General features: G+C 39.1%; 5 protein-coding genes and 1 long non-coding RNA gene across 11 annotated transcripts; 1 reads left to right on the top strand and 5 right to left on the bottom strand.

Moving 5' to 3' along the window:
* Positions 1 to 46,580: 46,580 nt before the first annotated feature.
* LOC121191146 lies at positions 46,581 to 48,221 on the bottom strand. Its single transcript, XR_005895068.1, has 3 exons — positions 48,145 to 48,221; positions 46,745 to 46,931; positions 46,581 to 46,640 (listed from the first exon to the last, which is right to left on the bottom strand). It is a non-coding gene; the product is annotated as an uncharacterized LOC121191146 (long non-coding RNA).
* Positions 48,222 to 50,097: 1,876 nt separating this feature from the next.
* Positions 50,098 to 60,537, bottom strand: hnrnpl (heterogeneous nuclear ribonucleoprotein L). Its single transcript, XM_041051876.1, has 14 exons — positions 60,436 to 60,537; positions 59,803 to 59,921; positions 58,952 to 59,189; positions 58,585 to 58,670; positions 58,356 to 58,452; positions 58,166 to 58,238; positions 53,318 to 53,353; positions 52,986 to 53,054; positions 52,635 to 52,885; positions 52,284 to 52,405; positions 51,926 to 52,127; positions 51,779 to 51,836; positions 51,136 to 51,231; positions 50,098 to 50,984 (listed from the first exon to the last, which is right to left on the bottom strand). The coding sequence occupies exons 1-14, from the start codon at positions 60,517 to 60,519 to the stop codon at positions 50,926 to 50,928; spliced, it is 1,590 nt and encodes a 529-aa protein (XP_040907810.1). The 5' UTR covers positions 60,520 to 60,537; the 3' UTR covers positions 50,098 to 50,925.
* A 2,699-nt stretch (positions 60,538 to 63,236) lies between these two features.
* slc8a2a (solute carrier family 8 member 2a) lies at positions 63,237 to 71,201 on the bottom strand. Of its 6 annotated transcripts, XM_041051357.1 has the most exons (13): positions 70,854 to 70,940; positions 70,367 to 70,504; positions 69,959 to 70,186; positions 69,589 to 69,867; positions 68,641 to 69,075; positions 68,102 to 68,463; positions 66,546 to 66,653; positions 66,346 to 66,368; positions 66,095 to 66,100; positions 65,525 to 65,637; positions 64,644 to 64,743; positions 63,784 to 64,053; positions 63,237 to 63,613 (listed from the first exon to the last, which is right to left on the bottom strand). In XM_041051357.1, the coding sequence occupies exons 1-13, from the start codon at positions 70,923 to 70,925 to the stop codon at positions 63,237 to 63,239; spliced, it is 2,511 nt and encodes an 836-aa protein (XP_040907291.1). In that variant the 5' UTR covers positions 70,926 to 70,940. The 6 variants fall into 6 exon arrangements, with proteins under 6 accessions (XP_040907291.1, XP_040907287.1, XP_040907290.1 ...); XM_041051353.1 differs by lacking the exons at positions 66,095 to 66,100; positions 66,346 to 66,368 and adding an exon at positions 65,932 to 65,949 and having other exon boundaries at positions 66,550 to 66,653; positions 70,854 to 71,201; XM_041051356.1 differs by lacking the exons at positions 66,095 to 66,100; positions 66,346 to 66,368 and adding an exon at positions 65,912 to 65,949 and having other exon boundaries at positions 65,525 to 65,620; positions 66,550 to 66,653.
* A 14,146-nt stretch (positions 71,202 to 85,347) lies between these two features.
* Positions 85,348 to 89,207, bottom strand: nccrp1 (P1, F-box associated domain containing). Its single transcript, XM_041051620.1, has 6 exons — positions 88,973 to 89,207; positions 87,649 to 87,729; positions 87,477 to 87,573; positions 87,183 to 87,278; positions 85,805 to 85,943; positions 85,348 to 85,722 (listed from the first exon to the last, which is right to left on the bottom strand). The coding sequence occupies exons 1-6, from the start codon at positions 89,112 to 89,114 to the stop codon at positions 85,576 to 85,578; spliced, it is 702 nt and encodes a 233-aa protein (XP_040907554.1). The 5' UTR covers positions 89,115 to 89,207; the 3' UTR covers positions 85,348 to 85,575.
* An 8,574-nt stretch (positions 89,208 to 97,781) lies between these two features.
* ckma (creatine kinase, muscle a) lies at positions 97,782 to 101,775 on the top strand. Its single transcript, XM_041051186.1, has 8 exons — positions 97,782 to 97,927; positions 99,302 to 99,509; positions 99,727 to 99,881; positions 100,121 to 100,253; positions 100,442 to 100,613; positions 100,743 to 100,866; positions 100,968 to 101,157; positions 101,278 to 101,775. The coding sequence occupies exons 2-8, from the start codon at positions 99,317 to 99,319 to the stop codon at positions 101,454 to 101,456; spliced, it is 1,146 nt and encodes a 381-aa protein (XP_040907120.1). The 5' UTR covers positions 97,782 to 97,927; positions 99,302 to 99,316; the 3' UTR covers positions 101,457 to 101,775.
* Positions 101,776 to 105,865: 4,090 nt separating this feature from the next.
* mark4a (MAP/microtubule affinity-regulating kinase 4a) lies at positions 105,866 to 125,487 on the bottom strand. The gene is made up of 18 exons (XM_041051392.1): positions 125,425 to 125,487; positions 122,679 to 122,876; positions 121,517 to 121,570; positions 116,347 to 116,395; positions 115,906 to 115,971; positions 114,185 to 114,255; positions 114,035 to 114,091; positions 113,205 to 113,441; positions 111,843 to 111,962; positions 111,648 to 111,747; positions 111,402 to 111,511; positions 110,323 to 110,509; positions 109,908 to 110,119; positions 108,970 to 109,073; positions 108,043 to 108,327; positions 106,887 to 106,969; positions 106,132 to 106,176; positions 105,866 to 106,000 (listed from the first exon to the last, which is right to left on the bottom strand). The coding sequence occupies exons 1-18, from the start codon at positions 125,476 to 125,478 to the stop codon at positions 105,936 to 105,938; spliced, it is 2,097 nt and encodes a 698-aa protein (XP_040907326.1). The 5' UTR covers positions 125,479 to 125,487; the 3' UTR covers positions 105,866 to 105,935.
* Positions 125,488 to 136,508: the final 11,021 nt, after the last annotated feature.

Below are 136,508 nucleotides of genomic sequence, written 5' to 3'. Positions count from 1 at the left end.
ACATTTTGAGGTCATACTAAAGTATGACTTTTTTTGGCCGATTTTGACGCCATACTATACTATGACGTTTTTTATGACATTTTGAGGTCATACTGAAGTATGACTTTTTTTGGCCGATTTTGACGCCATACTATACTATGACGTTTTTTATGACATTTTGAGGTCATACTAAAGTATGACTTTTTTTGGCCGATTTTGACGCCATACTATACTATGACGTTTTTTTGGCACATTTTGAGGTCATACTAAAGTATGACTTTTTTTGGCCGATTTTGACGCCATACTATACTATGACGTTTTTTGGCACATTTTGAGGTCATACTAAAGTATGACTTTTTTGGCCGATTTTGACGCCATACTATACTATGACGTTTTTATGACATTTTGAGGTCATACTAAAGTATGACTTTTTTTGGCCGATTTTGACGCCATACTATACTATGACGTTTTTTGGCACATTTTGAGGTCATACTAAAGTATGACTTTTTTTGGCCGATTTTGACGCCATACTATACTATGACGTTTTTTTGGCACATTTTGAGGTCATACTAAAGTATGACTTTTTTGGCCGATTTTGACGCCATACTATACTATGACGTTTTTTATGACATTTTGAGGTCATACTAAAGTATGACTTTTTTTGGCCGATTTTGACGCCATACTATACTATGACGTTTTTTGGCACATTTTGAGGTCATACTAAAGTATGACTTTTTTTGGCCGATTTTGACGCCATACTATACTATGACGTTTTTTATGACATTTTGAGGTCATTCTAAAGTATGACTTTTTTTGGCCGATTTTGACGCCATACTATACTATGACGTTTTTTGGCACATTTTGAGGTCATACTAAAGTATGACGTTTTTTGGCCGATTTTGACGCCATACTATACTATGACGTTTTTTGGCACATTTTGAGGTCATACTAAAGTATGACTTTTTTTGGCCGATTTTGACGCCATACTATACTATGACGTTTTTTATGACATTTTGAGGTCATACTAAAGTATGACTTTTTTTGGCCGATTTTGACGCCATACTATACTATGACGTTTTTTGGCACATTTTGAGGTCATACTAAAGTATGACTTTTTTTGGCCGATTTTGACGCCATACTATACTATGACGTTTTTTATGACATTTGAGGTCATTCTAAAGTATGACTTTTTTTGGCCGATTTTGACGCCATACTATACTATGACGTTTTTTATGACATTTTGAGGTCATACTAAAGTATGACGTTTTTTGGCCGATTTTGACGCCATACTATACTATGACGTTTTTTATGACATTTTGAGGTCATACTAAAGTATGACTTTTTTTGGCCGATTTGACGCCATACTATACTATGACGTTTTTTTATGACATTTTGAGGTCATACTAAAGTATGACTTTTTTTGGCCGATTTTGACGCCATACTATACTATGACGTTTTTTGGCACATTTTGAGGTCATACTAAAGTATGACTTTTTTTGGCCGATTTTGACGCCATACTATACTATGACGTTTTTTGGCACATTTTGAGGTCATACTAAAGTATGACTTTTTTTGGCCGATTTTGACGCCATGCTATACTATGACGTTTTTTATGACATTTTGAGGTCATACTAAAGTATGACTTTTTTTGGCCGATTTTGACGCCATACTATACTATGACGTTTTTTGGCACATTTTGAGGTCATACTAAAGTATGACTTTTTTTGGCCGATTTTGACGCCATACTATACTATGACGTTTTTTATGACATTTTGAGGTCATACTAAAGTATGACTTTTTTTGGCCGATTTTGACGCCATACTATACTATGACGTTTTTTGGCACATTTTGAGGTCATACTAAAGTATGACTTTTTTTGGGCCGATTTTGACGCCATACTATACTATGACGTTTTTTATGACATTTTGAGGTCATTCTAAAGTATGACTTTTTTTGGCCGATTTTGACGCCATACTATACTATGACGTTTTTTGGCATATTTTGAGGTCATACTAAAGTATGACTTTTTTTGGCCGATTTTGACGCCATACTATACTATGGCGTTTTTTATGACATTTTGAGGTCATACTAAAGTATGACTTTTTTTGGCCGATTTTGACGCCATACTATACTATGACGTTTTTTATGACATTTTGAGGTCATACTGAAGTATGACTTTTTTTGGCCGATTTTGACGCCATACTATACTATGACGTTTTTTATGACATTTTGAGGTCATACTAAAGTATGACTTTTTTTGGCCGATTTTGACGCCATACTATACTATGACGTTTTTTGGCACATTTTGAGGTCATACTAAAGTATGACTTTTTTTGGCCGATTTTGACGCCATACTATACTATGACGTTTTTTATGACATTTTGAGGTCATACTAAAGTATGACTTTTTTTGGCCGATTTTGACGCCATACTATACTATGACGTTTTTTATGACATTTTGAGGTCATACTAAAGTATGACTTTTTTTGGCCGATTTTGACGCCATACTATACTATGACGTTTTTTATGACATTTTGAGGTCATACTAAAGTATGACTTTTTTGGCCGATTTTGACGCCATACTATACTATGACGTTTTTTGGCACATTTTGAGGTCATACTAAAGTATGACTTTTTTTGGCCGATTTTGACGCCATACTATACTATGACGTTTTTTATGACATTTTGAGGTCATACTGAAGTATGACTTTTTTTGGCCGATTTTGACGCCATACTATACTATGACGTTTTTTATGACATTTTGAGGTCATACTAAAGTATGACTTTTTTTGGCCGATTTTGACGCCATACTATACTATGACGTTTTTTGGCACATTTTGAGGTCATACTAAAGTATGACTTTTTTTGGCCGATTTTGACGCCATACTATACTATGGCGTTTTTTATGACATTTTGAGGTCATACTAAAGTATGACTTTTTTTGGCCGATTTTGACGCCATACTATACTATGACGTTTTTTATGACATTTTGAGGTCATACTAAAGTATGACTTTTTTTGGCCGATTTTGACGCCATACTATACTATGACGTTTTTTTGGCACATTTTGAGGTCATACTAAAGTATGACTTTTTTTGGCCGATTTTGACGCCATACTATACTATGACCTTTTTTATGACATTTTGAGGTCATACTAAAGTATGACTTTTTTTGGCCGATTTTGACGCCATACTATACTATGACGTTTTTTATGACATTTTGAGGTCATACTAAAGTATGACTTTTTTTGGCCGATTTTGACGCCATACTATACTATGACGTTTTTTGGCACATTTTGAGGTCATACTAAAGTATGACTTTTTTTGGCCGATTTTGACGCCATACTATACTATGACGTTTTTTATGACATTTTGAGGTCATACTGAAGTATGACTTTTTTTGGCCGATTTTGACGCCATACTATACTATGACGTTTTTTATGACATTTTGAGGTCATACTAAAGTATGACTTTTTTTGGCCGATTTTGACGCCATACTATACTATGACGTTTTTTGGCACATTTTGAGGTCATACTAAAGTATGACTTTTTTTTGGCCGATTTTGACGCCATACTATACTATGGCGTTTTTTATGACATTTTGAGGTCATACTAAAGTATGACTTTTTTTGGCCGATTTTGACGCCATACTATACTATGACGTTTTTTATGACATTTTGAGGTCATTCTAAAGTATGACTTTTTTTGGCCGATTTTGACGCCATACTATACTATGACGTTTTTTGGCACATTTTGAGGTCATACTAAAGTATGACTTTTTTTGGCCGATTTTGACGCCATACTATACTATGGCGTTTTTTATGACATTTTGAGGTCATACTAAAGTATGACTTTTTTTGGCCGATTTTGACGCCATACTATACTATGACGTTTTTTATGACATTTTGAGGTCATACTAAAGTATGACTTTTTTTGGCCGATTTTGACGCCATACTATACTATGACGTTTTTTGGCACATTTTGAGGTCATACTAAAGTATGACTTTTTTTGGCCGATTTTGACGCCATACTATACTATGACCTTTTTTATGACATTTTGAGGTCATACTAAAGTATGACTTTTTTTGGCCGATTTTGACGCCATACTATACTATGACGTTTTTTTATGACATTTTGAGGTCATACTAAAGTATGACTTTTTTTGGCCGATTTTGACGCCATACTATACTATGACGTTTTTTATGACATTTTGAGGTCATACTAAAGTATGACTTTTTTTGGCCGATTTTGACGCCATACTATACTATGACGTTTTTTGGCACATTTTGAGGTCATACTAAAGTATGACTTTTTTTGGCCGATTTTGACGCCATACTATACTATGACGTTTTTTGGCACATTTTGAGGTCATACTAAAGTATGACTTTTTTTGGCCGATTTTGACGCCATACTATACTATGACGTTTTTTATGACATTTTGAGGTCATACTAAAGTATGACTTTTTTTGGCCGATTTTGACGCCATACTATACTATGACGTTTTTTGGCACATTTTGAGGTCATACTAAAGTATGACTTTTTTTGGCCGATTTTGACGCCATACTATACTATGGCGTTTTTTATGACATTTTGAGGTCATACTAAAGTATGACTTTTTTTGGCCGATTTTGACGCCATACTATACTATGACGTTTTTTATGACATTTTGAGGTCATACTAAAGTATGACTTTTTTTGGCCGATTTTGACGCCATACTATACTATGACGTTTTTTGGCACATTTTGAGGTCATACTAAAGTATGACTTTTTTTGGCCGATTTTGACGCCATACTATACTATGACGTTTTTTGGCACATTTTGAGGTCATACTAAAGTATGACTTTTTTTGGCCGATTTTGACGCCATACTATACTATGACGTTTTTTATGACATTTTGAGGTCATACTAAAGTATGACTTTTTTTGGCCGATTTTGACGCCATACTATACTATGACGTTTTTTGGCACATTTTGAGGTCATACTAAAGTATGACTTTTTTTGGCCGATTTTGACGCCATACTATACTATGACGTTTTTTATGACATTTTGAGGTCATACTAAAGTATGACTTTTTTTGGCCGATTTTGACGCCATACTATACTATGACGTTTTTTGGCACATTTTGAGGTCATACTAAAGTATGACTTTTTTTGGCCGATTTTGACGCCATACTATACTATGACCTTTTTTATGACATTTTGAGGTCATACTAAAGTATGACTTTTTTTGGCCGATTTTGACGCCATACTATACTATGACGTTTTTTATGACATTTTGAGGTCATACTAAAGTATGACTTTTTTTGGCCGATTTTGACGCCATACTATACTATGACGTTTTTTGGCACATTTTGAGGTCATACTAAAGTATGACTTTTTTTGGCCGATTTTGACGCCATACTATACTATGACGTTTTTTATGACATTTTGAGGTCATACTGAAGTATGACTTTTTTTGGCCGATTTTGACGCCATACTATACTATGACGTTTTTTATGACATTTTGAGGTCATACTAAAGTATGACTTTTTTTGGCCGATTTTGACGCCATACTATACTATGACGTTTTTTGGCACATTTTGAGGTCATACTAAAGTATGACTTTTTTTTGGCCGATTTTGACGCCATACTATACTATGGCGTTTTTTATGACATTTTGAGGTCATACTAAAGTATGACTTTTTTTGGCCGATTTTGACGCCATACTATACTATGACGTTTTTTATGACATTTTGAGGTCATACTAAAGTATGACTTTTTTTGGCCGATTTTGACGCCATACTATACTATGACGTTTTTTGGCACATTTTGAGGTCATACTAAAGTATGACTTTTTTTGGCCGATTTTGACGCCATACTATACTATGACGTTTTTTGGCACATTTTGAGGTCATACTAAAGTATGACTTTTTTTGGCCGATTTTGACGCCATACTATACTATGACGTTTTTTATGACATTTTGAGGTCATACTAAAGTATGACTTTTTTTGGCCGATTTTGACGCCATACTATACTATGACGTTTTTTGGCACATTTTGAGGTCATACTAAAGTATGACTTTTTTTGGCCGATTTTGACGCCATACTATACTATGACGTTTTTTATGACATTTTGAGGTCATTCTAAAGTATGACTTTTTTTGGCCGATTTTGACGCCATACTATACTATGACGTTTTTTGGCACATTTTGAGGTCATACTAAAGTATGACTTTTTTTTGGCCGATTTTGACGCCATACTATACTATGGCGTTTTTTATGACATTTTGAGGTCATACTAAAGTATGACTTTTTTTGGCCGATTTTGACGCCATACTATACTATGACGTTTTTTATGACATTTTGAGGTCATACTAAAGTATGACTTTTTTTGGCCGATTTTGACGCCATACTATACTATGACGTTTTTTTGGCACATTTTGAGGTCATACTAAAGTATGACTTTTTTTGGCCGATTTTGACGCCATACTATACTATGACCTTTTTTATGACATTTTGAGGTCATACTAAAGTATGACTTTTTTTGGCCGATTTTGACGCCATACTATACTATGACGTTTTTTATGACATTTTGAGGTCATACTAAAGTATGACTTTTTTTGGCCGATTTTGACGCCATACTATACTATGACGTTTTTTATGACATTTTGAGGTCATACTAAAGTATGACTTTTTTTGGCCGATTTTGACGCCATACTATACTATGACGTTTTTTGGCACATTTTGAGGTCATACTAAAGTATGACTTTTTTTGGCCGATTTTGACGCCATACTATACTATGACGTTTTTTATGACATTTTGAGGTCATACTAAAGTATGACTTTTTTTGGCCGATTTTGACGCCATACTATACTATGACGTTTTTTGGCACATTTTGAGGTCATACTAAAGTATGACTTTTTTTGGCCGATTTTGACGCCATACTATACTATGGCGTTTTTTATGACATTTTGAGGTCATACTAAAGTATGACTTTTTTTTGGCCGATTTTGACGCCATACTATACTATGACGTTTTTTATGACATTTTGAGGTCATACTAAAGTATGACTTTTTTTGGCCGATTTTGACGCCATACTATACTATGACGTTTTTTGGCACATTTTGAGGTCATACTAAAGTATGACTTTTTTTGGCCGATTTTGACGCCATACTATACTATGACGTTTTTTGGCACATTTTGAGGTCATACTAAAGTATGACTTTTTTTGGCCGATTTTGACGCCATACTATACTATGACGTTTTTTATGACATTTTGAGGTCATACTAAAGTATGACTTTTTTTGGCCGATTTTGACGCCATACTATACTATGACGTTTTTTGGCACATTTTGAGGTCATACTAAAGTATGACTTTTTTTGGCCGATTTTGACGCCATACTATACTATGACGTTTTTTATGACATTTTGAGGTCATTCTAAAGTATGACTTTTTTTGGCCGATTTTGACGCCATACTATACTATGACGTTTTTTATGACATTTTGAGGTCATACTAAAGTATGACGTTTTTTGGCCGATTTTGACGCCATACTATACTATGACGTTTTTTATGACATTTTGAGGTCATACTAAAGTATGACTTTTTTTGGCCGATTTTGACGCCATACTATACTATGACGTTTTTTTATGACATTTTGAGGTCATACTAAAGTATGACTTTTTTTGGCCGATTTTGACGCCATACTATACTATGACGTTTTTTGGCACATTTTGAGGTCATACTAAAGTATGACTTTTTTTGGCCGATTTTGACGCCATACTATACTATGACGTTTTTTGGCACATTTTGAGGTCATACTAAAGTATGACTTTTTTTGGCCGATTTTGACGCCATACTATACTATGACGTTTTTTATGACATTTTGAGGTCATTCTAAAGTATGACTTTTTTTGGCCGATTTTGACGCCATACTATACTATGACGTTTTTTGGCACATTTTGAGGTCATACTAAAGTATGACTTTTTTTGGCCGATTTTGACGCCATACTATACTATGGCGTTTTTTATGACATTTTGAGGTCATACTAAAGTATGACTTTTTTTGGCCGATTTTGACGCCATACTATACTATGACGTTTTTTATGACATTTTGAGGTCATACTAAAGTATGACTTTTTTTGGCCGATTTTGACGCCATACTATACTATGACGTTTTTTGGCACATTTTGAGGTCATACTAAAGTATGACTTTTTTTGGCCGATTTTGACGCCATACTATACTATGACCTTTTTTATGACATTTTGAGGTCATACTAAAGTATGACTTTTTTTGGCCGATTTTGACGCCATACTATACTATGACGTTTTTTATGACATTTTGAGGGTCATACTAAAGTATGACTTTTTTTGGCCGATTTTGACGCCATACTATACTATGACGTTTTTTATGACATTTTGAGGTCATACTAAAGTATGACTTTTTTTGGCCGATTTTGACGCCATACTATACTATGACGTTTTTTATGACATTTTGAGGTCATACTAAAGTATGACTTTTTTTTTGGCCGATTTTGACGCCATACTATACTATGACGTTTTTTGGCACATTTTGAGGTCATACTAAAGTATGACTTTTTTTGGCCGATTTTGACGCCATACTATACTATGACGTTTTTTATGACATTTTGAGGTCATACTAAAGTATGACTTTTTTTGGCCGATTTTGACGCCATACTATACTATGACATTTTTTGGCACATTTTGAGGTCATACTAAAGTATGACTTTTTTTGGCCGATTTTGACGCCATACTATACTATGACGTTTTTTGGCACATTTTGAGGTCATACTAAAGTATGACTTTTTTGGCCGATTTTGACGCCATACTATACTATGACGTTTTTTATGACATTTTGAGGTCATACTAAGTATGACTTTTTTGGCCGATTTTGACGCCATACTATACTATGATGTTTTTTGGCACATTTTGAGGTCATACTAAAGTATGACTTTTTTGGCCGATTTTGACGCCATACTATACTATGACGTTTTTTATGACATTTTGAGGTCATACTAAGTATGACTTTTTTGGCCGATTTTGACGCCATACTATACTATGACGTTTTTTATGACATTTGAGGTCATACTAAAGTATGACTTTTTTGGCCGATTTTGACGCCATACTATACTATGACGTTTTTTATGACATTTTGAGGTCATACTAAAGTATGACTTTTTTTGGCCGATTTTGACGCCATACTATACTATGACGTTTTTTATGACATTTTGAGGTCATACTAAAGTATGACTTTTTTTGGCCGATTTTGACGCCATACTATACTATGACGTTTTTTATGACATTTTGAGGTCATACTAAAGTATGACTTTTTTTGGCCGATTTTGACGCCATACTATACTATGACGTTTTTTATGACATTTTGAGGTCATACTAAAGTATGACTTTTTTTGGCCGATTTTGACGCCATACTATACTATGACGTTTTTTGGCACATTTTGAGGTCATACTAAAGTATGACTTTTTTTGGCCGATTTTGACGCCATACTATACTATGACGTTTTTTATGACATTTTGAGGTCATACTAAAGTATGACTTTTTTTGGCCGATTTTGACGCCATACTATACTATGACGTTTTTTGGCACATTTTGAGGTCATACTAAAGTATGACTTTTTTTGGCCGATTTTGACGCCATACTATACTATGACGTTTTTTATGACATTTTGAGGTCATACTGAAGTATGACTTTTTTTGGCCGATTTTGACGCCATACTATACTATGACGTTTTTTTATGACATTTTGAGGTCATACTAAAGTATGACTTTTTTTGGCCGATTTTGACGCCATACTATACTATGACGTTTTTTGGCACATTTTGAGGTCATACTAAAGTATGACTTTTTTTGGCCGATTTTGACGCCATACTATACTATGGCGTTTTTTATGACATTTTGAGGTCATACTAAAGTATGACTTTTTTTGGCCGATTTTGACGCCATACTATACTATGACGTTTTTTATGACATTTTGAGGTCATACTAAAGTATGACTTTTTTTGGCCGATTTTGACGCCATACTATACTATGACCTTTTTTATGACATTTTGAGGTCATACTAAAGTATGACTTTTTTTGGCCGATTTTGACGCCATACTATACTATGACGTTTTTTATGACATTTTGAGGTCATACTAAAGTATGACTTTTTTTGGCCGATTTTGACGCCATACTATACTATGACGTTTTTTATGACATTTTGAGGTCATACTAAAGTATGACTTTTTTTGGCCGATTTTGACGCCATACTATACTATGACGTTTTTTATGACATTTTGAGGTCATACTAAAGTATGACTTTTTTTGGCCGATTTTGACGCCATACTATACTATGACGTTTTTTATGACATTTTGAGGTCATACTAAAGTATGACTTTTTTTGGCCGATTTGACGCCATACTATACTATGACGTTTTTTTGGCACATTTTGAGGTCATACTAAAGTATGACTTTTTTGGGCCGATTTTGACGCCATACTATACTATGACGTTTTTTATGACATTTTGAGGTCATACTAAAGTATGACTTTTTTGGCCGATTTTGACGCCATACTATACTATGACGTTTTTTATGACATTTTGAGGTCATACTGAAGTATGACTTTTTTTGGCCGATTTTTGACGCCATACTATACTATGACGTTTTTTATGACATTTTGAGGTCATACTAAAGTATGACTTTTTTTGGCCGATTTTGACGCCATACTATACTATGACGTTTTTGGCACATTTTGAGGTCATACTAAAGTATGACTTTTTTTGGCCGATTTTGACGCCATACTATACTATGTCGTTTTTTTATGACATTTTGAGGGTCATACTAAAGTATGACTTTTTTTGGCCGATTTTGACGCCATACTATACTATGACGTTTTTTATGACATTTTGAGGTCATACTAAAGTATGACTTTTTTTGGCCGATTTTGACGCCATACTATACTATGACGTTTTTTGGCACATTTTGAGGTCATACTAAAGTATGACTTTTTTTGGCCGATTTTGACGCCATACTATACTATGACGTTTTTTGGCACATTTTGAGGTCATACTAAAGTATGACTTTTTTTTGGCCGATTTTGACGCCATACTATACTATGACCTTTTTTATGACATTTTGAGGTCATACTAAAGTATGACTTTTTTTGGCCGATTTTGACGCCATACTATACTATGACGTTTTTTATGACATTTTGAGGTCATACTAAAGTATGACTTTTTTTGGCCGATTTTGACGCCATACTATACTATGACGTTTTTTATGACATTTTGAGGTCATACTAAAGTATGACTTTTTTTGGCCGATTTTGACGCCATACTATACTATGACGTTTTTTATGACATTTTGAGGTCATACTAAAGTATGACTTTTTTTGGCCGATTTTGACGCCATACTATTACTATGACGTTTTTTATGACATTTTGAGGTCATACTAAAGTATGACTTTTTTTGGCCGATTTTGACGCCATACTATACTATGACGTTTTTTATGACATTTTGAGGTCATACTAAAGTATGACTTTTTTTGGCCGATTTTTGACGCCATACTATACTATGACGTTTTTTGGCACATTTTGAGGTCATACTAAAGTATGACTTTTTTGGCCGATTTTGACGCCATACTATACTATGACGTTTTTTATGACATTTTGAGGTCATACTAAAGTATGACTTTTTTGGCCGATTTTGACGCCATACTATACTATGACGTTTTTTATGACATTTTGAGGTCATACTGAAGTATGACTTTTTTTGGCCGATTTTGACGCCATACTATACTATGACGTTTTTTATGACATTTTGAGGTCATACTAAAGTATGACTTTTTTTGGCCGATTTTGACGCCATACTATACTATGACGTTTTTTGGCACATTTTGAGGTCATACTAAAGTATGACTTTTTTTGGCCGATTTTGACGCCATACTATACTATGTCGTTTTTTATGACATTTTGAGGTCATACTAAAGTATGACTTTTTTTGGCCGATTTTGACGCCATACTATACTATGACGTTTTTATGACATTTTGAGGTCATACTAAAGTATGACTTTTTTTGGCCGATTTTGACGCCATACTATACTATGACGTTTTTTGGCACATTTTGAGGTCATACTAAAGTATGACTTTTTTTGGCCGATTTTGACGCCATACTATACTATGACGTTTTTTGGCACATTTTGAGGTCATACTAAAGTATGACTTTTTTTGGCCGATTTTGACGCCATACTATACTATGACGTTTTTTGGCACATTTTGAGGTCATACTAAAGTATGACTTTTTTTGGCCGATTTTGACGCCATACTATACTATGACGTTTTTTGGCACATTTTGAGGTCATACTAAAGTATGACTTTTTTGGCCGATTTTGACGCCATACTATACTATGACGTTTTTTATGACATTTTGAGGTCATACTAAAGTATGACTTTTTTGGCCGATTTTGACGCCATACTATACTATGATGTTTTTTGGCACATTTTGAGGTCATACTAAAGTATGACTTTTTTGGCCGATTTTGACGCCATACTATACTATGACGTTTTTTATGACATTTTGAGGTCATACTAAAGTATGACTTTTTTGGCCGATTTTGACGCCATACTATACTATGACGTTTTTTTATGACATTTTGAGGTCATACTAAAGTATGACTTTTTTGGCCGATTTTGACGCCATACTATACTATGACCTTTTTTATGACATTTTGAGGTCATACTAAAGTATGACTTTTTTTGGCCGATTTTGACGCCATACTATACTATGACGTTTTTTATGACATTTTGAGGTCATACTAAAGTATGACTTTTTTTGGCCGATTTTGACGCCATACTATACTATGACGTTTTTTATGACATTTTGAGGTCATACTAAAGTATGACTTTTTTTGGCCGATTTTGACGCCATACTATACTATGACGTTTTTTATGACATTTTTGAGGTCATACTAAAGTATGACTTTTTTTGGCCGATTTTGACGCCATACTATACTATGACGTTTTTTGGCACATTTTGAGGTCATACTAAAGTATGACTTTTTTTGGCCGATTTTGACGCCATACTATACTATGACGTTTTTTATGACATTTTGAGGTCATACTAAAGTATGACTTTTTTTGGCCGATTTTGACGCCATACTATACTATGACGTTTTTTGGCACATTTTGAGGTCATACTAAAGTATGACTTTTTTTTGGCCGATTTTGACGCCATACTATACTATGACGTTTTTTATGACATTTTGAGGTCATACTGAAGTATGACTTTTTTTGGCCGATTTTGACGCCATACTATACTATGACGTTTTTTATGACATTTTGAGGTCATACTAAAGTATGACTTTTTTTGGCCGATTTTGACGCCATACTATACTATGACGTTTTTATGACATTTTGAGGTCATACTAAAGTATGACTTTTTTTGGCCGATTTTGACGCCATACTATACTATGACGTTTTTTATGACATTTTGAGGTCATACTAAAGTATGACTTTTTTTGGCCGATTTTGACGCCATACTATACTATGACGTTTTTTGGCACATTTTGAGGTCATACTAAAGTATGACTTTTTTTGGCCGATTTTGACGCCATACTATACTATGACGTTTTTTATGACATTTTGAGGTCATACTAAAGTATGACTTTTTTTGGCCGATTTTGACGCCATACTATACTATGACGTTTTTTATGACATTTTGAGGTCATACTAAAGTATGACTTTTTTTGGCCGATTTTGACGCCATACTATACTATGACGTTTTTTGGCACATTTTGAGGTCATACTAAAGTATGACTTTTTTTGGCCGATTTTGACGCCATACTATACTATGACCTTTTTTATGACATTTTGAGGTCATACTAAAGTATGACTTTTTTTGGCCGATTTTGACGCCATACTATACTATGACGTTTTTTTATGACATTTTGAGGTCATACTAAAGTATGACTTTTTTTGGCCGATTTTGACGCCATACTATACTATGACGTTTTTTATGACATTTTGAGGTCATACTAAAGTATGACTTTTTTTGGCCGATTTTGACGCCATACTATACTATGACGTTTTTTGGCACATTTTGAGGTCATACTAAAGTATGACTTTTTTTGGCCGATTTTGACGCCATACTATACTATGACGTTTTTTATGACATTTTGAGGTCATACTGAAGTATGACTTTTTTTTGGCCGATTTTGACGCCATACTATACTATGACGTTTTTTATGACATTTTGAGGTCATACTAAAGTATGACTTTTTTTGGCCGATTTTGACGCCATACTATACTATGACGTTTTTTGGCACATTTTGAGGTCATACTAAAGTATGACTTTTTTTGGCCGATTTTGACGCCATACTATACTATGGCGTTTTTTATGACATTTTGAGGTCATACTAAAGTATGACTTTTTTTGGCCGATTTTGACGCCATACTATACTATGACGTTTTTTATGACATTTTGAGGTCATACTAAAGTATGACTTTTTTTGGCCGATTTTTGACGCCATACTATACTATGACGTTTTTTGGCACATTTTGAGGTCATACTAAAGTATGACTTTTTTTGGCCGATTTTGACCATACTATACTATGACCTTTTTTATGACATTTTGAGGTCATACTAAAGTATGACTTTTTTTGGCCGATTTTGACGCCATACTATACTATGACGTTTTTTATGACATTTTGAGGTCATACTAAAGTATGACTTTTTTTGGCCGATTTTGACGCCATACTATACTATGACGTTTTTTGGCACATTTTGAGGTCATACTAAAGTATGACTTTTTTTGGCCGATTTTGACGCCATACTATACTATGACGTTTTTTATGACATTTTGAGGTCATACTGAAGTATGACTTTTTTTGGCCGATTTTGACGCCATACTATACTATGACGTTTTTTATGACATTTTGAGGTCATACTAAAGTATGACTTTTTTTGGCCGATTTTGACGCCATACTATACTATGACGTTTTTTGGCACATTTTGAGGTCATACTAAAGTATGACTTTTTTTTGGCCGATTTTGACGCCATACTATACTATGGCGTTTTTTATGACATTTTGAGGTCATACTAAAGTATGACTTTTTTTGGCCGATTTTGACGCCATACTATACTATGACGTTTTTTATGACATTTTGAGGTCATTCTAAAGTATGACTTTTTTTGGCCGATTTTGACGCCATACTATACTATGACGTTTTTTGGCACATTTTGAGGTCATACTAAAGTATGACTTTTTTTGGCCGATTTTGACGCCATACTATACTATGGCGTTTTTTATGACATTTTGAGGTCATACTAAAGTATGACTTTTTTTGGCCGATTTTGACGCCATACTATACTATGACGTTTTTTATGACATTTTGAGGTCATACTAAAGTATGACTTTTTTTGGCCGATTTTGACGCCATACTATACTATGACGTTTTTTGGCACATTTTGAGGTCATACTAAAGTATGACTTTTTTTGGCCGATTTTGACGCCATACTATACTATGACCTTTTTTATGACATTTTGAGGTCATACTAAAGTATGACTTTTTTTGGCCGATTTTGACGCCATACTATACTATGACGTTTTTTATGACATTTTGAGGTCATACTAAAGTATGACTTTTTTTGGCCGATTTTGACGCCATACTATACTATGACGTTTTTTATGACATTTTGAGGTCATACTAAAGTATGACTTTTTTTGGCCGATTTTGACGCCATACTATACTATGACGTTTTTTGGCACATTTTGAGGTCATACTAAAGTATGACTTTTTTTGGCCGATTTTGACGCCATACTATACTATGACGTTTTTTGGCACATTTTGAGGTCATACTAAAGTATGACTTTTTTTGGCCGATTTTGACGCCATACTATACTATGACGTTTTTTATGACATTTTGAGGTCATACTAAAGTATGACTTTTTTTGGCCGATTTTGACGCCATACTATACTATGACGTTTTTTGGCACATTTTGAGGTCATACTAAAGTATGACTTTTTTTGGCCGATTTTGACGCCATACTATACTATGGCGTTTTTTATGACATTTTGAGGTCATACTAAAGTATGACTTTTTTTGGCCGATTTTGACGCCATACTATACTATGACGTTTTTTATGACATTTTGAGGTCATACTAAAGTATGACTTTTTTTGGCCGATTTTGACGCCATACTATACTATGACGTTTTTTGGCACATTTTGAGGTCATACTAAAGTATGACTTTTTTTGGCCGATTTTGACGCCATACTATACTATGACGTTTTTTGGCACATTTTGAGGTCATACTAAAGTATGACTTTTTTTGGCCGATTTTGACGCCATACTATACTATGACGTTTTTTATGACATTTTGAGGTCATACTAAAGTATGACTTTTTTTGGCCGATTTTGACGCCATACTATACTATGACGTTTTTTGGCACATTTTGAGGTCATACTAAAGTATGACTTTTTTTGGCCGATTTTGACGCCATACTATACTATGACGTTTTTTATGACATTTTGAGGTCATACTAAAGTATGACTTTTTTTGGCCGATTTTGACGCCATACTATACTATGACGTTTTTTGGCACATTTTGAGGTCATACTAAAGTATGACTTTTTTTGGCCGATTTTGACGCCATACTATACTATGACCTTTTTTATGACATTTTGAGGTCATACTAAAGTATGACTTTTTTTGGCCGATTTTGACGCCATACTATACTATGACGTTTTTTATGACATTTTGAGGTCATACTAAAGTATGACTTTTTTTGGCCGATTTTGACGCCATACTATACTATGACGTTTTTTGGCACATTTTGAGGTCATACTAAAGTATGACTTTTTTTGGCCGATTTTGACGCCATACTATACTATGACGTTTTTTATGACATTTTGAGGTCATACTGAAGTATGACTTTTTTTGGCCGATTTTGACGCCATACTATACTATGACGTTTTTTATGACATTTTGAGGTCATACTAAAGTATGACTTTTTTTGGCCGATTTTGACGCCATACTATACTATGACGTTTTTTGGCACATTTTGAGGTCATACTAAAGTATGACTTTTTTTTGGCCGATTTTGACGCCATACTATACTATGGCGTTTTTTATGACATTTTGAGGTCATACTAAAGTATGACTTTTTTTGGCCGATTTTGACGCCATACTATACTATGACGTTTTTTATGACATTTTGAGGTCATACTAAAGTATGACTTTTTTTGGCCGATTTTGACGCCATACTATACTATGACGTTTTTTGGCACATTTTGAGGTCATACTAAAGTATGACTTTTTTTGGCCGATTTTGACGCCATACTATACTATGACGTTTTTTGGCACATTTTGAGGTCATACTAAAGTATGACTTTTTTTGGCCGATTTTGACGCCATACTATACTATGACGTTTTTTATGACATTTTGAGGTCATACTAAAGTATGACTTTTTTTGGCCGATTTTGACGCCATACTATACTATGACGTTTTTTGGCACATTTTGAGGTCATACTAAAGTATGACTTTTTTTGGCCGATTTTGACGCCATACTATACTATGACGTTTTTTATGACATTTTGAGGTCATTCTAAAGTATGACTTTTTTTGGCCGATTTTGACGCCATACTATACTATGACGTTTTTTGGCACATTTTGAGGTCATACTAAAGTATGACTTTTTTTGGCCGATTTTGACGCCATACTATACTATGGCGTTTTTTATGACATTTTGAGGTCATACTAAAGTATGACTTTTTTTGGCCGATTTTGACGCCATACTATACTATGACGTTTTTTATGACATTTTGAGGTCATACTAAAGTATGACTTTTTTTGGCCGATTTTGACGCCATACTATACTATGACGTTTTTTGGCACATTTTGAGGTCATACTAAAGTATGACTTTTTTTGGCCGATTTTGACGCCATACTATACTATGACCTTTTTTATGACATTTTGAGGTCATACTAAAGTATGACTTTTTTTGGCCGATTTTGACGCCATACTATACTATGACGTTTTTTATGACATTTTGAGGTCATACTAAAGTATGACTTTTTTTGGCCGATTTTGACGCCATACTATACTATGACGTTTTTTATGACATTTTGAGGTCATACTAAAGTATGACTTTTTTTGGCCGATTTTGACGCCATACTATACTATGACGTTTTTTGGCACATTTTGAGGTCATACTAAAGTATGACTTTTTTTGGCCGATTTTGACGCCATACTATACTATGACGTTTTTTATGACATTTTGAGGTCATACTAAAGTATGACTTTTTTTGGCCGATTTTGACGCCATACTATACTATGACGTTTTTTGGCACATTTTGAGGTCATACTAAAGTATGACTTTTTTTGGCCGATTTTGACGCCATACTATACTATGGCGTTTTTTATGACATTTTGAGGTCATACTAAAGTATGACTTTTTTTGGCCGATTTTGACGCCATACTATACTATGACGTTTTTTATGACATTTTGAGGTCATACTAAAGTATGACTTTTTTTGGCCGATTTTGACGCCATACTATACTATGACGTTTTTTGGCACATTTTGAGGTCATACTAAAGTATGACTTTTTTTGGCCGATTTTGACGCCATACTATACTATGACGTTTTTTGGCACATTTTGAGGTCATACTAAAGTATGACTTTTTTTGGCCGATTTTGACGCCATACTATACTATGACGTTTTTTATGACATTTTGAGGTCATACTAAAGTATGACTTTTTTTGGCCGATTTTGACGCCATACTATACTATGACGTTTTTTGGCACATTTTGAGGTCATACTAAAGTATGACTTTTTTTGGCCGATTTTGACGCCATACTATACTATGACGTTTTTTATGACATTTTGAGGTCATTCTAAAGTATGACTTTTTTTGGCCGATTTTGACGCCATACTATACTATGACGTTTTTTATGACATTTTGAGGTCATACTAAAGTATGACGTTTTTTGGCCGATTTTGACGCCATACTATACTATGACGTTTTTTATGACATTTTGAGGTCATACTAAAGTATGACTTTTTTTGGCCGATTTTGACGCCATACTATACTATGACGTTTTTTTATGACATTTTGAGGTCATACTAAAGTATGACTTTTTTTGGCCGATTTTGACGCCATACTATACTATGACGTTTTTTGGCACATTTTGAGGTCATACTAAAGTATGACTTTTTTTGGCCGATTTTGACGCCATACTATACTATGACGTTTTTTGGCACATTTTGAGGTCATACTAAAGTATGACTTTTTTTGGCCGATTTTGACGCCATACTATACTATGACGTTTTTTATGACATTTTGAGGTCATTCTAAAGTATGACTTTTTTTGGCCGATTTTGACGCCATACTATACTATGACGTTTTTTGGCACATTTTGAGGTCATACTAAAGTATGACTTTTTTTGGCCGATTTTGACGCCATACTATACTATGGCGTTTTTTATGACATTTTGAGGTCATACTAAAGTATGACTTTTTTTGGCCGATTTTGACGCCATACTATACTATGACGTTTTTTATGACATTTTGAGGTCATACTAAAGTATGACTTTTTTTGGCCGATTTTGACGCCATACTATACTATGACGTTTTTTGGCACATTTTGAGGTCATACTAAAGTATGACTTTTTTTGGCCGATTTTGACGCCATACTATACTATGACCTTTTTTATGACATTTTGAGGTCATACTAAAGTATGACTTTTTTTGGCCGATTTTGACGCCATACTATACTATGACGTTTTTTATGACATTTTGAGGTCATACTAAAGTATGACTTTTTTTGGCCGATTTTGACGCCATACTATACTATGACGTTTTTTATGACATTTTGAGGTCATACTAAAGTATGACTTTTTTTGGCCGATTTTGACGCCATACTATACTATGACGTTTTTTATGACATTTTGAGGTCATACTAAAGTATGACTTTTTTTGGCCGATTTTGACGCCATACTATACTATGACGTTTTTTGGCACATTTTGAGGTCATACTAAAGTATGACTTTTTTTGGCCGATTTTGACGCCATACTATACTATGACGTTTTTTATGACATTTTGAGGTCATACTAAAGTATGACTTTTTTTGGCCGATTTTGACGCCATACTATACTATGACATTTTTTGGCACATTTTGAGGTCATACTAAAGTATGACTTTTTTTGGCCGATTTTGACGCCATACTATACTATGACGTTTTTTGGCACATTTTGAGGTCATACTAAAGTATGACTTTTTTGGCCGATTTTGACGCCATACTATACTATGACGTTTTTTATGACATTTTGAGGTCATACTAAAGTATGACTTTTTTGGCCGATTTTGACGCCATACTATACTATGATGTTTTTTGGCACATTTTGAGGTCATACTAAAGTATGACTTTTTTGGCCGATTTTGACGCCATACTATACTATGACGTTTTTTATGACATTTTGAGGTCATACTAAAGTATGACTTTTTTGGCCGATTTTGACGCCATACTATACTATGACGTTTTTTATGACATTTTGAGGTCATACTAAAGTATGACTTTTTTGGCCGATTTTGACGCCATACTATACTATGACGTTTTTTATGACATTTTGAGGTCATACTAAAGTATGACTTTTTTTGGCCGATTTTGACGCCATACTATACTATGACGTTTTTTATGACATTTTGAGGTCATACTAAAGTATGACTTTTTTTGGCCGATTTTGACGCCATACTATACTATGACGTTTTTTATGACATTTTGAGGTCATACTAAAGTATGACTTTTTTTGGCCGATTTTGACGCCATACTATACTATGACGTTTTTTATGACATTTTGAGGTCATACTAAAGTATGACTTTTTTTGGCCGATTTTGACGCCATACTATACTATGACGTTTTTTGGCACATTTTGAGGTCATACTAAAGTATGACTTTTTTTGGCCGATTTTGACGCCATACTATACTATGACGTTTTTTATGACATTTTGAGGTCATACTAAAGTATGACTTTTTTTGGCCGATTTTGACGCCATACTATACTATGACGTTTTTTGGCACATTTTGAGGTCATACTAAAGTATGACTTTTTTTGGCCGATTTTGACGCCATACTATACTATGACGTTTTTTATGACATTTTGAGGTCATACTGAAGTATGACTTTTTTTGGCCGATTTTGACGCCATACTATACTATGACGTTTTTTATGACATTTTGAGGTCATACTAAAGTATGACTTTTTTTGGCCGATTTTGACGCCATACTATACTATGACGTTTTTTGGCACATTTTGAGGTCATACTAAAGTATGACTTTTTTTGGCCGATTTTGACGCCATACTATACTATGGCGTTTTTTATGACATTTTGAGGTCATACTAAAGTATGACTTTTTTTGGCCGATTTTGACGCCATACTATACTATGACGTTTTTTATGACATTTTGAGGTCATACTAAAGTATGACTTTTTTTGGCCGATTTTGACGCCATACTATACTATGACCTTTTTTATGACATTTTGAGGTCATACTAAAGTATGACTTTTTTTGGCCGATTTTGACGCCATACTATACTATGACGTTTTTTATGACATTTTGAGGTCATACTAAAGTATGACTTTTTTTGGCCGATTTTGACGCCATACTATACTATGACGTTTTTTATGACATTTTGAGGTCATACTAAAGTATGACTTTTTTTGGCCGATTTTGACGCCATACTATACTATGACGTTTTTTATGACATTTTGAGGTCATACTAAAGTATGACTTTTTTTGGCCGATTTTGACGCCATACTATACTATGACGTTTTTTATGACATTTTGAGGTCATACTAAAGTATGACTTTTTTTGGCCGATTTTGACGCCATACTATACTATGACGTTTTTTATGACATTTTGAGGTCATACTAAAGTATGACTTTTTTTGGCCGATTTTGACGCCATACTATACTATGACGTTTTTTGGCACATTTTGAGGTCATACTAAAGTATGACTTTTTTGGCCGATTTTGACGCCATACTATACTATGACGTTTTTTATGACATTTTGAGGTCATACTAAAGTATGACTTTTTTGGCCGATTTTGACGCCATACTATACTATGACGTTTTTTATGACATTTTGAGGTCATACTGAAGTATGACTTTTTTTGGCCGATTTTGACGCCATACTATACTATGACGTTTTTTATGACATTTTGAGGTCATACTAAAGTATGACTTTTTTTGGCCGATTTTGACGCCATACTATACTATGACGTTTTTTGGCACATTTTGAGGTCATACTAAAGTATGACTTTTTTTGGCCGATTTTGACGCCATACTATACTATGTCGTTTTTTATGACATTTTGAGGTCATACTAAAGTATGACTTTTTTTGGCCGATTTTGAGCCATACTATACTATGACGTTTTTTATGACATTTTGAGGTCATACTAAAGTATGACTTTTTTTGGCCGATTTTGACGCCATACTATACTATGACGTTTTTTGGCACATTTTGAGGTCATACTAAAGTATGACTTTTTTTGGCCGATTTTGACGCCATACTATACTATGACGTTTTTTGGCACATTTTGAGGTCATACTAAAGTATGACTTTTTTTGGCCGATTTTGACGCCATACTATACTATGACCTTTTTTATGACATTTTGAGGTCATACTAAAGTATGACTTTTTTTGGCCGATTTTGACGCCATACTATACTATGACGTTTTTTATGACATTTTGAGGTCATACTAAAGTATGACTTTTTTTGGCCGATTTTGACGCCATACTATACTATGACGTTTTTTATGACATTTTGAGGTCATACTAAAGTATGACTTTTTTTGGCCGATTTTGACGCCATACTATACTATGACGTTTTTTATGACATTTTGAGGTCATACTAAAGTATGACTTTTTTTGGCCGATTTTGACGCCATACTATACTATGACGTTTTTTATGACATTTTGAGGTCATACTAAAGTATGACTTTTTTTGGCCGATTTTGACGCCATACTATACTATGACGTTTTTTATGACATTTTGAGGTCATACTAAAGTATGACTTTTTTTGGCCGATTTTGACGCCATACTATACTATGACGTTTTTTTGGCACATTTTGAGGTCATACTAAAGTATGACTTTTTTGGCCGATTTTGACGCCATACTATACTATGACGTTTTTTATGACATTTTGAGGTCATACTAAAGTATGACTTTTTTGGCCGATTTTGACGCCATACTATACTATGACGTTTTTTATGACATTTTGAGGTCATACTGAAGTATGACTTTTTTTGGCCGATTTTGACGCCATACTATACTATGACGTTTTTTATGACATTTTGAGGTCATACTAAAGTATGACTTTTTTTGGCCGATTTTGACGCCATACTATACTATGACGTTTTTTGGCACATTTTGAGGTCATACTAAAGTATGACTTTTTTTGGCCGATTTTGACGCCATACTATACTATGTCGTTTTTTATGACATTTTGAGGTCATACTAAAGTATGACTTTTTTTGGCCGATTTTGACGCCATACTATACTATGACGTTTTTTATGACATTTTGAGGTCATACTAAAGTATGACTTTTTTTGGCCGATTTTGACGCCATACTATACTATGACGTTTTTTGGCACATTTTGAGGTCATACTAAAGTATGACTTTTTTTGGCCGATTTTGACGCCATACTATACTATGACGTTTTTTGGCACATTTTGAGGTCATACTAAAGTATGACTTTTTTTGGCCGATTTTGACGCCATACTATACTATGACGTTTTTTGGCACATTTTGAGGTCATACTAAAGTATGACTTTTTTTGGCCGATTTTGACGCCATACTATACTATGACGTTTTTTGGCACATTTTGAGGTCATACTAAAGTATGACTTTTTTGGCCGATTTTGACGCCATACTATACTATGACGTTTTTTTATGACATTTTGAGGTCATACTAAAGTATGACTTTTTTGGCCGATTTTGACGCCATACTATACTATGATGTTTTTTGGCACATTTTGAGGTCATACTAAAGTATGACTTTTTTGGCCGATTTTGACGCCATACTATACTATGACGTTTTTTATGACATTTTGAGGTCATACTAAAGTATGACTTTTTTGGCCGATTTTGACGCCATACTATACTATGACCTTTTTTATGACATTTTGAGGTCATACTAAAGTATGACTTTTTTGGCCGATTTTGACGCCATACTATACTATGACCTTTTTTATGACATTTTGAGGTCATACTAAAGTATGACTTTTTTTGGCCGATTTTGACGCCATACTATACTATGACGTTTTTTATGACATTTTGAGGTCATACTAAAGTATGACTTTTTTTGGCCGATTTTGACGCCATACTATACTATGACGTTTTTTATGACATTTTGAGGTCATACTAAAGTATGACTTTTTTTGGCCGATTTTGACGCCATACTATACTATGACGTTTTTTATGACATTTTGAGGTCATACTAAAGTATGACTTTTTTTGGCCGATTTTGACGCCATACTATACTATGACGTTTTTTGGCACATTTTGAGGTCATACTAAAGTATGACTTTTTTTGGCCGATTTTGACGCCATACTATACTATGACGTTTTTTATGACATTTTGAGGTCATACTAAAGTATGACTTTTTTTGGCCGATTTTGACGCCATACTATACTATGACGTTTTTTGGCACATTTTGAGGTCATACTAAAGTATGACTTTTTTTTGGCCGATTTTGACGCCATACTATACTATGACGTTTTTTATGACATTTTGAGGTCATACTGAAGTATGACTTTTTTTGGCCGATTTTGACGCCATACTATACTATGACGTTTTTTATGACATTTTGAGGTCATACTAAAGTATGACTTTTTTTGGCGATTTTGACGCCATACTATACTATGACGTTTTTTGGCACATTTTGAGGTCATACTAAAGTATGACTTTTTTTGGCCGATTTTGACGCCATACTATACTATGGCGTTTTTTATGACATTTTGAGGTCATACTAAAGTATGACTTTTTTTGGCCGATTTTGACGCCATACTATACTATGACGTTTTTTATGACATTTTGAGGTCATACTAAAGTATGACTTTTTTTGGCCGATTTTGACGCCATACTATACTATGACCTTTTTTATGACATTTTGAGGTCATACTAAAGTATGACTTTTTTTGGCCGATTTTGACGCCATACTATACTATGACGTTTTTTATGACATTTTGAGGTCATACTAAAGTATGACTTTTTTTGGCCGATTTTGACGCCATACTATACTATGACGTTTTTTATGACATTTTGAGGTCATACTAAAGTATGACTTTTTTTGGCCGATTTTGACGCCATACTATACTATGACGTTTTTTATGACATTTTGAGGTCATACTAAAGTATGACTTTTTTTGGCCGATTTTGACGCCATACTATACTATGACGTTTTTTATGACATTTTGAGGTCATACTAAAGTATGACTTTTTTTGGCCGATTTTGACGCCATACTATACTATGACGTTTTTTATGACATTTTGAGGTCATACTAAAGTATGACTTTTTTTGGCCGATTTTGACGCCATACTATACTATGACGTTTTTTGGCACATTTTGAGGTCATACTAAAGTATGACTTTTTTGGCCGATTTTGACGCCATACTATACTATGACGTTTTTTATGACATTTTGAGGTCATACTAAAGTATGACTTTTTTGGCCGATTTTGACGCCATACTATACTATGACGTTTTTTATGACATTTTGAGGTCATACTGAAGTATGACTTTTTTTGGCCGATTTTGACGCCATACTATACTATGACGTTTTTTTATGACATTTTGAGGTCATACTAAAGTATGACTTTTTTTGGCCGATTTTGACGCCATACTATACTATGACGTTTTTTGGCACATTTTGAGGTCATACTAAAGTATGACTTTTTTTTGGCCGATTTTGACGCCATACTATACTATGTCGTTTTTTATGACATTTTGAGGTCATACTAAAGTATGACTTTTTTTGGCCGATTTTGACGCCATACTATACTATGACGTTTTTTATGACATTTTGAGGTCATACTAAAGTATGACTTTTTTTGGCCGATTTTGACGCCATACTATACTATGACGTTTTTTGGCACATTTTGAGGTCATACTAAAGTATGACTTTTTTTGGCCGATTTTGACGCCATACTATACTATGACGTTTTTTGGCACATTTTGAGGTCATACTAAAGTATGACTTTTTTTGGCCGATTTTGACGCCATACTATACTATGACCTTTTTTATGACATTTTGAGGTCATACTAAAGTATGACTTTTTTTGGCCGATTTTGACGCCATACTATACTATGACGTTTTTTATGACATTTTGAGGTCATACTAAAGTATGACTTTTTTTGGCCGATTTTGACGCCATACTATACTATGACGTTTTTTATGACATTTTGAGGTCATACTAAAGTATGACTTTTTTTGGCCGATTTTGACGCCATACTATACTATGACGTTTTTTATGACATTTTGAGGTCATACTAAAGTATGACTTTTTTTGGCCGATTTTGACGCCATACTATACTATGACGTTTTTTATGACATTTTGAGGTCATACTAAAGTATGACTTTTTTTGGCCGATTTTGACGCCATACTATACTATGACGTTTTTTATGACATTTTGAGGTCATACTAAAGTATGACTTTTTTTGGCCGATTTTGACGCCATACTATACTATGACGTTTTTTGGCACATTTTGAGGTCATACTAAAGTATGACTTTTTTGGCCGATTTTGACGCCATACTATACTATGACGTTTTTTATGACATTTTGAGGTCATACTAAAGTATGACTTTTTTGGCCGATTTTGACGCCATACTATACTATGACGTTTTTTATGACATTTTGAGGTCATACTGAAGTATGACTTTTTTTGGCCGATTTTGACGCCATACTATACTATGACGTTTTTTATGACATTTTGAGGTCATACTAAAGTATGACTTTTTTTGGCCGATTTTGACGCCATACTATACTATGACGTTTTTTGGCACATTTTGAGGTCATACTAAAGTATGACTTTTTTTGGCCGATTTTGACGCCATACTATACTATGTCGTTTTTTATGACATTTTGAGGTCATACTAAAGTATGACTTTTTTTGGCCGATTTTGACGCCATACTATACTATGACGTTTTTTATGACATTTTGAGGTCATACTAAAGTATGACTTTTTTTGGCCGATTTTGACGCCATACTATACTATGACGTTTTTTGGCACATTTTGAGGTCATACTAAAGTATGACTTTTTTTGGCCGATTTTGACGCCATACTATACTATGACGTTTTTTTGGCACATTTTGAGGTCATACTAAAGTATGACTTTTTTTGGCCGATTTTGACGCCATACTATACTATGACGTTTTTTGGCACATTTTGAGGTCATACTAAAGTATGACTTTTTTTGGCCGATTTTGACGCCATACTATACTATGACGTTTTTTGGCACATTTTGAGGTCATACAAAAGTATGACTTTTTTTGGCCGATTTTGACGCCATACTATACTATGACGTTTTTTTATGACATTTTGAGGTCATACTAAAGTATGACTTTTTTTGGCCGATTTTGACGCCATACTATACTATGACGTTTTTTATGACATTTTGAGGTCATACTAAAGTATGACTTTTTTTGGCCGATTTTGACGCCATACTATACTATGACGTTTTTTATGACATTTTGAGGTCATACTAAAGTATGACTTTTTTTGGCCGATTTTGACGCCATACTATACTATGACGTTTTTTATGACATTTTGAGGTCATACTAAAGTATGACTTTTTTTGGCCGATTTTGACGCCATACTATACTATGACGTTTTTTATGACATTTTGAGGTCATACTAAAGTATGACTTTTTTTGGCCGATTTTGACGCCATACTATACTATGACGTTTTTTGGCACATTTTGAGGTCATACTAAAGTATGACTTTTTTTGGCCGATTTTGACGCCATACTATACTATGACGTTTTTTATGACATTTTGAGGTCATACTAAAGTATGACTTTTTTTGGCCGATTTTGACGCCATACTATACTATGACGTTTTTTATGACATTTTGAGGTCATACTAAAGTATGACTTTTTTTGGCCGATTTTGACGCCATACTATACTATGACGTTTTTTGGCACATTTTGAGGTCATACTAAAGTATGACTTTTTTTGGCCGATTTTGACGCCATACTATACTATGACCTTTTTTTAAGACATTTTGAGGTCATACTAAAGTATGACTTTTTTTGGCCGATTTTGACGCCATACTATACTATGACGTTTTTTATGACATTTTGAGGTCATACTAAAGTATGACTTTTTTTGGCCGATTTTGACGCCATACTATACTATGACGTTTTTTATGACATTTTGAGGTCATACTAAAGTATGACTTTTTTTGGCCGATTTTGACGCCATACTATACTATGACGTTTTTTGGCACATTTTGAGGTCATACTAAAGTATGACTTTTTTTGGCTGATTTTGACGCCATACTATACTATGACGTTTTTTGGCACATTTTGAGGTCATACCAAAGTATGACTTTTTTTGGCCGATTTTGACGCCATACTATACTATGACGTTTTTTGGCACATTTTGAGGTCATACAAAAGTATGACTTTTTTTGGCCGATTTTGACGCCATACTATACTATGACGTTTTTTTATGACATTTTGAGGTCATACTAAAGTATGACTTTTTTTTGGCCGATTTTGACGCCATACTATACTATGACGTTTTTTATGACATTTTGAGGTCATACTAAAGTATGACTTTTTTTGGCCGATTTTGACGCCATACTATACTATGACGTTTTTTATGACATTTTGAGGTCATACTAAAGTATGACTTTTTTTGGCCGATTTTGACGCCATACTATACTATGACGTTTTTTATGACATTTTGAGGTCATACTAAAGTATGACTTTTTTTGGCCGATTTTGACGCCATACTATACTATGACGTTTTTTTGGCACATTTTGAGGTCATACTAAAGTATGACTTTTTTTGGCCGATTTTGACGCCATACTATACTATGACGTTTTTTATGACATTTTGAGGTCATACTAAAGTATGACTTTTTTTGGCCGATTTTGACGCCATACTATACTATGACGTTTTTTATGACATTTTGAGGTCATACTAAAGTATGTATTTTTTTGGCCGATTTTGACGCCATACTATACTATGACGTTTTTTATGACATTTTGAGGTCATACTAAAGTATGACTTTTTTTGGCCGATTTTGACGCCATACTATACTATGACGTTTTTTATGACATTTTGAGGTCATACTAAAGTATGACTTTTTTTGGCCGATTTTGACGCCATACTATACTATGACGTTTTTTATGACATTTTGAGGTCATACTAAAGTATGACTTTTTTTGGCCGATTTTGACGCCATACTATACTATGACGTTTTTTATGACATTTTGAGGTCATACTAAAGTATGACTTTTTTTGGCCGATTTTGACGCCATACTATACTATGACGTTTTTTGGCACATTTTGAGGTCATACTAAAGTATGACTTTTTTTGGCCGATTTTGACGCCATACTATACTATGACGTTTTTTATGACATTTTGAGGTCATACTAAAGTATGACTTTTTTTGGCCGATTTTGACGCCATACTATACTATGACGTTTTTTGGCACATTTTGAGGTCATACTAAAGTATGACTTTTTTGGCCGATTTTGACGCCATACTATACTATGACGTTTTTTATGACATTTTGAGGTCATACTAAAGTATGACTTTTTTGGCCGATTTTGACGCCATACTATACTATGACGTTTTTTATGACATTTTGAGGTCATACTGAAGTATGACTTTTTTTGGCCGATTTTGACGCCATACTATACTATGACGTTTTTTATGACATTTTGAGGTCATACTAAAGTATGACTTTTTTTGGCCGATTTTGACGCCATACTATACTATGACGTTTTTTGGCACATTTTGAGGTCATACTAAAGTATGACTTTTTTTGGCCGATTTTGACGCCATACTATACTATGTCGTTTTTTATGACATTTTGAGGTCATACTAAAGTATGACTTTTTTTGGCCGATTTTGACGCCATACTATACTATGACGTTTTTTATGACATTTTGAGGTCATACTAAAGTATGACTTTTTTTGGCCGATTTTGACGCCATACTATACTATGATGTTTTTTGGCACATTTTGAGGTCATACTAAAGTATGACTTTTTTTGGCCGATTTTGACGCCATACTATACTATGACGTTTTTTGGCAAATTTTGAGGTCATACTAAAGTATGACTTTTTTTGGCCGATTTTGACGCCATACTATACTATGACGTTTTTTGGCACATTTTGAGGTCATACTAAAGTATGACTTTTTTTGGCCGATTTTGACGCCATACTATACTATGACGTTTTTGGCACATTTTGAGGTCATACAAAAGTATGACTTTTTTTGGCCGATTTTGACGCCATACTATACTATGACGTTTTTTTATGACATTTTGAGGTCATACTAAAGTATGACTTTTTTTGGCCGATTTTGACGCCATACTATACTATGACGTTTTTTATGACATTTTGAGGTCATACTAAAGTATGACTTTTTTTGGCCGATTTTGACGCCATACTATACTATGACGTTTTTTATGACATTTTGAGGTCATACTAAAGTATGACTTTTTTTGGCCGATTTTGACGCCATACTATACTATGACGTTTTTTATGACATTTTGAGGTCATACTAAAGTATGACTTTTTTTGGCCGATTTTGACGCCATACTATACTATGACGTTTTTTGGCACATTTTGAGGTCATACTAAAGTATGACTTTTTTTGGCCGATTTTGACGCCATACTATACTATGACGTTTTTTATGACATTTTGAGGTCATACTAAAGTATGACTTTTTTTGGCCGATTTTGACGCCATACTATACTATGACGTTTTTTATGACATTTTGAGGTCATACTAAAGTATGACTTTTTTTGGCCGATTTTGACGCCATACTATACTATGACGTTTTTTGGCACATTTTGAGGTCATACTAAAGTATGACTTTTTTTGGCCGATTTTGACGCCATACTATACTATGACGTTTTTTGGCACATTTTGAGGTCATACTAAAGTATGACTTTTTTGGCCGATTTTGACGCCATACTATACTATGACGTTTTTTATGACATTTTGAGGTCATACTAAAGTATGACTTTTTTGGCCGATTTTGACGCCATACTATACTATGATGTTTTTTGGCACATTTTGAGGTCATACTAAAGTATGACTTTTTTGGCCGATTTTGACGCCATACTATACTATGACGTTTTTTATGACATTTTGAGGTCATACTAAAGTATGACTTTTTTGGCCGATTTTGAGGTCATACTAAAGTATGACTTTTTTGGCCGATTTTGACGCCATACTATACTATGACGTTTTTTGGCACATTTTGAGGTCATACTAAAGTATGACTTTTTTTGGCCGATTTTGACGCCATACTATACTATGACGTTTTTTATGACATTTTGAGGTCATACTAAAGTATGACTTTTTTTGGCCGATTTTGACGCCATACTATACTATGACGTTTTTTGGCACATTTTGAGGTCATACTAAAGTATGACTTTTTTTGGCCGATTTTGACGCCATACTATACTATGACGTTTTTTATGACATTTTGAGGTCATACTAAAGTATGACTTTTTTTGGCCGATTTTGACGCCATACTATACTATGACGTTTTTTGGCACATTTTGAGGTCATACTAAAGTATGACTTTTTTTGGCCGATTTTGACGCCATACTATACTATGGCGTTTTTTATGACATTTTGAGGTCATACTAAAGTATGACTTTTTTTGGCCGATTTTGACGCCATACTATACTATGACGTTTTTTATGACATTTTGAGGTCATACTAAAGTATGACTTTTTTTGGCCGATTTTGACGCCATACTATACTATGACGTTTTTTGGCACATTTTGAGGTCATACTAAAGTATGACTTTTTTTGGCCGATTTTGACGCCATACTATACTATGACCTTTTTTATGACATTTTGAGGTCATACTAAAGTATGACTTTTTTTGGCCGATTTTGACGCCATACTATACTATGACGTTTTTTATGACATTTTGAGGTCATACTAAAGTATGACTTTTTTTGGCCGATTTTGACGCCATACTATACTATGACGTTTTTTATGACATTTTGAGGTCATACTAAAGTATGACTTTTTTTGGCCGATTTTGACGCCATACTATACTATGACGTTTTTTATGACATTTTGAGGTCATACTAAAGTATGACTTTTTTTGGCCGATTTTGACGCCATACTATACTATGACGTTTTTTATGACATTTTGAGGTCATACTAAAGTATGACTTTTTTTGGCCGATTTTGACGCCATACTATACTATGACGTTTTTTATGACATTTTGAGGTCATACTAAAGTATGACTTTTTTTGGCCGATTTTGACGCCATACTATACTATGACGTTTTTTGGCACATTTTGAGGTCATACTAAAGTATGACTTTTTTGGCCGATTTTGACGCCATACTATACTATGACGTTTTTTATGACATTTTGAGGTCATACTAAAGTATGACTTTTTTGGCCGATTTTGACGCCATACTATACTATGACGTTTTTTATGACATTTTGAGGTCATACTGAAGTATGACTTTTTTTGGCCGATTTTGACGCCATACTATACTATGACGTTTTTTATGACATTTTGAGGTCATACTAAAGTATGACTTTTTTTGGCCGATTTTGACGCCATACTATACTATGACGTTTTTTGGCACATTTTGAGGTCATACTAAAGTATGACTTTTTTTGGCCGATTTTGACGCCATACTATACTATGTCGTTTTTTATGACATTTTGAGGTCATACTAAAGTATGACTTTTTTTGGCCGATTTTGACGCCATACTATACTATGACGTTTTTTATGACATTTTGAGGTCATACTAAAGTATGACTTTTTTTGGCCGATTTTGACGCCATACTATACTATGACGTTTTTTGGCACATTTTGAGGTCATACTAAAGTATGACTTTTTTTGGCCGATTTTGACGCCATACTATACTATGACGTTTTTTATGACATTTTGAGGTCATACTGAAGTATGACTTTTTTTGGCCGATTTTGACGCCATACTATACTATGACGTTTTTTATGACATTTTGAGGTCATACTAAAGTATGACTTTTTTTGGCCGATTTTGACGCCATACTATACTATGACGTTTTTTGGCACATTTTGAGGTCATACTAAAGTATGACTTTTTTTGGCCGATTTTGACGCCATACTATACTATGTCGTTTTTTATGACATTTTGAGGTCATACTAAAGTATGACTTTTTTTGGCCGATTTTGACGCCATACTATACTATGACGTTTTTTATGACATTTTGAGGTCATACTAAAGTATGACTTTTTTTGGCCGATTTTGACGCCATACTATACTATGACGTTTTTTGGCACATTTTGAGGTCATACTAAAGTATGACTTTTTTTGGCCGATTTTGACGCCATACTATACTATGACGTTTTTTGGCACATTTTGAGGTCATACTAAAGTATGACTTTTTTTGGCCGATTTTGACGCCATACTATACTATGACGTTTTTTGGCACATTTTGAGGTCATACAAAAGTATGACTTTTTTTGGCCGATTTTGACGCCATACTATACTATGACGTTTTTTTATGACATTTTGAGGTCATACTAAAGTATGACTTTTTTTGGCCGATTTTGACGCCATACTATACTATGACGTTTTTTATGACATTTTGAGGTCATACTAAAGTATGACTTTTTTTGGCCGATTTTGACGCCATACTATACTATGACGTTTTTTATGACATTTTGAGGTCATACTAAAGTATGACTTTTTTTGGCCGATTTTGACGCCATACTATACTATGACGTTTTTTATGACATTTTGAGGTCATACTAAAGTATGACTTTTTTTGGCCGATTTTGACGCCATACTATACTATGACGTTTTTTGGCACATTTTGAGGTCATACTAAAGTATGACTTTTTTTGGCCGATTTTGACGCCATACTATACTATGACGTTTTTTATGACATTTTGAGGTCATACTAAAGTATGACTTTTTTTGGCCGATTTTGACGCCATACTATACTATGACGTTTTTTGGCACATTTTGAGGTCATACTAAAGTATGACTTTTTTTGGCCGATTTTGACGCCATACTATACTATGACGTTTTTTGGCACATTTTGAGGTCATACTAAAGTATGACTTTTTTTGGCCGATTTTGACGCCATACTATACTATGACCTTTTTTAAGACATTTTGAGGTCATACTAAAGTATGACTTTTTTTGGCCGATTTTGACGCCATACTATACTATGACGTTTTTTATGACATTTTGAGGTCATACTAAAGTATGACTTTTTTTGGCCGATTTTGACGCCATACTATACTATGACGTTTTTTATGACATTTTGAGGTCATACTAAAGTATGACTTTTTTTGGCCGATTTTGACGCCATACTATACTATGACGTTTTTTGGCACATTTTGAGGTCATACTAAAGTATGACTTTTTTTGGCTGATTTTGACGCCATACTATACTATGACGTTTTTTGGCACATTTTGAGGTCATACCAAAGTATGACTTTTTTTGGCCGATTTTGACGCCATACTATACTATGACGTTTTTTGGCACATTTTGAGGTCATACAAAAGTATGACTTTTTTTGGCCGATTTTGACGCCATACTATACTATGACGTTTTTTTATGACATTTTGAGGTCATACTAAAGTATGACTTTTTTTGGCCGATTTTGACGCCATACTATACTATGACGTTTTTTATGACATTTTGAGGTCATACTAAAGTATGACTTTTTTTGGCCGATTTTGACGCCATACTATACTATGACGTTTTTTATGACATTTTGAGGTCATACTAAAGTATGACTTTTTTTGGCCGATTTTGACGCCATACTATACTATGACGTTTTTTATGACATTTTGAGGTCATACTAAAGTATGACTTTTTTTGGCCGATTTTGACGCCATACTATACTATGACGTTTTTTGGCACATTTTGAGGTCATACTAAAGTATGACTTTTTTTGGCCGATTTTGACGCCATACTATACTATGACGTTTTTTATGACATTTTGAGGTCATACTAAAGTATGACTTTTTTTGGCCGATTTTGACGCCATACTATACTATGACGTTTTTTATGACATTTTGAGGTCATACTAAAGTATGACTTTTTTTGGCCGATTTTGACGCCATACTATACTATGACGTTTTTTATGACATTTTGAGGTCATACTAAAGTATGACTTTTTTTGGCCGATTTTGACGCCATACTATACTATGACGTTTTTTATGACATTTTGAGGTCATACTAAAGTATGACTTTTTTTGGCCGATTTTGACGCCATACTATACTATGACGTTTTTTATGACATTTTGAGGTCATACTAAAGTATGACTTTTTTTGGCCGATTTTGACGCCATACTATACTATGACGTTTTTTGGCACATTTTGAGGTCATACTAAAGTATGACTTTTTTTGGCCGATTTTGACGCCATACTATACTATGACGTTTTTTATGACATTTTGAGGTCATACTAAAGTATGACTTTTTTTGGCCGATTTTGACGCCATACTATACTATGACGTTTTTTGGCACATTTTGAGGTCATACTAAAGTATGACTTTTTTGGCCGATTTTGACGCCATACTATACTATGACGTTTTTTATGACATTTTGAGGTCATACTAAAGTATGACTTTTTTGGCCGATTTTGACGCCATACTATACTATGACGTTTTTTATGACATTTTGAGGTCATACTGAAGTATGACTTTTTTTGGCCGATTTTGACGCCATACTATACTATGACGTTTTTTATGACATTTTGAGGTCATACTAAAGTATGACTTTTTTTGGCCGATTTTGACGCCATACTATACTATGACGTTTTTTGGCACATTTTGAGGTCATACTAAAGTATGACTTTTTTTGGCCGATTTTGACGCCATACTATACTATGTCGTTTTTTATGACATTTTGAGGTCATACTAAAGTATGACTTTTTTTGGCCGATTTTGACGCCATACTATACTATGACGTTTTTTATGACATTTTGAGGTCATACTAAAGTATGACTTTTTTTGGCCGATTTTGACGCCATACTATACTATGATGTTTTTTGGCACATTTTGAGGTCATACTAAAGTATGACTTTTTTTGGCCGATTTTGACGCCATACTATACTATGACGTTTTTTGGCAAATTTTGAGGTCATACTAAAGTATGACTTTTTTTGGCCGATTTTGACGCCATACTATACTATGACGTTTTTTATGACATTTTGAGGTCATACTAAAGTATGACTTTTTTTGGCCGATTTTGACGCCATACTATACTATGACGTTTTTTATGACATTTTGAGGTCATACTAAAGTATGACTTTTTTTGGCCGATTTTGACGCCATACTATACTATGACGTTTTTTGGCACATTTTGAGGTCATACTAAAGTATGACTTTTTTGGCCGATTTTGACGCCATACTATACTATGATGTTTTTTATGACATTTTGAGGTCATACTAAAGTATGACTTTTTTTGGCCGATTTTGACGCCATACTATACTATGACGTTTTTTATGACATTTTGAGGTCATACTAAAGTATGACTGTTTTTGGCCGATTTTGACGCCATACTATACTATGACGTTTTTTGGCACATTTTGAGGTCATACTAAAGTATGACTTTTTTTGGCCGATTTTGACGCCATACTATACTATGACGTTTTTTATGACATTTTGAGGTCATACTAAAGTATGACTTTTTTTGGCCGATTTTGACGCCATACTATACTATGACGTTTTTTATGACATTTTGAGGTCATACTAAAGTATGACTTTTTTGGCCGATTTTGACGCCATACTATACTATGACGTTTTTTATCACATTTTGAGGTCATACTAAAGTATGACTTTTTTGGCCGATTTTGACGCCATACTATACTATGACGTTTTTTTATGACATTTTGAGGTCATACTAAAGTATGACTTTTTTTGGCCGATTTTGACGCCATACTATACTATGACGTTTTTTATGACATTTTGAGGTCATACTAAAGTATGACTTTTTTTGGCCGATTTTGACGCCATACTATACTATGACGTTTTTTATGACATTTTGAGGTCATACTAAAGTATGACTTTTTTTGGCCGATTTTGACGCCATACTATACTATGACGTTTTTTGGCACATTTTGAGGTCATACTAAAGTATGACTTTTTTGGCCGATTTTGACGCCATACTATACTATGACGTTTTTTATGACATTTTGAGGTCATACTAAAGTATGACTTTTTTGGCCGATTTTGACGCCATACTATACTATGACGTTTTTTATGACATTTTGAGGTCATACTGAAGTATGACTTTTTTTGGCCGATTTTGACGCCATACTATACTATGTCGTTTTTTATGACATTTTGAGGTCATACTAAAGTATGACTTTTTTTGGCCGATTTTGACGCCATACTATACTATGACGTTTTTTATGACATTTTGAGGTCATACTAAAGTATGACTGTTTTTGGCCGATTTTGACGCCATACTATACTATGACGTTTTTTGGCACATTTTGAGGTCATACTAAAGTATGACTTTTTTTGGCCGATTTTGACGCCATACTATACTATGACGTTTTTTGGCACATTTTGAGGTCATACTAAAGTATGACTTTTTTTGGCCGATTTTGACGCCATACTATACTATGACCTTTTTTAAGACATTTTGAGGTCATACTAAAGTATGACTTTTTTTGGCCGATTTTGACGCCATACTATACTATGACGTTTTTTATGACATTTTGAGGTCATACTAAAGTATGACTTTTTTTGGCCGATTTTGACGCCATACTATACTATGACGTTTTTTTTATCAAATTTTGAGGTCATACTAAAGTATGACTTTTTTTGGCCGATTTTGACGCCATACTATACTATGACGTTTTTTGGCACATTTTGAGGTCATACGAAAGTATGACTTTTTTTGGCCGATTTTGACGCCATACTATACTATGACGTTTTTTGGCACATTTTGAGGTCATACTAAAGTATGACTTTTTTTGGCCGATTTTGACGCCATACTATACTATGACGTTTTTTGGCACATTTTGAGGTCATACTAAAGTATGACTTTTTTTGGCCGATTTTGACGCCATACTATACTATGACGTTTTTTATGACATTTTGAGGTCATACTAAAGTATGACTTTTTTTGGCCGATTTTGACGCCATACTATACTATGACGTTTTTTATGACATTTTGAGGTCATACTAAAGTATGACTTTTTTTGGCCGATTTTGACGCCATACTATACTATGACGTTTTTTGGCACATTTTGAGGTCATACTAAAGTATGACTTTTTTGGCCGATTTTGAAGCCATACTATACTATGACGTTTTTTGGCACATTTTGAGGTCATACTAAAGTATGACTTTTTTTTGGCCGATTTTGACGCCATACTATACTATGACGTTTTTTGGCACATTTTGAGGTCATACTAAAGTATGACTTTTTTTGGCCGATTTTGACGCCATACTATACTATGACGTTTTTTGGCACATTTTGAGGTCATACTAAAGTATGACTTTTTTTGGCCGATTTTGACGCCATACTATACTATGACGGTTTTTGGCACATTTTGAGGTCATACTAAAGTATGACTTTTTTTGGCCGATTTTGACGCCATACTATACTATGACGTTTTTTATGACATTTTGAGGTCATACTAAAGTATGACTTTTTTTGGCCGATTTTGACGCCATACTATACTATGACGTTTTTTATGACATTTTGAGGTCATACTAAAGTATGACTTTTTTTGGCCGATTTTGACGCCATACTATACTATGACGTTTTTTGGCACATTTTGAGGTCATACTAAAGTATGACTTTTTTTGGCCGATTTTGACGCCATACTATACTATGACGTTTTTTGGCACATTTTGAGGTCATACTAAAGTATGACTTTTTTTTGGCCGATTTTGACGCCATACTATACTATGACCTTTTTTGGCACATTTTGAGGTCATACTAAAGTATGACTTTTTTTGGCCGATTTTGACGCCATACTATACTATGACGTTTTTTGGCACATTTTGAGGTCATACTAAAGTATGACTTTTTTTGGCCGATTTTGACGCCATACTATACTATGACTTTTTTATGAAATTTTGAGGTCATACTAAAGTATGACTTTTTTTGGCCGATTTTGACGCCATACTATACTATGACGTTTTTTGGCACATTTTGAGGTCATACTAAAGTATGACTTTTTTTGGCCGATTTTGACGCCATACTATACTATGACATTTTTTATGACATTTTGAGGTCATACTAAAGTATGACTTTTTTTGCCTATTTTGACGCCATACTATACTATGACGTTTTTTATGACATTTTGAGGTCATACTAAAGTATGACTGTTTTTGGCCGATTTTGACGCCATACTATACTATGACGTTTTTTGGCACATTTTGAGGTCATACTAAAGTATGACTTTTTTTGGCCGATTTTGACGCCATACTAAACTATGACGTTTTTTATGACATTTTGAGGTCATACTAAAGTATGACTTTTTTTGGCCGATTTTGACGCCATACTATACTATGACGTTTTTTGGCACATTTTGAGGTCATACTAAAGTATGACTTTTTTTGGCCGATTTTGACGCCATACTATACTATGATGTTTTTTATGACATTTTGAGGTCATACTAAAGTATGACTTTTTTTGGCCGATTTTGACGCCATACTATACTATGACGTTTTTTATGACATTTTGAGGTCATACTAAAGTATGACTGTTTTTGGCCGATTTTGACGCCATACTATACTATGACGTTTTCTGGCACATTTTGAGGTCATACTAAAGTATGACTTTTTTTGGTCGATTTTGACGTGTTTTGGCACATTTTGTGGTCATACTAAAGTATGACTTTTTTTGGCCGATTTTGACGCCATACTATACTATGACTTTTTTATGAAATTTTGAGGTCATACTAAAGTATGACTTTTTTTGGCCGATTTTGACGCCATACTATACTATGACGTTTTTTATGACATTTTGAGGTCATACTAAAGTATGACTTTTTTTGGCCGATTTTGACGCCATACTATACTATGACTTTTTTTTTATCAAATTTTGAGGTCATACTAAAGTATGACTGTTTTTGGCCGATTTTGACGCCATACTATACTATGACGTTTTTTATGACATTTTGAGGTCATACTAAAGTATGACTTTTTTTGGCCGATTTTGACGCCATACTATACTATGACGTTTTTTGGCACATTTTGAGGTCATACTAAAGTATGACTTTTTTTGGCCGATTTTGACGCCATACTATACTATGACGTTTTTTATGACATTTTGAGGTCATACCAAAGTATGACTTTTTTTGGCCGATTTTGACGCCATACTATACTATGACGTTTTTTGGCACATTTTGAGGTCATACCAAAGTATGACTTTTTTTGGCCGATTTTGACGCCATACTATACTATGACGTTTTTTGGCACATTTTGAGGTCATACTAAAGTATGACTTTTTTTGGCCGATTTTGACGCCATACTATACTATGACGTTTTTTATGACATTTTGAGGTCATACTAAAGTATGACTCTTTTTGGCCGATTTTGACGCCATACTATAATATGACGTTTTTTATGACATTTTGAGGTCATACTAAAGTATGACTGTTTTTGGCCAATTTTGACGCCATACTATACTATGACGTTTTTTGGCACATTTTGAGGTCATACTAAAGTATGACTTTTTTTGGCCGATTTTGACGCCATACTATACTATGACGTTTTTTGGCACATTTTGAGGTCATACTAAAGTATGACTTTTTTTGGCCGATTTTGACGCCATACTATACTATGACATTTTTTATGACATTTTGAGGTCATACTAAAGTATGACTTTTTTTGCCGATTTTGACGCCATACTATACTATGACGTTTTTTATGACATTTTGAGGTCATACTAAAGTATGACTGTTTTTGGCCGATTTTGACGCCATACTATACTATGACGTTTTTTATGACATTTTGAGGTCATACTAAAGTATGACTTTTTTTGGCCGATTTTGACGCCATACTATACTATGACGTTTTTTATGACATTTTGAGGTCATACTAAAGTATGACTTTTTTTGGCCGATTTTGACGCCATACTATACTATGACGTTTTTTATGACATTTTGAGGTCATACTAAAGTATGACTTTTTTTGGCCGATTTTGACGCCATACTATATTATGACCATTTATATAACATTTTGAGGCCGTTCTAAAGTAGGACTTTTTTTGGCCCATTTTGACCCCTTACTATACTATGACCATTTTTATGACATTTTGAGGCCCTTCTAAAGTATGACTTTTTTTGGCACATTTTGATGCCTTACTATACTATGACCATTTTTATGACATTTTGAGGCCGTTCTAAAGTATGACTTTTTTTGGCCCATCTTGATGCCTTACTATACTATGACCATTTTTATGACATTTTGAGGCCAAAATAAAGTATGACTTTTTTTCGCCCACTTTGACACCTTACTATACTATGACCATTTTAATTATGTTTTAAGGCCGTTGTAAACTGACTTTTTTTGGCCCATTTTGACGCCTTGCTATACTATGACCATTTTTATGACATTTTGAGGCCCAAATAAAGTATGACTTTTTTTCACCCACTTTGACACATTACTATACTATGACCATTTTAATTATGTTTTAAGGCCGTTGTAAACTGACTTTTTTTGGCCCATTTTGACGCCTTACTATACTATGACCATTTTTATGACATTTTGAGGCCAAAATAAAGTATGACTTTTTTTCGCCCACTTTGACACCTTACTATACTATGACCATTTTAATTATGTTTTAAGGCCGTTGTAAACTGACTTTTTTTGGCCCATTTTGACGCCTTGCTATACTATGACCATTTTTATGACATTTTGAGGCCGTTCTAAAGTATGACTTTTTTGGGCCCATTTTGACGCCTTACTATACTATGACCATTTTAATCACATTTTTTGGCATATTTTGAAGCCTTACTATACTCTGACATTTTTTGGCATATTTTGAAGCCTTACTATACTCTGACATTTTTTGGCGTATTTTGAGGCCATACCAAAGTACGACTTTTTTTTGGCCTATTTTGAAGCCTTACAACAACAACAAAAATCATTGATTTGGTCTGTTTAAACAAATGAAAAGAGTTTTTAAAACTCTACCAAGTCTAAGTGGTACATCTAAGTTTAAAGCCTTAGAATCTGGCATCCACACAGCACAGCCTGCACTGTTTCATCACCATTTTAACAATTTGTCTAAAAATTAACCTAAAACTCAAATTATTACAACTACCTTTAGGCTCTGGCAGTCCTCACAGATGATTCTAAACAAAGAAAAGTCCATACCTAAGGTTGAAATGTTAATCTAAAGTTTGTACATTGCAAAATAAGCACAGCCAACAAGCAGACAACTGCCACTGGGTACAAATCAAGCCTTTAATTTGCAAACACCCTCCACAACCCCAGATGCAATTCTTCCTCTTCATGGCCCAGGACACACACAAACTGCCTCTGACCCGACACTTCCTGAATTGAAAACAGAAACGGAGACAGTGAGACACAAATGAACCCTTCAAGGTAAAACAAAAAAAAAAAAAAAAAAAAAAAAACCAACATGCTTGCTCTCTCTCGTGATCCTCTTGATCAGCTGCTCCATCCTGCACATCCATGCACAAAGAAACTAAACATGAGCACCAGGAAGAAAGAAAAAGTCTAACCTTGCATTTTTAAACATTTTGCAAAACCTCTAGATGCAGCAGGAGGCCTACCTGAGCTCCACAGTCAATCTTCATCAACCTGCTAAACACAGACTCACACCTACAGGCCCAAGTGCAGCACCTAAACACCTAGCCACACAGCTCCATCAACAATATACAACTATTGACAGCCTCTACATCAAGAGCCAACTACATCTAACACACACTAAACCTGCACTGACAAATAACCACAATTAAGCCTGACAACACTCAGCTACACACTTCAGCCCGCACTTCCAACACTATCTGCCCATAGGCTTCCACTTATACACAGTTGTGTACAGATCACATGTATGCTGCCACCTACAGACAACACTGACAACCACAAACACTCTAAAACTACACCGACCCCAATGCTTTTCACACGTACTGAATCCATCCACAACTAAGCCTTGACAATACTCTGCCAGACCCAAACTCCAATGCACCTGTATACAGAACAAAGACCATCTAAACTGAGTTGAAGACAAGCCTGAATTTCCAACTCTCGCACGCTAAGACACACAGAAATTAATGCATGCATATCTATAGAAACACTGATAAACATGCTTGCTCTCACCTTGTTTCTCGTGGTCCTCTGGATCACCTCCTCCATCCTGCACAGGACAAACACACTCTACATCAGATACAAGTACAATCAATCAAACCTATTTTAAACATTGTGCTACACTTCCACACTCAGCAGGGGACGTACCTGAGCTCCACCCTGGATATGGCCTCATCCAAGCCAGAGCCCCACTCAGCCACATACAACTGGAAAGAGAGACACAATGATGTGTAAAAACACTGAACATTTGTCACTATCACATCTCTGTTTAAACTCAGCATGGCGTCCACACACCACAGCCTAAAATTCACAGTGCCAAACTCTTACATGTGGTCATACCAAACAAGTCAGACATATAAAGCCAACTATTACATACACATCTACTTTAATTTAATTCATGTCTGAAGTCAAAGTGGTACAGCTAACGGTTATCCATAGGTCTTACTATTGCATCCAGACTCTTACACTATGGCACCCAGATACCACAGGCCAACAGCCAAAGCATACAGCTCTCTAACATAGGTTTGGTCTGTTTAAACCAAGAGCTTGTAAAACTCAAAACAAGTCTAAGTGGTACATCCAACATATCAGTTTAAATCCTGAGAATCTGGCATCCACACAGCACAGCCTGCGCTGTTTCATCTGCATATTAACTAGTTGTCTAAAAAAATTTGTTACCTACAACTCAAAATATTACAACTACTTTTACACTCACTCACAGATGACTCTAGCCATTTAAACAAAGAATTAACTAAAAGTCCTAAACCTAGGGTTGAAATGTTAACCTAAAGTGTGGAGCCAGTCAGTTTAAACATGGCACATTCTCCAAACTCCATGCAGCCTTGAAATCAGTAGTTTGTACATCACAAAATAACCGACAACAGACAACTGCCACTGGGTAAAAATCAAGCATTTATTTGCAAACACACCCTCCACAACCCCAACAGGAGACAAAGCTCTATACAATTCTTCCCCTTCATGGCCAAGGACACACACCAACTGCCTCTGATCCAACACTTCCTGAATTGAAGACAGAAATGGAGACAGTAAGAAATAAATGAACCGTCAAATGTAAAAAAAACCAAAAGGACACCTAGCCACACAGCTCCATCAACAACATACAGCTATTGACAGCCTCTACATCTAACACACACACACACACACACACACACACACACACAAAACCTACACTGACAAATAACCATAACTAAGCCTGACAACACTCAGCTACACACTTCACTTCACACAGTTCACTTCCAACACTTTCTACCCACATGCTTCCACATACACACAGTTGTGCCCGGATCACAACTGCATGCTTTTACCTACAGACAATACTGACAGAACCATAAACACTCTAAACCTACACTAACCCCAATGCTTTTCACACACACTGAATCCATCCAAAACTAAGCCTTGACAACTCAGCCAGACCCAAACTCCAATGCACCTGGATACAGAACAAATCCCATCTAAACTGAGCTAAACACACCTGCACTTCCAACTCTTGCATGCTCAGACACACACATGCAAAGAAAGAAATGAATGCATGCATGTGTAGAAACAGGCATCGTCTCACCTGGTCTCTCATGGCCCTCCAAATAAGCTCTGCCATCCTGCAAGAGAAACACAAACAGGAAGCATCAGCACACAAACCACCTGTGAAATGGCCCTTGATTTATTTTTTTTAATCCACTTACCACAAAGAGCTCTGACAACACACAAAAGCTGCAGTGTGTCCCTCACTCCCACAGGATGGCGCTCTATCCTCACCGGCAGCACCTTCACTGGCTCCACCCCACATACACCTACAACACTAACACACACTCTCGCGCACACGCACACAGAGTGTATAAATTGGTGCACGCATAAGTGTAGAGAGACTACAATGTGGCTCTTGCTCACCTGGTCTCAAATAGTCCTCACTTAACTCCTCCCCCTTGATGAAAAACACAAACACACTGGTTTTGGATACTAATCAAGTCAGTGGTTGAACTTGTAATATTTTGCTTCACTTCCAGCTACAGCAGGGGCTTTACCTGAGCTCCATACTGCCCATGGTCTCAATGTTTGATCGCCACTCAGCCAGAAGCAGCTGCACACAAACAAGGAGACATTAATGCATGCATAAGTTTTATTCTACATCAAGAACCAACTATGACTCACACACACCCCAGTTGCCATCCATATAGTGACAAAGACCCACAACTAAAGCCTGACAATACTAAACTACACAATACAGCCTGTGCTTCCAACACTACCTTCTGATGGGCTTCCACACATTGTGTCCAGATCTGCTGCATAATGTGTTTCCACATATTGATGCACTGATGCAACAGCCTAGAAATGGCAAACACACACTCCAAACCTAGTTGGACCCCAGTGCCCCCCAGAACTGATCTAAGCCCCATCTAAAGTGCATTAAAGACAAAAGCAGACACATCCTTCTTTCTGATTTTAATAGACACATTCTCACACTCAGACATGGATTCATGCGTGCGTACTGGTAGAAACACTGCACAATGTGGCCTTCATGCACCTGGTTTTAAAGGGTCCTCTGAATCAGCTCCACCTACCTGCAGCAAAAAATAAATAAAATTTTAAATAAATAAATAAAAAGACTTTGGATACTAAACTGGTCAAAACTCAATTTTTTTTTTTTTTAATCATCCAAGCTGGCACCCCACTCAGCCAGATGCAGCCACCTGCTGGACACAAAGGAACACAAAAAAAACCCCCCAAAAAACAAACAAGATACAACTGAATCCTTCAATGCAGAAACAGTGAGCAATACTGGCTAAAATGCATCTTCTCATGGTCCTCTTGAGCAGCTCCTTCATTCTGCACATCCAGTGATGTTATGCTGGACACAGTATCCATCTTTTGAAGCAGAAGAATTGAGACAGTGGTTCCATCCCTGCTTCAGCAGGCCTACAGTCACATGACCACTGTGATTGATGAGTCCTTGAGGTTTTTTCCCCCCAGGTCTTCCACTCAGATGCAGTACACACGGTTGCTGGGGAGTGTACACAAATGAATCCTTCAGTGTAGAAACATTGAGCAGTATTGGCCAACATGCATCCTCTTGGTTCTCTGGATCAGCAGCTCCTCCATCCTGCACGACACAAAGAAATAGTCAACGTTAGCCATAGGTACTAGGCTAGTCAAACTCTGGAAGTTAAAAAAATCTTACAATTCAACATGCAGCAAGGGGACTACCTGTGCTTATGCGCTTTCTCTTACTCTCTGATGATGCTCTGGAGCAGCTCATCCTTCCTGCAGAGAAGGAAGGGATAGGGGATCTCTCTCACTCACACACACTTAAGTGTAGAGGCGATGAGCGAAGCCAAGCGTGGTGCATTCTCCCAAACTGTCTCAGCTACTCTGCTGAATCCCTTCAACCGTCCTGCAGAAACCCAGCACATAAAGCATGTTAGCCTCTGGTCACAAATCAACTCAAGCTTTGCATTTTAAACATTCCACAAATCTTGAACATCCAATCAGGTGATCTATACGAATCACCTGATTAGTTCGGTTTGTCATGTGAATCACGTGGCGGGATCAAGTGCGTTCAGAGATAGGATAGCTCTATATAGTGGCAGTCATTTGAATTTTTGTTTGCAGAGTAGGTTGGTTTGTTGCGGTTGTTAGATGTTTTGAGAGTTAGTTGTGTTGATAGCATATTTTTGGAGAATCAGTGTAGATAGAGCAATAGATATATACTGTATAAATTAGATAGATACCCAAGTCTCTATCAAGTAGCCAAGCATTTTCTGTGTACCCCAGCCTCATCTGTGCCATGTGAAGGGGTTTTTTGCCCCAAGGCTGGGGAAATAGTTTGTAAAAGAAGATATCAATTGAGTCTTAATCAAAACTTAAACAGTTACACAAGCACACCCACTGCCCTGTTCTTCAACCACACCCTCTTCACCGATGTACACATAAACCTCTTCACCAACTAAGCCCAAACCATACCATGATATAATCTGTATTTGCACCAGTACCATGTGAAAATTACATCGGTCTGTATTTGTAGAACACATCTCAGGAATGTACCAGCACCATTCCAATGCTCCACAACACAAAATATAATTGTCACAATTGCAACAATTGCAACAATGTAACGTGGGTTCGATTCCCATCAGAGCTGCGTGCTATTTAGCATTTATCATGAATTAGACATTTGGAACGAGATCTGAACACCAAATATTAAACATTTTTTAAGCAAAGAACTATTTAGAATTGTTTTAGGATAGCTTACAATTCATAACAAAATCAGGCCACATATATAGCTGTTTCCTACAACAATCAGACGTGTCAAATAATATAGCCTACGTATTTAATACATACATTTAATATTTGTATTTTATTCTGTCAGCTTGAAACCATACAAACATAAGTGCAGTCGAACAAATCCCAAACAATCCATGAACCAGTAAATGACACATCTTGATTGCACTTCACTTTATTGACCACTAGATGTCCTACTCGAACACTGTGTCATTGAAGCCTTGGGTAATGAACCATTTGTTTAAATCAGGTGACGAAGTTTCAACAAAGCCTCGATCAGTCATCACTACCTCTGTCTACAGGTAACGACTTCAGTTCAATCCACTTACCAGAAAAAGAGCTTGGACAAAGCAGAACCTTTCCGCGGCATCCCGTATTCCACTGGAGACTCGAGCCAACGTTACCCCGACGCCTTATAAGCCGCACCTAACATAAAATTTTGCCCTGCTATTGGCTGAGCCCTCTCCTCCCCGGTCACATGCGTTTGATTAGCGCATGGGCAACAGGTGCGACTGATTTTTGGCGCGGCTCAAACTGGACTCTGATTGGACGGGACTCATGGGTGAAGTGGTAGGAGGGACCTGCGGTGACTGCCCTCATAAAGCAGCAGTAACGTCTGAATCCGGGTCCAACACAGAACAGGTGTTTGAAATGATCACAAATTGCCAGGGGTTCACTTTCAGTCTGACTCCATGGCTTTATGCATTAAAGACTTCAATCAGAATCAGTTTTATTGGCCAAATTTATGCATACAAACAAGGAATTTGACTTTGGTTTTCCTTTGCTCTCAGGCACTACAGAGCAACAACACAACCAACAGTCAGTCTGAATATGGATACTGCAAACACTATATATATATATATATATATATATATATATATATATATATATATATATATATATATATATATATATATATATATATATATATATATATATCAGTGACTATATATATATATATATATATATATATATGTCATATAAGGTGTGTTCAAAAGCAAAGTCAACCAGTGACTCTGCTGTTAATTGTCTTCCAACATGGTTATTATAACCATGTTACAATATGAAGTTTACCAAAAGTTCCCGACTTCTAACGGGCCACAGTGAATTTCTTTCAAAGGTGTGTATCACCTGTGGCCTTCCCATCACAATTACTCAGCAAAATCTCCAGTTATGTTTTTGTTCCACACATACACACAGAGTGAGCTCACTTGATTTCACTTTTATTAGTGTTTAAGGTTGATGAGGCATGTCTTATTGTTGTAAGTGTGGTGGAAAAATGCTTTCTTCCGGATGAGAAGTGAAATAAAATTCTTTAGATAGTAACTGTCACACTAAAGTATATTCCAATTTGTCATATGATCAGTGACTACATTTCTTTGGGTTTAAGTAGACACATCATTAGCTGATATATGTGAAAATATGCATTTAGCTGTTTTTGTAGGACACAGACATCGTTAGGTTGATAGCAAGCTGGGGGAAAAATTCAAAACCTTAACATCGACATCATCATCATAAAAACGAGGAATCCAATCAATAAATAAATCAGTTGGGTTTTCAACATCTGACAGAAGACGATTCTCAGCCAGAGAGGCTATCTGGTGTATGATTGACATATCAATAGACCTTACAGTCAGACTTCTAATGCAGGGAATAATACAACATCCAATCACACTGAACACGCTTGCACCAATAAGGATACCAGTGATTCCTTGCAGTAGTGATGAATGGGCATAAAATTGCATCTGTAGCACGACAAGATTCATACCTCAACTATGGCTTTCGCCAACTCCAACTCCAAATGCGTGTCGGGCAGTCCCATTTAACTGCAGCACAAAATTTTCTGATATTTCTTGCAGAAAATCCTCTTCTGGCCCAGCTTTCTTGTTGAATTTGTGCAGCGATTTCAATGATAACATCCGGTCTCTGGACACGAGAAAACGGTCCTTTTTCATTTCTGCCTCTTCGTGATTTTGTATTTTGTTACGCTAAGCAGAAAAAAAATCTAAGTAATTTTTAAATTTCGAGGATTCCCTTCAGGTCCACAAAAAAGTAAAATGCCTCGTATTTCAGTTTTGGATTTTAAAACAAAAATCAAATAAGCACTCTTTTTTAATTTGTTTAATGTCAGTGTTTGAAGGAAAATTAAAATACCAAAAGATACACTGACCTATTTCACAGACTGATTTTGCTGTGCGTGTCTTCTGTGTAGAATAAACAACTTATTTCGAGAAAAAAACAAAACGATTTTTCTTTATCTATAAAATAGAAGTAAAAATATTTGGAGACATGCATGCAGCCAACACATAATTCAAACAATAGAGACACAATTATACAGTATGGTCCAAAGGTAAAACGCAAGTACTTGTGCTAGTACAGTATTATTGGATGTGTTGCTAATAACTAAATACTACAGAATTCAGATATTAAGCTGAATATCTAAGTAAAAAAATGTGTTTTCTGCCATGTATTTTAACAGCACTGATCCATCCAGCACTTCTGAATACAAACCATAATACTGACAGTAATGCAGTGCAGGTCTGAATGCATGTCATTACAAGATTACAATTCACAACCAGTGTATATGGACGCGAGCTCTGATTCAGGCCTTCTCCTAATGCAGATATGTGGGAATGTCTGTGTGACTGTTTGATCCACAAAACTACTGCTGCTTCTCTTTGTAACAACTGGCAAACCAGTGGTGGTTTTTTTTCCCCATGGATGGAATCAAATGTTTCTCTGTCAAGAAAGGATGAGACATACAATACAAACCATTTCTGAAGATGTGAACACTGGTTAAATCAGTATTCACATAATTGTTATTGTTAACTTTATTTAAAAACCAAAAACAGAGGTCCACATTTAAATGTTATTTCAGGGTGGTGGGGAATTACTTAAATCTAATGTTGTGAACATACAAAATAAACAATTGAAAAAAGTGATAAAAGTAAAATAAATCATACAAAACCATAGTTAAAGCAACATTTTCTCAAGCACACAAATCCTAGTCTTTGTCAATACTGATTTAAAGTTTAATGGGACATAACAAAAGAACGGCGGAGTACTATGCAAAGACACGAAACATTACAAATAGCTTGAGGGGAGAATAGTTAGTTGGCATGGTGTGTGGTTGAGAAACACAGCTTCAGTGTGTAAGGGTAAGGCCCACCTGTAAGAGATAAGACAAAAGATGCACATTGTAAAGGTAAAAGGTAACAGACATTTTGAAGGCTTTAAAATGTACAGTATTATAGTAAAAGCTAAATGGCCAAACTTTAAAAACCACACTGGTATCTTACTATAACAAGATGAGTGCTTACTAGGGTTTTTCATCTGGTAATGGTTCATCATAGCTAGGGCTTCCATGGCATCATTAATGGATTCCCACTCCAACAGGCCAGATGAACTTCGCTCACCTTTTGAACCACACAAGACAACTGATTAGATTACCATAAAAGGTAATACTGAACTGTGTTAATGCATTAAACTACACAGAGGATTTAGATCACTCGCTAATATACCTGAAAAAGGCACCTGAAGCCTCATCAAAATAACAATACCCACATATAATTTAAAATATATAATCAGAAACCAGCGGGACTGTACTGGATGAAATGCAACTTAAATCAAATTCAAGTACACTGAGAAACATAACCTTGAAGCAGTAGACTATTTATGCAATGCTTTGTTGGCAAATGACATCATGTTTCATATAAAGCAGAAACTGTAAGACATCTGTACAGATCCATACAGACTAGCCAAACAATTATCCTCATCCCTGTCTGGAAAATGTGTAGAAATATTTTGGTTGAGCATTTTGCATTCTCAGATCTATCTTCCCACTCATTACTAGACTTTTTTCAAATCTAGAGGATTCATCGGAATCATTAATACCATTCATGACAAAATCAAGTTAGACAAAACCAGTTTACACTAGTGGCTGGGCTGTGACTTATTACTCACTCTTTCCAGTGAAAAGTTTCACACTTGCGGGGCTTTTAATTCCCAGTTCATCGCAGACCTAGAGGGGGAGACCAGTTTCAGTGAAAATTTGTTGAGTTTGTGGAAAATCTAAACTTTCACAGACAAGACACTGGAGGCTTCCTTTACCTGGTTGAAGATCTCTACAGATATGTCAGGCTGTGCGTTAAAGAAGTGGAGGACATTACTGGGGTGCTGGATTCTGTTTTTGGCTGCCTGCTCTGGAGAGGTGAAGCGGTTGTTGCGGGAACCGTGGAAATCTTTGAAGCTGCTGGTGTTGTCCTCTAACTGGTAACACTGTCCTGGCACGATAGCCTGTTGCTTGGACACACTGCCAAGGAAAGACAGCCAGAGGTCATACATCTGTATATCTAGCTCTGCACTCTGCATCATCTTTGTTTCTGAAGTTGTTGGGTTTTTTTTTTTTTGGTATTTTTTAAAACAGATTGTGTTAATGTAAAGTAATGGTTTCCGCAGGTCTTCTTACCAAACGTTGAGCTTCTGTCCAAACAGGAAGTTATTGTTGAGGTGAGAGATGGCTCTGTCCACAGAGTAGCAGTCTCCCATCTCCACCATTGCTGCCCCAGGCTTACTCTTCATAAACTTAACCTGAGGAAGAGAAGCATGCAACTGACTACACACCAACGAGATCAGATAAAATTGTTGATGAAAAACTGTTAGAGGCATCAACTTCTGTCATCACTTCAGTAAGCACTTCAACTTCAGTAATGATGATCGATTAAATAAATTGGTAAAGTTTTACTTCTTTGAAAGTAAAGGCAGATAAAGCATCCATGTTTGGTGTCTAATAGTGTTTGATTAGAGTCATTTCACTCACCCTTTCTACGTTGCCATAGAGGCAGAAGATGTTGAAGACCTTGTCAGCATTGATCTTAGAGGGCTCAAGGCCATATACCATAAGAACTGGGGAATCAGCGTGAGGACCATACTCAGGAGGTGGTGGTCCGTATCCAGGGCCATAGCGCTGGCTACCCCGACCACGCCCACCCATCCCTGGCCCCATGCGGTGGGGAGGAGGGGGACCGTAGCTGTCGTCATTGTAACCATGATAACCTCCTTGAGGGCCACCTTAATTAGAAGAAAGGAAAAGGATCTGAGGTACAGGTACAGTATTGGGATGTGATCCATTATTCTTAAGGTAAGACCACTTTCTGAACTGAACATTTACCATAATCAGGTGGGTGGTCTCCCAGAAGAGCAGGCTGCCTCTGGCGTTTGTTGGGATTGGCATTGGGATCTAAAATGGCAAAACGGAAGTTGCTTATCAAACTGTTAAATTACACAAGCTAGCATGTGCTAAGAGGCAAGGATGTGATAGACATGCAAGAGAGGGTCCTGACATCTTAAGTGTTTAAAAAGTCTGCAGGCTCTATTCTGCTAATCTACTATGTGACATAATGGAGATTTTTAACAGTGACTTTGAAAGAAAACTTTCAAGCATTTTTTTTAAAGACCTCCTATATGTGCCATCCGAGTACAAACACACACACACACACACACCTTGGGAATTGTTCCAATTGCCTTCACCATCAGCATCTGTGCAGGTACACATATACACACGTCAAATCCAAAGTAACATTAAAAAATGATAAATCTGCCAACAGTGTATAAACACATTCTTTAAATCTTAGAAAACTATATGAAATAGAAACATTCACATAGACAAGAGATTAAAATATGTATCAATGCTATATGCAGCACCTGCGGTCTGAGCATGTTTTATTGGAAACTACGAGAACGTCACAGTTTATACAAACCAGACAGAGATATAACATGAGAAGTGAATGGACAAAAAGCATTTGGTCTGGGTTACACTGTGAAAGGGAAAAAATTCAAACCCAACTATAGACTGAAGAGATCTGACATTATCCGCTCAGTCCATTTTGATATAAAAAAAAAAAAACAACAAAAAAAAACCTCTTGCCACAAGTTCTGTTTAACAAAAACCAGGGTGAATTGTCTGCATCAGCACCCACCTGTATTTGTAGGAGCCCTTTCTGAAACTTAGCAGATCAAGAATCTACTCTTAGCAAATAATTGTGAAAATAGCATTTAATGTTCTTACTTAAAATTGGGCAATTGTTCAATGAATATTTGATTCTGATCACAAACACTATGTACATACTTCACTGGTGACTATAATCAGCCGTGAAATAAGTTAAAAACTATGAAATATGTTAAAATAAGGCTAGAGTTTTCAGTCTGACGTCTTGGTAGTGGGGATGTTCTGCTTCATGATTACCAGTACACAATGTTTGTGAAAAGTCTGGACTGTCTATCTACACTGATTTTTAAAGAGCATCAATATGTATGAGACCACTGAAAAAAATCTGCTGCACCCTTAACTGTTGATGCATTTAGTGCCTCATCTCAGCTTGAACTACCGTTTGGAAGAAAATGAATGTTTCACAAAATAGTTTAAATACAATATTTATGATATGCATTGACAGAGCAGGCAAACACACTGTGCTATGACCACCGGGAGACTGTTTATTAACTGTCGTGAACAGTGCCATTTATCACACTGAGACAGATGGAACTAACTAAATCCATGGTGGCTTATAATTGGCTTTGAATCTCAGACTGCTATTGAATGTGTTGCACAAACCAACAGGCAATACAAGGTGAGATGACTCGTAGGACTAGTCCCCATATGGAGACTTTAAATACAAGCCCTGCTTCCACAACCAATTCTGAACGGATTTTGAATTAAAACTACAAACTGAGCAAATTCTAAAATTTCTGTTCAACACAAAGTGAACAGAAATAAAACCCTTAATTTACCTTAGTTTCATTATACCTTCACTTAAGCAAACAAAAACTCCTGTGGTTAAAGTGTGTCAGTATATTTTGTTACCACCAGATATGACAACGTGAGAACAGTACTAAAACCAAATTAAAACAAACCAAAAACAAAATCCATATTATCCATATTAACTCCTGCTCATGCTGCTGCTCCAAGACAGTAAAATCTCCACTCTCTTAGCAGTTTCACCTAGAAATTAAAGTTATGAATTTTTCGCCACAGAGGCCTCGCTCATTCCCCCACATACTAAGGTACTATAATCAGAAAGTCATAAATGTAATATAACAATACTTTTAAACAGAAAGTTTCCAGAGAATTCAGAGCTTGTCGATTAAATTACTGAAGTCTGTTGTTTGCTGATAGTGTAGTATTAAAATGATGGCTCAACAGCCAGTTGATTTTGTTTCATTATAACTTATAACTTTTAATCATTAAGTCAGATTATTCATTCATTTCTTTCAAGTACTTACAGCACCACACATGGAGCATGGGACACAGTGGGCAGGTAGGGGGCAGTCTTCAGCAAGGATGCTACCCGCCAACCTCTGACTCCAGCCTCAACTCATTCTCCCTCTTCCGTCTTTTCTTTCTTCTTTTCTTCCTTGCATCCCCACCACCAGAGAGAAAAGTACATCCACAGGTCCATGCTTGCTTCTGACTTGCTGTCGGTTTGTTTTGAAAGTTGCTATTAGAGGCTCATTTCCAGCTTACCGTCCTCTGACCACAAAGCAGGACATTTGCACCATTTGAGAGTGGGCTGTCAGTCCACAGACACACTGAGCCAAACCTGCATCACACGGGAGGCGTTAAAGGCATCACTATGGGCCAGTGCAAAAAAAGGGAAAATGAAATAACGCAGAAACAACACAAGAACAGCACAGAGAGAAGGAGGGAAATGGGGAGGAAGGCACAGGGAAAAAAACAGAACACCAGAGTCCATAAATGTAGAAAGCTTTGGGAAAGGATTTTTAATCTGTTTGCCTCTGTGCTTATATGCTTGATAGGTGTTTGATGCTTGTGTCTTCATGGGCCCCCCCGTGGATATTTCTTCTCGTGTAAAAATGGGCGTTCACGTGATGCTCACTTATTTGGGTTAATAGCTGTCAGCCACTTGCAAAGTGAAAAGGCATCTAGTGCTTGACAATAAGTCATCTGGAATATCTGCGTGACGATGTGCTGTCGTGGCGGTTCAGCTCTGTGTGTTGCCGTGGATATTCAGCTCGTTGTGTTGTCGTGTTGTGTTCGGCACAGAGCGGTAGAGACGAGCTGTATTAGCACCTGAGAAAGAGAGTGGCCTCTTTCTTGTTTACTGCCCCAGTATGTGGTGTCATCTGTTCTCTGGTCGGGCTGAGTGTGTCTGAAAACTCCTCTGTTGCTCCCTGTGGTTGTGTTATGGCAGGCACGTCCCAAGGGGTAGGGGGCGTGGCCGCAATGACCACACATCTGACTCCCGCCCTCATCATCAATGTGTTGTGTCAAGAGTGGTGACTCCTCGGGGCTCTGCAGATGTGCTGTACTTGTAAAGAGGTGGTGGTTGATGCTTATCAATCTATCATCAGTCTGTGGTGGATATGCGTGGTGTCTGTTCGCATGGCCAAGGAGTATTTCTGTCCCTCAAACTGAAAGGGTGGCTACTGTCCACCACCAAAAATAAAATGGATTCCAATGGTGGAGATAGGGGTGATGATGGACTTGGAATAAGGAAGTACTGAGTTGAGGTTGTGTTCCGATGTTTGTCGCCCCACTGTGTCCGATGTATGCCACAGAGTTGATTTACATTAGCTGTGGCTGTGGGTGCTGTTTTACTGTAGCTGTAGAAGCCACTGCATCTTTGCAGCATGTGTCTGCTGAGAAGGTTGAAGTAAGCCTGTATGAGTTTGCACAGTGAAGGACACAAGGAGTACCTCTGGTTCATAAGGCAGCAGAAACTAGAATATCAAGAAATGTCTTGACAAGGCAAGGACAAGGTGTGAAACACCTGTATGAAACTTGCGATGTACATGTTTTTGTACTGCATGTACAAAGAATTACATTTTTTCTGGGGAAAAAAGAAAAAAAATTCCTCCACACAGCTACATTAACAAAGTATTTGTCTGTAGTTAGGATTCAAAAACCAGTAAAATTTTATTTCTGACCACACAAAACCTAAAGCAAATGTGTACTATTATAAATCACGGTATCGTCTTCTCCATCAGGCTCCTAGTACATTTAATTTTAGTGAATGTACTTTCATCCAGCTGCCCTGCAATCTGATCACCTAACAGTTGGCTTACTTGCATTTAACATCATCCTGTATATTAACCTGTATGTTGGTCACAAAAGTGGCAGAGAAAAACCTCTATCCACACAATGTGCCAAGTGATATAAGCAGTTCCTCTCCTGGAGTTTCCAGGAATGCACTAATATCGTTTAATGTTATATCAAGAAAACAAATCCAATAATAATGCTGTAATCCCTACCTTTCTTTTGAGATTCACTAAATTCACTAGCGAGTCTCAAAACAATACAAATCTGCTGATGAAAATATTGATTTGAAAGCTTAACAATGTAAATACTATGACATATTTGTGATATATATTTTACATTAAAGGTCCCATGAAATGCAGAGCCTTCTTGTGCCCCATATCTTTGGTCCCATCATCAACAGTTGTCAATGGTTATATACTGATTATACCAAAATTGCAAACCCACACTCTTTTCCTTACGGTTAACTGTCCTTTTTAAGTAACTCATCATGGAGGTGAGACTGAAACATCCATACAATAAAAATGTGATCACACACTAAGACGCCATCCAACATCAGCATTAATGCTAACATCAAACACCACAGTTGTGTGTTGAATCCTTGACAACACAGTGCAGCTACTGACGGTGTTTATTCTGCTGTTTATGCTCCACCTACCCTCAAACCTAGGCCCTCTCATCATTACATCCAACCTTTGTGCAGAAATACATTTACAGCACATCAAAGCCTGGGAAACATCAACGTCATTTCATGGGACCTTTAGCCAGAGGTGTGCCTAGCGTTCTTTTAAGTCAACTCAGCTGGCTAGTGCAATGTCTAATTTAAGCTATGATAAAATCTCCACTATGTTTGAAGGAATGCCAACAGGTGTGATAGTCTGTAGTGTTTACTGGATTAGAGTAAGCAGGGATGTGAGGTTGTGCAGCTGTGGCATGCTCTACAGGGAATGTGAACCTATGTGAAGAATGGTGCGCCTGCATATGCTACCGTGACGGGTGTGTTGGGCTTTTCACATGCATGAGCCTATAACTGAGGTTGGCTGCCCCTGAGGTTGCTCCTCATGCCCTTATTTTGTGCCTGCTGTGTGGCGAGAAAATGCATGAAGACCGTGAAGGCGTCACAGGAATACTGCCTATGAGCACTGAGTTGAGCATCATGGTGAATGGTGAAGAAACCACTCATCTGTGATCAAAGGCAATACCCCCGGAGGCAGAGAACCCTGACCATCCCATACAGTGGCATGAGAGGAAAAGAGGAAGAAAAATGGGGGAGGGAAAGGTTGGAGATTGCATGTTACCTTGGCCACTCAGGTTGGGGTTTGTGTAGTCCCACGTGTCTTGATCATTCTTGAAGACATTAAGGCGTGCTGGCTGTGGATGGAATTAAATTACAAAAAAAACACAAACATCAAAACTAGCCTTCTCTCGCTAACATCAGATGTTAATTCTCCAGGTACAAAGGGAAATTAGACACTGCCATACACTCACCTTGGCATATTCAATCTTTAGAGTGCAACAGCCAGAATAGATGTCTGCCCCGTTCAGAGAGGCTTTGGCCCTCTGGGCACTTTGGACTGAATCAAATGTAGAGACGATGGGTTAAGGGGAGGTCTGATTATAAGAAGATTTTTGAGGGCCCAAACATAGTTAAACAGCAGCTTGTTATAGAATCATAGTGTATCCAAATGCAAAGGAAGGTAGTCCTTAAAAAGGATATTCAACCATTGCCTGAACACCATTCTTTCTGAAGATGACAATCCTCTGTACAGGGCCACAGTTGTTACAAATGGTGTAGAGCACATCCTGTAGAAGGACACAGACATGTTTATATAACAGTACTGATGTAGTCAACACACTATACAACAGCACACGTATCCCATTTAAAAGCTAACATGACATATCACTAAAATATACTGTTTGGTGACTGTTACTCTAATTCAAATCGCTAGATTTGTTCCTGTTTCTATAAAAAGAATTCAGTAACAACAAGGTGGAAGGGAAATTAACAAATAATAATAATAGTAAATATAAACATAATGTGACAACACCACTGCACACAAGGCTTGTTTTTATATTCACATTACCGTGGTAATAGGATAAATGGGGTTTATGATGGTGAGAAGCAGCACATTGTTGACACTCCGGGTGTCGTCTGAGTCTCCTGGCCGGGAGATCTTCTGGCTAGTGGAGTAATTGATGAAGGCAGGGTGGCCTGCAATGTAAACCTGGTTCTCTGCGGCATATGTAACAGCATTGCAGGAGCCATTCATGTCCTCATACTCCACCAGGGCCTGGCGCTTCTTGGGCATCATAACCACGTAACTGTGAATAAATATTTCAAGAAGAAAATTATAGGGCCTGTAGGCTGAATCAATGAACCACATTACATTAATAAAAGCTTCATTCACATAAATTGTTATAGGCAACTTAGCTGAAGTTCTAAATGCACTGACGTTGCCTATAACTAACATTTACATCAGGATATTCTTATCATAATAATACGTAAACAAGAAATTCCCAATGATAATAGGAAGTTAATTCACAAACAAATTTGCAGCTCTACACCCTTTAGCTCATTGTTTAAACTTTAAGTTTCACTGCACTCACCAAAGTCCCCATATAAAACAATAGGCTGCTGTTTCCCACAGACAAGCTGAGATAAGCCATGTGTGTGCTATGTGCCCAGCATGAAACAACACAGATAAGAGTTGGTAAAAAATCAACTATCTAACAGACTAAAAACCAACAAAGTCTCAAAAGGATTTGGGGAACAACCCCATAGCTAACAATTGCTGAATTCCAGCAGTGTTTTTTCACTACTGAATATAAGCTGACCATTTTCTTACATAATCGCTGAAAAAACCTGCAGCATGACAATGACACCACAGAAGACTACTGCAGGAGACATACAGGATTGTAAGGGATCATGTGTTACCTGATGGCCCCAAACTCTTGGAGGGCCTCCACCAGGTCAGCCTCCATGATACCGTCCACCAAGCCCCTGATATGCACCACCGGGGAGGGCAGTGGTTTATGAGGGTCATCGTAGCTCTCCTGAAAACACAAACGATGATGCTTGTGGGATCACAAACTACTTCCACCGATGGTGGAAAGGGGATGGAGCAGACCACCAGAGATGAGAAAACAGTAGCTCCAGTTAGTTAGTCTGATTAAATATAACGCGTTGCAGACGGTTACCAACATCACGAACGTTAACGTTAAACGCTGACCTGAAAAAAAAACGACCAATTCTTTGTGTTAATTGACACAACTTATGATGAACTACACGTTTTCTATCCATACAGCAAAAGGCAGTTACATACCGTTCCGAAGCTATTCAATTAAACCGTTATATAAAACCGTTTTAATGTATTTCTATCTAAACCTGACCAAATACCGTTAACGAGAGCCGGTTTGCTTCGTTGAACTAACCTAGCTAGTTAGCATCTTCATTTTAGCTAGCGGCGAGACAAGCACTACTTTGACAAGCTAAATTCCTCTCTTAGAAAAGCAAAACCATTTTAAGACGATAAAGCACTAACTATCAAGGTAAGAGGGAAACCCTCACCGTTGTCATTCCTCCGTCCTCGGTTTTCTGTCTTTTCGTCGCTCTGCCTCCTTCTCCGTAGTATCGGCCCGCAGCTGCAGCCATGTTGTCCTATCTGCCGGGCTAGTGCTGCATTCAAGACGTGTGGGAAAACGGAAACTATATTTGACAGATGGAAGCAACAACTGGAGTTTTTCCCCTTTTTTGTCCATAGTTGGGCATTTGAAGCTGTAAAGACGTCTTGATTTCGCCCCTCTGAAGATTCATGCTGGTCCTAAAATCACAATTTATCATGCAGATGTGACAAACATTCTAATAATTTTACATTTTCTGCACATGAATGCGTCTTATCCACTTGTAATCAAACGTTGTGATCACAGCATGGCTGTCATAATGAAATAACATTTTACTTTGATATTTCTACTAAAATGGTGACCTGACAACCACTGTGACTTATTTAGACCATAGTAGTCATACTATTTATTTTCAATGGTGGGTTATGAATGCAGTACCAGAACGTCTCACACTCCACATGTCACTGGTCATTGGTCACTTTGCCCTGTCAATCATTAATATTATCGTGTCCTTTAGGAGAGGCGGGGTGGGGTTTAAGAGTCAGTTAAATTGAACAGTGCAGGCACAGAGGATCACTCAGCACTAAGAACCTTTAACAAACCAGTGGAAGTATTAACATAACCCGGTGTGATGTTTCCCAGTATGCTGAAATGTCTTTCTTCCTTGTTGCATTACTTTAAAATTCAGAAATTTCCAGATCATAAACTCTATGGATAAATATTTTGTACATGCAAACGTTTACCCAGAAAATTAAGTTAGTACCTGTATTTATTTATTCACCGCTTTCTTTGTGTTTTTCAGATTTTAATGAGCCATTTCAGCACAATATCCCTCCCATCTGTTAGTCTCTTAATACGGTCTGGAGAAAAAACTGGTTCACCTACTGTTCAAGGTGTGTAGCTGGCCTGTGTATTTACACAAAAACCTGAAAACTGGTTACAGACAAGTTGGCTCATGTTAATGATAGCACAGCACTGGATACAGTCATCATCTTTCTTGCTTAAATGCCTTAAACACCGGACTGCCATCTCAAGCAATGACTATATCTGCTTTTAAATAATACCTGCAGTTTTTCAGTCTTGTTTTTTTCCCCCTCATTTTAATGTTTTAACTTAATAAAATAAAATAAAAAAATATATATATATATATAATTTTCATCTTTCACAGACTCCTGATGCCACCATCCCTGTGCCTTTTGGGTTTGCAAACCAAAAATATAGCTTTTGTTCAACATGGATCACAGAATTTAAGACCATAATATTGTATGTAATTAAATCAGTGTGGCCCAAATTTCATATTTCCCTTGGAAATTTCATGTCCTTTTCTGCACTAACAAGGAAGTAAAACAGTACTAACAACCAGCGTGTGGGGATGGATCCAATGTAGACACACTCAGTTAAAATTTCAATGTAACTGACAACTTACAATAAATGACAATATATTTTTGTTCATATCAGCTCAAATACATCAAATTATAAAGACATTAAATTACACCATTGATAAATAAACAGATAAGACATCAGGGGTGAATGAATCATCACTTTCAAACAGTCACACTAAATGGCAGATACTAGGTACATTGTGTTTTCATTTTACTGCTTATTAGAACTTCATTGTCTGTGTAATTCGTTGTCAATTATACATTTCAAAACTGGGTCCATGTAGTGCATAACTGATCATTACTATTATCAATATTCATAGTGAGATCAACTTCAATAGGCGCAATACTTTACATTAAACATGTCTGGTGTCACATTACTCCACAGAGAAACACAATTTAGCTGCGAGAGATATTTCAAATCCTATCTCCCAAACTGTACATTGTAGCCAACCTGTGCTCGTTTTTTTTATACCATGGTCACAGATATTTATTTTGGATTGGCTGGCAGGGTCCATTCAAAATCATACATTAGGACAACTCAAACAGTTCCCATCAATAGTTTAACTAGTGTTCTCAGTCTGTGTGCAAAAGGTGGAAGTAGCCATAGCAACATTGCTTTTGCTTTGAATTATCTTACCAATTAACTGTAACTGGTCAAACAGACTTAATTATGGGTTAATCATGCTCAGGCCCATTTTACTGACAACAGACAAACTTTTTAAAAAAATGGATGACAGTTTGAACACAGCCTCTTGTTGCCAGTGACAAAGTGGGCATGGTATAAACATGAAGATACACTCAGAGGTGTCCTGATATACAAAAATAACAGACTCCACCGCTATAAAGCAAAGCAGAGAGAGATGATTTTCATATATCAGAGCAGCCTGTCATGTATTATCACTTAACATTGCTGTCAAAGAAGCTGACATTGCTAAGTTATAAATTCTCATCTATAAGCATGAGGAGAAACAAGACCAAACTTGAAACGCAAGTAATGAGCCATCAGGCATTGCCAGTATCAAGCAAAATCCAGTGACTTCATAGAGTACACGCTGACTGTTTGCTCTTCTTTATCTAAAACAGTCGCTGCATGTTGTTTAGTCCATTTACGTGAAAACGATCACTTCTGCAACGATCAATTTTACTGACTGGAACTGTCCTGGAGTGGATGTGATGCACAGATTTACACGTGCAAGTCTGTAGTGTGTATACATTTTTTTATGAACCATGGCAGCAGTTGTCAAGTGGTGACAGGTTTTTTTTCAGTGGTAGTTACTGTAATAGTACTGACCAGGTCAATGTCCTGGTGATATATATGTGTGTGTGTGTGTGAGTGTGCAGTCCTTCCTCTCTAAGCTGTGCTCTCTCAGAAGCCTTGTATATGGCAATAGGCCTCCAAGCTGGAGAAGAGGATGTAGAGAAACCAGAGTCCAAAGAAAAGCAGTGAAGTGAGGATTTTAGGGATCCGCGGGCCTCCAAGTTCCCCGCCTATGGACGGCCTCCGGCGTAGCATCAGCACTCCCATGCTGAAGATGGCGAAAATGGTGAAGAGTGTGACGGAGAAGGCCAGCGAGCCAGGGTCCACACGGAAGGCCTTACCTTTGACCTCCCAGTATACAGCAGCCACTGACCAGGCCACTCCGATGCCCAAAAACACATTAACTGCATTGCTTCCTGTCACATTTCCCACAGATGCATCCGCATACTGGTCCTGAGTTGCAGCCACTTTACTGGCAAAGGTATCTGTGAAAAAAAAGAAAGTAAAGTTAGCAAAGTTTCCGTGCCCAGTATCCTGGATCAAACTTAAATAAACTGACAGTTAAACGTTACCATTACTGTGTGCACCTCTCAGTTGGGGATATTGCATTTGTTTAAATAAATACAAACTGAAGTTAACTCGTAGAATCACTCACCAGGAAGTGAAGTCCCCAGTGCTACAAAGACCACTGCAGTGACAGCATCTCTCAGGCCTACGGTGCAGCCAAAATGGGAGGCTAGGTCTCCAATAATGGCTGTTAAGACACCAATGACAGCCATTGACACAAGGAAACACGCCCAGCCGTTCCAGTACTCGGTGGGTGGGACAAAAGCAAACAAAATCTTCCAGAAAATGCACAATATGTGCACAAAATAGTCGAAGCAGTTGGGCGTTCGCTGCTCTTGTCCTTCTTCATCTCCGTCACCTGTTTAAAGAGGACACAGTGCAGACAAATCAAACTAAGCAACAAAAGAACAGTTCCACATTTTTTTTTAGAAATGCCCTTATTTGCTCTCTTGCATCGAGTTACATGTCCATGGCCGGTCTGAGATATGTTCAGCATTAATAAACTGACATGAATGAACCACGTCATCCTTTGGCAGGATAAACAAGCTTAATTACTTAACCAGTTTGTAACTTTAAATTACAAATGTCTATTTAACCACTCTGAGACAGATTTATTTAACATCTTAAATTGAGTTAATGTTAAACATGATCAGCATAAATAATAATCAGGTTTAATGCAATGAGCAAAAATACCTGTCTGTCACTCTGAAAAATGCTGTGGTCAGATGAATAGTTTTTATAAATTCTGGAAAAATCTGTGATATCACCCACAGACAAAACTGAGAAAAATATATTAGGAAAGACTCCAGAATGTACTTTTATGCTAAAACTATGCATCTGATCAATACTTAAAACTTATAAAGTAACTACAGGTTCTGCAAAGATTACTCATAACAACATATAAGTTTTAAAACAAAAAAACCCCCAAAGATTATAATCGTCACTGACCTGCACTGACTGTGACTGCCTCAATGAACTGCTCTCTCCACGAATGAGTGCCAATCACTACAGCCAGATTTGTGTCCCTCAGGAGTTTGTCCACAGTGTTCTGTTATAACACATTAAACAGGTCAGTAAGTAGGCAGAGGAAATCACAGCTCATATGGATGCACACAGAACATATGGGTCCATACTTCTGTCACTTCACCCTCTTTGGAATTTGTTCTTCAAGCTGTCACAAGGTAAATTGTGGGATTTTTATTTTTAACCTAGGCTAGTTGATGCAGAGCCTATGCAATATGAAGAACAAATATGGCAGATATGAACATGGCACACATTTACTGTATACCCACAATACCAGTGGCTTCACTGTTCTAATGCACAATATTATTTGAATTTAGAATTAACGGACCCAAACATTGCTCACACAGATACACACTGATATTCACACACATTGCCTCAGTGCATCTCAAATCAAAATGCATGTGACACATGAGAAAACGGAGAAAAGGTAGAAGTGAACACAGTATTTCTGTAATCACAGGAGTGTGTTGAGAGTTCAAATGAGGAAATGAGAGGAGAAAAGTCTTATCTAAGTAGTCCCATCAACACAAAACATGCTGGCAGTAACAGTACCTGGTCTATTACTCCATTGGGAGTCTGATGTGTGAGAGAGCACGAGGTGGTTAATGAACTAAGACACACACACACTTTAACTTTTCCACACTGCAACAACTCAAACATCTGTGGTACTTTTATTTCTGGAAGCCTTTTAAAGGAAATACCACTCAGATTAAGAATTTACATGTTGTGTGTTTACTCTTTTATCTATCTACAAAGGTTGATCGGTTTACTGCTAGTTTAATGTCTTCTGTCAGCCACTCACACACCTTAAACTCACAGGACTCCTCTATGATGACCTCTAGTCTGCTGTGCTCTCCTAGAATGGGTTTCCCCATCTCACAGATCCTCCTGGCCTCTTCCACCTCAGGGGTGGGGTTTCCTGTCAGGAGAGCACAGACATTAATTATCATGTCTGTAATTTATCATCTCATTTACAAAGCACACACACACATCTTAAACCTCAGCCAAGGGTACAGACCGAAACCTGAAGCAGAAACATGAAAAAAAAAATCGTTCCACACTCTGCACACACTTTCAAAGTATGACATATTTAAAGGTGCTGTGTGCAGCATCCATAATGTGATATACGTCCTGTTGAAACCCAATGTTGGGGTGATGACTTTTTGGGAAATTTAAAATGCTGCACATTGCACCTTTAACACCAAAACCTTACCTTGATTTAGCAGCAATGCTGTGAAGAAACACAGACAATGACTCAACACAATACAATAACACTGTTTCCAGGGCCTAACACACTACAGTGATTTGAGAGGATCTGCAACACAACAGTAAAAAACAGCTTATACACTTTACACAGTTTAGCAGCACACCCACACTGTTAGCTTTCATTTTCACTTGTACTTAATGAAATAAACTACCATTCATTACAAACTGATGTAATTGATTCCTTTGACTGCAGCTAACAAAACACATTTCCATTTTCTGCACCACCATGCTGACACATTGAGGTTACAGGGAACAGGCAGCTAAAGGATACTGAATTCATAGTTGGCTGCAGAGCCTGTGCTACAGTGAAACAGAGACAGCAGTGAATGGCAGCGTGTAATCTTCGGTTACGGGCTCTGACGCAGGTGCCCAGCATTCAGCCTCCTGTGCTGCTGCTGTTATTGTTTTGATATTTGATCTCAGATATTGCTGCCATCTGCTTGCTGTGTATTTTTGTATTTGTTTTTTTTGTGAGAATCATCTCATACTGCATTTCTTGTCATAATCAAGAAAACTCACGTCACTCATCCATCAGTGACAGAAGTTAAAGTGCTTACACACTCACCAGACAGTCCTCGCTTCAGCCATTTGGGGTCCTCCAGCACGATGAAGAAGTTTTCCTGTTTCTCATATTCTTCCACATTTATGATGCGCACTTGTAAGGTCTGACTGGAGATTTACAAGCATCAAGGAGACACACACACACACACACACACACACACACACACACACATATTTTTATTTCTCTAAGAAAAAATAATCAAGAATTAAGGATAAAATAATTAAGAATTAAGCACCATTACATTGATGGAGGTTCATAAAAACACAAGTCTTCTATATCTTCTTTTCAGCTTTCCTCTGCCATCTAAATCACATCGCAAATTGAAGTGACCTAAATAATTAATCACGATGGACCTGTAAATAATTCAGGCTTAAACATAGTGTGCCCTTGCTCCTCAGTTTGCCAAAGAAATAGGGCTACACTAAATGACTTGTAACACAGTCTGGATGCCCTGGTTAATTGGTGTCTGTATAGTTAATTTGTGGAATACTTTAATGACCTGCTGAGAGCTCAGAAATCTACAGATACACACCACACAATGGTGGCAACACAAGGATGGTGGGAACAAAAGGAATTAAATAGGCTAACCACCCCTACACTTCCCCAGAAACTATGATCTTCAAATTGTTATCCTCTTCACTGTGCAGCATCTACTGATGGGCCGTGTTACATAACAGAGTCTTTCACTAAGTGTACAATTAGTCCATGTGCAAACACAGCTTATATAACCTGAAAATTTAATGGGAAAAGGATCTGTCAGCTTACATGGGGTGACTGGAGGTTCCCACACCTGATCGGAGACCAGATTATCTTTGGGTGTCAAATCGTCTGGTAATTCTGTCTAAAAGGACCTCCTCCACCTGGAGTGGGTGACTGATAACCCATAGTAATCTTTCAGTGAGGTTCAGGTGCCCCTTTCCTATTACTAATGAGCCGAAGTAGGATAAACATAAAAAGCACTGTGGGTGTTTCAGAACTAGTAGTTTGAAAAAGAGGAAGGCAGTCTTTTTGATCTTTGTCTATGTGTTTATGATCTAAAATTTAGAGCCCATCCAATGATATTTGTGTTTTGTCATTTATTTAGCTCCTGTTGGCTGACTAAGAAAATGTAGAAAGATCCCTGTTCTGAAAACCTACAAACACTGCAGTTACAGTTTCATTCAAAATTTCATCTACCTTCACTGCTGCAGCTGTTTTCATCAAGCCTTTTTAAAAATTGAAATATGTATTTGTGACCTATCTTTAAAGATCTATGTCTTCAGCAGGAACCAGCAGGCTTAAGGTTGAATACCAAATAAAAAGAAGTCAGAGCACACTAAAAGATGCACTAACATAGCTGCTTTTCATGGGATTTACTGACTAACAAAATATAGAATATAGAAATCCTTCACCTTTAAAAACACATTTGATTGAGAGTTCTTGATAATGAAGAAGCCTTGCTTTAATGTACTGCCACTGTCTCCTTCCTGGACAATAACAGATTGACTTTCTAAGCACTTCCCTCAGACTCTGAGTCTTCTACGCCACCTACTGTATTTACCAGTCATTTCCTCACCTGGTTTGTTCATTGGTGAATTCCACCTCCCCTCTGGTCTCCTCGTAGTCCACCCCAGCCTTGGCACTGCCATCCTCCGTATGGTATGGCACAGCAACGGTGCCCCTGGAGCCGGAGTTCCTCACCACTGTCACCGTCAGGGTGCCTGTGCTCTCACTCACCCGCAGCACCCGCTGACCAAAGGTGAAAATGCCAGCGTGGTCGTCATCCAAGATAGTGATGGTGGCGACCAGTGGCTCCACTAGTCTGCCCTTGGGTGGAGTTCCTGTCCCCTCATTTCCACCTTCTTCTAACCTCAGTTTCTGAAGACGCACAAAGAAGTGCTCATCCTCCTCAAAGATGTCATCATCCAAGATCCCAACCTGGAGAGTGCAAAGTACAGGACGGTCATTCTCCTCATGGATGGAGATTCTTGAAACTCACTTCAAAACAACTTTCAAAAACCAACAAAGAGAGCTTTGTATCAGGCTATCTTTGCAAATGTCACTTATGTTTTTAACTAAGACGACTGCCTTTCGCAGTCCCCTTTACTTGCTCACCTTGATCTCTTTGCGGGTCTCCCCTGGCTTAAACACCAGGGTTCCTTCAGTGAATTCGTAGTCTGCCCCAGCATTGGCAGAGCCATTTTCTGTGCAGTAGTCCACATAGAAAGTATTCTGACCTGTGCCCCCATCAAGGATCACCCCGATACTCAGAGAGCCACAGTTCTCAGTGCACTGGTACTGAGCACTCTCAAAGCATATGTGCGAGCATGTGGCCTTGTCAGCATCTTGACCTCTTGAGCGCCGTGTGTGCTCGGCTGCATGTTTCTTTAATATGTTACCAGCACCGATCATCATGCGTGTTGCCTGGACACGGTAGAAGGCGCGGCTCTTCTTCTGGTGGATCAGGGCAGAGTAGTTGGCCATCTCAATCAGCTGGTCAAGGTCTTTGTCTGGATGTTTCTCCTTCAGGTCTTTAAGGATGCGGACCACCTATACAAGAGAGGAGACTGCTTGTAAAGTGCATTTTGCCAAATGTTAAAACACAAACTGCTCAGTGTTGCCCTTTACAACATAGTTTGTAAGTTGTAACTACACAAGCTGTGTGTGCAGTAGGGTCCTGCAGAGTCCCATTGGAGTTTCTTGGGACAAAACTTTGTAGACTAATGAATAGATCTGTATCGACAAAAACTTTGGGAACTCAAACTCATACTACATGGCCTCCTGCTGATCAACTTCCTGCTGTTCAGACTCCTGCTGTCTGTGCTCCTGCCATTCAGACTCCTGCTGGGATTGAATCCTACTAGACTCAGGAAACCTGATATTCCCCCTAAATTTCCACTGAGTAGCTTCAAAGTGACATTAGAACCACCAGCGGTCCTGAGAAGGTAAAAGCTGCTCCCCCTGCTCAAAGTTGTCTTCCCTCCCTCACACCATTTTAAAAATACCATAGAGGCGTTCTTTCCTCTAAAACAGTATTTCTCCATGAGCCACACGTCCTTTTACCTCATCTTTGTTCTGGTCCAGTTCATTGCCTGTCTGCACAGAGACCGTCACACTAGAGGAGTTTCCAGGGCACGAACTGCCATCTGACAACTTTCCATCCATGATCACGTCAATGCCTTTGGGTGCAAGGTCACCTTCCATTTCCACCACAATGCCATGCCGCTTGTCAGCACGGTAGCGCTTGTGCATGTATTTGTAGAAGAGCAGGCGACGGTCAGCAATCCAAGCCAAGATCACACACACCGGAAAGTAAAGCAGCGTCACTATGGCCTCCCACACCTGGCAATACAGGCAATGTGAGCATTACATGATTTACACACTTGATTTATTAGAAGAAACAGCCAAACATATACAGTCATCAGAAACACACCTCCACAATCCCCGGTGAGATGACAGCCAGTATGAGGTAGAGCCAAACGTAGGCAAAAATACTCCAGAAAGCCGTAATAAAAAACACACGCAGGTGTTTGATCTTGCGAGACTCTCCATCAGGGATCACCCACACACACAGACCAATTATCACAAACATATTGAAGGCAGCGCTGCCCACTATGGTGCCCGGGCCGAGCTCCCCTGCATCAAAGTTGTGCCCACACACCTGTCAGGGTGAAACATTTGAGCGACAAGAAAGACAAACATCACAAAGGAGCAAATCAAAATTTAACGCTAACTGGAAGTGAATCCATCAAAATATAAAACATAACATAACATATAACAAAAAAGTTAAGACCACACTCACAATGAAAGACAACTATTTCTCGTGTGAGGATATATGTACCTCAATAACAGAAAGCAGGATCTCTGGCGCAGAGGAGCCCAGGGCCATGAGTGTGAGGTTGGACACTGTCTCATTCCAGATTCTCACTGTGGTTACTGTAGTCTCTCCGTTAGGTTTGGTGATGGTCACCTCCTTCTCCTACAAGGACAAACGTTTGCGAAATCGCTGAACCCATGTACATATGTTTCCTTTCCTGCAATCAGTATCAATGTCATAGTATGATAAGATTCAAAATACGTTTTATTCATTTATAAAATCTCATATTATGCAGTTTAGAAGCATCAAGACTGAACTTAATTAATAGTTACAGTTCTACAGTTCAATCTTCAACATGCCTGTCATTAGCTGTAGTGACTTTATTTCAATATTAATTTTATGGCTATGTGGAATAATAGCATAAAGAATTTGTGCTATTATTTATGCAATTCTCAAGTCAGTAACAAATTGAGGGAGCAGAATGTGACCAAAGAACTAAGTTCAATAATACCTGAGAGGTGATGACCTCTATGGACGCCATGAAACGGTCTGCTATGATGGACACACCCAGGAACAAGTACATGAGAGAGAGGAAGTAGATGATAGCTCTCCCCGCCTGCTCCCCCAGTGGAGGGTTGAGCGGTAGCCACACTGGCAGCAGGATACCAGGTTTACACACCACAACGCCCGAACACGTCCGCTTTCCAGACGCTGTAGAGTTTCCCAAGGGCTGAGGCTGCTCGGGGCCAGACGCTCGCTCCATGACCTGTGGCCTGAAGGAAGTGCAGGGGTGGGCCAGGAGGAGCAGCGAGAAAAAGAGGAGGAGGGGTGGGGAAAGGTGAATGGGGAGGGGTCCCATGATATCCCTGAGCCAGGAGGAGCACGGTGGTCACTGGGGGAGCAGCTGGGTCAAAAGACTCTCCTAGAGACACAGAGGTACACATTATTTTATACACAGGCATATTGAGTAAAGAGATAAAACAAATTTGCAGCACATGTTAGTTTAGATTGTTTCTGTCTAAAGAATCTTTTCATTTTATAGAAGCAAAGTGATTCTGAGAGAAAACTAAAAAAAAAACGTCTACTTCTCATCAGTCTTGGCTGTATTGCATTTAGTGCTGACTGGCAATTGTTAGCACACTAACATGCTAAATTTTGATAACAAGCATGGTGAACATTACACCTGTTAAACATCAGCGTGTTAGCAATGTCATTTTGAGAATGTAAGCATGTTGATATAAGGGTTTCAGACACTGTACAAGAGCCATTTACCTACTAGACCCACTTAAGGCGGCTTTTCCAAGAACCAATGTGAGATGTAACAATGCCCTAAAAGGGGCCTATTTTTAAATCTGCACCACCTCAGCGTTTTGTGTAAAAATACACCGAAACCATCAGAACACTGGCTGTAAAAATCTCTCTGCACACGGGGGTGATAAAGAGAAAAACCTAAGCTCCTATTCAAAGCATAATATCTTCATCCTGTAAAATTCAAACATAAAGCTACAGCATAGTATCATTGTTAGTTCTGTCAGTTTTGTGATTAATTTGAGTATTAAATGTGCATTACCACCACCTGCCTCTTTCCCTTCTCTTATGGCAGGCTTATGCTTGGACTGTCCTGCACACTCAGCCAGGATACAGTTTGTTTTGTTTTTTATCATTGCCACCAGCACAAAGGTTTGTTATTAGAAGTTAAAAGTAAACTGACCCAACTGAGTCATCTCAACAGCATATCAAAATGACCTCTGAGAAACTAAAGCCAGGTCGTTAAGCCATGCAGCTCCGGTGGTTAACATTATCTGGCACTAATCACTGAACCTTGGTGATAAGAATGACTCAGCGCTAATTTACGGCTGAGACAGAGTTTTTCTGTCTGCGGCGCTGTGTCAGTATCTCTGTGGACGCTTTTGAAGGCATGTTTTGGGCAAACGTCTGGAACGTCATGGAAAAAAAGCCACTTAAGATGCAGTTACTACTGCGGCAGATGGACAGGTTTGTTATGTCAGCTAATGTTAAAATGATACCTGAAAATAAAAAGAGAAACATATTTGTTAAATATCCAAGAAATCTATAGCAGTTGTAATAAATCATTAGCCCTTAGTCTAACCTTAATCTGTCCTCCTTGACACCTGTCACTCGTAGGCTGCATGAGTAACCCTTGTGTGTACCAACATAACTTATTTATTGGTCTTATAACTAATCACTGGGTCATGATGTTACCACACATTCTAATGTTTTTAAAGACCCATCTCAGTCACATTTCCTCTATGAAATATAACATTTTCTGAGATAACTTCATACAGTGACACAGTATTTTTGATTGAAAAAAACACTTCATTAATAACCACGGCCAAGACACAAACAGTGTTCGTATCAGATAAACACAACATGTGTTGATGAATTTTCATCTTTTTTTGTTTTTAAATGAGGATCACTGGCTACCTGATAGCTGAGGGGTTAGGGTGTGTGTACCACATGGGTGCAATGACCTGAGCAGCAGGTCCTTTGTTGGACTCCTGGCTGGCTGGACAATTTATGTCACTCCCCCAACTTAAGTTCCTGTCTCTTGTCACTGCAGCTGTCCAATAAAAAAACTTATTATTATAACTTATTATTATTAAATTAAAATTAAATTATCCCAATATCCTCATCAATCATTCTGGATTAAGGGAGAACTTAACAGTGTCAAAGCACAATTGTGTCAAGTTAAAGTGTAGTTTACAGTGTGAGCTCATCTGAGGATGTATGGATGTGAGTACAGCAGGACAGTGGAGAGCCTTCAGTCTCTAACTCCACCTGGGCCCACCGCCTCCATGCCACTTGCACAGGTGACACTGCACTATTGTGTACTGTCAGTTGAAACAGATACTTGGGTGCTGCATCTTTGATGCAGCCTGAGCTCTGCCAGCTCATTATGGAGTTGTGATTCAGAAACACAGCCCAGAGGGCTTGCTGCATCGCATTTCACTTTCCAAGGCCTGCTATGGTTACCACGACCTCAGACAGAGGGCCACCTTACACCAGTGGATGCTGATGGGGGGTAGGCTCACCAAAAATAACTTCCTCAATGTTCATATTTGGAAAACAACAGTTCACAGAGCAGAGATATGTGCGGCAAGACAGGCCATCAACATAGTAATAGTACAATACATCTTCCTGTCAGTCAGTTCTTCTTTGATGGCTTCATTAAAATGTCTGGGCTGTAATGAGAGCACCAGCCTTGTTTCCACCAAAACAGTCAGCACTTTCACATGAGACCTGCAATATGCAACACACACAGACACAAACACTCACAACACACCACCTAAACAAAGCGGATAGGTATTAACCGAATGCTTCAACACTGTTACAGAATTACTACCTGAGCCGAAGGAGACAGACTTTACAAACATCATGTATTATATCTGAGCAAGAGTCTTTAGAGTCTTATGCCTGTGTGGCATGACTAAGATCCAAAAGCAGACTTGTCCCGCATGGTAAGTGGTGAATGATCTGAAATGCAGCAGTGCCAGTGTGGGTAGTACAGTATATGAGTGCTAGCTAATCAAGAAGCTGGAAGAGCTGGATGCATTATTGATTAGTGCATTCACCTAAATATAGCAGGGTATCTTTTCCTTTCATGTCACCTACAAGTAGCTCTGTAAACATCATTCAGATGAAGAGCCTGGCAGATTTATCAGCCAGACATAAAGGGAGTACTTCTTAGGCTTTCCAGTTGAGAAATTGAGTAAACAGGGCGATACATTGGCGGACTACTGCCACTCCTCGCCCTCATCTAAATACATCAGAGTTTTTCCTCTGCAGTGACACTGATTCAAGTCAGTTCCTTTTGATTTTCTTCCAGGAAGGATGTTTACTGGGTGTTTCAAGATCAAACTGTTATTTCAAAAGGAGGAAAAAGCATAAAAAGCTGAAGGTAATGAACAACATAAAGAGCAAAAAAGAAAAAAAATCTCCCACTCTCTTCTTACAAGCCTTTCTTATGCCTGGGGGAAGGGGGTCATGAGGTGTCGACAGGTCTGTGGTCTATGTGTCCACTTCTCGTACAGGAACAACGAGCTGGGTGACAGCTCATCTCCCCTTACTGCCTCTGACACTGCCGCTATCAGTCAGCACCACCGATAAGTGATTGCCTGGGGTCATCTTACACTGATAGGAGTGCCACCGAAAAAGGGAATTAGCACCTGTAAGAGTTTAATATTTCCTGCTTGTACCCTGATGGTGGAGTACAGTCAGATGAGGGGATGCTGCTTTTGCCACGCAGAGCACTGAGGTGTGAGAGCAAGACAGAGAAGAATAGTTCAAGCATCGATAACAGGAAATAAATGTACTCTTATATAAACTTGACCATTACAAAAAAAAAGACACTGCTCCTGATGCTTAACTCCCACATAGTTTGTGACTTTATGTCACACGACTAATTATCCCAGTTTAGCCAAACTGTGAGACTCAGAACTGGTAAAGTGACAGGCAGATGGGCTTTTGTTGCGTTTTCTTGTTCATCAGTGCAGACACCGCACAGTAACCATCACCTACACAACCAATGTAACCTGCAGCTGAGTCAGTTGATCTTACCCATTTGGTTTCAGGAAAACTTTGTAAACCAACAAGAATTGTTTTTCCCAAAGGAATCACAAAGACAGTTAATGAATTTGTTCCCATTTCACAGTGCATTCAGAAGTAAGGAGCTGAAAGGTATCTGTGTTAACACACACACACACACGCACGCACATCATCAATCACCAATCCATCACCAAAAGAAGGAAACTGCACTGACCACGCAGCTTGAACATTAACCTGAATGCAGATTGACAAAGATCGCCTTTCCACGATGTAAGCTCTCTGCACAGGTAAACCAATAACATACCATGTATCAATTTCACAGCCAGCCAATCAAAACCCGTGTTTGTACTTAATCTTAAACGCTCAGTCACCCAGTGAAGCCCCATGCTAAAATTCAGAGAGCAGAAGGTCTCAGTCATCAGTGTAACATTACTGCAGCTCTCCACAAACACAAAAGTTAATGTATACATGAGTGATTCCACTGCCAATCACAGCTTATCAATGGCTCTTCTGCTGGCTGCTACCACAGGGTGTCACCTAAGACAATATGTCCCGGTGCATCTTAAAGAATCGAGGTGTAAGGTGTCATTCCTAAGTGAATTAGACTGAAATGCTATAAACCAAATTCAGCAATCACCAGACACCAACACCCCTGATCAGTTCAACACCCAAACTGACTTTTCAGGCAACCTGAGACAGTCAGGTCAGGTATTTATTTGTATGATCAGAAGGCAAGTGTAGTTTGTAGCTACTGTAAAAGTCAGCTGCTGAGAAAACTACTAAGTGAGAGTCAACTAAAACAGTAACGCTGTGGGCCAGAACGAAACACTGAGCGTGAAGCTGCTGAGACACTCGGCAGGGCCAGGTCATAATTCTCTGTGGTTTCATCATTCAGTTCATTATTAATATGAAAATACAGATTATAACAACTTTAAATAACTCTTCTAGTGAGTTCCAACGTTTAAAAAAATGAATGCGAGACCAATTTAAATTTATAACAAAGGGAAATAGTCCAAGAGTTTTTTTTTCTCTTGGAGGTGTGATGGACTACACTTCCAAACCATCTTCCCTACAGAAGATTCACCCTTGGTTTTTACAAGTACATTATAAAACACATCCAGTACAGCACAAGAACATCCGCTCAAGTTATGCACAATTCAAGGCAGTTAGACAGTCTCTCTGTCTCACAGTCTCTCTGTCTCACAGTCTCTCTGACTGTTTCTCTGTCTGACTGTCTCTGTGTTAGCAGTTTAAAGTAAAGAAAGGAAAGGGATCTGTCCCTTTAATAAGTAACACAGGGCTTTGGCTTGCTGCTATGGGTCTGTTAATGAAGCAGATGAATCAGAGTGTAAGATAATCCACCAGGCCACACAGACAGACAGACAGACAGATAAAGACTGGGCCAAACCACAATGCGGCATTAAAAGTATCCCGTAGAGGTTTCATCGTAAACAAACATGGCTTTGTTTACATTCAACATTTCTCACTTTTTACCACTTAAAGCTGGACTGTGCTAACACAGTAACACATCCGAAGCCAAAGTGAATCCACAGGGATAAATCTGGTCTGATCTTGACTAGGAGTTTGTCAATTTGAAAGAAAAAAAGATTGATTTAGATGAACAGTGAAGCTAATCTGTCTCCAGGGTAAAACAACCCACTCTGTTGTTGTACTGCATGAGAGCAAGAAAAACCAGAGTCAAATTCCTTGTTTGTACGCACAAACTTGGCCAATAAATCTGATTCTGATTCTCCCAAATTCTTCAGCTAATATTTAGTTTTAGATTAGTACAAAATTAATTTTTTTCTGTAATATTACTGATACCTTTCATTAAATAGGAATATTTGTCACTTCTTTAATAATTTGTTCCATGCCTTTGGGGTGTCAAAAAATTTACAATAACTTTTTATATGTGTGTGTAACCCAGAATGCCTGTAGGTGATTAATATCAGTCTTGTCAAATGAAGTAATGCAACATTTTGGAGAGTTTCCCATAAATCCTGGTCCTACAGAGAGAGCATATGCAAAGCGAACCTGGGTTTGTTAAACAGTTGTCTGGTTAAGTTGTCTCCATTACATTACATTTTCCAAAGTCTTTGCAAATGTTTAAAGAATTTTCCCAACATTTCTCACGCAAAGGTTTAGTCATGTTAGTCACTGGACACAGGAGCCCATGCAAGAATGCACTTAAATTTTAACAGACTTTAAACACAGAGCCTGTTATGAAGGTCAGCACATCACATTTCAGCTTGAGCAACTGGATCCAAACAGGAGCCTGAAGTCATGGTTTCAGTTTCCATGATTTATTTCAAAACAAATCAAAACTACTAAAACTACTATTTCTGGGCAACTCAGAGGTATAAGATTGTTTTCACTTTACACGTTCCTACTGTGTTTTTTGTAAAATGATTGCTTCCTTTACCCAGGCTGGGTACAGTACAGTTAGATGGATGATGGCGACAAGAGGAGATGTGGAAATATTTTACTTATGCACCTTCCCATAGCTCACTTAGCTCAAAGTTTTCTGACTTCTACATGTAGTTTTGTGCATTTCTTCAAAGACCACTGCGATCTTAAACTTTTCCAAATGTGACCTCTGGACTAAGGTAACATTAGCAGCATCTCTGCGCTGTGTGAAGTCACTCAGTGTTTAAATTAACTACACTGGCTCAATCAGTATCCCAGAGGAATGAATTGGTTTTTAAGAAGTCTGCGTACTGTAGCGGCAGGGCACAGACAGGCCAAGTCGTGCAGTCTCTATTCCCTCTGTGTCCACGAGGTCAAAATTACCATCAATCTGGACAGCAGCAATACAAGCTTGGCTGAGCACAAGTTTTAGTTTACAGCACGATGGGCATGCTGCCATGCTGTTCAGCTCCTCGAGTGTAGTGATCTACTTTCAGTGGCCACAGTTCAGCTCTATTTCTCTGACTCGTGTCTGTTTAATGGTGAATATTTGCACAGAATTTCACCTGACAAAGGTTTAAGGACCGAAACATTAGTGGGTGCAAGTGATGGACAGCATGCAGAATTTTTGGGTTCTTTTAATACAATGATCCTATAACCTATAATAGCACTCCTACCAATTAAACCTAAAAATGACAAGTTCTATTCTTGTTCTTATCAAAGTAACTCATGAAAACCATAAATGTTTCTTCACTGATAAAAACGCTGTGGCTTTGATCTACATGCTTGAAAATCCTGAGTGACAAGAGGTGAGGTTGACAACAGGCCAGTATCTTTGCTAAAGATAAAATTATTAGCTGATTGACAGAAAAACAATTGGCAACTACTTTGATAACTGATCATCAATACCATCAGGGAGACTTCTCATTAATCCCCAAATTATTCTGCAGTACAACAACCTTACACATGCAGAGTCATGAAGAACTATGCTCAGAGACAAGAACAAAGAGTCCTGCAACAGGTGGTCTGTCCCCCTCAGAGCCCTTATATTAGCATCATGGAGTCAGTCTGGGATGACAAGAAGACATAGAGACACTGAGGCAGGTTCTCCAAGATGCTGGAACAACCTACCTGCAGAGTACCATGATAAACTGTGTGCAGGTGTACTGAGGAGAATGACTGCTGTTTCAAAGACAAAGAGTGGTCACAGCAGATCTTCTACTTCCTGCACTTTGTATGAAATTATTTTCAAAACCCTTCTCACTTTAATTTTAGTGCCTAAAACATTTGCACGGTAGTGTCACCTCACCCAACCCTACTTCATACACCCAAGGGTGATTTCAGGTTAAGTATGAATGACATCCTGCGACATTTCAGAAGAGGCCACTTCAGATCTGAATGGTGATCAGAGAGCTCAGCATCTCCCTCCTTCTCTGAGGGAAACAATCCATTTGACATCTCTAAGCCAATCTCGTCTCGAGTCACTCTGCCTCCTCTAACAACGACACACACACTTCCTTCTCCTAAGATTTCTCAATGTAAGCCTCACTGTAAAGGGGGAGGCAGGTGGACAGAGAGAGCGGCCGCATGGGGCCGGAGGTGAGGTGGACAGAAAGGGGGCGACGTACGACTGACAGCCAGGAGACAGCAGCTCCTGAGGTTTCCATTACCTGAGACACACTGCCCAGCCACTGGCAGCCCTGTCACCTTAGAAGGGACAGCATTCTCAACTTCAGTATGAACCCAGACAGGGACACCTGTTATGCAATATTTAAGATACTGTCAGAAACATCAATAACAGACAGAACATATAAACATACACTGCTATCATGTGCAGGGATGAAAGTATTCAAATCCATTACTTAAATGTACCCGCACAACAATATGAAAATACTCCATTACAAGTAAAGTCCTGCAAAAGTAAAACAACTTGATCTGCACTAAAATGTCCCTGATTGGTATATTAATATCTATAACATCATCTGGTGATGTTACTGCTGTGTATAACACAGCAGAAAATGGAAGCACTCAAATAACACAAGTTCCTCATAATTACTTTCCACCACTGATCGTATGCACAAACACTGCCTGCACTTCGCAGCGACTGCACCATTGCCAGACTCTAACTACCTGACTCCTGTGAGGAATCTCTAATCTTTGAAATTGTATTTTTTGTAATACGTTAAGAGGGGTACCACTACTTACTACCCAGTCTAAGTTAATATATTGCTTATAATGTTCATTAACTGGGTGACATCATATGGTAAAGTAACCAGAAGAGAAAAGTCAACAAACCACTAACTAATATTTCCGTTGACAACGTGTTTTAACATCTCAGATGCAGATGTAGTGGATGTCTGTCTTCACCATGACCGCCTGAATTCAGGACAACAATCTAGTTCAGAACAACAAAATGTTAACAAAATGTGCAGAGGCAGCCAGCAGGCCTGAACACACAATGGACTAGGGAGTCAATGAAAACAAAACAGACCCCCACAGACACTAACTCTCCTCTGCCGGTCACTCACTCACTCACTCACACACACACACACACAGACTGGTGAATACTATCCATTACAGCATGTACACTGCTAAAGACATACAGTATAATAATTGTTCAAGAGGAAATAAATTACAGGTATTTACTGTGACTGACAGCTAAAACACAGTACTCCATCATTTCTCTGATCCTGATCTATGTGGTAGGGGATTGTGGCCTTCATCCGTACATCATAGCAGCATTATACATCAGTAACAAAATGAGGTGCAGTAATCTAACTCACCCAGGCTTAAGGGGACCCATCCATAGGTACTGACTTCCCCAAGTCAAGTGGATGAAAAGGTTTGAAGAGGGGAGTCTGATCAACTATACAGTTTTACTGCTGGACTGTAGAGGAAACGTGAGAGAAACGTGAGGTGTAGTATAGCCCTTTGTCCTGTGGCACCTGAAGTTGGCGAGCATATCGGTGCCTGCATACAATTCTGCAGCATTGGTTTACCACATACGTGGGGAGGAGGTTGCATTTCAGGATAAGTGTCAGTGAGTGTTAGTGGTGGACTGCTTGGATTTAGTTTATGAACCCCAACACATATTGTCTTCCCTGTGCTTAGACGCCGCCATAGACAAGACGCTCCTAAGACAAAAACTGTTCACTGCAAACAACTTGCAAATTATTATTTTAGAATATGGATTAACCTGCTGATTGTGTTCTTGAATAACTGTTTTTCCTTATAAAAAAAATGAAAAAGTGAAAAATTCCCATCATAATTTCCAAAAGCTTGAGACACATTTACAAAGATGCCAGCAGTTCAAAACCGAAAAAGACAAAACATTCACGTCATAAAGTGACTCAAAAAAAATCACATAGAATAGAACAGGATACAGTAGCTGCTGATTAACTGCAAACTAATGAATCATGTCACTAACAATTTCAGCTCTATGAGTAAATCTATTAATAACCAACAAAATACATTTTGTATAACAAAGACAATCCGTTCAAATGTCCACAGTCTATTGCTTTTGCTGTGACTCTATTTAATTATCGTAAATAGTCTGTTTTAGTGTTCTGTCATCTACCTATACAAATATTATAACTCGGCGTAAGTGACTTATTTCTAAAATATGAGAAACACCAGAGGGCACCGCACACCATACAGGAAGGACGCAAAAAAAAGGCAAAAACCCAATCAATTTTTAGGATGCTCCTGTGAAAAGTGATACAAATGATATCATGCACGTAATCAAATATAATGGACTGGCACTGGGGGTGTATCTGCAGTCAACACCTCCTGTCTCACACATCACCAACTCTTTAACGCAGCTGCGGGCAGCCAGTGCTGCCGTGGATACAAGAGATGGGCGAGCGGGATGCAGCATGTGGTGATGCCAATCTGCTAAATGAATGATACTTTTTCTATATCAGCTGAATGTCAGCTCTGAAGTTCAGCCCTAATCAGAAAATATCAGGGACAAAGCAGAGTGAGCTTTCAGAATAAAATCAATGGGACCTTAAGTGTACAGCAGGAACACACATCAGTGCACTCTCTTTAGGACATTAAGACAGGTGGCTATCCAGTTTTCATTTCTTCATTCAGTCTTAAGAAACTGGCAGAAAATGCTGCTGTTTGAGGTTTCACAAAACAGCCAAGCCGAGCATTGTGGAGCAGGCTGAGGCATGGACCGCCATGGACAGTCGTAGCTTCAGCTCTGTTTTCAAGCATCAACCAAATATTATAGCTTCTGCAGATTCCAGTGCTGATGCATATAAACAATTGTGCAGGCTTGATGAAACAAACAAACAAACAAACAAACAAACATACAAACAAAGTTCTTAGATTGGACTTAACACGATCACACTCATGTTTTCTGTTTTTGTTAACTGTTTTACTGACTTCACAAGTTAGCTCTTTCAATTTATTGGCAGAATTATAACTACCTGTTCTCCTTTGCAGGATTCACTGAGACATCTTACAGAGGTGACCCTCTATTTATTTCAAATCAGTTGTTTTTTGTTGTTGTTGTTGTTGTTGTTTTTTTTTGTTTGTTTGTTTGTTTGTTATCAATTAAATCTACAGATGGGTCACGAGGGCGTCGCCTTCAGCAGTCTCCCAAAATGCAAGTTTACCCGGCGCACACGCGCCTCTGTCCTTCCCTCCCTTCGTCTCTTACCTTCTCCTTCTCCTTTATGGCACGGCTCCACCACAGGCTGGCATTGTTTCTGAAAATCTGAAAACACACGCCCGGTAAAACTATCCCCCGCTTCGAAACACAGCTGAACTCAGAGAGTGAACTTTCCCGTTAACTCACATCTGCCGTTAACTAACAATGGTGATGCTGCGAGCTCATGTGGGGGGAGTGACGTGCTGCTTTTACGGTCTCCTCTCAAGTTCCCGCTCTGGATGTTGTGGAGCTGTAAAAACACTGATTTTAAGTGTTTGTGGTCGGATATAATGACAAACAAATATGTGTACAGTTGCCACTGTGCATTATGTGGGATCAAGCGTCAAGCTGCTGTTTTTTTTTTGTTTTTTTTTTGTTCCAGCAACAAGTCGGAGGAATCAGTGGTTTACTTTGTGTCTTATTACATTTATCAGAACATCTCGTCCGTTGTTTTCGAGAGCACCTGAAAGCAGCACAGGCAAGGTAAAGTGCGCAGCTGCGAAGCTAATTTCTGTAGTAGGTGGACTGTTTCATCTGGTCACTGTGCAACATACAGTGCTGCTTGAAAGTTTGAGAACCAACCAGACTTGGTCAAAGTTTTCGTTAAAAAAAAATCTAAATAACCTTATGAAATGAACCTCCAAATTCCAATTTGTAAATCAGGCCTTCCAAATAAGGAACGCATAGGAAAAAAAAGACATACATTTTCATTATTTACTCAACAAAAGTAATTTATCTCTCAAAAACTGAAAATCTGCTATGTGCAAAAGTATGTGAACCCTTTTAGCTCGTGGCACCCCCTTTTGCAGCCATTACTTCAACCAAACATCTTTTGTAACCACTAAACAGTGTCTCTAATCTGCCTATGGGGATTTTTACCCACTCCTCCTTGCAGAACTCAGCCAGCTGAGAAAGGTTGGAGGGACATCTGGCATGTACCGCTTCAGATCTTGCCACAGCATTTCTATGGGATTGAGGTCCGGACTTTGACTGGGCCAATCCAGAGTGTGAATCTTCTTTCTTTTAAGTCATTCCTTGGTCATTTGCTGGAATGCTTTGGGTCATTGTCTTGTTGCATAATCCATTTTTGTCCCAGCTTCAACTTCCTGACTGATGGCAGGAGATTATTGTCAAGAATTTGTTTATAGGTCTGGGAATTCATGATTCCCTGGATAATATGGAGGTGTCCAGGTCTGGAGGCAGAAAAGCAGACCCAGACCTTCACATTTCCACCATCATGCCCCATTGTTGGGAGGGGGTTCTTTTCTTGATATGCAGTGTTGACTTTTCTTCAAACATGGCGCCTGTGATTGTGACCAAATAATTCAATTTTGGACTCATCTATCCAGAGAATAGACTTCCAGAAGGCCTCTGGTTTGTCCAAGTGCTGTCTTGCAAAGTTTAAACGGGCAACTTTGTTCTTTCTTGAGAGCAGAGGCTTCCTTCTAGCAACTCTCCTATGAATGCCATGTCTGTTCATTTGTCGCCTGATTGTAGACGCATGTACATTTATCCCAGATGCTGCCAGAGTGGTCTGTAACTCTCTAGAGGTGATGTGTGGGTTGGCCTTTATCTGATTTATTATTTTTCTGGTGCTTCTTGGTGAGAGTTTTGATGGCCGTCCACCTCTGGGCGGAGTTGCAGTGATGCTGAGTGCCCTCCATTTGTAAATGATTTGTGTTACAGTGGATGGATGGAGCTAGAATCTTTTGGAGATGGTCTTGTTCTTCCTAATGTCCTCTGACGTCTCCTTTCCTCTCTGTATTGTTGATCTGTATGCTTCAGGCCTTGGCACAGCAGTGGTTTGGTTGGTTTCCTCTCTCTTTTAATCAGTGCTGCTCAAAACCTTTCCTAAGGATGTCTCATTTGATTGGTCAGCTTAACTGATTACTTGAGCACCCACATGTTTCACCCGAGTCTATTACCGACTTGATTTTACCAATGCAGCTGGGGTTCACTTACTTTTGCACATACTCTGATTCCATGTTTCACGTAGTCTGCTGGCTACTGACACAGTTCCCTCAGAACAAGTACATGGAATTGATATACATAAATCTGACATTTCATTTATAAAAGCACGACTGTAAGTGGTGTAACTGTGCAGGAGTTATTCCTCAGAGCATAGTTTCCACTGAGGGTTTCAGGTTGAAATTTACAGCAAAACCTTTATTAACATTTTTCTCCTGAGTGGCCAGCTGCCAAAATCCAGGGGACAGAGGATCTGAGCTGATGCATAAATTGACTGGCTACACTTACCTGAACTGTTTGGCCCTATCTTTTTGTTTTTCACTGGTGGTCAGACAAAAAAGCTAAATGAATGTGTTCCCCTTGTCTTCAGGGATTAATCATTTCAATATTTTCTGATATTTGATAGACCAAACAATCAATCAAATTTGCTCAGATACATTTATCATTAAGTACCAGATATCTATCAGTTAACTTCATACACAGTGCATCTCAGTACACCTGCACACAGCTTATCATGGTACTCTGCAGGTAGGTTGTTCCAGCATCTTAGAGAACTTGTTCTTGAACAGTTCCTCTGTGGATTTAGTCTGTCTCAGTGTCTTTCTGTCTTCATGTGATCCCAGACTGACTCCATGATGTTGAGATCAGGACTCAGTGGGGGACAGACCACCTGTTACAGGACTCTTTGTTCTTCTGGTCTCTGAAGATAGATCTTTATGACTCTGGCTGTGTGTGGGGTTGTTGTTGTACAGTATAAATTTGGGACCAGTCAGACATCTCCCTTATGATATTGTGATGAATAAGAATCCAACAATCTAAAGTGTCTATAACTTTGGCACAAAGCTGAAAATGCTGACATGTTTACAATGTAAGAGTTGTCTTTCTCTCTGCGGTGCAGCGTGATATGATTGTTTAAATGTGAGCAAAGTGCCTGAATTTATTTTTTCCATCAGTCCACACATGCTGCCAAAGTGACTACTCTCAGATACTTTGTAAATGTGCTATAAAGGACACCCTTTCTACAGTAAATGGCTTATAAATTGTACCTATATTTGTTTTATTAGTGGTGGTTGAAACATATGCTAATGCACTGTAGAGTATTTTAAGCTATTGGAAGGGGTATATTTTGGGTTTCTGTGTTGTGAAAAATCCCACTGGCTGATATTATCCTTTCTATTTGGGAATTGTGCAGGTATAAGTGTTGGTAATGGTATGGTAATAAATGCTTGTGGTTATCTCTCTTTCTTATAAACCACCAGATAGTGTGTATGTACTGAAATCATGCATCTACATTTACAGTATTTTTCAGACAGCTTCCAGAAATACTCAACTCTGAATAAAGAAAACTGCCTGTTTTATTATAAACCAGTGTATAAGTGTTAAGTATTCTTAAAAACAACAAACCTAGATTCCTCCCTCCTCCCTTTATTAAAAACAAAGACTCAAAGCAAATGAAAAAAAAAAAAAATTAAATCACTTTTAACAATCAGCATAAAAATGAAAGAAAAAGACTAATGTCCCTAGTGCATTCCAATCAAAGCTATAATAACTAGAAAGTAAGTGTTCATTAGATTGATTAGACTGAGTGTGCTAGCAACTGTGCCTGCATTGCAGGTTTTCAGTAGGGTTCAGCCTAGGAGCTGGTTTTGATTGGTTTGACAATCACTGAGCTGCAGGCGAACAGAGTGGGGAAAAACGCATTCAGGAAATTATTCTTCAGTCGGTGCAGGAAGTGGACGTATCTCACTCCAGCTCCATAATTAGAGAACACATGCGACACCTGCAGGCCAACACAGAGACATGCAGTGAAAAATGTGGACACACAGAGGTGACTGCACCTGTCAGGGGACACACTAACTCACCTCTTTCCAAGTGTGTGAGTAAACGCTGAGGTCTTCAGTGGGCTTGACGGTGTGCTCGGAGATCACCGTGGTTTTGTCCGCACCCAGTAACTTTACATGCAGCTCGTAGATGGACTCGTGCACCTGACTCTCCTCGTACCTGACAAAGCAACAGATAATTAAAAGTTTATAGAGAAGGTGCTTCAAGAAATTACAGTTAGGAGCTCTGCAATTTTTTTTTCTTTTTTAAAGAACTGTTTTGTGCATTTTTGCCTTTATTGACAGAAACAGTGGAGACAGACAGGAAAGATAGGACGACACGCTGCAAAGCGCACGACTCAAAATTAAAATATCAAAAAATACCTGAGTGGTTAGGGCCCATACCACATGAGCATAAATGCCCTGTGTAGCAATTCTCTGGACCATCTGATGCATGAAATGAAAACTGACTGTAATCATTACACAGTTATCAAAATAGCTGCCTTTTATTTTTCTATCAATCGACTACTAAGTTAATTGACAAATAGTTTCAGCTCCAGAAAGGGTCCTGAAAGAACAGATAATGATCATATGATTCACTCCACATATTTGTTAGTGCAACCTGAGTCAGAGCACAGCAGATGAGCTGAACATGCAGAAATGTGAAATATTGTCTACAGACAAATACATAATTCAGTAACAATACAGGAATATATAAGTATGTATTCATGGATTATTTACTTATTATCACTGGGTTTAAAGTGGAGCCTTTATAGCTGTACCTGTAAAGCCTTACCAAAGTTACTGTATATAATTAATGACTGAAGTCAACCTTTGATTCTCAAGTCCAACGACAAACTCATCTGTTTTGTTTTGTTTTTTGCAACTCCTAACAATGTCCAAATAAAGCTGACACAAGTCCAACCACTTTTAAACAAACAGTAGAAACCAGTATTTGTACTGGTTTGTTTCCACAGAAGATGGTTATATAAAGTTGTTGGATTTCCCTTACACCTACAGACAAAATGTTATAAGTCCTATTAGATCATATACTGCTTTACTGATTATGAACACTGGGTTACTTATCTTAATGTACTGTCAAAGGGCTCTTGCACTTTGATGCTAATTAAAATAACTGAATTAATCAAAAGCAGGTTTTTTTCTATAGGCAAATCTAATCATAACACTATTCTCTAGATACTATCTGTATAAACACAAAAGCTGAAAGCCAGACACCCGTCCATGCCTGAACTATACAATCACACGTACAAATGCACAGACTGAGAAACTTGTACTGTACATGGTGTCATTTATGTGTGTAGCAACCAAGCTGACAGGGCCACAGTGATGAGCAATCATAAATGGTGTGCTATATGTATGAATGTGGGATGTGGGTGTGGAAGGGGACTCATTAACTCACCAGTCTTGGATGACTATTTCAGGCTGAAATTCATCCAGCAGCTCTTCCCACAGTCCCTCTGCCTTCAGGTCCACAACCTGCTCCATGGAGAACCAGCTGAGGACAACAGAGCAGACAAGAGTCACGTTTACCACCTGCTCATAATTTGGGACAAACTTTTTTTTTGTCATATTCAAAGTTGCATTCTGTCGTAATACCTGCTGGATGTTTTATTGCAGCTGGGAGTATTTACTCCCTGGTAATCCCTGTTCTAACCAAATGCATGGTAAAGATCTGACCTTCAGTTGCACCCACCTGTACTGAGGCAATGCACAGATCACAACACCCTCTGGGATGCCACTTGTATCATAGGGGAGGACTTCAGTGCTCGTGGTCCAACCAGTGAAGTCACCTATGAATTAAGAGATCAGCCTTACAAAACTTTTTTTTTTTGCTGCTAAACATGCTGATCACTTGTGTCTCTCACCATCAGGCTGAAAACGTGGAGGTCCACGTGAAGGCACTTCAGGCAGATCAGCTTCAGGTGGGGGGGTGTCCTTACTCAATCCTGTGGCAAGAATAAGACACAGAGACAACTGTCAGAGGCACCACACCTACTGAAGCCACTGTAATCGCACTGCAAACATCACAAAGCCAAAGAATGTATCTCCCTGACCGGGTGACTGGGTGAGGCTCACTCACACTTCAAGTATTCAGTATTAGTCAGCAGCTCCTAAAAGTCACAGTTTGAGACACAGGTCAACTGTGCTACTCCCTCACTCTTAGTCAATCTGCTGTTTTTGCCCTACCATGTGTGTCTTGCTTGTCTCCTGTTTGTCTTTCTTTGTCTTTGTGCATGTTTTTCTGGGGCTTTCTTTCCCTGCCAATCCACCCATCCACTCATCCAGCTCATGCAGTCAGAATTTCTTTTAGAACAGCTGTTTACTACTTTTCCTCATTATACATTGGACTGGACCATTTTCTTCTATAATAATAAATACACCTATTATAATAGCTTTAGATAATTGATCCACGCACCTTATACCATCTATCATCTTTCTTCCAATTTCACTTCTTATCGCAGACACTCTGAATCTTGCAGTGCTGTTGATCTGCTCAATTTTAGATGCTTCTGACAGCAAAAGCCTCCATTACACAGGGCTTCCTGCAGTGGAGATCTCAAAACCTTAGCAAATACTATCAAAATGATTTGCATGGTTCTGCACAACAGGGAGTTACTGGAACAACGATCTCTTACGATTTGGATGAACTGCCTCTTTAAACTCAATAAACTTTTCTATTGAGGAGAATGAGTAACCTAAGTGAAATAGTACATTTATGACAAGTGATGCAAAGAAAGTTTAACAAGCAGACAGCAGGCTGATGGGCCCCTTTAGTGTGTTGTATGGTTTACTTAAACAGATAAGGCTGCATCATCAGTGCAGATGCCACGCTGATACCCCCAAGGAAAAATACTGACCTCAAAAATTAAACCAAGAACAGCAAAGAAAACATTAACTTCCTGAAGATCAGGATTTACACAAGTCTTGCCCAGTCTTGCTTTATACTTCTTCAGATTACACAAAGGACTTTCAGCAGTGTTCATGAGGAAGTGTGTGTCTCACTGGCTCCACTTTTCCACGGCATTACTGTCAAACTAAGTTAGACTACTGTAAATGTACACTATCATCTGTATCCGCACCAAAGTCCAAGCCCAGTATGGATCAGTGTTACTGAACTCTGAACGCTCCTCTGGATCAGTACTGAACAGGACAACAACATGAGTCATGTTACCAAGAGAGCTGTGGTACCGTGAGGTGAAGGGTTCCTCAGTAAATTTCTCCCGAGCGGCTTTGCGTCATAGATGGACTTCCAGTCCAGACTGTCGGGCATCGGTGCGCCGTGCAGGCTCCACTCAGCCTCACATCTCTTCTTCCACTCAGCGGCAGACATGGTGCGGGCAGAAACTGTGCAATCTCACACTAATTCATCCAGGAACTGGACAGATTTTTATTGTAGGCTATAGTATACGCCACACCCCGGTGTTGTAATGAAAGCACAGCAATGAACGCTGCTCCCTGGACTCTTAAAGTCACAGTACAGGCACCGAACAAGTACCTGCAGGGAAACTTGACGGGGGGAGGACTTGATATGTCTTATCATAGATTTAATATCATAAAATATATACAGAATATTAAAATGAAGAAAATATGTTTCACATTATAAAAATAAATTTCTTCTTCTTCTTCTTATTGTTACATGAATACAATTGTTAATAGAAGATATTATGTGATCTTAGACATTTTGTTAGGGTATCTAAAGAAACGAGTGTAATAGGAGCCTAATAGTAAACTGAAGAAGGGTGTTCTGGAGGCCCAAAACTGAGGAAAGGTTATTAGAGAAATCAAAAATAAAACCGAATACATCAATAAACTACAGCAATAATGCTGTTCACTGAATATTTAAAATGAAAATAAAAATCAAAATAAAAAAGAACTTTTCTCTGGAGAGTGGAGGAAAACTATAAAGCTTTATGTTTCATCTTGTTATCTTTCACAGTTTGTCAGTTTTGGGGCTCAAGATGAAGTTAATCTGAAAACAGAAACTGTATTGAAGCAGAAACAAATGCTATGTGAGATGAAATGTGTGAGGAGGACAAAACCGGTAATGGGACTAAGGAAATATAAAATTACAGTCTTTTTTAAAAAGTATTTTGAAAATTAATTGAAAATCTTTTTTTTGTCAAAACCTAAAAGCAGTGAAATAATTGTGTTAACTGGCACATTATTCACATCTGTTAATTAAGAACAATTAACCAGTGAAAGAGTTTAGAAGTACTCCTGCTGCTGACCTCAGATTCCACGAAACACACCTTAAGAAATAAATCACTTTTCTGACTATTCTGTCAGCTGTGGCAGCCTGTCCTCCAGCTCATATTGTTTCTTTCCCAAGCCCTTTGCCCCTTTACAGGAATACAGAGATACTACAGAGACATGGCCTGACCTTTGGACCGCTCCCATGCCTATACATTCAGCAGGCAGAGCTGAATTTAAGCTTATCGTTAAGCTTATCGTTTGATATGGATCAAAATGCAAACTTTACATCTGCCAACTGAAGCCAATCCGAGTACTGCATAAAAAAATTACACACACACACGTATACATATATACATATACATATATATAATAAAAATACTGTCACATTAATAATACGGAAGTACAAGATATATATAATAGGAAATATGGCCATGTAAGAATTTCTCATGTGAAATGTTTGTTACTTATGAATCTGTAAACCTAAATCAATGAATAGTGAGATTTGCTGAAAGGGGAATGACGTATAATCTTGTATTTCTTCCTATCTTCTTCTATCTTCTTCTCATTTGGAACATATATGTTTAATACATCTATCTGTTCATTATGTAGTTGTGAAAAATCTCAGTTTTCAATGAGTAGTATTTTCCTTTAAGAATTGTAAAAAATGATGCACACTCTGGTTTCCATCAGCTGTTTTGTCACTGGCCTGAGTGACTGTGAAAAGCTCTGACTGGCTCATTAGTTTTAGTCAGAGGTTTTCAGTGTAAATGTCTTGTTGGTGAGTGAATGCGATCTGCATTGATTTGATTGTTCGGTGAAGGGCTGCGCCAACATACACAGCAAATACTTTACAAATGTCTCCACCTTGTGGAGTAACAGTGCACTCAGTAGTAAACTCAGCTTCATTTAGCATTCATACTGTGCACAGGCAGATTTAAAGTCTTAAGGGCTGAACAAAAGGGCAAGTGCAGGACAGTAATCTTCTGTGCATTAACAACAACTAAGTCATTACATTCAGTTGTGCAGTAGCCTACAGAAGCGTTCCCTTCTAGGCCTTGCAAGATACATCTCTAGCAGACTAATTAAAGGGGTATTTCAGCAATTTTGTATTGTACTTTCATAAAGCTGGGAGACTTGAGAAAGACAGATTGAAAAAAAAAAAGAATGGTCAGCATCAGAGCAGTAGAGGCTGAGATATCCGGCCTTTCGTTCGAGTCCAGCTCCAAAGTTCTTTAGCACACTTCATTAGCTGAAATGTGTTCATGAGCTTTACTGACATGAAAGTTAACAAACAATGATACCAAAGCAGTTACATACAGTTCACTTAATGTAGATTCTAATGACACACTCCATTAGTGAAGGTTTATGTTACATAGTGTATATTAATGACTTCCTGTGTCTGTGTATGCACTGTATGTGGTATGGGGTATCATATTAGTTTGTACCAGTGCCAACTGTAAAATCAAAATGTGGAGTGTCATTGCACTAAAACAGGTAAGAAACAAAGATGGCTGCAGACGAGTACAGACTGCAGACCATGTACTTACAACATCCACGGGTTGAATTCAGACCAAAAGCTGTTTTACATGGTCAGTTTGAGAATACTCATAATGTAACATTTCTGTGTAGAAGGGTCATACAGAATATAAGCCTGTGTGAATGCCTGTCCACTGTCTCGGACCCTGTGTATTCTTTAAACATGAGGAAAGCAGGTGGATGCTGGACATCAGTTGAAAGAAGCAGATATAGATTGAACTTATGTTTTCCTACGTCATGGGTGTTAATTTATAGCTTAGCTGCCGATGACATGAGGAGGACCCAGAGCCAGCAGGGTTTATGGCTGGCATTGATCCAAACAGGCAACAGGGGGAGGCAGACACTGTGTCTGAAGAAAGAGATGCAGCAGGGCAACATAGAGTGCTGTAGTAACATTCCAAAATACATACATACTCTTGAATACAAAGCAGTGGCGGATGTAATGTAATTAAACGCAATGCAAAGCCTTGTAGTTTTAGTGTTTGTTCTATGACTGAGGCTGGCTGCACTGTGCTGGAAAAATAGGACAGCATTCTGTAAGATTATGTAACAGACATTCAGAAACATGATCGCAGCTGCCAATTGTTGGACACGTGTTACTGTATGGACAGGTGTTTTAAAAAAAACAGGATGTGTTGACTTCTTAAACCTTCTACAGTCTGACTTGGACTCAGTGGTCTGTCTGTTTTTTTTCTGACTCCAGAGAGAAAATGTCTTAATAGCTCAAATTCATTAAAATGCAGTTCAAAGGAGTCAGTCAACACGTGTGCATGCAGCCCAATCATGATGTGCATTAAAAACATAGTAACACCGTTGCCTGGAAACATTAACTGTTAGAGCTGTCCAATGCAGAGACAGAGACACGTGGCGATAATTTCCTCACCTGGCGATGTCCGTATACATGTCATTTGACACCCATCATCTGCCCTTGCGCCCCTGTGCATTGTGGGTGTACTGGCCAGTGTGTGTTAGAGGTGAACTGCCTGATAATTCATGAGTTAATCCAGTCAAGTGGTGAAGCAGTTGAACTAACAGTTCAACTCTCAGGGGAGGGATGATACAAACATTAGCTCTGCTCTTAGTGGATGAAGAAGAATCCCCTGTAATAATAATAGTGGAGCACCGCTTTAAGCAGGGTTAAAGCAGAATGCTACCGACTTTACACATATTTAATCTGAATGAGGAGGGTTGGTACGACACAGCTAATAAGTTCTGTCCCATCAAAGGTCAGCACTGTCGAGACAGCTTGCTATTCATCAATGGTACAGATTTGTGGGTCAAAGTGCACCAAAAGAAGCTGCATTGTCGGAACTGGAGGATTCAGAGTTTTTGAAGCATGATTCATACAGGAAACTAAAAGCCAGGACACCTTGGCCTCTGCTCCTTTGATTTTGACATTTTAAAAATCTCTTTAAATCACCCAGCTTTGTGGAAGTGCAGAACTAAGTTGCTGGAGCAGTCCTTTGAGGGTTAGCACAAGTTGAAAGTACCAATAGACAACCTGATTACAACTTGAATCAAACCATCTATTCAATGATTAGTCACTCATGCTGACAATACAACAATATATAAATGTGAAAGCAACCATGTGTAACACACACTGAAGGCAAACCCATCAATGTGAAACTTATACAACAAGTAAGTATATATATTTTTTCCGTATGGCCCTGAGCCAGGTGTAGATGCATGTCACATTGCACGGTGCTGCGTGGGATTTGCAGTCACATCACATGTGCAATGATCCACATACTGTACTCAAAGCCTCTGGAATGCCAGCCCTTTATTCATTCAGATGCACTGATACATATTTGGTACGGTTGAATAAAGATTTTCCAACTGGAGCACATTGTGTTCGTGTATTTCGGTCCTCTTGGTTCTACTGAGAGGGCCATACCTTTAACGCTTAGCAACAGCTCCTGATTGGCTTGCTTATTAACACTGTGGCGTAGGAATGAGATGGAGGACAAATATCACATCCCTACTCTCACTCGACCCACTGTTTTCTTTATGGACCTGAGTGTATCAGTGTTTTTAGTCTGATGCAAAGCTTTAAAATGTATGTTCAAAGTACACATCATGATAATTAGTGGCCATTCATTTCATTTGGCCACTGATTGAATGTCTAAAATTTGAAGCTGTTGGAAAAACATGGTAATTTGTGCAGCTTCCCTTGCAGCATGGCAGCTGAATTCCTGTAATATTTATGTATGGTCAAATAAATGGGATCTGCCTTTTGTGAGCGGTTTTGCCAAAGCTTCGAGATATCTGGTCAAGTCTGAGATGGATGGAGAACTGACTCGTTGAAATTGAATCAGGGTCCTGGGTGGCTGGGGGCTCCAGTGTGACACGTAGATGGACTAGCAAGCCTGGTATAATTATAGCCTCTCCCTGACCACACTGTGTACACGTGACCCTAGTGGCTTAAGTTTCAGTGGAGTAAGACCAACCAACGACACTTCAACAGGCACTGCCACAAGTACGCCTTCTCTGCAAAAGATGGTTCAGCATGCAAAATATCCAATTTAGCCAATTTACCGTTTACATAATCATCATTCAAAAGTTTTCTTTTGAGCATTCATTGAGAAATATAAGGGTTTAGACAGCCCATAGAGAAAACTTATTCATTTATTTGTACTCAAATTCACAGATAACTTAAAAACATTTTTTTTTAAATGAAACAATGTGTTTCCTTCAATTTGACGTTGTGTGCATGATCTGCACCTCCCAGCGAGTTCTCTACAGACAGGTGTTGGTTTTTAATGTGGGAGAGAAGCTTTAAATATAGACAGCCATAAAGGTGTTATTTATAGAGGCTCACTACGTCACTGTATTTGGTTGCCAAGCACATAATGTTACTTTTCCAATCATGTTTCACTGAAATGGTTTCCATACTGATGTAATTACTGAGAAGTCTCACTACTCATGGCAGAGGTATTGAAATTGTACATTTCCACCATTCCTGACCGATGGGACATAACATCGTCTAACCTAATACCCAGAGTGTACCACTGGACACAGCTGCAGCTTGACACTGTGCTATTCTGACACAGGTCAGTGCAGTTGGCATGGATTCCTTTTCAAGGGTCAAGCTGTTTATGTTTCAAGAAAGTGTCATGCGAGTCTGTGCACTAATTCTCACATCCTCTGACAAACTCAGAGGGATAAGAAGACAGAAATCGTTCAAGTTCAACACTATAAGGTTTCAGAAACATCTCATTCCACTATCCACAAAATGTTTTAACACTCAGAACTATTTTAAAACTTTCACACCTTCCATTTTATCGTAAAAGTACAATCAATCGCTTCTCACTCAACAAACGCCCAAGCTGTGCTGGCTAATATTTCTGTGGTCTGAATGGGGTTGCAGCATCTTGTGAAGCCTGAAGCCAACACTGCCAAAAGGCACATGCATCATATCACCACCCTGTTGCATAACTGTTCTAGAGTAGCATCATGTAAATGCTCCGGGTAAAATGTCAGCAGGTAGCCACAGTATCTGGTCTCTTATCTGTGGGTGATACTACTTCCTTCTGGAGAATAGAAGTTAGCCTAACCTGGTGTGAGTCTTAAATTTATACCAGAAATGGAAGTAAAATGTTGAATCTCTGTGTATGCTGCATGAGTAAAAGTGGAAGATTGGTACGCGGAGTGATAGTAGAAACCTGCACAGAGACTAATTTGGTAACCTCCCACTCACAGGACAGGCAGCAGACAGCTGTGTAACAGGAGACACGGTTTCAATTCAGGGCAAGGGCACTGTGACCAGCCGACACTCCTCTCGTCCTGAATCTCTGGACTCTGGTATCATCAAAAGGAGAAGAAGAGGAAAGAGGCTGGCAAAAACACAACACGATTAGAGTTGGAGAAGATATATGCATAGAAGGGAGAAGGTTTGAAGTGTACTTAAGTGTGTGGCAGGGTTGGGTGGGACCTCTGTGGGGGAGGAGAAGTGTTCTACATGCTGGTTGTACAGACAGAGGGTGGTAATGATACAAGGGACTGGAAGGAGCAGGTGTAAGCCAGTCAGCTGCCAGTCAGAGTTAGCTGGGACATCCCACAGACAGGGCTGCCTGTTGGGATGCCCCCCCATCTTGGAACAGTGCCTGAGATTACGTTTCTATACATCGACTCCTATTTGAATTGTTGATGCACCTTTAGTATTTCATCTCAATACAACTTTATTCATGCATTGTTACAACGCCAATGCTGCCGTCACTAAGTATCTCTCCAGTATAGATAGATTAACATGTGAAGAGGTTGTTAATTGTATTTAACTTCTGTTAAGGGCACAGACAAACTAGTGTGGTGTCCCTGAAACATGTGGGGGTGATGTAGCTTGTCTAGGGAACAGCCCTTTTAACTTCTCTGCCAGAAGAAGTTATTATTAAAGGGCCAATCCATAGTTTTTGACAATACAACTTTAAGTTAAATTCTGTTATATAAATAAAATAATTGAAGTAATAACAAAAACATTAATAACATAGACATGGTTTTTTGTCTCATGTTTGTCTGTGTAAAAGACATGTCAGTCATCTTGAGAGGGGTAGCAGGTTTCAAACTTGCATTTTGAGTTTTGGTAGAGGGGCACAGCTTTTGTTTCAATTTGAACCACAGATTGAGGCTTTAAAAGAATAGGGCTCAGTCCTGACTCTGCATGTCACTTGCATGAAACACAATTTTCTTTCAGTTCTTCCAGGCAAAATTCTATTAAAACGATGTATGAAGCAGCTGCACAGCGTAAGCATTAGTAAAATAGTGCAAGACATTTGAGAGAGTAAAGAGGGGAGCTAATGAAGCTAATGTCAAAGACGGCATCATCTGTCATCGTCAACATTCTGTCTGACAGTCAGTATTCCCACTGAAGATTCTATGTCTGATAATTGGCATATCAATTGGAGCTGGACTCAGTCATGGCTGGATTGAGGTAATTTCCTAGGCTGGTCTGTTGGGGGGTCAACATAGCACAGCAACAACATCTGCACAACCTAAAGCTATCCAATACAAAAGTCCTGCAATAATAATAACAATAACAATAATAATAATAATAATAATAATAATAATAATAATAATTATTATTATTATTATTATTATTATTATTATTATTAGTAGTAGTAGTAGTAGTAGTAGTAGTAGTAGTAGTAGTAGTAGTAGTGCATAAGTAATGATACAGGATGAGTAATGATAAGGATGATACAGGCATAGAGGTACATTGATTTTCACCTGGGAGTTATGCTTTTGTTCTTTCTTATTTGTCACAATAAAAATAGCAAGTCATAAAATAAAACTCTTGTTTGACATTCAGTTTTGTCAGAACCTAACAAGACTGTGTGGCTCAGTGATGCTTTGAACTAAATGCTAACATTAGCATGTTAACATGCACAAGGTATAATGGTTAAAGTGATTGTCATCTCAGTTTAGTGTGTTAGCATGCTAATGTTTGATAATTAGCAATAAAGACAAAGTACAACTATCGGTTTTACAGGTGTTTGGTTATAAACCAAAATATTGGACAATTGGACAATTTTGACCCTGGGCTGTGATGACATGTTAAAGGATCAGAAAAGATTAGACAAATTATCCAGGGGTAGAGTCTAACCAATGGCTCATGAAACATTTCAGTCACAAATGTCATCCTCTTGTGACCACTGGTGTCCATAAACATGCAATTCATATAGACTTTTTAGTCTGGACCAAAGTGGTGAACTGAACAACCAACAGACCAGCACTGCCGCTGTTGAATATAATGTGTCCGTACTGTACACAGTGCAAAATTGTCCTGGGGCGGCATCAGTGTTTGCTAAGGAGGTATACATCAAATCTTAAACATTTTGTATTAGGATACTCAGCATTCCCCTTACCCAGAAAGCCGTCAGAAAAAAATCTGTCTACCATCTGGCAATATTTCTACATGGCAGCCATATTGCATGAGTGAAAAGAACACTAACCCTCTCCAACCTTCATGCATCACACAAAGACTCCTGATATTCATGGCATGTTTGGCAAAAGTGAAGCGCAGCTTTTTTCAACTTCAACCACCCCCCCAACGCACCCCTCACCCACCTTTGTGACCCCTTCCCCGCCCCCTCCCATGCCTTCTCAGATACTCCCACCACCCAACTGGTGCTATGTAAGGGCCAAGGGTGGGTGAGGGGTGGTGAGGGTACAGCTGCAGTACCCGTCTTGGATGACTGAGATGTAAATGCGTCCCTTTCATAAACTGTTCAGCGTATCAGTGCAAAGGCTCTGGCCAATGAGGGCACAGCAGGCACAAAAATGGCCAAGCCAATGGCTGAGTGTTTGCCTGGTATATAAACAGGGAGCAGAGACCTCCAGAGTTGGGTGACCCCTATTTTGGCTGTGGTGAACAGGATCTGATCCCAAGGACTGTTACCTCTGTTCTTGTCTGGTGTGCAGGTAAAGAATTATTACAGTGACGATTAGTTTGTGGAGTTATAGAAGGAGGAGCAGATATATGGAGACATATGTGGATTTGGAGAGCCATCCAAACATTTAGAATGGCAAAGAATAACTCTTTTTGGCTGTTTTTGGCTGCTTTTCTTCTGCACTGAAGGGCTTTAGACTCAAAGTCCCTGATGAAATCAAAGGATAAATGCACAACAATCCTGGGATGTCTGGACCCATTTAATGAATTCTCTGAGAAAAGAACCCTACTGGTTTTCAGAGCTCATTGAATTTTGTTAGATTATTTTCAGTTAAGTGAAAACAGGCACAAGCAAGTTGTTTTAGCACAGCAGAAGCTGCATTGGTATTGCATTGTTAACTTGTATTAACATATTCTTGCTCTCTGCAAATGGTTATCGCGTTTGGACAGTGATTTATGTGGACAGGTGGTTCACAGTTTGATACATGTTACAGACTGCCCGAAGGCCCTGAATGTCCTGATTTTAGCCATTTGAGAGTCACACTCTTAACGATTTTTGAGCTTTAAGCTAACAAGACAGTTATTCTTAGCGAAGTGATTACTGCGTCAAAAATGTTAGTTTTAAATCAATATGACTTTTTCCCAAAATGTTATACTGTAGCTCATTACATATCACATTTCATGTGATGTAACAAGTGTGTCATTGCATGCGTCACTCTTTCATTGCTCATGTGATCAGCCCATCCAGGGAAGATGAACCAAGCTGAAAGAAGCCAACATGTATATATATCTACAGACAATTAGAAGGGATCTTGCTGCATCATGGCGGACGGATTCATCTGCAGCTTGTCAGTCAGGGGTTCAGCATAGTGACAACTTTAAGTGAATCAATAAGTGTTTGCTTTCTCTGTGGTGAGCAGTGATACAAGTGTGATACAATGAGGGTGCAGAATGCTTTCAAAGGGCAAATGTTTGTAGAATATGACCAGCAAAGGCTTCGCCAAGTGTATTTATGTGCCAACATGTAAAAGGAAGAAATGGGGTTGTGTGTGTGCCGAGAGAATTAAAACGCTACTTGTATATGCTGAGGACACTTTAAAGAAAGGGTTACCCTCAGATGTTCTGATGCTAAAAATACCCAGCCAACACGCGCTCCTCCCATTGCTCTATTTCAACTGGACATATGAGCTGTCGAGAATTGAGTGACACTTGTTACCAGGATTCCTCTGCCGACACTTCTTAAACGCTGCAGCTGTCTTGCAGAATATCTAATTTCTCCAAATGCTGAGGGATTTTTGTGGATATTTAGATCACCTTCACAGATGCTGGCAAATTAGGATGAATTGGTTTTTGAACCCGAGGCTTCCGAGGAAGTTTGCTCATCCTATGTTTCCCTCTCTTTGAAGTGTAAGAAAGCAATCATGCCTTTCGGAAACACCCACAACAACTTCAAGCTCAACTACAAAGTTGAGGAAGAGTTCCCTGACCTGTCCAAGCACAACAACCATATGGCCAAGGTCCTGACCAAGGAGCTGTATGGCAAGATGAGGGACAAGCAGACTCCCAGTGGCTTCACCCTGGATGATGTCATCCAGACTGGTGTCGACAACCCCGGTGAGGCCCCAGAGAGACACTTCAGTTTAGATGAAGGAATTGTTTTATGATATCTAGGTCTCTAGATCTTTAGGTCTCTAACATTGTACAAAACTGCAGTTGTGGTAAACATGTCTCAGTTTTGTCTGTAAATAAAATCACCCAATCAAATACTCATGATAAGCATCTCACTTAACATCTTCTAATTCCTGCTTTGTTATTCGATCCCTGTCTTCAGGTCACCCCTTCATCATGACTGTTGGCTGCGTTGCTGGTGATGAGGAGTCCTATGAGGTCTTCAAGGATCTGCTCGACCCCGTCATCTCTGACCGTCATGGTGGATACAAGGCCACTGACAAGCACAAGACCGACCTGAACTTTGAGAACCTGAAGGTGCAGTGATTTAGTTTACGTTAAAGAGCAGAAAGCACTATGGTTCTTTAAGTAAAGCGTCAAGCGAAACTTAGAAATCACTAGAGAAAACACCACTTATTGTATAAGACATTCAGATAATAAAACAACAATTACACTAACTGAAATCACTGATTTGCAGGCATTCAACTGTAGAAAAGGAGCTAATCAATTTGTGGACTCATTCATTCTCTAATCACACCTCAACATTTTGTTATTAGGGTGGTGATGACCTGGACCCCAACTATGTTCTGTCCAGCCGTGTTCGTACTGGCCGCAGCATCAAGGGATTCACCCTGCCCCCCCACAACAGCCGTGGCGAGCGCAGAGCTATTGAGAAGCTGTCCATTGAGGGTAAGCTAAAAATAACTTGAGTACAGAGAGGCGGAATATACACTGATGAATTCAACAATGACTCACACACTGCTTGTTGCTTTTATGCTAAGTCAGTGTATATGGTCCCACTGCTGAAAAGTTCCTGTTGAAAACTATACTCTCAGAGAAGAACACAAAATCTCCTAACAATATGTCTGTCTCTGCAGCTCTGACCAGCCTGGATGGTGAGTTCAAGGGAAAGTACTACCCCCTGAAGTCCATGACTGATGCCGAGCAGGAGCAGCTGATCAGTGATCACTTCCTGTTTGACAAGCCTGTCTCTCCCCTGCTGACCTGTGCCGGAATGGCCCGCGACTGGCCAGACGCCAGAGGCATCTGGTGAGTACAATCCAGCCGTACTTCAGGCGAGCTGACTTTTCAGATTTCTCAGTATGGATTTACACTTTCATTATGTTTCTGAATTACCTGTGTGTTTTGTGTTGATGTTCTGGAACCATCTCCATCCAGGCACAACGAAAACAAGACCTTCCTGGTCTGGGTGAACGAGGAGGATCACCTGCGTGTCATCTCCATGCAGAAGGGCGGCAACATGAGGGAGGTCTTCAGGCGTTTCTGCGTTGGCCTGCAGAAGGTATGCATTGATGACAAATCAAAACAAGCCGTGATTTGACTTAGTGAAAACAGTGTGGATTGTTAATGTTCCTCTGACTCTCCTTACTTCTTATCTGCAAGATTGAGGAGATCTTCAAGAAGCACAACCACGGCTTCATGTGGAACGAGCATCTCGGCTACATCCTGACCTGCCCCTCCAACCTGGGCACCGGCCTGCGTGGTGGCGTCCACGTCAAGCTGCCCAAGCTGAGCACACACCCCAAGTTCGAGGAGATCCTCACCAGGCTGCGTCTGCAGAAGCGTGGCACAGGTATGCACATAGACACACACTCAGCCTGGTCGGTCCATGAAGATCTCTACAGACGCTCAACAGCTTTGTGAGCTGTTACATGTAATCTGTACCTGATTCCCTGTCCTTGGTCCTCTTTAGGTGGTGTGGACACTGCCTCCGTGGGCGGAGTGTTCGACATCTCCAACGCTGACCGTCTGGGCTCCTCCGAGGTCTCACAGGTCCAGCTGGTGGTTGATGGTGTCAAGCTGATGGTTGAGATGGAGAAGAAGCTGGAGAAGGGAGAGGCCATTGACAGCATGATCCCTGCCCAGAAGTAAAGAGGGACAATCTTATATTTTTCTCGTGACCATTCATGTGCAATCGAGCCAGCTGATGGGCATGAAGAGGAAACAGCTGCTCACCTAGTGACTCTTGACTCTGCTCACCTCTTTTTACTCCTTCCAGCTTTTTTTCTTTTCTCTGTCCTTCGTCCTTTTTTTTTTTCCAAGTTCTCCTGTGTTGGTTGGTAACATCCTGGGATCAGCCTCCACTGAGCTAGGCTTGCCTAGCAGATGGCATCACCTACTTTTTGTTATAAAGAGTAATGATTATTGAAGCTGTTCATACTGCTCAATAAAAAAGTGCCCCATGAAACAACTACATGAACCATTTTGGTCTTTTTTTTTTGTTGCAACATGAGAAACTGGAAATCACACATCAAAGTTATGAACAACTATTTTCAGTTCTTAAGAAGTATAATCCTCACATATCACTACTCACCTTGTCAGACGATCAAAAACTATTGCCAAAGATTTTGACTGTGTGCCTGTGAAAACATGACACTGAAATGAAGGAAAAACTGCCAACATCAGTGAATTTTATTAATCTTCAGCTCCATGTTCTCCTTATATACCAGAATCACGCAATCTCAGTTTGTTTCTGAGGGGAGGAATTAAACTGTAGAGAGGTGGAGAATCATACAGATCAAACCGTGTGTTATCCCGTCTCTATTGTATACAGCATCAACTGTTTCCAACATCAGCTCTGAAATGACAGTGCATGTTAAATACTGAGCCCCCTGGGGTCGTAATACTGTACCATCCACCATCTGAACCAGACCAGTGACACACTGTCTCTGCGCAGGTATACAAGCATTTACTCAACACTCAGGTCAAAAAAAACAAAAAAAACAAACTCTCATCAAGACTTTTTCACAGTAGATTCCACCTTAAGACAAAGTTCATCCCTCTTATGCTAAGAGTGAGTTGTTTTACACTAAGCTATTTGCTCTTTAGCCTGTTTTACGTCAATAATTTTCACTGAAATGCTTTGCAAACCACCTGATTCATATTGCGATCAGGAGACGTTTCTATGGCTTGAATGCAACCCAAAGCTTTCAACATGTCAGGGACTAATTGGGATCACTGCAAATTCAAGTTAAAACAGAACTGGCGATAAAAATTGTACAATTTATTCCCATTGTCCTTGCTGGATCTAAAACAACATTTTTCTTACACACTGGATGTTGTGGTACATTTCATGACATACTTCTAAGAACTCAGGAGCCCTCTTGAATGTACTGAACCTATCCTCTAGCAAACAAGGAGGAGCGAAGTCGCTGAGCTTCACCCAAACCTTTCTGTTTGTTTTTGTGAAAGGGGGAAGGACCTGGTGCTACATGTAGCACCATTTTCTTTGTATCAATTCACATTTAAAAATTTGAACGTGTCTGCATTTCACAAAGCATCTGATCCTAGGTGTGCATCATGTTTCATTTTTTTTTACCCTAAAACCCAAACTCTGAAGTCATGCAGGATTGCAGGTTGGTTTTGTTCCCCATTGTCACTGACAGAAACTGCTTTAAACTAGAATTACTTCCCTTGCTCTAGCTATAAATAAACCTTGAGCTCTAAGATATATACTATATTCATATATTTTATATACAGTCATCAACTGACTGATATAAATCCAGTTTTTTTTAATGATATTATTCTAAAAAATAAATAAAGTACCTGTGCAAATATCCACAAATTGAAGTGTTTCACATTTAAGACATTGGCACCCTCCAGTGGCTAGTTCTGGGTATCACCTATACAGGTACACTGGAAGGAGCTGATTCAAGTCAAAGCAAAGTGCATTGAGGTCTATATTACCTAATGCTAATATACACCACAATGAGAAGACGTCCAGGGAGAGGACAAGGACAGACTCCTGGTGCCTATATTGGTTTCTGCTTCTCACCCCGAGGAGGCGGACAGGTCAAATCCACCCTCCCCTGTCTGGGCTCCATGAAACAGCACACACCAAACAGGACTGAGAAGATGCCATACATGGGTCTACAACGTGAAAGTGTGGATGATGGCGGAGTGTTTCCCTGTGGGAAAACAGGGTCTCAAACAAAGAGCAGAGGAAAGCCAAACGCTCATTGTGACGATAGAAAAAAGTTGGTGGTACATACATACGTGGACAGCTAAGGATGGCGTCCCTGTTAAATTTAGGGAGTCGGAGAGTTTATCGTGGATGGGAAAGGAAATGGAGGTGGGGTAAGGGGGGGTGTTTTGGGTCACTGTGAGCAAAAGCCACAACTGAGAGATAGTATTAACAGTAAATTAGCAGCCAAACAACATGATCTCAGTAGCCTACGTAAATATCACAGTATGTTATTCACTAAAAACAGGGAGGGAGAATAGAAAGCTTTCTGAGTTTTTTCTGTTCCTTTTTTTTTTTTTTTTTACATTAAATATGTACTTGTATGAAGGCGCTGGGGATTGTTCACTTTAAAGGTAACCAACTCAACAGAAGAAAATACCGTCCGCACTGCCTTCATCGTGCCTTTTCCAGATTCAGAACACTCCCCCCCCCCCCCCGATCCCCACAGCCCTCAGTCATCAATAATGGACAGACCAGTTTATATACTGTGCCACAAGAAGAAGAGGTTGGACGCTTGGAGGTGTGTGTTTCTCTGTGTGTGTGTGTAAAGGTGCGTGTGTAATCTGAGAGGTTTCACTGCTTGGTTGATCCACTTTGGGTGTTTCCCATCGACATACTGACATGATGACTGAGGCGGGATCACATGGCACAAAATAGAACCAAAGAATCGCATTGCACTGAAAATACACCAGACTTATAGAGTGTCTCTTATTTTGTGGTGGGACTGACTGACTCCTTTCAAGAGCGAAGCCTGAATGACATCTGCAGCTCGCCCTTGCTTTAAACGCCTTGAACGATTTCAACACTTTGAGGGCTCTGAGCTTTGAGTTAGAAAGATTTTCTCAGGTGTGAGTGCCACTGCTGTTGTGTCTTCAGTGTGATGCTTTTGAAGAAAGGTTAAGGGATGAAACGAGGTGGGAGGTTGGAAAATGCTTTGAGAACTCTGAACGAGTTTTACCAGCGCTGACAGGCAATGAATCCAGCCAATCAGAGAGCAGCATGTAGTGTGCATGTTGTGCTTGCAGATATCTCCTTTAGAGAGCCGCTATACAGTATGAAAGTTACATAAGCTTCTGTAACTTAAGCTTAAATGATTAACCAAATCAGCTGTATTGATTTAATTTTGATATTGATGCAACAAGAATCTAAAATAGAGTCTGACTGCACCGTGATATTCTCTTCTTGTTTGATGAATGAAGATTTAGCGAACCTAGAATTTAGTTTCTCAGTAAACTTTATCTACAGTTTTAATTTCTGCTCGTCTCATGCAGAGAAACTAATGCGAGTGAGAGTCGACAGTTCAAGATGTCACTCGCTCATTAGTGTCAGAGTCACCCTCTGATTGGATTTTGTGTTCCATGTCAGCCTCTGATTGGCTGTTTCAAGGGCCTGTCAGCCCTGCTCCCTCTGACCTTAATCCAGTGCAGTCGTCACTGCTGTATGTACACGAATCAAAGCGATGCAACCCTCTGCGGCTGCTTGTCTTACCGCTGCATCTGACCATCTCCACATTTGTGCATGTTATTTACCCAGGTGATGAAAAAGTCAGCAGATAACCATTGTGAGGAGAAAAAAAATGAGCAGTGTACGTAAAAGGTGACATATAAAAGAACAATTTAAAAAACAGGACTGGCTTGTCAATGACATCCAGTAGACAAGAGATGATGTTTTTCTGTAGTGGTGAAAGTGACAGTGGGTAAAAACAATGATCAGAGCAATAAATAACAAAATAAAGAGTCATTATGGCTAGAGTAGCAATAAAAAATATTCAACTAGATTCCGTCTGATCCAGGTCCAGTGGGTGCAGTAGCTCAGCGAAGAAGTTGGCTGAGCTCAGTGGGGTGATTGGGTGGAGAGGGGGTGCCTCAGTCTATGTGACTTTACGGGTCAGGTGTGTGTGTCTGTGTATGTGTGTGTGTGTGTGTGATTGTGTGCAAGGGGGGGTAGTGGTGAAAGAGACAGAAGGAGAAGTCTTTTCTCTCGGGTCCAGCCCCTCGCCCCTTCTCTGCTTTTTTTTTTTCTTCAATTATTTTCACCCCTCTCTGTTTGCACACACACACACATCAACACGCACTCACACAAAAACACATACTGGTACGCAAACACACCCTCTGTTCAAAGTTCAAGGTCCTTAGAGATTTGGGTGGCAATGTCCCGAAAAGCTAGCGGTGCCCCCCAGAGTCGCGTGTAGCGCACCCCATTAGAAGTCTCGGAGTTGCCCGTGGAAAGATGGCACACCTCGGCCTCGAAAGCCACGCGGCCCCCTGCCACGCCGTGGGTACAGGAGAGCAGAAAGGGGCCAGCATGGTGGACCTGGCAGCCACATCCGAGCGCCGCCTCCCGCAGAGCCAGTACCACCTCCGCAGGGTCCCGCCGCCCACCGCCTCTCAGATCCCAGCCACGTCCGACGGCCCGGGGCTCGGACGCTTTTTGATACCCAGGTAAATGGCAACTAGGGAGAGGCGGGAAAACCATTACCAACATAATCAGACATTGAACCACAGCTGCTTCTTCTGGTCCCACAATCAAAAATAAACCATCATCCAGTTCATAAGTGCAGTCGGCTGGAACACATGTACTGACCTTGTGACCGCAAATCTCCTGATTCCCTCAGATTCATTTGTGACCCTGTAAGACAAACGGGCAGAGTAAGACATGTAGTCCACCATAGCACTGTATGAGCCTTAGGACCAACCCACAACTCTCAGATGAGATGGCATTCAGCAGTGGATATTATGATATTATACAGTGCAGTGAGACCAAGCAAGCATCAACAACAAGAAGCACGTGATATGTAGAACGGTGGCCCCCCCGACCCCACCCCAACCCCAACCCCCCCTCACAGGAATGCACTCACAACTTTGAAAGCATGCAGATATAATGCAGTCCTTTGACTTTTAAACACTTTTGTGCATGGTCCTACACACTCCCATCCACTGTCCTCAACAACATTTGAAATAAACATTCAGTGAGTTTTATCCAATCACAACACAAGTACAAAATGAAAACATTTCTAAAGGTATATTCAGGATGATAAGAATAAAAAACTTATTACAGCAAACCTCTTCAGACAATGACACAATAATCCTGAAACTAAAAGTTAAAAACAAAAGTCAAATGAATTTTCCTTGATTGCAACCATGCTTGAAACCAAGTGTGTGAGATCTTGACAGTATGAAGATGATTAACAAGTCATGCAGACAAGCAATAATTTAATAGATAGAAGTATGTTAAAGTCAGGCAGGCATTCATGGACCGGAGCAAATTTCTGCGTGACCAGGCAGACAGATGGGGCATCACAGGAAGACAAGAAAGAAGCGAGAGACATGGAAACTTACTAACTGTTTTTGATCCTTGTGGAAGAGTACAACCCGAGACTGATTTGTTTGAGCCCTGGCGCTTGGACGGGTCAAGGTTGACCCTGATGCCATGACAGGGGAAAGCAGAACAGGATAAAGATGGAGAAAAAGAGGGAATACAGGGCAAGAGCAAGGGGGTTGGGGGGGTAAGAGAGAAGATAATTGAATCAAGGAGAGCAAGTGGTGAAAAAGAGCGCAGCGCAGGAACTGATTGGCAAGGATAAAGCTGAGGTTTGATAAGATTAGACATGTGTGATTATGACGACTGGGAGGGAGAGGGGAGCAGAGGATAATCCAGGGCCACAGAAGGGCTTGCCAAAAGCCCTGTGTGAATAAAATGTTTTGATAAGCATGGCTGTGCCCAAGCTGAAAGGCAGAACTTCACAACAACAGTTCTAATTGATTTCATATAATGTATGTGATTTGATTCAAAGTAAACCTTCTACTCAACCCAACAGCAAAACAAACCTAAAATAGCAAATTGCAAAAAAAACAAAACAAAGAGGCTACCAAAAATAAGGCATGCAAACATCAGGGCCCTGGTGACCCCACGACCATATAAGAGTATGTGGGAACCAGAAGTAAAATAAAAACTAGGCAGTGTTAAGAGTTAAGAAAACAGAAAGATTGTAGCAACTGATAATGTAAAAATAGCTTCATAAAATAAGATCTCGTGTACATGAAAGAAATATTAAAAGTATATTGAGATTTGTCTAAATGGAGCTAAATCCATAGCCATATAACATGTTAACTACTGAGATTTAAAGGTGTTTGGTAGGTTTTTTTTTTTTAACATTTGAAGGAGCCAGGTCAGCTGTTTCCCCCTGCCTTCACCCTTTACATTGACTCCAGCGTTGTATAATTTCAATTCGATTTTCCCGGATTTCAAACTATTGGTTATAAATGTTTTTAAGGCAAATATTAATGACTTAACGTGATATTACTGTGGTGTAACATTTTCATAAGATTGGAGGGTTTAGAGAACAAGTAGAGGCAGTAGAGAAGTAAAATCTTTCATACTGCATCAAAAGCTGGTGTGTTTCCGGTGTTCAGAGGCCAGGGACAGTTCAGTGTTCACAAACGTGACCTGGGCCTGCCCATGTGATGTGATATGAGACATGTAGCACGTATCTACCTGCGAGTGAGTTTCGAGGTCAGCTTGGTGAAGAGGTTGGAGGTTGCCCTGGTGCGGGCGTGGGGCAGGGGGCTGGCGTCATGGTGTGACAGGGTGGGTGATGTGGGTGGGGCAGAGTAAACCGAGGGCCCGCGGTCCCTCAGCTGTCCCCCGTGAAAGGTGCTGCGAATTGTGGAGCCTCGAGTCAGGCGGCATCGGTCTGAAGTGGAAGAGGAGGAGGCAGCTCCGGCCCCGGCAATACTGAGTGTAGAGGGAGAAGCTGCGGGCATGCGGTGGCTCAGGGAGCTGCAGAGAAGAAAAAGAAACAGGAAAAAAAAAATTGTCTCGAGTTAGCCCTGTCACAATAAGTACTATTCATCAATTCATTAGATACAAACCCTCCTGCGTTGGTTGGGTCCGAAATTTGAAATGTAAAAAAACCTGAAGCCAAAATCATAGGCTGACCTGTCAGTAGCAGTTGAATTGCATTGTGGGAAATATAGGCAACTTTTTTTTTACAAAGAAGAATATATGGAATGAAAAAAGACAATATCTGTGCTTCTGTGGCATCAACTGTGATCCCTTTTTGTCCACTGCGGGTCTGAAAATGTTAAGTGTGATGCTAGATGAGTAAATAAACTGAAGAACTCTAGATCCTGAGCCTACAAGTGTTCTACTGTAAACACAAAATGTAAACACGTGCTCCTAACAACAGAACAACTGAAGGTAATAACAGTTAACTTCTTCAGGCAAATATTATCAGGCTAAATGACTAGAGCAACCATCACACACCTACCTTTCATGATTTTACTCTTTGATGTAAAATCAAAGAGTAAAAAAAGTATGTTGATTTTTCACCATGGATCAATACACTTACTTGATTTATCACGTTAGCTATGAAAAATCTTAACTACTATCAATATTAAAACCTTCAGCATAAAGTGGTACCTGTTGTCTTTGCCATTCTGCAGAAGAGAGTGTCTGTCAGTGCCTGAGCGGTCTGTGCACACGTATGTATTCCGGCGTGTCATGGCGCTTCCAGGGATGTTATTCTACAGAGAGGAGAGTAAGGTAAGAGGCAGATTATTACACTGTCACATTATCATACTGAAGCACCATGTTTCAAAATATTTAAAGTGATATTAGCAATGTACAAAAATACCTGCATATGGGTCTATAAGAGAAGCGGATGGTCTACAGTGGAAGTTGTTAGGAAATTGTCTACACTGCTTCTTTTTCCATGCTAATTTGTTTTCTAATGCCAGTTATACTTCTCATACATATGTGTAGAGGCTCATAAAACATGCATATGGAACTAATCAGCGGAAACAGATCTGGAGATTTTAGCAGTGACAAAATTTCTCTAAGGAGGCCAAGATGAATGTCAACTTGATATGAACCGTCTGTGATCAGAATATGAGAAATGGCAAAGAATGAGCCATAAACAGCTCAGTGGGCCACAACATAATTTCAAAAAGAGGTTTTTCATGCCAGTGTATGAGTTGACCAACAGGAAAACAAACAAACCAAAAAAACTAATTAAAAACATGTGAAAAGCTCTTTTTTCCATGTTAATGCACTTTTGTGATGACCCCTCACTCCAGCTTGTCGTTGTCTGCCTGCTGTCACCAGGGTGTCATGCTTTAATATTTGATTATGAGGTAAAAATAACACATGTGCAATATCTGTCATGTTTTATCCTACACTGCACAGTATATCTAGTGAAAAGGGGTGAAAAGTTGAGGATGTCCTTGAGGAGAAGATCTGTGTGTTTCAGTCTGTGGTATGATGTTTATTGTAGACTGTTTCGAGGGTTGACAGAGAAAAAGTTGACATCTTTTGATGATTATGCTGCCCACTGCTTGAGAAGGAAACGTGTCACTTACTGTGGTGGCAGTCATGTCTTTGCGGCGGTCCGGGATCTCAGACTTGTTGGGGTTGTTGGCACTGCTGACCATTGGGCTGGAGGGAGGGAGGCTGTGGCTCCCCATCACGCTGCAACTGGCCTTACGTGAAGGCATTCGACCCTCTCGCAGCTCCCGGTCACCCGTGCTGGTCGGGCTCCGTTTGGGGTGCATGACGGGCATGGAAGGCCCACCTGTGTTGTGGAGGACAGCAGAGCGCAGACACACAGAGACTCATATAAGGAGTATTCTGCAAATACAGTTACAGAGGAATGAAAACTGCAATGTTTTGGGTTAGGTGGGTTCAATTCACAAACAAAAAAACAATTCTATGTTCTATTCCTTATGTTCGTTACTGTAACACTTTAAGAATTAAGACGTTAGAGGAGAGACTCACAGAAGTCACTGTGTCGTCGCTGCCTGTGGTAAGTGGAAGCACTACGCTGGGTCTTGCTATGTGAGGAGGAGGTGGAAGAGGAAGAGGAGCCGGTGGCTGAGGAGTGCTTGTTGGTCCCGTTGGTGATGGGGCTGGGTCGTACCCTCGCCAGGGACAGGCTACTAGCTGTGCGAGCCTCACTGCCCTCCTGCGACATCATAGTCAGATTGGATAGAAAACAGTCAGAAAGCCTGAGCCAATATGACGTTTGATGAGCTGAGTGTTGCAGAGAGGAGGACGATGCCAGGGTTTTTAGTCTCTCTAACTCTGAAACTCATTTCTGATCAGAGGGGCTGGGTATTGAACTGTGGTACTTTTTGAGATCTGACCAAAATGTGACCGTAGCACTGAGTATTGAAAACTGTCAAGCACCGATATTTGGTATTGAACTGGTATTGGATGTTTGGTGACATTCCCTGCAGCTCCTGGCTGAGCACATTGATCTTAGTCAGATAACTTCACTGTCAGTATATCCATACATGCACCACAATCCTGACAGAGCGCAAGAGACTGTGAAGGTTTCCATCAAACATCTGGCTGCAGTATATCCAGCTAGAGACAGTGTTCTCTAAGACATGGTCAGGTTCAAGTTAGAATCATTATTAAATTAAATCAAATGATTTTTGGGGAGGAGGGTAAGAGACGTTAAATTTATAGAAAGAAAGAGTGGAAAAACAGAAATCCCATAATTTATCACATAACTTTTCACATGAGGATATATTTTGATCAGGCAACCTTCTTTTATGGTGGCTGCTTCTAAGACAATATTAAACAGTGTAACACTTAAAAAGTCGGATTTATTTTGTTATATTAAAATAGATTTGCAGCAAAGCACAGCTGTATTTGTCAAAGTAATGTATCACAGAAAATACTGTTGTAAAAGAAGACTCCAGTGTTTTGAGAAGTAATTTTGCATGTGCAGCTGGTGACTGAGGAAAAGGTCAGAATGTTATTTCACTCATAGTAAGCTGCTCTCATATGACAGTCAGCCAAACAGCTACTGTGGATGAATAAATATGAGGTCGTTCTACACAACTCACGTCGCCTTTGCGGCCCAGCAGTAAGTAGGTGGCGGTGACCTCGTTGTATTTCTGATTGAGCAGAGAGTCCTTGATTTCCTCTGGAGTGAAGCCCATCCCGACCATCACCTCTGAAGAACACAAACATTAACAGGTGAGGAAGGGACTGGGATATATTAAAACATCCTGTATCTTGACGACACTGATCAGTGTTGTAACGGTTGAGACATCTTAATATGCTCTGAAGCAGAACGGCAGCTGACTCACCTATGCGAGCTGGATCACTGTAGTCCTCAACAGGTTCTATATGGGGCTTCAGCTCCTCCCCCTCGTACCCTGTATTTATCCACTTGTCCTTCATGACTTGCTGTAGAGACAGAAATACAGAAACGCCTCAGCTGTGTTCAAATTTCATGTTAGGTAAACTAAATTTACATTTTTGTGCTGTTTGGCACTCCTCACCTCTAGGGTGCAGCGTTTGGCGGGGTTGAGCACGAGGAATCGGCGAAGGATCCCCTCACAGTCTGTGGACATATAGAACGGCACGCGGTACTTTCCCCTCAGCACACGCTCCCTCAGCTCCTGTTGGCCACATCAACACCATGTTACGCACACAGCACGTTTCAAATGCAACAAGCCAAACACAGACCAGGAGCCAGCTGCAAAAACATTTCAAAACATTTTCAAGATGCTACAAGAAGAGATGTAACACCAGTCATTACTTCATTTGCTTTTAGGTCCATTTTGAGTTTAGAAAAAAAATCAACAGTCACAGAAGGTAATAATCACAATTAATTTAAGTCAGAGTTGCTCTGTTCATTCATGTGGAAGTCTTACTATCAACATATCCAACACTACATGAAAGTATTTCACTCTAGTCTGAAGTTCTCTGATGAGATTGGTCAGTCTGATATAACACTGACTGTTGCATAAAAAAGTAAATCCCAGAGTCCCTCACTGCAGGCAGTGTGCTGGGGTGCAGTCAGATACGAGAGGGGTTAAATACACATTTGTCTCCACCCTCTGGTGGAGCTCTGGGGGGCCATTCATTGCCATCTGCTGGATTTTGGATAAAAATACTATTTTTAGTTGTTGTTTTTTTTTTTTCCTAGCAGCAGGTCCTACTCCACGGTGTAATAACATTACACAATACAAACAAAGAGGGTGGAGGTCCACCAACAGACACTGAGACATAATTGCATGAAAAGGGTGAAGCCACTTTAACAGCGTGCTGCACGCTGACGTAAGCAGGATCATTGAAGTTGCATGATTTTCTACAGATACACATTCAGAACATATTATACATACTGTAACTGTACAGTACACATACACACACACACACACACACACACACACACACACACACACACAAAGGGCCCAGTTTTTTAAAAAAAAGTGGCTTCAATTTTTTGGTAGAAATTTAGAGTTTAAACAGATAATTCCCACAATTCACCCAACTTCTGTTTGATGACTTACAAACCCTCTGTGTTTACAAAGCCAGTGTTGGAATAAAATGTGTTACTACAGCCTCTGACGCTCTATTGGGACAATATTGTATTTTACAGTTGACAAATGACGATGAATATCCACCACGCAGTGTGACATGTTTACACTGTTATGATGTTTCACAAGTCTGGGCCTATTTTGTTGATCAGATGCACACAAGACAAGTTAAAAACAAATGTGAGTACTGAAAAGGCAAATCTAAAGCTTTCTTAAATATAAGTTCTAAGTTGCACTGACATTCAAAAGACTAAAAAACAAAGAGTGTCTGAGGACAGTGTTTTCACTTCACAGAGACAGTCCCTCCTCTCATCCACTTGCCTTCAGGTTCTGTCCATCAAAGGGCAGTGAGCCGCTGACCAGGGTGTAGAGTATTACTCCCAGACTCCAGACATCTACCTCAGGCCCATCATACTTCTTGCCCTGGAAAAGCTCTGGGGCAGCGTAGGGCGGCGAGCCACAGAACGTGTCCAGCTTGTTGCCCAGCGTGAACTCGTTGCTGAAGCCGAAGTCGGCGATCTTGATGTTGGCGTCGGCATCCAGCAGAAGGTTCTCCGCCTGAGTCATACATACATCGATGCGGAGGAGAGAGAGGCAGGGATGGCCAGCCCGAGGGAGGGAAGCAGGACAGGAAAGGGATGTATACAAAGAACAGCACAGTGGGGGGAGGAAGGGGGAGCAGCGGAGAAAACAGTTGGGTGGGGGAGGAAAAAAGAGGAATCAGAAAGTAGGTGGACACAAGAAAGAGAGTTGTGATGAAAAAAAAAGAGTGTGAATGAGAGACAGATGGGGAGGGGTTGGTGCTTTTGTGTTGTCCAACAACATAGATAGTGGACATGACTCATACTGTATATATGTCACTGTGTGTGTTGAGGAATAATCTATTACAATGAGGTCTGGACTCTGACTGTATCAGATCCTTCACAGCTTGGTTTAAAAAAATAAAAAAACAGCTTCTCCACTCATCAGTACTGCACTGTGTGTGATTAAGATGCTAAAGGGCCCTTTTCACAGACACAGATTAGGACTAGTCCCAGATTATAACTTTCAGTTTAGCGTAATCTGTCAGTGAAAGAAATGTCCTAGTCTTGGACTAGCCTTAATCCCTCATCTCTGAAAACAGGCCCAAAACATCTTCTGAGCTTTCTCACCTTCAAATCTCTGTGGACAATGTTCTTCGTGTGGCAGTAGTGGACAGCGGAAACAATCTGTGAACATGAGGACACAGACAAACCTGAAGTACCGACAATTAAATGTGAGGATTGGTGCAATGTGGGCACCGTGACGTGGTATGTTCATACCTGTCGAAATTTGGCTCTGGCTTCAACCTCCTTCATTCTCCCATGAGACACGAGGTAGTCAAACACTTCACCTGCGAGTGAGTGCAGCAGAAACCGATCAGTGATGTAATAAAGGCAGAAGCATTACAGCCATACTATCATTTGATTATATATTGCTGATATACACAATCAATTTCAATCACATCAATTGAGTTATTAATATTTATAAATTCACAAGCAATAAAATGCACCATTGCTCAGTTCACTTCACTCAGGGATGATGCTGCTACAGTCAGACTTGGTCTGGATTGACCACGAGATAATGGTGGCTAACATTAGCTAATGTTAGCAAAGTTCAGGTAGCTATTGCTGTTTAACTGCTCTGTTTGCTGATTTTATGCCCCTTGTCTATTTAAATAATTATCTTTGCAATAATTATTACACAGCGCAGTTGTAAAATGTCACTTTTATTTATTTAAATAACATAACATTCATGTTTCATTCTGTTACCTCTGGACAAACCAAGCAAGGTGTCTCCCACTCATTTCCTGTGATAATGCTACACAAAGATAAACTAACCACGAGAGTGGTATCAGTCGCCTCATCTAACTCTCAGCAAGAATGCAAATACATGTATTTTCCAAAATGTCAAACTATGACAAAAGACAAAAACCTAAAAATATATACCGTGAAATAAACACAAAAACCCACCATACGAGCGTATATAAAAAAACTATCAAGGTTTGTGGTGAGAAAGAGATGAAAGACCTGCTCTCCCCAACATTCTCTATTCTTCCCTCAAAAACAAAATATACATAATCCCTCTCCTTTTCTGACCCCCCGTCTCCTCACATGCTGTTTAAATGCCATTATGTTTGAGTAGCTGCTAGATTTTGGATTAACGGAGCAAACTGTTGTTAGACATCATTTTGGATATATGAGTAATATGGGCCTGAAAGAAATCCACATCTGAAACTGTGTCTCTGACATTCTCCAAGGTCACAATGAGCAAATGATATGGTCTGGGACAGAACACAGAAAAAAGGGACTGGCGACAAGAAACTGACACAAATAGAAACATAAGAGAGACTAATGGAAGCAAAAAGAAAAGGAGACATCAGATGCAACGTGCTGGCGTCACTCCTGAAATTGTGTTAAAAGTCTCTTTAAACAGCATCACCATTACTGCACAGGGGCTGCTCAGTTATTTATGCTGTGGTTGAACATAGCACTGTACAGCACCTATTAGGGGAGAGTCTGCAGTCATCTTTAATTTAAAGATACTGTCTTCCATATCAGACTAACAGGAAAAACATCTACTGTACTCTGCATGCTTTACTGTACATGGTCTCAAAATCTCAGAATTCCCAAACATCAGACTGGAAGCAGAGGGGAAACAGCTAGCCTGGCTCTGTCCTACATTTCAACAGCTCGAAACTTTATTAATGAACACATGAACTGGAAGGAGGGTGAAAGCAAAGCAACCTGCAAGTGCAACACATCATTTGCGACAGTGTTGGGACAAAGTATTTGATCATGAGACTGTATTTAATATATAAAAGAAAGCAAACACATGTATTTCACAAAATGTCACTGTTTCTTTAAGCAGTCCTTCAATTATGATTTGATTATGAAAAATCAATAATCATCATAATAATCATAAAATTTCCCGTTTGAGCAGAATTTAAAAGGTGCCACCAAATCAGTAACTCTCAGTAAGACATGGTGACTGATGTACCCACCTCCACTGGCGTACTCCATGATTAGGTAAAGGGTCTTTTCCGTCTCAATCACCTCAAACAGCTGCACTGTAGCCCAAAACAGAATCAGATTAAAATCAAATATATATAAACAAATCCTGCTCATGTTATAAATAATAGCACAGCCGTCTGCCTGTCTGTCTTAATACGGAGCAACCCGCTGTTAATACTGTGGGGATTTTTGATCCATATGACATTTCAGCTTTAGAAAATCCCACCTCGTGACCTCTGTGTGAGTCCTGAGACATTGCTCGCTAGTCTTCAGTCAATGAGCGCTCTGAAGCTTATTCAAAGCATTATACTTCTGTCTGGTCACACATGGAGGCAAATCTCTGTCTCACACACACACACACACACAAACAGATGGACGCACACTCAGACACACAAATGTAAAGTCCATAGAGATGAATGCGTATGCCTTACCTATGTTAGGGTGATTTAAGCCTTTCATTATTCGTACCTCCCGAAAGAGCTGGGAAAAGGAAACAGAATTTTAGTATCATATTATTAAAGTATAATAAATAAACTCCAACCTCTGCCTCTGAGTGTTTAACACTGTCTCGCCACACTGCAGTGTGCACTGCAAATCTGTGCTTTAAGCTGTAAATATGAGGGCATCGTTGTTATCGTGGCCATAGTGATACATTTAAAATGTAGAACCATGTATGTTCTTGGAGCTGATGAGGAGTTTCTCAGCATCTTCTGGCAACGATTCCTATTAATTAAACCTGAAGTTCTTGCAAACACACAATTTTAATTCATGATGACGTTTTAATCTCAGTCATTTTCATTGTTATAAGAAACTAAAGTCCACTGATGGTGGAAATTTGAGAAGTGGATCATCACCAAACTCACTGGGGCCAAAGACCAATCTGGTTAATAAATTGCAATGAAATAATTTCATAAGCTGCTGACCTAAAAACAGAGAATGCAACATAATCTCCTTGTCAGAGTTAAAAAAAAACCCTATGAATTATCTATGTTATTCTCTCTTTGTCAATCAGAGGATCAAGCCTTTCCATTTGTCAGAAACTTAATTTGCTCAAAAATGTTTACTGTTAAATCAACGTGTATAGTTTTCAAATTTAGTAATTTAACCCACGGGAGAAGAATTTCAACGGCAGTGCCCAATCTGACACATGAGGTAAACGCAACGATTTACTCCTTTCTGGCCCTAAACCAGCTTCTACTGAGTCACTTCAGCAGTGTCACTTGTCCTGAGTAACTTTTAGAGTTCAACAGGAAGAAGATAAAATACTGTAACCACAGTTATTAGCATATTAAAGGAGAACTCCACCTGTTTTACATATCAAAGTCTGTTTACAAGTGTTGGGGAGTACTACAGCACATGTACAAAAAAACAACAAAAAAAGTTGTATCTCCACAGGGAGCTGCACAAAATCAGATAAACTGATGTCATTTAAGGCAGCCCGGAGCTTAAGGCCACATGAGCTGCTAACAGCATAACACATCTGAATTTCTGACTAAATTGTTGGCGGTCGAGTTGCACTGTGGGTAATGTAAGCACCGGGTTTTGGCGAGAAAAAGGAGAGGAATAAACAATCTATGTGATACCTTCTTTTTCTGTTCATCATGAGTTTAACACTGTTATAGGAACGCAAACATAAACTGGCCAATAATAAACCACTTTATAATGTCAGTGCAGGGAGTAAAGGGAGTCTACATTAAATGGCTCAATCCTTGGTTGTTTATTTATCATACAGTTATGTCTTTTTAGCTCGCTAATATACAATCGGTTCTGTTGCTGAAATCAAATTTAGAAGCCATAAGACACTGGAGTTTGACCAGTGCAAGCAGCCGAATTTATACTTCAGTCCTAAAAATAACTATCACTTTCTGTGCCTGATATTCATCCAAATGAGAATTTTGCGAGGGTGATAACAACCAACAAAAGCTCCTCGCCATTAAAAACAACAAATGGCCCACACACAAATGTGATGAATCTACAGTGAAAAAACAGACCAACTTCATGTCTGTCTGAGCACTCCTCACTGCCTGTGAAACGTCTACTCTGGGGGATATATTTGTACACTTTGTCAGAGCAGAGCAGGGGATTAAATTTGAGCCAGCTCCACTGGTCTCATGTATATAACAGAGCAGTTCCTCAGTAAAAGGCCATTGCTGAAAAACCGGCGACTCTCCTCCATGTCGTCAACTCCAGCTGGAAAAAAAAAAAAGATGGTGCGATAAGCTTTTCTGTCCTCTTTTCTCAATCCTCCCCCTCTCCTGCTTTCCGATGTGTCTCCCTCCATTCCCTCCTCCTTCATTCAATTCCTCTAGCAGTCTTCTCCTCTAGCAAGTGCCCCAACGTCACTGTTGCCATAGCGACCCAGGTATTAAGACCGGGCTCTTTCCCAGCTTCTCCAGCTGTGCTAGAGGGAATCTTGGGATACGTAGTGCTGAAACGTCTCATCATCCAGGCATCCCATTAATTCCCTGCTTGTCACGGCAGGGCTGAGCGGCTGGATCCGTCAAAACAATAAACAATCCCCCGGCAGAATGTTCGACCCCGGTCATTGTTAACGACTGCAAATAAACAGCAAGCCTGCGATAAAGCTGACAGGGATGGACACACGTGTACTGTGTCAGTGAGGTTCCCGGTTGTGATTAAAAATCTAGAAGAAACAAACTGTTCTAAAATATAAATGTATGAGATTAAAATATATTTTGAAAATGTGACTAAATCTAAATTGTGACACATTTTATTTTCAGGTGTCCTCCAATGCCACAGAGGCTGGTGTAAAAGTCTCCTCTTGTAATCTTTCCTCTCATAAAAATCCATCTATACGGATGTTGAGGTTTGATTTTCTCACTTTCCTTTTTTCCTGCCTTCCTCCTCCCCTCTTTTATCCACCCGTATACAATACATCTCCCCCTTTCCTTCTCCCCTCTACATACATCACCCTCTAGATTATGCTAATATGGGCTCTTTCATGTCTTCAGTACTAAGGATTTTCTCTAGCCCACGGGTATGTAAAGAAGCCTGCTATCATCACCAGCCAATTGTACAGGATTCTCTCCAATCAGTGGCCAATCCTTTGCCTCTCTCCTCAATCCTGTCCTAAATGTTGCACCATTGTCTTTCACAGCAGCCAGTCCAGTCCAAGAAAAGCACCAGGCAAGAAAATGGGATATCATACAAGTTGAGATTAAAGTCCCTGCAAAACATCTTACATTCTAGCCAGGTAAAGTAAAGAAAATCCATTTTTAAGAACTGGCAAAATGATGAGTCAAAGCATCAGGATTACAGGAAGCCAGTGATCAAAAGGGCAATGGATGGCTATGGGAAAAAGAAAACAACGAGAACTTGCATTTATGGACTAAAGCCTTGATAATTCCATAACAACTCAAGGTCACTGCTATCGCTGCACTGTAAATACAGAGATTGAGGAAAAGATTAGTTACAAAAAGAGAAGTCAAATGAAAAAAAAAATAAGTATAATGAAAAAGATTATCTTTAATCTCTATTTATTCTGGGCAAATCTTCTTGGACATTTTTACAAAGTCTTAAACGTCCCAAACTGTCCACAAGCTCATCAGGCCACCCCAGTACTGTCAAACATGTTTGACATTTAGAAGTTCAAATGTGGATGATTACGATTATGATTACGTCAATACTTTCACAATAGCTAAAAACATTGGTCCCAGAGCAGCCGACGGTGTTGCCAAGCAACAGTAAACAGTCTCCTCATCCTTGGGGCTAACATTAGCTAGCATACTACGGTTGACAGATATTAAAACTGACAGTTAAAATCTCACCTCCAGCTCTCGCGGAGGAATAGACACCCGTGCTGACGCGTCTCCAAACCATTTTCTCATCACACTCGTTTAACCTCCTGCTTTTGTTTTTTCTCACTGCAAAGTTTTACTAACCTCACAGCAAGTTGTTGCGCTACAGTCTCCATTTTGTTTACATCTCCTTCCTCATGAGAACACGTGAAATAACACGAGGTGGTGCATTGCTCCCTGATTGGTCGCTCTAGCACGATAATTTTAATCCTGTAGAATGAGATGTGCCATTATTTTCAAATATGGTAGTGTGCGCATGTTTGAGATTAGAGAGAAGAACATCTGTGAAGTTTCTCCTTATGTACGTAAAATAACCCAATTTCAAAACTCCTGTAGTCTGAGTCTGGCTTGTGAAAGACAGTAACGATTCCAGGGGCCCACGGAATTTCCAGCAGGATGTACGACATTAGCAATATTCTTTCATGGGGCCCAGAAATCCCAGCCATGCCCCTGCTACTGTAATTCTACTTTTAACCTCATGTGAAGAGGAACTGGTCTTTTTACCATATGTAACAGGACATACAGACAACTTCCAGTCAAACAAAATCACACACACACACACTACGCACATATACAGCACAATGATTTCATCCCTGATCCGATCCTTCTGGTCTGTTCACTTTGTGCTCACAGGCAGAGGAGCTCAGGCCGACGGAGGTAGAAAGAGATAAGAGAGAGCGAGGAACAGACTTATGGCTACATGAGGGAGACACTTTGGCCCATATGTGCATATAAGCAGCATTATGGGTAAATATGGGTTGACTTAATGGCGGTCTGCATTCTTTGTCTCTCAAAGCTTATTCCTTCACCACAATACAGCTCTTTACCTGTGTGACCCAGCTGCACAGGACACACATGACTGGGCAGAAAAGTTTTGATTCATGGGGTTGGGTGGTAAGATGGAGGTATCTGAGCATGTGTCCATCCCTGATCAAATGGCCTTCATGTCAGCCATGTTGTGTCTGGATATCAACCGGTTCAGGCCTCCTGTTCCACATGTCTATAACTCCAGCTGCTGAATCTGAGTCAGGTGTGTGACTGCGCCACTGTGAAGTTGCCCTTGATAGCTATTGGAACCAAAGTGTCCAATGTTCGGCCTGTCCCTGACCTTCATGCACAACGGACCTCGAGTGTCCACCACTCAGGCTCAACACTCAACATGCTGACCAGCAGGAAAAAAGAAGCCAGCCCATCAAAAGGCCTCCCTGTGACACAGTGCACATAAGCTTTTCTACAGACACCTCTCAGCCACCAAACCAAACCAAACCAAACCACATCAACCCACAAAACAATTACAAAAGCACTGTTGTTCTCTACAGAAAGGTGTGTTTGGGGAAGACACATTAAGAACATAAACCCGAAAAAAAAGGATAGTTTGGGGGACCGCGGTTTCCGACATGAGTCACCCTCCTCTCAGGGCAGCGATTAGCCCAGAGAGAGACGAGAGATGATCTCTGGAGCAGAGGTCTCCTCTCGCTCCCATCCAGTCCCTAGCACCTGCCAAATAGCATCACATCCCACGAGCCCTCTCTCTATCAGCTGCTCTCTCGTTTCTGCCCCTTCTGAGGGGAGAACAGCTGAGGATAAACCTGAACCTCTCCAAAAACCCAGCGGCATGTCAGTATTTTGTTGAATTACATCAATGTGACCAAATCATCCACATTTTTGATGCTTTGCTTCTGTTTTTTTGGAGGCAGACAGTGACAGAAAGTGTAGTAACCTGGAAACGCAATGCACATGTTCCTCAATACATAATCCATCAGTGTGAAGAGCAAACACTCACCTTTTGTAGGCTGGTTGGGTTCAACTGAGTTTTGTCAATGATTTTTATTGCAACCTGGAAGAGACAACAATCAAGGTTTTGATGAAAATATCACCATTATAATTTACCTTTGTTTATAATCACCTCCCTACACGATGCTCAGAAGCCTTTCCTACTCACGTCCCTGATCCATATCCAGCAATCATTTCTCTACATCTAAAGTAAAACGTAGATAAACATAATTCAAAGGAGAGTGTTTACCAAAGCAGGTGAATGTGGGCTTAGGACACTGTGAACAGTTACTTCAACAAGCTGTAGTAAAGTCAGTTTTAGTCATTTTAATCCCTACTGACTTGCATTGGCACAGCCAACCCAAGCTATAATGATGGTTTACTGCCAATTTCAGAAAAAACAAACAAACATAAAAAAAAAACGCGTTGGTTTCAACATGTTTCAGGCATCTTAAGAACATGGCCTAAAAATTCTGCAACTAATTAACACCACTATCTACACTACACAGTGTACCAGTCCTAGCTCAAAATAATACATATCATTTCTATTTTTGGGCACTACTTTCAAAGAAGCCATCTTTTATAAAGGGTTTGGCATTGTAACTAATGCTCTATAGATCAGATATAATCCAAGTAAATGAGCAAATGTGATAAAAAAACATCTTTACCCAGTGTTCATCCTTTCTATGTACCAATAAGCAGGCAATCCATTAAAAAGGTAGGTGTTCATATGGTCCAATCACTCAAAGACACTGAACCTGACTTTCCAAACATCATTCTTAATGGTTTATAGTTGATCTATAAAGCTTTATTAAATGGCTTATTAAAAATTAAAAAAGCAATTAGTTGCAACCTATAAACCTTTGATAAAGTGTACTTAATAGACAGCATTACCTATTTATGCTATCATTTAGTATTCAGTGTTTAAATCTTGTCACTCTATAAGTAACTGAACAATGCACTGAAATCATTTCTTTTGAAACTACAATGAAAATTGGGAGATAAGATAGGAAGATATATAAAGGTTGATATATGCTGAAAATACTCAATACTGGACTGAATTACATCTTAAGCAACAGCTTTCTTCATCCTACAAACATCAGTTTCTCATTCATCATCTATCCATCTGTCTCTGTAGTCCCACCCTGGACCACGAGTGCCCCGTGTCTCACCTCCCTGCCCGTCAGGATGTGGCGGGCCAGCTTGACCTTGGCAAAGTTTCCCTTGCCGATGGTCTTGAGCAGACGGTAGTTGCCGATGTGCGGCTGCTCGTCAGAGCAGGAGGCGATGGAGTTCCTGCACCGGGCGCCCAGCGAGCGGCTGGACTGGCTGGTGGCCTTGTCTGAGCGGCTGGCCCCCAGTGATACATGCTGGAAGAAAATGAGGGGGAGGGGGTTAAAGAGAGCAGCAGCAGCAGCAGCAGGCTGGTTACAGGACCTCCAGGACTGACTGGAGCACTGAGGGTCCATTGGGTCATCTGGGTGATCCCCTTCTGTCTCAGCTGGCTATGAACTCTGCACATCTACGAATATGGAGATAATGTGCTGATTTTAGGAGGAAACTAAACCATTTGGGGGCAAAGGTCCAGGAAACTCCCTGTCAGGCTGTGTCATTACTCACAATGAGTCTGTGCTGCAGTTGTGGAAGTCACTGAGCAGCCCACACACACACACACACACAGGTTTATATCTCTGACATAAACTATACAGGTAAATGTGGTCACGATAAGCAGACAAGCCTTAAACATGATCTTCTGATAGACTGAGACAGTAACACAGAAAGGAGCTGAGTGAAAACACGCCCTTCTGGGTTAACAGCTGTTGTCCAGCTTGTGAACATCATGTTTCCATTTTGAGTAATGCATCGTCCTTTTTAGAGCTCTACTACTTGACTGCTTGAAGATGTCTTCATGTAGTGTGACACACAATGAAGGTAATACTTTCACTGCAATGTGAGGAAGCCCTGGAGCTTTCACTGCCCTGTAAACAGTTAGCTGTGCTGCTGCTGCTCCATGTTACTGCCTGACGCTGCTTGATTCTGGACCCCAGTGCTTCAGAGTATTGTTGTGCAGCGACGATAGAGTCCAAAGCTTGAGTCACAGATAATTTTCAGCCAGGAAGCAGAGCAGAAGAGAAAGGGAGGACAACAATGTGCATTTACACAAACAAAGCTTGATGTATTACAGTATGAAGTGGCGTCTTGTCGTGTGACAAAACATGGAAAGATACAGCGGAGGAGAGACAGAGAATATATGGTGGGGGGAGGAAAACAACAGGCCATATTAAGAGATAGAGAAACCTGAATATCTGATGATGGAAAAGGGGCAGAGAAGAGGGAGACAAGCAGAGAAAGGACAACTAGTGGAGAGAGGGATGTAGGAGGAAAGAGTAAAAAAAAAAAAAAAAAAAAAAAAAGGGAGCAGATGTCGGCACAGTGGTCCCTGGCCAGTCCCAGGCCCTGAGGCATCACACCCCCCCCCCCCCCCCCCCCAGCATGTCATTTTGCTCTCAGCTTCACATACACACACACTGATATGCAAACACAACCACGCAGCCTTAAGCCCCACCTTCAGACACTCCCTCCTGCCCATGCTTCCATCCCCGTTCACACGCCCCACCTAGGGCCAATTTGGACTCCCTCTACAGTCTACACACCAACGAATCCCGAACCAGGAGCACTGGAGGCTTTCACAGCGTGCAGTGGAGTACATTAATCCACCGACTGTACGGCGCACATCAAGCCAAGCCTCACCTGAGCCAGTACGGCAACACAATATTTCACCCGGTCAATTCACTCATCTGTCATCATCGCTTAATTGTGGAGTGATGACAGCAGATCGAGATCCATTCTAATGGAAGGAACGGATCTGCATTCATAATCAATCATGCACCTCTTAAACTCACACACACATGCACATCAAGTTGCACACACACGCACGCACGTACGCACACACAGATCTACTGGCTTAACCATCCCTCTGTGCTGAAAGCTCTGCTAACAAACAGATTGGGGGGAGGGGGGGGGGGGTCTTGCCAGAAGTGTTTAAGGCAGAGAAATGACATAATGCACCGTCAATCATGTCACCATTTTGATATACATTCATGTGCACAGACAGGCAGGCAGACAGACAGACAGACAGGCAGGCAGGCAGGCAGGCAGGCAGACAGATAAGATCTACATCTGTGGACCCTGTGATTCTTTCTGTCTCACATGAATAAATCCCCTCGGCTTCTTGCCTTTCTGCAGGCCGTTACTGTTTTCCACTGTATTGAATGTACGGCGCTGTCTGACACCCACTGGCTCTGGGGTTGGGCGCTTTGTAGGCTGCGCAGCAATGGACTGCACATCATTTTACGCAGTAATCCCCTCGCCTCATACGAACAACCCAGATATTCTCTATACATTTATTTTGGCCTTCTGTGCTCTTGTCCCACCCATCCAGTTTCTGGGGAATACACGCGCACACACACGCACGCACGCACACACACACACACACACACACAGGCAGCAGCAACAGCAGCAGCAAGGAGTATAATGTGACATCACTCTCTCTCCACAGCCTTATAATAAGAGGTGACGGCTGGTTTTCAGGCTTTCTGCGCATATCCGCTGAGTGTTATCGTATGCGGATGGACTCATTCCGGGCTGTTTGCCTGCCATCAGCTCTTTCCCTGCGCAGACACTCAAGGTTAGCCCATTTTGAAAGAGCCTGTTCTGCTAAAATATCCATCCACTATAATCTCCAGAGTCCTTTCACCTAACGAGAAAAAAATAGCACCATCTGTGACCCCGCTCTGCACTGTGAATAAAGCCAGTGAATGGAAAAGGCCACGTTTGATAGGAGATCTCCGCTTAGGGATGCACGATCTATCTTTTGCATGCACACAAATACAGGCTATAGGCTGTAATTGCACTTACATGGTCTCCAGTACTCCTGTCGTTTCCAGACGGTAATGCAGATCGAGAAGACATGTTGTTTTCTTTCTCCTCTTTCCCTGAGTAAGAATCACGGTGTGTTTGCGCGGACGATATTTACAGGCTCCACAGACAGAATAACATCCGCAGATGCGACCCACCGTCCCAAATCAATCTGCCTCTTCTCCAACCGGCTGAGCCGTGGTCGAGAGGAGACCTCTGCCTATCATGGCAGCAATGGATATCTGGAGGGGGGTGTCCTCAAACAAGCTGCATTTCCACCATGCACTTTGCAAAAAAAAAAAAAAAATACGACCGATCAACGATGCAGCAAATGCAATGCAATGCAATTCCCTAGCATCGAATAAGTGCTAAAATGCGGTGATGTTTGGCCGGAGCCCAGCGTTTCTGTGGCGACTCTCCACCCCCTGCCTCATTTCGCCATACAAAACAAACACGGCTCCTTCTGGATGTGTGTCATCTCCGTTTGTCATAATACTGAACGATAGGCTGTAATCTCTCACGTTCACCCCGCGACGCTAATGCAACCCGCTCCGCTTTGCAGCAGCTCGCAGGAAAACACAGCTTACGGTGCAGCGGGGGAAAAAGGCCGAAATGTTCAGAAATCGGTATTCCCGGTCGGTGAGATGCGCACCACCATCAAGTCAGGAGGACGACACAGAGTCGGGAGTTCCGGTCGTTGGTTTTGAAACAAAAGCCTTGATGGCGACGGCATCAAATAAGTTTGTGAAACAATAATTCATTATCTCAGTAACAAAAATAATTCATAATTATAATTCAAATTGTTCTGTTCATCTTATGTGTTATTATTTTCTTACATTTAATTTTTGTTGCCAACTTGTAATGACCTTTATTTAATCCTTATGTGCTGAGCTGGTTTATTTTGCTTTTCCCACGAAAAGCCCTCTGTAATCTGTTCTATATAAAAATAAAGTTTATCAACATCATCATCATTATTATTATTAACCTTTACTTTTATTAAGAAAGCTCACTGTGAGATTGTAGTGTAATACAATAAAAAAAATAAAAAAATATTGAAAACACATTAAACAGCTTTTGTCCTGACACAATCATATAATCCATAGACTTTTCAAATCGTGACACAAAGCTAATTTAAAATAAGGTAAAAATCAAATGTAAAACAGCTGAAATCCTACTGCACTGACGAATTCTATAGAATTAGTCCAAGCATTTATTCCTGTTTCATTTTCTTACAAAACAAAAACAAAAAAAACAGGCTTAATAAACTGCCCGTGTGGACACTGGACTGTTGGTTCCTGTGTTAACCTGCGTTTCAGTGCATACATGCTGGAAGAGGCACCAGCGTCCAGTGACTCTGAGTGGGAATCAGCAGGAACATAAGATGGATGGGTGATTATCGCCCCAGTTCTTCAGTGACAAATTACACCCTCTTATTTTGGACACCAAATCCTCCAACTTCCTGTCTGATCCGTCTAACTGTATTTCGCTTGACGCAGTTGAGATGCGCCACATCAGAGATGCTGACAGGTCCAACACAACACAACCCACTGCCGGTTTTACCAGCGTAGATTTGTGCGTAAATTAGCATAAACTCTCCAAAGATGGCCGAAGTACTGAGCTTCACCATCCAAACCTCTGATTCATTTGAATGTTCTCTGCTTTTATTTGATTTGGTGTTGATGGCGGGCGGTGCACAGGCAGAGGGGTAGTCTGCGCTGTGGGTGACAAGGTTGTTCTCCAAGATAAAGCAAATGATTTAAAAAAGACTGAGGTATTACTCCACTGCACCGCGCCTCTGTAATGCAATAAAAATCTCCTGAAACACAGAGAGAGTGGAAGAATGTTTTGAAATTAGTATTAGGTGTAAAGGAAATTATTAGAACTTTATCAGTTCAGAGCAAACACTGTTCATCCAGCCTTCACCCTCTATTATGGGCTTTATATGCCAACCCTGTCCTCTTCACACTCACTGCATGTACACTCACAACCATCTGATGAACCTTTCATGGGTTCCCCGACACACAGGAGCAGCAGCGTCTTTTACTGTCATTGTCAGAGGCTCTGCTCTGTGGCAGCAGAATTCCTCATCTTTATGAGGACCTTAGTTTCCAGCTGGACCTGAGAGGCAGAAATGGCTCTCCCTGACCAGAAGGCCAGTTCACTGTTACTCTTCACTGTTGAGGTGCTCTCCTCTGGGCTCCATATACCAGACTGGTCATTTTTGTTTTCAGTGGGCCAAGGCCTTCTGTTGATGACTTTACTGCTGCTCTACTTTTATGCCTCCTACACTTACACTCCCAACCCATTTCCCCAAACCTTGCTCTCTTATTTCGACTGACCCTCTAGTGGCTACTGTGGTCTTCAAAATGGTAGGCTAATTCTGCCAGGCAGACGCCTTCATCCCATTCTCCATATTTCCTTTAGTGTAGGAGACAGTAGATCCAGTAACCTAGCATGACTTCTGGTTAGATGGTGTCACCCAGATCCAACTGGTGCTCTCTGTCATCTCCCAACAGTATGGTTGAGCAGAGTATGTCCACAATAACCTCACAGCATGCTAACAGTTGTTTGGGTATTTCTGAAATTGCTGATCTCCTGGTATTTTCACACACAACAGTCTCTAGAGTTTAACTGTAAGCAAAAACTCTAAAACAAAAACCATCCAGTGAAGCAGCAGCTCTGAGGATGGAAACACCTTGATGATGAGAGAGGTCAAAGGTCAGACTGGTTGGAGCAAACAGAAAGGCTGTGCTAGCTCAGATAACCACTCTTTACAACTATGCTAAGAAGAGAAGCTTCTCAGAATGAACAACATGTTAAACCTTGAGGTGGATGGACTACAACAGCAGGGACCACGTCAGGTTCCAGTCCTGTCAGCCAAGAACAGAGATCTGAGGCTGCAGTGGATACAGACTCACCAAAACTGGGCAGATGAAGACTGGAAAAATGTAGCCTGGTCTGATGGATGTGGATTTCTGCTGAGGCTGCAGATGGTAGGGTCAGAATATGGAGCAGCATGAATCCATGGACCCAACCTGCCTTGTGTCAACAGTCCAGGCTTTTGGTGATTCACTTTGGGCCTTAATACCAATCAGTCATGGTCTGAATGTCACAGTGTGTCTGAGTATTGTTGCTGACCATGTTCATCCCTTCATGGCCACAGTTCACCATCTTCTAATGGCTCCTTCCAGCAGGATAATGCTCCATGTCACAGACTCGTCTAAAGTCGTCTCAAACTGGTTTCATGAACAGTGAGTTCAGTGAACTTCAGTGGCCTCCCCCAATCTCTAGACCTGGATCCAGAAGAACACCTTTGCGATGTGGTAAACCACAAGATTGGCAGCTTGAATCTGCAGAAATGATGTGATGAATTGTGTCAACATAGAGCAGAATCTCAGAGGAAGGTTTCCAACATCTCGTGGAATCAATGCCAAGAAGAACTGATGCTGTTATTGTTCTTAATAAAGTGTGCACATGAGCTGAGATTTAAGAGGTCCTGTCGCCTCAGGTCTTCTGTTTAATCAGTATGACATAAACTCAGAACCATACAATACTGACAATTTTATAACACTTGTCATGAAATACAACAAATCAAAAGTTTTTTAGATAATGTAACATTAAAAAATTAAACGCTTTCACTCATGACTATGAATAGATGCAACCTTTTATAGTAACAGTCTGTCCACCATTTTGGTCCAGACTGAAATATCTAACTAATCCCAGTGGGTTGCAGTGAAATTTGGTACAAATACCTATGATCCTCAGAGGATAAATTATATTGACTTTTATGGTCTTTTATCACAGACCTACGACAGAAAAAGAAACATCATGTAATACTTCACAAAAAGCCACTAGAGGGAGCCAACGTGTAACAGATATTGTCACAGATCGGTGAAAGTGACAAAAGTGGCAATACTCTTACAAAAGCAACATTATGTAACGTATATGAACATTTCATTATATGTCTTGAAATAATCATCACTTATACTTTGTTGGTTTATTTGTTGTCATACAGACAGAAGATTTAGAGGCAAAGCATCTAAAAATGTTCTTCTTCTTTTTAAATATAGAATATATTGTAATAATAATTCCTCCTGTTGCTTGGGCACAATATACATTCATACATAACACACAGCATAGTCTTGCTATCTTGTTATGCTATAGCTCTACTGGCCTCTAGGTTTCACTGGTGAGCCTCCTTGGTGTGTTTCAGTCAGGCAGGTGCCCTGATGGCCCTCAGCTGACTTCATGATCCACAGGAGTCAGTGCTTATGACCTGTTGTGCAACACAGACAGGAGAGAGCATGTGCTGCTCATACAGATGCACTGATGAATGTGAAAAAGATGGGTAGGTTCACATGTCAAAGGTCAAACGGACCAATTGTGAAGTGTGAGAGGGCGAGTTTGCAGAGCACCGTCAGCAGGAGGGCAGAGAGGATGTGGAGTCATTAGGCTCAAACTTTAACTCTGTGCTGATGAAAGATGGATGGGGGTTCACAAAAGGGTGAGAGAGGCCACTGAGGCCTCATGTTGCATTCACAACACATTTGGGTTGGTGGTGTTTAGAGCTTTTAAATCATTTCAACTCGTTTGGGCTGCAAGAAGAAAGCTGATCTTTCTCCACTCTGGCGATAATTATTCTTTTTCATCACCTCATCAGATGAAGATGAACTACAAAGGAAAGACTACATATCTGAAATCTGTTATCACTATTATTCACTGGACTGAAATTATTGTCAAAACATTGCATCTGATGGCAGATGTTGTATTAACGTCATATCCCACGGTAACATCCTATTATTTTCTTACACTCAGACAGTCCGCTGTGCCCTGACCTAACCTGTGAGTCCACTTACACTGAGTGAACAGCAGAGTTTCCATTATACCAACAGCCACAATGAATCATCCATCTGCGCGATTACATGTTTATTCTTCATTTAATGCTCATCAGTCACACTTTTCCAACATCTTTCATACTTTTTTCCATTTTACAATCTGATTTAACCACAGGATCAGGTCCAAATCAATCCACTGTCTACAAATTACACTCATATTCTCTAAAGAGCCAAAAGAGTGAAAGAATTCTTTGATGAAGAACAAGACACATCAAGTAACTTATTCCTACCAACAATGGAAAAAAGAACAGTAACCTATAAAAGCAACTTTTCACATTATTGATCACATGCAACTGTCAAAATGTTAATTCTTTTAAATAGATCCTTAAATTCACAGTTATGTTATTCTTATCTGTGTAAAATCTTTCATATTTCTGGTAACAAATACCATGTGAAATGAACAACAATTAAATATATTTATGTCATAATAACATAAAAAATAGGGATGAAATAAGAGAAAACTGCCTGAAAGATAAACAAAAAGAAAAGCAAACTGGAGCGGGGAGGAGAGGTCGACCTACAGAACAGAAGATAAATGGAAAGTGATTGCGTATAAATCAATGAAAGCTTTTACTTGTTGTCTGAACTGTTGATAAATTCAGAAACAAACAAAAAACTAGAGTAACATGCTATCAGTTAGGTGTTTGGAGACGACGGCCTACAACAAGCAGCAAAACAAAAAGCATGTGCAAGTACTGTAACTGTGCTAAAATGACCATATTCTGAATTATATATCATACTTCAGATAACGTATCATTCATCCTGACTGTTAAAATACAGTAGCCGAATGTGTAAAAGTTTAAGCACTAAAAGTAAAGTGAGGATGTTCAAAATATTGCCATATAATCAAATAAGCATCTGTTGTGACCCCGCCTTTGCCTTTAAAACAACACCGGTTCTCCTCAGTACATCTGCACACAGGTGATCATGGTAGTTATCAGTTAGGTCGTTCCAACATCTCAGAGAACCTGTCTCAGTTCTTCTGTGGATTCAGTCTGTCTCAATGTCTCTGTCTCTTCATACAGTCCCAAACTGACTCCATGATGCTGAGGTCAGGGCTCTGAGTTAACAAAACATCTGTTGCAGGACTGGTAAATAGCTTTAATTCTTCATTTTGTGAGTAATTATAAAAGTGAAGGATTTGAATTTTTCACTTAAATACTTTTTTTTTTTTTTTTTTTTAAATAAAGGCTTTACAAATTTAGAAGAGATCAGGTTATTGTCTTTGGAAGCATGACTGACAACTGTAATATTACTTTCATCTATTAAGTAAATAGACAATGTTAAGCAGAGTGTCAGTGATTTCCTCTTGTACATTATTTAACCTTCTATGATTTTTATGCTTTTTTTACTGTCTTGTTTGTCACGTCATGAGCTGCTGCTGGTGAAAGTTTAATGTGCATCCAAAAAGCAGCTTGATGATAATTGGTATTGCAGGAATTGAACACAATAGACAGGTTACACTGCAGGTCAGCACAACCTCCCAACAATGTGGAAACAACACGGCCTGCAATCAAATCCGATGAAGTGAATCTTTGGCTCCCTGTGGGTTCTGGTGCACAGGTCACACTTGTGTTTATCCTTTCTTTCACCTCTCTCAGAGATCAGATAAGCTCTCTTTTGGGGTCTAATGTTGTGAGTTTACTCTAAATTCTACCTCAGATTTGGGTTTCCTGCAACACCTCTTCCTGATGGGGTACAGAACACAACCTGCTTACGTAAATAAGCCGGGGGAGAAGGCACAAGGAGCCAAAGGTGAGACCCTGTTGCCATATTTCACAAGAGGAACCATTGTTTAGCTTCAGACTTATTCCTTGCCATGCAAAGTAGTTTCCGTTCTTGCAAATAGCCTGAGCCAATAAATTTGTTGTTAACTGTGGGGAACAGACAACTTACTGGCAGGTAGGGGAGATCATGACAAACAAAGTGGGGTAGGCTTCTTCATGAACACCGGAGCTGCTTTTAGTCAGACAAACAGTGCATATCCTCTGTTCGCTGGCAGAAACATGCTGTCACCAAGGAAAACTTCTCAGCACATTCTGAAGTGAGAGCAAAGAGCTGATTGATACAATGACCGACTTATTCATGAATTTATTCATTTACGTTTCCTAATGGATTGATTTGTCATTGTAGTGCAAAGAGCACAACAATTCATTTTTCACGTCCAATAAAATAAACCTACCAGTCAAACAGATCAACACATCAGCTCCTTCTTTAGGAGCGGTTACAACAACTGAAATTCCTCCCAGAGGTGTAGGTATAGGTGAGGCCTGTAGGACAGGCCATGGACTTCCCTCACAAATACACAGCCTTTAAGGATGTCCGTTTGTCCACCCTGTTTTCCATGCAAAGATCTGACAGCACAGTCGGTCACTGTCATCCCCACTCTCTCTTCTCTCTTTCACTGCTCATCTATTTTTAACCTCCTGTTTTTGTGAAGTTATTGTGGGAGCTGCAGTGAAGGCAGCATTCTGTCACCAACAGCAAGAAGAGACAGAGTTAGTCTAATCACGCCGTCACTCTGCAAAGTAATGAGCTTTAATGTCTTTTTTACACTGTTGCATGTTGAGTTTTTCTGCTTACTGCAAATTCAGTATAAGAGAAAACTGACAAACGACAAACATAGTGTAGTAATTTCATCATGGCAGAGCATTTATGAGAATATATGACACACAACTGGGGGACAGATTTTAATGAAAGGAGGAACCACAAAGATGTATTAACTTGAGGAATGAAGTAAGGACCTTGAATATCAAAGGAAACATGAATACCAAAGGAAACATAGCTAAAGGCTGACTCCTAAAGTTAACGTGAAGGGGAAAATGAATGGACTAATACAAATTGTTGTAGGTTAAAAATAAAACTTAAGTAATTCTTTTTCATGCTATGTCATACCTCCACTCCACATTTCAAAGGCAACGATCTGACTTTTTACTCCACTAGATTTATTTTGAAGCTTTAGTTAATAGTTATTTTGCAGACTCAGATTATTCATACAGAATATAATCAATAAATATATTTTCATCTATCATTATGCATTAAACTGCCCAGCAGTAAATAAAGTCATTTTACCTGCTTCAACATTAGTGATAGAAACGTTAATGCAGAAATAATTATAATCCAATATAATATACATAAGCGTGAAATGAGACATTCTGAATAATAAGCAGTTTGACTTTTGGAACTTTAACTATACACTAAAAATTTGAAAGCAGTACTTGTACTAGTGACAGAGTATGTTTACACTGCGGTATTGCTACTTTTAGCTAAGTAGAAGATTGGTGTATGTCTGCCACCACTGTCTCTACCTTTATTTAGCATGTTACCATGCCACAATTAAGCTCTAAACACAAAGTACAGCTGAGGCTGATGGGTATGATACTGGTTTTGCAGGTATCTGCTGTCTCATGACAATCCATCCAGCCACTGCTGAGATATTTCATTCTGCACCACAAACATCAACCTCATGGTGGCGCTAGAGAAAAGGTCAGGGGATCACTAAATTCACTGCCTGAGAACTATGAGTGTTTGTAAAAAAAAAAAATTAAATAAAAAAAAAAATCAATCTGTCAAATAACTTTAAACACATTTCACCAAAAGCCTAAAGCATCAACCTGCTGGTGTCACTAAACTGAAAGTCAGAGAGTCATCACAGTCAGTAGGCTTCATCTGTACAGACCATGAATGTCTGAGCAAAATATTATCGTAACGCACTGACCATCCGCTGGCCAACAGGCAGACTAAGACTGTCCCAGGGCCATGCTGTTGGCATGGTTAATGAAACAAACTCTTTCACGACGATCACCAGCTGGAGGTCAGAGGTTTACCATGTTGTTTACCGCCGTATCACTGGCTGATTGCCGCTGATGCTGAGCGTCCTGCTGTAATGAGGCCAGGGGATGTGCTCGCATAAATACAGACATTCAGGACCAACAAAGCCACCCCCTGTTTTTTCTCACTATTATATAGATGTCAAAATAGTTTAAACAAAGGAAAACAAATACCTCCAGACATTGGGATGTTTACAGTGTAAGTGGCATCAGGCCAGCACAGACCTGAGCAAAATATTTATATCAGCGCATCCACGCACTACTCAAAGCACAAATCAAATATAACTGCATTTAAAGGAATATAACCTGTTGTTTTTGACACATTTTAAGAAAGACAGATGGTTTGAGATATTGTTTGTTTTGGTTTATTTTAGATTGCAGTCCCTTCGAACAAAGGTGAACTTCCTGTGCTCCGCCCATGGCCAACGCTTGAGAATGATGATTCAGTGTTTATAATGAAACAAACAGGTTGACGTGTCTGCTCCGTCTGACCTGGACTTGAGTGGGCACCGGCACGCAGGGCCGTGCACCTCCTCATTGCTAAATAAAGATGCACTTGATGGATACGCCGGGATAACATAAATCAGGATATCCCATCAGGAGTGACAAAGTGCGCCATTGTTTTGGTTCAAGTGGGCAGCCATCCTGACAGACAGTCCACACTGGACATGGGAGAGGACAGGAGGTTCTCTCTATTGAATCCTGCCCTAATGGGTCATGTCAGAACAGTTCGTTCACATCTAGTTACGCAACGTGTTGGCTGTCAGGACCGCAGCTCAATCAAAGCCAGAGGAGACTAAGAGTGAGAGGGACTGAATGAGAAGATTAATACCACTCTCGAATCTGGCCGTCGAATATTTGTTTAATCTGCACAACATGATCATTTGTGCTTTTACAGGGGAGTTACCTGTGTAGGAAATATTTCTTTCACAGTGACTTCCTGGCAAAAACAGGGAGAAGGTAAAATACTCCAGGAAGTCACTGGGCCAGACCAAGAAATAGTTCCAGCAAGTAGCTCCCTGTGAAGCCACAGCTTTTCATTTTTACATTTGTGATGTGAGATGAAATGTGTTATTTGTGAGTTTAGGAGGTGCTGAGAGGATTTTCTTACCTTTGAACTGACTCAGACTAGCTGTTTCCCCCCTGTTACCAGTCTTCATGGTAAGCTAAGCAAACCATCTCCTGACTGGAGCTTCACATGTACAGGCAGAATCAATCTTTTCATCTAACTCTCTGCAAGACAGAAAATAAGCCTCAGGCATTTTACTTCAACAGCATAAGAGCAGCAGCTGTGAATATACTGGATTTTTCTGTATCAGTTGGATCTACATTACATTATTGCCACAGATCCATGAGAGCAATGAGCAGGAGCCATTTTGAAAAGTCACCTGGTGGTGCATTCAACAATGCTGGGACATCCAAGGCTTGAGAGTTCTCTGCTGAAAAACACTGAAGTCCTTCACTATTAGAAGCCTCTTGTCTACAGCAACTTCTAAGTTTCTGAGAGTTGATTTAGGCTTTAGAGATCAATCTAATGTCTAATGCTTCAATCTTCATTTTGTAGGTGTTCAGTGGCTGAATATTATCGGATTTAAATGAGGTAAATATCAGCCCAATATTTCAGTGAGCTGGGAAATCAGTCCAGCTTGAGTTATGTACATAGATTTGTAGACTGGAGCAAGAGGGAGAAAAAAATCAGTAGAGTGGCCTCGTCTAGACTAAACAAGCCCTTGTGCTCAAAACTCACTTGATAGAAGTGCCCCTCTTAGCTACAACACAATGTCTTAATTAAGTGCTTTTAGATACATGGTGCACTGCACGAGGAGCAAACAAACAGAAAAGAGTGGGACCATGAAAAGTGCATGACAGTGTGAACAAAGACAGGGCACGGCTTGCTTCCGAAAACAAACAGCGAATACAACCAGATGGATTTTCCATTGCAGAGCTGTGTTAATGAGAGGAAGCAAGGGAGTGCTTCCCAGGGATTGCATTGTGATGCTGTGAACCATTCCACCTTCAGCAGCTTGATCGAGGGAAACCTCCAAGAGTTGAGCCCTCAGTCCTACTTACCCTCCTCAGGCAGAGATGGTAATCCCCGCCTGGGATACCTGGAAAACAGCCATCCAGTATCCGCCTTCAGCCTGCTATATGAGAGGATGTCTGATAATGCTCTCAGATATACATATGACTCAGAAGCCACACTGCCAAACTTAACATTTAGTTGATGCCAACTACACTTAATGTTCTTCCTGTTCTGTCCCACAAATTCGCGGAACTTATTAAAAATAAAAACAAGCGTACGGTGCACTCCTAGGTCAAAGATATCTGAGGTCTATTGTTGGTAGCAGGTAAACAGTTT

The sequence above is a fragment of the Toxotes jaculatrix genome, chromosome 12, assembly GCF_017976425.1.
Source record: "Toxotes jaculatrix isolate fToxJac2 chromosome 12, fToxJac2.pri, whole genome shotgun sequence".
In the NCBI taxonomy this organism is placed as follows: domain Eukaryota; kingdom Metazoa; phylum Chordata; class Actinopteri; family Toxotidae; genus Toxotes; species Toxotes jaculatrix.
Note: the sequence above shows the minus strand (reverse complement) of the source record. Positions and strands in the feature narration are given on the sequence as shown.

Bases quoted from the DNA above. Each gene is read 5' to 3' on its own strand.
- hnrnpl (XM_041051876.1), bottom strand. From the start codon at position 60,519: ATGGCTGCAGCTGCGGGCCGATACTACGGAGAAGGAGGCAGAGCGACG. The intron at 53,354-58,165 runs GTAACATGCAAT...GTACCTGCACAG, and splicing joins CCCCAACCTGAGTGGCCAAG to ATGCTGATGGTGAAGGCAAT. The intron at 52,128-52,283 runs GTAAGAAGACCT...TTTCCTTGGCAG, and splicing joins GGACAGAAGCTCAACGTTTG to TGTGTCCAAGCAACAGGCTA.
- mark4a (XM_041051392.1), bottom strand. From the start codon at position 125,478: ATGTCTTCTCGATCTGCATTACCGTCTGGAAACGACAGGAGTACTGGA. The intron at 114,256-115,905 runs GTGGGTACATCA...ACTCACTCGCAG, and splicing joins CATGGAGTACGCCAGTGGAG to GTGAAGTGTTTGACTACCTC. The intron at 109,074-109,907 runs GTAAGTGACACG...TCCTCTCTGTAG, and splicing joins AAGACATGACTGCCACCACA to AATAACATCCCTGGAAGCGC.
- nccrp1 (XM_041051620.1), bottom strand. From the start codon at position 89,114: ATGTCTGCCGCTGAGTGGAAGAAGAGATGTGAGGCTGAGTGGAGCCTG. The intron at 87,730-88,972 runs GTACCACAGCTC...TTCTTGCCACAG, and splicing joins GAGGAACCCTTCACCTCACG to GATTGAGTAAGGACACCCCC. The intron at 85,944-87,182 runs GTGAGTTAATGA...TTGCTTTGTCAG, and splicing joins GAAATAGTCATCCAAGACTG to GTACGAGGAGAGTCAGGTGC.
- ckma (XM_041051186.1), top strand. From the start codon at position 99,317: ATGCCTTTCGGAAACACCCACAACAACTTCAAGCTCAACTACAAAGTT. The intron at 99,882-100,120 runs GTGCAGTGATTT...TTTTGTTATTAG, and splicing joins TGAACTTTGAGAACCTGAAG to GGTGGTGATGACCTGGACCC. The intron at 100,867-100,967 runs GTATGCATTGAT...CTTATCTGCAAG, and splicing joins TCTGCGTTGGCCTGCAGAAG to ATTGAGGAGATCTTCAAGAA.
- slc8a2a (XM_041051353.1), bottom strand. From the start codon at position 71,201: ATGGGACCCCTCCCCATTCACCTTTCCCCACCCCTCCTCCTCTTTTTC. The intron at 66,654-68,101 runs GTGAGGAAATGA...GTAAATCTCCAG, and splicing joins TTCACCAATGAACAAACCAG to TCAGACCTTACAAGTGCGCA. The intron at 64,744-65,524 runs GTGTGTGAGTGG...GTGTTATAACAG, and splicing joins AGGAGTCCTGTGAGTTTAAG to AACACTGTGGACAAACTCCT.